Consider the following 144,179-nt stretch of genomic DNA (forward strand, 5'->3'; position numbering starts at 1 on the left):
AGTCACATTGTTATACAGTTGCCAATGCATTGTACACACTCTAGTCACGCTATAACAGGAAAAAAAGGAAAAGAAGTCACTCTGCCCATCATCTCGCGTGCGCAATCAGCCAGATCTTTTTTTTGGCTCATCTCGTGCTAATTACAATCATACAAAATAAGACAATCATTATAAAAAACAAGAAAATTATTTGTAACGTACGTGCAAAAGCTGCGTATAAAGTGAGGGCTGATTTGCTGTAAAGTGATCAGTCCTCGTGTTAATAAACGTGGGGTGCAACTTCCAATCCGGAACTAAATAAAATTGACTTCATTTCGTGAACTCATTATAATACAATAGCATTTTACACTTTTTTGGGAAATTTTCTTAGTTTGACTAGAAGATAAAGAAGATTATTAACAAATATGAATATCTTTGAATATCTTGTTTCCGGTAGAAATTGCGACCTGCATCCTGCCCGCCGTCCGACGAATGCACATGAGAGATGCATAGAGCAATTGCTTCCCAAAGGCAGGATATCAAAGATTTCGTGTCCAAAAAATGTTCGGATGATGTTTATAGTTAACCCTAGGAATTTCGTTTTAATAAATTATTTATTTACCTCCCGAAAAAACCAATTTTTTAAGCCTCTAAAGCAGGCTCCCCTCTTAAGTTTTTTCTGTGTGTAATGTGTATAGTTCTTTTTGAAAAGAATTCAATAATTCGCTTAAATTACTTATATGAGCCATTCCATCAATTAGCGACATGGTTTTGTACCCGTATTCCGATCAAACAGAAATTTGACTATTTTATTTTTTAACGAATGAAAATTGAATGCAAAAAATTTTCAAGTTATACAATTTTATGTAAAAAACTCTCAGCTTTCTGATGAAAATATTTTCAAAATCAAAAAAAAAATTCAAAATCCAAAACAAATTTTTTTTCCCACAAAAAACAGTTTTTTGTGCTTTTCCACCAACTTTTTTCGAAATTGACTTTTCCATTCGATTCCTCGTTCAATTTTACATAAGATTCAATGTTCAAAAATATGGGAAACGGACAGGTCAAACGCATCCTTCTTCTTCTTTATTGGCGTTGACACCGCTTACGCGATTATAGCCGAGTTAACAAGCGCCAGTCGTTTCTTCTTTTCGCTATGTGGCGCCAATTGGATATTCCAAGCGTATCCACGTCCTTCTCCACTTGGTCCTTCCAACGGAGTGGAGGTCTTCCTCTTCCTCTGCTTCCCCCGGCGAGTACAGCGTCGAATACTTTACTTTATCTCTGATACTCTGTCCCACAAAAATCATGTTTCTATTCTTTCTTTAGATTTCCTAAAAGCATTTGACAGGATTGGGATTCATGTAGTGTTAAGACAGCTTAGTAGGTGGAGAGTGGGTTCTCGTATTTTTAACTTTGTCAAATCTTTCCTATCCAACCGTAAATTAAGTGTTATCATATCCAATGTTTCATCCTCTGTTCTACCATTAGATAATGGTACCCCACAAGGGTCACCGCTCTCGGTGATCCTATTTACTATTGCATTTGATGAAATCAGTACCATTCTATCAGATTTTGTTACTATCCGGCATCAGATTTATGCTGATGATTTAATTTTATTCTCAAAAACTTCAAATTTGACTTCAGTAACAATTACTTTCTCTGAAATTTTATTGCGTCTTTCTCGTTGGTCCTCTACTTCAGGCACATCAATATCTTTTCCTAAATCGAAACTTTTTCATATTTGTAAAAACATCAATGTACTATCCCAACGCTCACATTTGATAATACAAACATTTTGTGTACAGATAGTATTAAGTTCCTTGGTATTGTATTAGACTCTAAGTATACATTTAAGAAACATTGTCAGTATATAAGAAAAAGACTTTTTGTTAATTTAAATATTATTAAATACCTCTCATGTAAGCGCTCACTCATCGGCTCGGCTTTACTGGTCAACGTCACTAAAGCCCTCATCTCATCTGTAATTAATTATGGCTTGGAAATTTATGGACATCATTCTAAGAATCATCTAAAGATGCTTGCTGCGCCCTATCATTCTTCAGTTCGTTGTTCTCTTCGAGTGTTTCCAACATCGCCAATTAAAAACATACTGACGGAAGCTGGCCTACCTTCTCTAAAAGATGCAGTGGAAGATAGCTTAAATAAGCTTTATTCAAAACTCATACTCAGCACGAACTTTACTATAAAAAGGACTTTCAATCATCACTTTGCAGAAAGAGGTCTCCTAAAATACCGTCTTCTATTTTTAAAAGTGCTTTGTTTGCTAAAACCAATGAGTTGCCGCTTAAAATATTGCTGCCTTGCAGTAAATATATTCCACCGTGGAAAGTAAATGAATCTTCTTTCATTAGTGATCTTACTTTTCTTCGCAAATCCATCACTCCAAGCACTGTGTATAAATCTCGATTTTTGGAATTATCTGCGCACTTCAAATCTTTTGGTTGGCAGTTTATATATACTGATGGCTCCAAATCGTCGCATACATCTTTTGCTGTAGTTGATGATAACCAACAAAGAATATCGTATGGTTTATTATTTCCATTTTGTTCAATTTTTACCGCTGAAGCTACGGGTATTCTCAAAGCTGTCCAGTATGCCCAACAAAACCTTGGTAAATTCATCATCTGTACAGATAGTCTAACGTGTTTTCAAGCTTTAAAAAACCGCAGTAACTACAATGACGTCATTATTGGCATTAGATCGCTGTTGTTTTCGTTAGCACATAGACTAAAAATAATGTGGATACCCGGTCACTCTGGAATCATTGGAAATACTTTTGCGGACTCGGTGGCTAAGGAGGTGTGCATCACTCCAACAACTACATCTGCCTTGTTTGTTAAGAGTGATATAAAACGGCTTATTATTCAACAAAGATCCACTAAATTGGCGCTTGATTGGATGAATTACAGACACCACTACTCTAGAATAAATTCAAATCGTATCAAACCATCCTTTTCGTCATCGCTTTCATCTAATTATATCATTCCATATATCAGACTTCGCATTGGCCACTCCATTATCACACACGCTCACATACTAAATGGCACTCAGATCAACCAATGCCCATTTTGTGATTCAGATTTAAATCTATTGCATCTTCTGCAACATTGTCCAGCACTTCAAACTCATAGACTGTCAAACTTCAATAATACTGATCCAATAATTTTATTGATGGATCCCTCAAGCAACAACATTTCGAAAATCTACAACTTTTTGAAAGACAGCGACCTTCTTCGACGCATATAACATAACCAGTCGGCCGATAGCCCATGATGCTAGTGCTGCGTATTTTCTTAAGTTTGTATAATAATTGTATTATTATGTAAGCTTTTATAAAATAAAAAATAAAAAAATAAAAAAAAAATCCTCGAGTTAAACATAACTATTTAATGAACTATACGTACATATTTTAAAATCAAGATCGTAGCATTATTTGAACACATAAAGGAAAACTTTATTAACAAAACAAGTTAAAGCAATATTATGCAATTTTTTTAAGAATTCAATTTTTTAAAATTGATTGATTATACATAAATACACCCATATTTTGTATGATGAGGAACATTAGGATGAAAGATACCAATACTTAAATCCATACATACATATTTTATTTTAGACAATGAAGAAATCTGTGATCTTCTTTTGATGGTGGGTTTGAAAGTTACATTTAAAGAGTTTTTCTTCAAGCGATTCAATTTATTTATTATTTATTTATTTAATTGTACCAACTCCAATCGGCAATATACATTTGAATAATTAATATTTAATATAAAGGAAAATACAACAAGACAAGGGTAATAATATTAGTTATAAAATTCAAAATTTTAAGCATACGTTTGTTAACGTGTTAAATTTACAGGTGCAAATTCGAAACTACTGTTGATCTCAGGTGCATCTATGAGTCCGTTCATCACTTTAGAGAAAAAGGCCAGATCAGCAATTTGACGGCGTGACCTAAGACTATTAATTTTGTACTGACAGCAGATTTCCTCCATAGAGATGTTCCGCGTTGGCTGGGCACGATGATAAATTAATGTCTTACACATTTTTCTCTGGACTTTCTCACCTCTACTGATCAGAATATCTGTATATGGAGACCAAACAACTGAGCCGTATTCCAGGATTGGTTGGACTAGTGAGTAGTATAAATTGAGAAGTGATCGAGTATCCGCAAAATCTCTGCAAGTTCTGGTAATGAAGCCCAACATCTTGTGTGCTTGTAAAGTAATTTTACTGATGTGCTTCGTAAATGTCAGCTTGCTGTCTATAATGATGCCCAGGTCCTTTATGTCCTCTACTTCAGAGATTACTTTGTTGTTCAGCATGTAATTGGTGGGGTGCGTGGTATGTGAACGCGAGAAAGAGATCACTGCACATTTCTTTATGTTTAGATATAATTTATTGTTGAGACACCATGCAGAGAGCTGATCTATATCATGCTGAAGTGCCTGGATATCTGAGTCGTTTACTATTGCTCTGAATATTTTCAAATCGTCGGCGTAAAGAAGGTACTCCGAGCTGAAGTTCGTACCAATATCATTGATAAATATGTTAAACAGGACAGGTCCAAGATGTGATCCTTCCTTGTGGTACTCCTGTTTTTACATCATAACTAGCAGACAGGTGACCGTCTACTCTGACTTGGAGCTGCCTATCTGTTAGGTAGGAGCTGAGCCATTTCAGGGCATTACCTTGTACGCCGAGCGAATTTAGTTTATTCAGCAAAATCCTGTGATTAACTCTGTCAAAGTGTAACAGCATGTACTCTGTGCCCATTGTTCATTTCATTAAGTACATAGTTGACATATGTAAATAGATTTGATGATGTCGACCTCCCGCCAGTAAATCCATGTTGTCTATTGGTAATAATGTCTGTAAAGAATAAACTCAGCTGAGGTAAGACTAGTTTTTCAAATAACTTTGCTAGCGCAGACTGAATACATATTGGTCTATAGTTTGAGACTTCTGATTTGAGTCCATCTTTGTGTATCGGGCTAACATATGAAAGTTTCCATATTGTAGGGAAGGCACCCTGTTCTAGTGAGACGCTGAAGATGTGTGTTAGTGGTTCACAAAGTCCTGCTGCACAGTTTTGAGAAAAATATTGGGGATCCCATCAGGTCCCGCACCTTTTTTAGGATTTAATGCTGAAATTGCTCTAAAGACATTGTCAGTGGTTACTTCTAAGTTGTCTAAAGTCGCGTGTAGGCGATCATGATGAATGTCCTGGACAAATCCTGGCTGCTGTACCTCTGTCTGATATACACTTTTAAAGAAAGCAGCGAATAAGTTGCTGACTTCCTCACCATTGTTAGTTGATTGATTATTCCACGATAGGGTGAAGGGAATTTCGCAGCCATTTCTTCTTTTATTCCTGACGAATTTCCAAAATTCATTTGGGTCTGACTTGACCAATTGTTCAACTTTATTTACATAGTTTTTGTAACATGAGGCACTGAGTTCTTTGCAATCGCGTCTGAGTTGGCAAAATTTTTTATAGTTCTGACTGGATTTTTTGTTTTTATATATTGAATGAGCTGCCTTTTTTAGCCTGACTTTGCGAATTAATTCAGTTGAGAACCAACATGGATAATTACTTAGATTATTTATATAGACTGGTACGTGGAGCGAGATACCATATTTGATTATCTTGTACAAATAATTGACTTTATCATCTAGAGATTCATGACTGTATAACTGTGACCAATCGATCGTTAAGAAAAATGTGTTTAGACTTGCGTAGTCCGCTTTTATAAACGATAACGATGGTATATTAGCTGGTTTTAGTTGAGGTAATATGTCTATTGTGACTTCTAGAGCTGGGTGATATTTGTCTAAAGACGTGATGGACTGGGTATTTGTAATGCTGACATCAAGATTGGAGAAACAGATGTCCAGCAATCCTTGATGTTTATTTAGAATGTCGTTGAGTTGTGTGCATCCCAGCGATGCATAGACCTCATAAAGTAAGTTTTCACAGTCAAGGCGGGGAGAACTGCTTGGTAAGTTGTAATCACCAATGATAACGAGCTTGGCATTTCTAAATTTATCTCTTAGGTAAGATATTTGGTGAAGATGAGTGTTATAAACTTCATGTGATGATTGTGGTGGCAGATAAACACATCCGATTATTATGTCTAAAGTATTGCAATTAACCTTAATAAATACTTGCTCCAAATTATCGTCAGGAGTTGTGACGAGCTCAGATTGAAAAGAGCGTTTTATTGCTATAAATACTCCTCCGCCACGTATACAGCCACTGGTTGAAGGGTTTCTATCTTTCCTGTAAATTGAATAAGTGTTATCTATAATTTCACCATCCAGTATAGCTGGATGGAGCCAAGACTCGGTGATTCAAAATGCATCAGTGTTATTGGCTGACGACGATGTTAGGAACCTGTTTAGTTTTGTTCTCAGTCCCCTCACGTTCTGATAATTTATTAACGCGCTGTTGGATGGATTCTTCTTGGTGAGCGGGCGAAAATTCTTAGTAACGATCTTAGGAATGCCATTGATATATTTATTATGGCGTCAAGTTCAGCTCTTAGGTTTTTAAGATGATGCTGTTGCGCTTGTGTTAAGTCAGACTTGAAGGTAATCTGAGGTCCTTTTGCTTCAGCTGTTGTTTTCCATTTGAGAATAGTTAACGCTTCATCTGTTGACGGTGTTTCACTGAGTAACGGCCGTGTACGGCCAGCTAACGGATGACCAAGTCGCCGTAATCTAAAATTCATTGTGTTGCTAGCGAGACTGGGTGGTAGTGCTGCGAGGACTTTTGTTCTATCTTCCTCCAAACGATCTTGGCAATCGACTTTTGTTAATTCAGCCACATTCATTGCTTTACATTTGACTGGCGTTTTTTCCGTTCAGCCAGTTCAACAATAATGTCCTCAGTGGATACAGACAAATCTGGATGAGACTTGAGTTTCTCCTCCACTGATGCAATCCTGTTATTAAGACGAGTACACTTGTCAGTTAGTGTGTTATTTTGCTTAGCAATTTTACCCACTTCGTCTCTGATGCTAGCCACATTACCTTCTATAGATGTCTTGAAACGATCAAATTTGGCTGCAAAGCTGTCTGCAAGAGACTCTGCCAGGGATTGAAGTTTCTTTTCAAACAAGTCATTAATTTTATTCATTGTTACCGTTTCATCGTCCGAGTTATCAACTGCATCCTCAGGAATAATTATGCTAACCTCACTTTTGCAGGAATCACATTTCCAAGTGGGACCATTCTTTTTAGTGATGCGAGCGATCTCGTTGAATTCTTTTGTTGATAAGCTGGCACATTTAAGATGTACCCATGCACGACAGGATGCACACATAAGACTTGTTTGATTTTCCTTAATAATTTGAGAGCAGGTGCTGCACGTGTGTATAGTCACGTTTTGTTTTTTAGGAGGCATATTTATTAGTTAATAGTACTACGATTTAATAATTTGATTGAATTACTGGCGGCTTGTAAGGTAATTTAACACTTAGCGCACTAGAAATTAACAATGTTAAATTAATTAAACAATACTATTATTTGTATTTTGACGAGCGATAAAAATAAACACGTCAGCTGTCTAGCCCTCTATTTATATTCATCAAGATAAAGATTTTTACTTTCCATAAAATGTTTAACTGTTGAAAGCGCACCTATAGTTGCTACTAAGGTGGGTGGAGCATCATGACATTCACGTTCCGAATTTTCTTCAGAAGATGCTTCGCTGGAATTTTCGTCTAAGATGGATGAAACAATTTCATCTTCCGTCAATGTTCCAAAACATTCAAGCTCTTTATCGCAGTTAACATATTCCTTAAACTCTGTAGGATCTATTGTAACATCTATTACTTCTTCAACGACGTCAGAGGAATTATTTTCAATAAAAAATCCACCCCGTAATTTGAAACAAATAAATAAAAAATTAGAAATGCTAAGAAATTTTCAACAGGGGTTATAAAACCCTACCTTACGGAAACAGTTTTCTATAGTTTCCTTCTTAACAAGCCACCATGCCCGCTTTGCAAAAGTTAGAGCAACAAAATCTCTGTTTGATAAGCCCTTTTCGATTGCAAGTAACTGTTTTCTTACAAGAATTTGTCTGAAATAAACTTTGAAGGCATGTATTATTCCTTGATCGAGTGGCTGTAATATCGATGTGATATTAGCAGGAAGAAATTCAATTTTGACATTTTCCAGAACTAAGTCGGTCACCTTATGGCAAGGAGCATTATCAATAAATAGCACAAGTTTTCTATTTTGCTTTATCATATCGCGATCAAACTCTTTTAAAATATTTGTCCAAAGCGAACTAACCATCCAAGCTTTACCCTGAAAATAATATGGAAAGGGTATGATTTTCCCTTTAAAGCAGCGAGGATTTTTTGATTTTCCAATGGAATATATTTTTTTTCACTTCCGTCTGCATTGCAACAAAACAACAGGGTTAGACGCATTTTTTGACTTTTTCGTCCAGTCACAGTAGTTCCCTTTCTAGCCAAAGTCCCATTCGGAAGTTCTTTATAAAGTAATCCGCTCTCGTCCGCATTAAAAACATTGCAGGGTTCATAGTTTTTTAATAAATTCTGCAATATGTGACGTCTATATGAATCCGCCCCCGCAGTGTCAGCATCAGCCGCTTCTCCAGTTGTTTTTGCAAATTTAATGCCCTCTCGCCGTTTCCAGCGCCACAGCCAGCCATTCGTGGGAGAAAAATCAAAATGCATTTTATTAGCAAATTCTCTAGCTTTTTTGAGGAGTTGAGCATCTGTCAACACTACATTTGCAGCCCTTATTTGGTCAAACCATTTGGCAAGAGCCTTTTCAATTTCTTTATTACAGCTTCCACGCAAACGCTTGCGTTTCATGCAGGTGGCGTTTGCAGCTTCCTCCACTTGTTTGCGATTCCTCAAAATCGTTTTTATGGTTGAAATATCACACTTAAAATGTTGTGCAATGTCTTTTTTCCGTTTTTCATTACGCTCAACTAAATGAAGAATCTGGATTTTTTGTTTAATTGATAAACTTGTGATTTCTCGCCCTTTGCCAGGCATTTCGGAAGTTTTTAGATTGAATTCGTTTTAACAACTAGCGATGCTCGATAAACTATGAAACTGATGAAAATACATGTCTTGTTTTCCTGCCAAAAATATGAAAAAGAAAGACTAGAAATAGAGAATGTGATAAACGATCGCGTAACGCCGGAGAATATAGTGTCTTACATGATCAAATCGAAGGCGGTTAACGATGTTATGCCTGACGGCAGGTCCGTGGGCCAAATACAAGCAATGACGACGGAGTTAAGGGTTTAGTACGTAGGCGTATTGTGTCGCAAGTCGTGCTTGGGCGGGTCGTGCGGCCAATACGAATCGAATCGTGAATATCGTCCGGAAATATGACGATATCTTTGAAGATTCCCCCTCCGAAAACAAAAACAAAAAGATATGTTTGTGTTTTTTGTGACACTCGCTTTTTTATAATTGGTCACCACACGTTGTTTTGTATATATATTTCCTTCCCAATAATAACTTTCTGTGCGACTCGAAGAACTATGTTTATACAAGATAACTCGCCCTATTTAAGAATAAAATAAAGATCCCGTTGTCTCGTTGTATAAATAATTTTGCTTTATTCCGTCATAAAATAAATAATGTAATTAATAAATGTCGATGAGGGGAGCGAAGTGGATAGAATTGAAATAGCTCGCAGGATCGCTGAGTATCGACTTTTTGATCTCTGTATCAGTTGTCCAATTGTATAAGCCAAATCTTGTGAAACAATTTTGTAAAGTCAAAAAGACTTGTACAAACTGCTTGAATGAATGAACCCTTCGTACTTTTAATAAGAGAACCGATTAAAGAAGTAAGTTTACAGTTAAGTGGGGATTTGAATCATAAAAATAAATGTTCAACTTATATCCGTTTTTATTATAAAAAATATATACTTAAAATTGATTCAAAATATCGGTTTATCCATAATTTTAAAATTATGGTACAATTGTATATTACTTTTTACCTTATGTGTTGTTAGCAGTTTGTAAATTTTATTTTCATTTTGGAAGACTAAGAATATATGTTTTTGTACAATTCATCATCTTTATTTGTAGTAGTGTATGTATTGATTTTCATAAAAATTCTTAGAGTGTGTTGGAGTTTCTATTGCCGTGAATTGTTGAAGATGTTGCATCGGGATGATGAAATTTTACAAATAAAGTCCCAGAGTTACCTATCGGTTATAGAGAATTGGTCTATTGGTTATTTTTGGTTAGCTACTAGTTACAGAAACTTGGGAGGGATCGATTACCTCTTATCATGCTATTGGTTAATGGTAGGCACCTTGTCGCGGTGCAGGGGCTTAAACTGCAACACAGTACGGCATCATGGGTGATGCTGCAGAGCATCTTTCCTTGCGGTTGGCAGAAGCTGCATGTGTGCGGCGACTAAGAGCTATCACCTCATAATCCAGGATGTTATGCGACTCCCGTGCCCATTGGACGATTTGCAGCCAGGAGGTAAATTTGGCTGTATTCGAACGGAGCCTTCCCAACACCGGGCCGCCATGGGAAGTAACGGTGGCCTTACCGCGTCAAAGGGGCTCTGGCGCGGCGGACCTTTGAGATTCCCCTTCTAAATAATAGACCGGTAGGCCCACAATGTGGACTGAACGGTCGTAAGAAACAGGTGAGCAACAACAAACAACAACGACAACCAAAGCATCAACAAAAACAGCGAAAAGCTGCAGCGGCACAAGTACCGCAAGCAAGACCGGCCCAGGGGATGAACGAAAGTTCAGCTTCCTGGGCGCTTTGTCGCCGGAAGAACGTGCGCTCTTTGAGGAGCACGCACGCGAATACTCGGAGGCCGTGAGAAGCATCCGGATGGCGGTGGTGTCTCGCAACTACCCGGCGGAGGCCCTGGGGTCTGAAGAACAGACGGCTCTGCAAGACGGCCTGGTAAATGCCCTATTCATGGGCGATGGATACTCCGGCTCCTTTAGTGGTATCTACTTTAAGGGAGGTATGCTGCTGGTCGACTGTCAGGATGAGGAGTCGCCACCAGGTTAACGGAAGTCAAGCCAAGGCTAGAGGGCTGGAAGGGTCCGCTCCTGTGAGTAAAGAGAGGCAAAGAAATACCATAAGTGTACCACATGACGGTATTCTTTCCCCGAAGTGCGGACAAGACCTACGACTTCGCGCTGGGTTTGGTAAAGAATAGGGTGGGTCGATTGCGGACTTTTTTCGATTCGGGATTTCTAATAGTGTGTGATGCCCTGTACGCTATATTTGTTTTCTCACGGTGCACCCTAATGATCACATTTACCATTTCGGTAGCAAATGACGTGAAAAATAACTTTTGTTTTATACATTTTGCCATGAGATGCGTATTTCAGGCGCTAGGTAGACAATTTCATGATTTCACGAAAAACTACCAATTGTCTGTCTCGAAAGAAGTAAAATTAAAATAGCCGACAAATTAAAACACGTGCGTACTATTTCACGGTTCAACTCAAAGAGAGTTCTTTATTCCGTTTTATGGAATCGCTTAGCCTATATCTTAAACTAACGGCTTAATCTAGTGATAATGAAAGTATGTGTTACAAAATGTGTAAGTAATTATCTTCCGTTAAATATTGTACTAGCTTATGTTAATATATGTAAGTATTAAGGTACGTATTAGATTAGTATTATGAATGCATTATTAAGGTAAGTATTTTATATAGTTGTTTTAGGTATAAATATGTCACTTGACGCAACAGCTCTGAGAAGGCCTATTGCGCAACAATTTACGATACGTTGTATGATTACAAAACATCCTTACATTTTTTGGTAGCAAAAGCCAAAGTTGCACCCTTGAAGACGCTAAGCCTACCACGGTTCGAACAGAATAGTGCCCTTCTGTTAGAAAAATTAGTTTCAAAATTCCTCTCTAATTAACCATTTACAAAATATATCTTTGGTCGGATTCAGAAATAGTTATATGGTTATGGTTATAAAAACCAACCTATACCTAGAAGACTTATGTATCTAACCGCATATTTCAAATCTTAGAATAGTTGGTAACATGTTATATGTGCCAATAACCCAACGGATCTAGGGACAAGGGGCTACAAACCACTTTACCTCACTAGCAGTAAACTCTGGTGAAACAGTTCTATGTGGCTGACAGAATCACAAGAATTCTGACCAAAGTCTCCCGCTCGCATTATCTTAGCTCCTGAAAGTCAGAAAATTAAGAATTTTCATATCACTTCAGATGAGTATGATATTCTACATATACCCAAACTCCTTATTTCGGTCGAGAGAAATCAAACTTGCTCTAAAGACGATCTCGAAAGGGGAAGCTCTCTTCCCGTCTAAACCCCATTCTTGAACGCCAAGGGATTAATATGGGCAAATGGTAGACTAGCGAGCTCCAGCCTTAGTTACAATGAACGACATCCCATCATTATTCCTGAGAAATCCCGTTTCACTTCTTTATTTCTAGTATATCTCCATCAGCTTACACTGCATGGTGAGCATCGCTTGATGCAATAAATGGTCCGACAAGAATTTTACATACCGCGACTAAAGAAACAAATCAAATAGGCGATTTTTATGTGTAAACAATGCACTATGTACAAACACAAAATGCATGCACAGATCATGCCAGCTTTACCACCTGAATGCTAAAATTATAATCTACCCTTTACCATTACTAGTGTTGATTTTGCTGGACCTTTCCATATAAAGACCTCGGTGTTAAGGTCTTCCTCATTTAGAAAAGGGTATGTGGCTGTCTTTGTACGACAAAGGCAATACACATCGAGCTTTGTTCAGATCTGACAACTGCGGCTTTTCTCGCAGCATTTGCACGCTTTGTCAGACGACGCGGATTTCCTTTATCGGAGCTCAAAGAGTCACAGAGAATAAGTTTATAAACTTCATGAAATAAGTCTCCCCAGAATTTGTTAAAAAGTATTCACCTCAAGGGATCGATTGGCAATTTATACCTCCATGTTCTCTACACATGGTCGGACTTTGGCAATCAGCAGTAAAAAGCTTTAAGTCCCATTTAAAGAAAACGGCAGGTAATTCATTTATGAGGAGTTTACTACACTACTCGTATCGAAGCCAAACTAAAATCACGACCCATCTCGCCATTCAGGCAAGATTCCTCCGAGTTAACAGCTTTTACAACTGGTCATTTCTTAGAGGAGCTCCACTTCCCGCTATCCCCGAAGAGACAGAAGGATACTCACTCACTGTAATAAACCGATGGGAAAGAATCAAAATTCTCTATCATGAATTCAACCATAGATGGAAGTAAGACTACCTCAAAGATCTCCATAAGAGACATCGGTAGAAAACGATCCAGAATGAACCAAGCATAGATGAATGCGTTATCATACAGGAGAGGCATTCCTCCAACCGAATGGCGTTTAGGCCGTATTGAAAAGGTCCAACGGGGCGATGGTCACATTAGACTAGTAGATGTCCGAACACAAACTGGCATACTAACTCGACCATTGGTAAAATTGTGTTTCCTTCCAAACACTGAAGAACCGATAGCACAAACGCCACGAAATTAGACGCACAAATATAATCAAAACCGGGATTGCTGCGCCTAGAGCATCACCTTCACCCATCGCCAACTAAGGACATGAAGAGTCTTGAGTCCGCCAAGCTAAGCATCTGCTGCAGCACATAAGGATGCAAATGAGGATAAATTTGAAGAGAATTTGCTTCCACGATGCAGCTTATGCCATCGACCACGCTTTCTGAAGAGGTGCACCATCTTTAAAAGTATGAAGCACGCTCAACACCAACAAATCGCCAGAGCACACGACCATTGCATGAATTGCTTGGCAGACACCCACACCACATTCGAATGCCTTACGGGTCATGCCCAACGCCCTCATCATATCCTGTTTCACCGATTCCCAAGCCGAGTCAAAAAAAGTAGCAAGCACAGACAACACGGAGATCCCATCCAGCGCTGGAGAATTCACCATTTCAGGCGCAGCAGAGGAGCGCAGTCGCGGCCAAACTTCTCGGCGATTAATCTGCCTAGGGTGGCCGGGATGTTCATGCGATATTTGATCTTGCGATATTTTGATACATACAACATCACACGACCCAATGCAACACAACATATGATCCACACAACCACACATCATACCAATAACCAACCACATTATACACCAATAATTCGTTCCCCCACCACCCACAACCAATAGAAAAGGATTAGGCAGATCAGAATGGGTCTATTTTTTCAATATATCCGTGACCTCAAAGGTTTTCGCCGTTGGTACGTGCGTTAAAGTAACGTTGCTAAATAAGGTTCCTTTTATCCACTAAATATTAATGATACGAACATTTTGTACAACTATAAAAATAATAGAAAAGCATTTAAAAATATAATTATTCATTATTGAAAGTGTAACATAGTCATTTCTTTATTTTCGGAAATTTTGCATGTTGTGTTTATATTCAACATTGCAAGGTGAGTATATTACTGATATCGGGGCGAACCAACTAAATCTAATTTATGTGTAAGTAAGTATGATGTAAAAAGTAAGTATAATAACGTTATAAGTTACGAAAGTCAAGTCATACACTAACGTGGGAACTTGTTAGGATTCATTTACTTGATAAAACTGAAAACTTATTTGAATAACTTATATTAAAGGTGTTCTATTTCTCTGTCCATGACTGTATATGTTCTATCGCTCGTTTTACTCATTGATGCGAAAGAAACGTTTAATTCCATTAAATGTAAAATTATGAAGATAGCTTCTCCTTCTTCTTCTTTACCGCCGTAGACACCGCTTACGCGGTTATCGACGAGTTAACAACAGCGCGTCAGTTCTTTCTTCTTTACGTAATTTGGCGCCAATGAGGCCCCAAGCGAAACCAGGTCCTTCTCCACCAGATCTTTCTTTTTCTTTCCTTCCCAGGCGGGTACTGCGTCGAATACTTTCAGAGCTAGAGTGTTTTCGTCCATTCGGACGACATGACCTAGTCAGCGCTGTCTTTTAATACGCTGAACTATATCAATGTCATCGTATATAGCATATAGCTCATTGTTCCATCGAATGCGATATTCGCCGTGGCTAATGCGCAAAGAACCATAAGTCTTTCGCAGAACCTTTCTCTTGAAAACTCCGACTCATCAGATGTTGTCATCGTCCATGCCTCGGCACCATATAGCAGGACGAGAATAATGAGTGACTTATAGAGTTTGGTCGAGAGAGGATTTTAATTCTCAACTGCCTACTCAATCCGAAGTAGCACCTGCTGGTAAAAGTTATTCTGTGTTGGATATCGAGGCTGGCATTGTTGTAGCTGTTAATACTGGTTGGAAAAGATACGAGATTATCTACGACTTCGAAGTTATGACTGTCATCAGTGATGTGGATGCCTAGTCGCGATTGCGACGACTGTTTCTTTGATGACAGGAGATTTTTCGTCTTGCCCTCGTCCACTACCATTTGCTTCGCTTCCTTATCCATTTTGGAGGAAGCAGAATTAACGGCGCTGTTGGATGTTAATGCTAATGATATCAATATCATCGGCGTACGTCAGCAGCGGTACGCTCTTATAGAACATGATGCCTTCTCTTTTTATTTCTGCAGCTCGAATTATTTTCTCCAGAAGTAAGTTGAAGAAGTCACATGAAAGGGAGTCGCTTGTCTGAAACCTCCTTTGGTATGGAAAGGCCCGAAAAGGTCCTTCCCGGTCACGACGAAGCTTTTGGTATTGCACAACGTTAGTTTACCAAATTTAGACATAGCGGCATAAAAGCAAATCCTTTTCGTGCTGTCGAAAGCAGCTTTGAAATCAACGAAGAGGTGGTGTGTGTCGATTCTCCTTTCACGGGGCTTTTCCAAGATTTGGCGCATGGTGGATATCTGGTCAGTTGCTGATTTGCCAGGTCTAAAGCCACACTGAAAAGGTCAAATCAGATTGTTGACGGTGGGCTCTAATCTTTCACACAATACGCTCAAAAAAACTTTATACGCTATGTTAAGGAGCCTTACCATGGGATAGATGATAGATTGGCGCAGATTATGGGGTCTCCCTTATTGTGAATTGGACAGAGCACACCTAAATTCCAATCTTTGTGCATGCTTTCGTCCGACCATATTTTACAAAAAAGCTGATGCATGTTCCTTATCAGTTCTTCGCGGAAGTGTTTGAATAGCCGGCAATCCATCGGTCACCGCTGCTTTGATGTTCTTGAGACGGGTAAATGCTATCCGAACTTCTTCATGGTCGGGCAATGGAATGTCTGATCCATCGTCATCGATTGGGAATAGGGTTCGCCTTCTCCTGGCGTTGTACTTTCCCTGCCATTCAGGCTGGAGAGGTGTTCCTTCCAAAACTTTAGTATGCTCTGGGTATCGGTCACTAGATCACTTTTAGGGGCTCTACAAGAGTATGCTCCGGTCGTGAAACCTTCAGTTAGCCGCCGCATCTTTTCGTAGAATTTTCGAGCATTACCTCTGTCGGCCAGCTTATCAAGCTCTTCGTACTCACGCATTTCGGCCTCTTTATTTTTCTGTCTGCAAATGCGTCTCGCTTCCCTCCTCAACTCTAGATACCGAGAGCACGTGTTGTGGTCGATCGTAACGTTGCGAGGTAGGCAGTCTGTTTTCTCTCCGCTGCAACACGCCACTACTCGTCGTACCAGCTGTTCTTTTGCATTTTCCGAAAACCAATCTTTTCGGTTGCAGCTGTACGTAAGGAGTTTGAAATGCTGTTCCACAGTTCCCTTTCACCGCGTTGATGACGAGTGCTCTCAGAGACCAGGAGTGCAAGTCGAGTAGAAAATCGTTCAGCGGTCTGTTGTGATTGCAGCTTCTCGACGTCCAATCTTGCTTGTGTTTGTTGACGTGCGTTTTTTGCTGCAAAAAGGCGAGTGCGAATCTTGGCTGCATCAATATAGTGGTCCAAGTCGATGTTAGGACCTCGGAGCGTACGCACGTCTAGAACACTGGAGAAGTGTCTTCCGTCTATCACAACATGATCGATCTGTTTGATGGTTTTTCGATCCGTAGACAGCCAGGAGTCTTGATGAATTTTCTTATGCTGAAATCTAGTGCTACAGATGACCATATTTCGGGCCGCAGCGAAGTCGATCAGCCTCAACCCATATGGGGATGTTTCATTGTGGAGGCTGACTTTAAACGGTCTAAGAGCGGCTATATGCATTCCTGTTGACGTTATCAAGATTTATCGAAACTAAAGTCGTATTCTCTATTTTGATACGACTATGGTAACGACATGGTAAAAATCGTTTCTGGAATAAACAGCCCAACTTATTCCAGTGTGATAGCGTCTCAAAATTTGTGTTTTTATAACATTTTCTATTATAGCCAGATTGGAAAAGTACTAATTTTTGGACATTTAAATTAAATCACCGTACACACATATTACGACTGAAAGTTACTTGTGACCGTTTAATGTATGAATAAACCATTTAAATAATTTTATAATATTAACTTAAAGTACTTAATAGGGGCATTTTTTAATGTTGTTTTCAATAATTTTCATTGAAAATTAGTAGTATGATACATCACATTACAAAATGTTTCAACAAATTTACGACAGCCTTCCACTTTTTCGTAGGATTTCGTTTCCAATAGCCAAACATCAGAACCTCCTGAATTTAACAGTTGCCTGAGTTCAGGACTGGATAAGAGTTCAGCTGCATTTTGGTTGAAGCTTTAAATTTCGGTATTATAGTTTTCAATTCAATCAGTCAAAAAAATTCCAGTTGAAGTGCTGTAAAACTTCAACTTTTTATACTCTTGCAACCAGTTGCTACAGAGTGTTGTAGTGTTGTTCACCTAATGGTGGTACGAAGCACCTAAAACTAACCGAGATAGATGTAGGGATATGTGGCAACACCATAAATAATAATGCATTTTTAGTTCTCAGTGCAACCATGCGTTTTGACATTTTGTTTATCCATTATTATATTCCATTGTACATAGTTTTGATATGTCAATAAATCTTCCCTTTTCTCTATCAACTGCCAAGCAAGTAGCACGTGCACGAAGGCCTAGCGATTTGTACAACGAAATGCGACGAACAGCAGGTACCACGCTCAGCGAGAGCATAGTACATGATCTCTGGGTCAGCCGCTTGACACCGTACGCACAAGCAGCTGTCATCGCCACTAGCGTTCCCATTAGCGACAAAATTAAAATCGCTGATTTTATCACAGAATCCTTATCACTGAAGGACGGCGGACAAATTTTTGAGGTTAGATCCGAATCGCAATCGCTCTTTCGAAAACCGTAGGACAGTTGATGCGGAACGTTAAATACACCGGACGGCAGCGCAGTAGATCTACGTCACGTGGAAGACATACAAACAATTTTTGTTGGTATAATGCAAAATTTGGTGCAAATGCCACTAAATGTCACCTACCGTGCTCATTCATCCTGTCCAAGTCAACACTCTGATAATCCAACAGGTCGTCGGCTTTGCATTTACGACACTTCAGCGAAAATTAGTTTTTTAATAAATTCAGGAGAGGACATATCCGTCATACCGAGGTCGACGAAATTAGCTAGAACACGTCCATTATCTTTGTCATTGTTTGCCGCAAATGGCTCTCCCGTACAAACATACGGTGAAGTCCTACTTAAGCTAAATTTAAACCTTTTTAGAGTTACAAGGCCCTATATTCGCCATGATTCCAGGAAATAAGAAAAACGACAGCACCATCTTGAATTGGAAGGAAGATACTAAACGCCATTTTGAGGCTGCGAAAGCCCAACTAAACAACTGTGTTATGTTGGCTCATCCACTGCCTGATGTAGAACTTTCGTTGTGGGTAGATGCATCCTATTTTTCAGCTAGAGCAGTTTTATATAAAATAGTAGATGACAAACTTCAGCCATTAGGTTTTTTCTCAAGAAAGTTTTCATCAGCCGAAATGCGATACAGTACGTATGACTGTGAGTTGACCGCGCTATACAGCGCCGTTCGTCATTTTCGTTACATGTTATAAGGTCGTAACTGCCACATTTACACCGACCATAAGCCCCTCATATTCGCATTCCGACAACAACTGCATAAGGCTTCAGATCGTCAAGTTAGGCAATTGGATTTCATATCGCAAATCACTACTGACATCCGACATGTTCAAGGTAAAAGAAATGTAACCGCTGATCTATTATCTGAATTCAATCACTTACGGCCGCCATTATTAACTACGACGCCGTCGCCGTAGACCAAGAGAACGACGAAGAGATACTAGCACACCTAAATGGCAGCATTCGACACTCACTAAAATTAAAATCTTTTATATTACCTCCAAGTACTAAAAAGGTTTTTTGTGATATATCCACAGGACGAATTCGTCCCTTTGTAACATCAAGATCTCGACAAACTTTTCTTCGGGTTACACACAATCTGTCGCACCTTGGCGCGCGCGCTACTATCAAGATGATGGTCGACAGATTCGTTTGGCCAGGCATTGCGAAAGATAGTAGATCCTTTGCTAGATGTTGCATACAGTGCCAACGGTCTGAAGTCATTCGACACAACAAAAGCTTATTCTAACGCAGAATATATCCCAGTAGCCCATTCGGACATTTGTATTTGTATATTTGTATTGACATTGTCGGTCCGTTTCCAATATCGGATGGCAACCGATATTGCTTACCCATAATCGATCGATTTAAGCGATGGCCAGATGCCATTCCGATTCCCAATTTGACTGATCCAGTGGTAGCAAAGGCTTTGCTAACCGGCTGGATTTCCCGTTTTGAGTACCCTTCGATATAACGTCGGATCTCGGTCATCAATTCGAAAGCGCCATATTTAAACAACAGATAAACTTTTTGGGAGTGACCCATTTAAAAATAACGCCGTATCATCCACAATGTAATGGACTAATAGAACTGGCATCGCACATTAAAATCTGCCATTTTATGTCATAAAGTGGATCAGTGGACGACCTATTTACCTCTTATACTACTTGGACTGCGTTCAACATATAAAGATGACATCGGGTCCACTCCTTCTGAATTGGTATATGGAACATCATTACGATGGCCTTCAGAGCTTTTCATCGAACAACCCAGCAACCAGAGCCAAACAGAAATCTTAGTGGAGCTTCGTCGTATCATGTGAGACCTGCGTTCTGTTAGTACTGCTTGGCACACTAACCAAAAAGTTCTTGATCATGTCTTCATCCGCGATAATTCAGTCAGACTGTCATTATCAACACCTTATATGCGACCATACAAAGTTTTAAGCCGCTCACCTAAGTATTTCGAAGTGGAAATAGAGGAGAATAAAGTTAAAGTTTCCATCGATCGTCTAAAGCCAGTTTTCATCACAACACCTACGACTCTCTAGGAGGAGGGTACCGTAGTTATGCGATTGTAGGCACGTGCTACTTGCTTGGCAGTTGATGTAGAAGAACGTTAAACGTTTCTTGGCAATGCTCAACTTTTATCGGAGATTTCTTGCAAACGCCTTAGAGTTACAAGGCCCTCTATTCGCCATGATTCCTCGAAATAAGAAAGACGACAGCACCATCTTGAATTGGAATGAAGATACTAAATTATTATATATATAAATGAACCGGATGACGAAAAAAGGTGAAATTGGGTTGCTTGTCTGCGTCAGTTGACACCACGAACCACGAACCACAAAAAACATATAGACATGATGCCGCTTGCGACTATCGAATGCCCCATAGGTTCGATATCTCTGCGGGCATATACACTAGTCAGAAAAAGTTTGCATACACAGTCAGCTATGACTTTGTAATGCCCATTTTTTCTATTAAAATTAGTATTATTATATTTCTTTATTTAGAATCTTAAACGTAATATTCAAGAGCTTAACTCACTCCTTTTTTGTTTAAAAATCATGTTCCAACATCGATGTTATCGATTAATTTTTCAAAATAGAGCCTTCTCTGGTGCAGAAAAAGATTGCGTACACATTTTTAAAAGGGAATTCCCACATTACAAATTCAAACGAAACGGTAAAAAAAGTATTTATTTCAGCGTAATTAATGTTTTTACGATAATTTTGATAAAAACTCGACACATTGAATAAATGGATGGTAAGAGGAAAACAACTAGTTCTGTAGTAGGTTCGAACCCGGCCGAATATTTTTTTTCTACAAAATGTGAATAAAAATCGGGAACATTTCCCAACAGAGCCGGGAAAATTTCCGTGCCTGATTTCCAAACGTTTCCGGACCAGCTGTTATCGTCGGGTATCGCCGGGTTCCGAGGACGAGGGTGGTGTTCCGTAACAAAGTTCAGGAATCTTTATATAGAATGAGAATTTTGAAAAAAAAGTCGAATAAATTGCAAAATTACAGAAAACCTTTTTTTTCGAATGCTGTGCAGTTTTTCTGAGTAGCTTCACTTTAAAAAAATATAAATGTCATTTCATATTAAATTTGCTACCAAGGATTTGAATATTTGGAAAATATGATTACTGAAAGTTTTTTCTGGCATTTTTGTGGGCATGAAAAGCGACAAGTATATTATTATTTTCAGTACGTTACAATATTGGTATTTTTCTTCTTTATTCAATTGGTAACTTGATTTTATATTCATAATTCCTATCTTGCAGTGTATTTTGCACCTGCGTAAAAAAGAAAAATAGATGAAGATTTTGCGACAGTACATCGAGAAGAAAACGAGGTTCCTCGTGCAGTGACGTACAGTCCACCTAAACATGATGAAGGCATTGACAATTCGGGCAGCGAAACACCGTCTTCGTCTAAAAACTCCGACATTGCACAAGTTTCTACCATTGCTGTAAACATTTCGAATGATGTTGGTAATTTCGTGGTCAAAAAATTGACGATCACGTGAAACAAATTTTGCTTCAAAATCCTTGGATTCCTCCAAAAAATTATACTTTCCCATTTTCGTCGAGAGTTGTTTCTGGCAAAGAAATAAAACACTACTTCTCTTCCAAACATTTGGATTCTCATGCAGAGTGGCTCGTACTATCTGACGTGGGGAAAGGGCTATTCTGCAAATATTGTCCATGGTTTACGCCTCGAAATCAAGGAGGTTATCAGGGAAATACTCCGCTTGGGGTACTTGTCAAGCAGCCGTTGTAGGGATGTCGGAAATGGAATAAAGTATCGATATATATTGTATCGGTCATTTTTGAATATATCAATATCGACATTGATATTTTTATTTAAAAATATCGATATATCGGTATGATATGAAAAAAAAAATATTTGGCCTAATCTAGACATAATTTTTAATAAATCAAGAACAACAATTAAAACAATTATTATTTATTAATCAAACCAACATTTATCTGATACAGACATAAGAAAAACTCTTTGATTTATGTGCTCGGCTGTAAGCCGACTTCTGTTATTGCGTACTGCGAGATTCACATCAGATGCCACTCTCTCCGAGGAAACCGAGGACGCAGGCGATATCAAATACTTTAGAGCTATGTCGGAAAGGACTGGGGTAAAATGACGACAATCAAACCAGAAATTTGTTGGATTCTCTTTTCTGAGTATTATAGGCTGATCTAGATATTGCTTTAGTTCGCTAGGCATGCCATCACTGGTTGAAGTTGAAAGTAAAGAGTTTGCTGAAGCTGCAGCAATATCTATTATAATTTTTTCATGTCCGGACCACAACGACGGCGAAGAATTTTTGGAATTTGGAATTATGGTAGTGCGAGTGGGTCTGAGTTCAGGCGAAATTACTTTTATTAAAGCCAATTTAATTGTATTAATGTGTAAATATGTATATGTAATGTTAGATTAGTTAACTCAAGTGTTATTACCTACAGTAAATTATAATTCCTTTATCCTGTGTTGTTGTTATTGATCGAAATGTGTGTTCACTTGTTGAATGTCTCACTGTATTAAACAGTTAGTATAAAAAAGGATTTAGAATTTTTTGATCTTAAAAATATCGTTTTTATACCTTTGCAATACTTATACTATTATATCGATACCTCGATATATCGAAACAATAAATATCTCTCAAAAATATTCTTAAATTGAAAAAATTATATCGATATATCGATGTATCGATATTTTTTCGACAACCCTAAGCCGTTGACTGATTTCAAAAATTTGGATGGGATCAAGAGTGTGTTAGAAATTCATTCTCAAAATATGTACCATAAGAATGCAATGGCAACGGGGAAGGACTTCGTGAGAGACTATCACAATCTACAACGAAGCGTCCGTAATAATCTCGACGAAAAACATCTTTCGCAAACGCAAGAGAACAGAAAACGACTCATCCCCATTGTGAAAACGGTAATTTTTTTGCGGAAAGCAGAAAATCCCACTTCGTGGACATAGAGATGACATAGATATTCGAAAAAATAAAACGCCCGTGCAAAACGAAGGGAATTTCAGGGCTTTGCTGAGATTCAGAATCGATTCAGGTGACACAACTCTGGAGCATCACCTTGGGAGCACATCTTCAAGAGCGACCTATACCAGTAAAACGATTCAGAACCAACTAATTGAATGCTGCAGGGCAGAGATACTGGACAAAATTTTGCAACGAGTGGCTCGTGCTGAGTTTTAGACGATTGTTTTCGATGAATCTCCAGATCTATCGGGAAAAGCTGAGGTAATACTTTCATCTTGCCAATTATTACGTAGAAGTAGAATTTCCGTAAAAATAAATTAATTGATGCCTATTGTCTGAACTATCGGATAGTGGTTGTTCCCAAGAAAATAAACAGAAATTTACAGGAGAATAATGTTTCTCGTTACAGATTAGCGTTGTACTCAGATACGTCGATTTTTCTTCAGGCGAAGCATGTATACGAGAAGACTTTTGTATCTTTTTTGGACGCATTCGGTCAACTTTCGAAGAATACTCTCGCGGAGTGCACAGAATCAGAAGAAAGCGAGGATGAAGATGGATTAATAGCTTTCGGGACTGCTGGAAAAAATGACCGAACTGATGAAGAATTGTCTCTAAGTGGATCTGCCATCGGGGGCATTGTCCTTGGAGACATGAAGAAAATGAATCTCCGAATGGAGAAATGCGCTTCGATAGGAACTGATGGATGTGCGGTCATGCTGTCAGATATCGGAGCAGTCAACGAAATTCGGAAAGAAGCAAAAAATGCTGTCATGACTCCGTGTTTCTCGCACAAACTCAACAACATTATTTCAAAGTCAGTGAAAGTACGATTAATCGAAAACTTTGCCAGTGCCATACGAGAAGTCGACAAATTCTTCAAGAACTCATTTCCAAAACGTGCATTAGCAAAGATACTTGGTGAAAAAATTGTCCAGTTGTGTGAAACAAGATGGGTAGAGAGGCACGATGCTGTCCTTCAATTTATTGCGAAGTTCCCGTTGATCATCGAAGCAATTCTCATATTGGCTTTGTGCAAGTTCGAATTTATCGTCGGGCTCTTCTGTCTCAGCGACATTCTATCGCTCACCCATTCGCTCAGCGTAGTTCTTCAAAAGGAAGCAATTGATTTGGCGAAGGCATCAAAAATGATTGGGACGTTGCTTGCCACGTTGGAAAAAAAGAGGGAAAAAGTTGATGAAATATTCCGATTGATTTATTCAGAAGCCAAGAAAATGGCGGAAAAACTCGATGTTGACGAAGCGAAACCGAGAACATGTGGTCGACAAACGAAACGAGAAAATTACGATGTGAAAACTTGCGAAGATTACTACAGCGTCTCTGTCTACATACCTCTGCTGGATACCATCAAAGAAGATTTGGAAGCTCGTTTTTCACAAGAAGTTTTGGATGGTTACCAATTGTGTGTGTGGCTCCCAGAAAAAGCAAGTCTTTTAAAAGAAAACGAAATCGATTATCTAATCGGATGCTTGATAGAAAGATTCGGGAATCTTCTGGATGATGAAAAAAGCGTACAAAAATTGAAATTCAAAGGTGAATTAAGCTATGTCACTGGCAGCAGCAACAAAAAATTGAAGGCAGGGAAATTCCAACTTCTGCACTGGAAACATTAAGAAAATGTGATGTCGACATATTCCCAACAATCCACACCTATCTCCGAGTATTTTGCACACTTCCCGTAACAAACGCGAGCTCTGAACGTTCTCGAAGGATTCGCAAAACTTGCCAGTCATCGTTTTGCGTTAAGAAACACTCAATGTAAAAGGATTTTTCTGTTTGAATTTTTAATAAAATGAGCCACTATGTAATGCATGCATATGGTTGACTTTTCGATTATAATGACTTTGTTTGCCTAAAAATTGGAATTGATTATTTTTGTTTCATAATTTGTACTGTATTTCTCTCGCAATAATGAGTTTGAAGCCCAAATCGAAAGATAAATTCAATTTCCCCCCCAAGAATCGTCTCTGGATCCTCCACTGCATCGGGATGACTAGAGTATCAAAAATTTGAAACCGCCAACAAGCAGTTGTAGTTAAACTTTAATGAATGATTAATTACATTAACCCCTATTACGGTTTTCAGATCCACTAGATTGAATTCAAGTCATTGCAATTCATCTTCAAATCAAATTTTCTTGGTATTACGATTTTCTACTATTATCATTAGCTTGGTGGGTGTTGTCAACCTTAAAAATTACGATTTGAGAGATTAATGAAATGAAATGAAAAATCCAATCAATTTAATTTACATAGATATTGCTCACCTTTAGTTTTGATTTCAGTTTCATTGATAATAAAAATGCTTTTAAACAATGTTTATTGCAGATTCATAAGTTATGAGGTATAATTCTTTTTATATGAGCTGAAAAAACTTTACCACAAACTCTGCATTTTTTTGCAGCCTGTAGTTATCAAGAATGCTTTTTAAAAGAGTTTAACTTTGGACTGAAGCAATCTACGTGTTGTTACAACACCTGCTTTTAAATATTATAAACACCATAATTGTGAACTGTGGATGAAACATCAAGGATTGATAAGGAGGAAAACGCTTCAAAAATTTAATTTTACTCAAGAAGTATATTCCTAGAAGTAGTAGATTGTATCGATTCTTTATGCTGGAAGCAATTCCCACGATCCCTTAATTATATTTTAATGTCTAATTGTAGCTTGCCTCATCCAGTTAATAAATTTTACTCCACGAGTTCAACAAATTTTTAATTTTTCTTAGTTTGAAATTATAAAGAAAATAATGTTTCCTAAATAAATTCCCGTTGTCGTTTTAATTGTCTACAAAAACACTATAGCCGTCGTTTCGTTCCTAAAATCGTATTCTTCAAGTATATCGAAAAGTCAAAGAAAAGTTACCGATATTTTAATCAGAAATTAAAAAAGTGCGATAACGCCCAATAATGTTATTGTATTAAGTTGTTATTGGTTGTTTTCCAGAAAATAATCGATTAATTCTGTGAATTTAAGTATTATACGACAATTACAATAATAATAGGCAATTAGGGTAATGCAAACTGCGCAGTTTGATTGATGGTTAATTTTATAGGATAGGAAAGAAAGAGATTCTGTCAAATTTTGGAATAATCTGTTTGACTTTATTGCTTTTCGCAATAAATAATTTTATTTTTGTACACGACTCATTCTCTTCTTGTACTTGTCTAAGAGAAATGAACTGGTCTGTGAAAGTATTAATAGGAAAAGTTTATATTTCGCATAATTTTATATTTGAAAATTAAATATTCTCTGCATTTTTGAAAAAGTCCAACAACTCTTCCTTCGGTTGCTATAGCTTCGGATTTGTTGATAACCATTTTTGTACATATTTTGAATTTAAAGTCTTTCCGTGGATTAAATATAAATGTTAAGCACCTTCATAGATATCAAAATGCTATTTTGCAAATTTTATTTACTTTATAACAACCGTATTCGTCACGACATGAATATCCCTTCAAAAAATATCGAAATTCAGTGGTTTTATTCCCTTTATTAAACCTTCGGATGCGCAGAATAAAGTTTCCAACTGCTTCATGTAAGAAATTTTCATATTCATTTCAAATCACGTTCGTTTTTATCTCGCTCTCAATTAATACAACGACAAGAATCAACTTTGTCATTACTACATTCGTTTCAAAATGGGAAATACGAATTTATTTTCGATAAAAGTCGATTACACCAACAAGAATACCAAATAGCCATTCTTATTTCGTTTTAAAACGACAACCGGAATAAGGCGACTTGCCTTTAACTGAAAATAACGGTAATAGGAACATTGATTGACTAAAAAAAATAAGCAAGAGTTGATTTTATGAAACATAAAAACGACATGGTAAAAGTCGTTTCTAGGATAAACCAACTTATTCCAGTGTAATAGCGTCTCAAAATTTGTGTTTTTATAGCATTTTCTTTTAAAGCCAGATCGGATAAAGTACCAATTTTTGGACATTTAAATTAAATCACCGTACAGATATTACGATTGAAAATTACTATATAGTGATCCTTTAATGTATGAATAAACCATTTAAATCACTTTATGATATTTTAAAAACAACTGACTTTTGAACTTTCAATGCTTAATAAAGGCATTTCTTAGTGTTGTTTTCAATAATTTTCATTAAAAATTAGTAGTATGATACATTGTTATACAGAATACTATTTTCAAAGAATACGAATATTTATTAATTGACTTTTCCAAAGAATTGTTTGTCCAAGTGCATTTTCGCTAACGAAAATGCAACAGTTAATAAAATGTACCACTAATTCCACTAACGAAAATGCAACAGTCAACAAATCCGAAGAATTTTAATAATTTGTATTTATTGTTCATTCAAGTGCATTTCCGCTAACGAAAATGCAACAGTTAACAAAATGTATAATCACTTTATTAACTGTATTACTTTGCAAAATCACAAGACACATTTCCTAAGAATTTTTACGCAAGCATTTATTTTTAAGTTATTGCAAGAAAGCAAAATATTAGTATTTAAGAAAGCACAAAATAAAACGGAAGGCTGATTATCGATTAAACCTTCAACTCAGTTGTTTAATTCGTCGTTGTTCATCACTTCGGTGAAAAAAGTGGCGCAGTCGGTAGGATTACCCGTGTATCCTTGTGTGTAAAAATTTAAAATCAAGTTACATAAGAAAGGATATTGAATATTTCTATATTCGTAACGGGTAGAAAAAAAAATAAGAACAACGAATCCTTTAAAACATACAAAATATTTTTGCGAAAACGTTTAGTGAAAGTGACATTTGAACTTCATAAGATTGAAGAACGAATCCTTTAAAACATACAAGATATTTCTGCGAAAACGTTTAGTGAAAGTGACATTTGAACTTCATAAGATTGAAGAACGAATCTTCTAAGCATACAATATAATTTTTGCGAAAAGTTTAGTGAGAGTGACATTTGAACTTCATAAGATTGAAGAACGAATCCTTTAAAACATACAAATTTTTCGAAAATGATACAGGAAGGGGGTAAAGAAAAGGGTAAAAAAGATTTACTCTTATCGATGATAATTTCAGACAACAACCGAAATATAAAGATATACCCATATTAACAACTCATCAGAAACCAACTGCACATCCTAATCAACTTTAAACTCAACATAGTGACAATATTTTTTCCATCCTTGGAAACACATCCAGATCAACTTCAAACCCAACACAGAGCCAGACAGACAGCAATATAATATTCAACAACAACACCAGAAATCAACTGCACATCCTAATCAACTTTAAACTCAACATAGTGACAATATTTTTTCCATCCTTGGAAACACATCCAGATCAACTTCAAACCCAACACAGAGCCAGGCAGACAGCAATATAATATTCAACAACAACATCAGAAAGTGAGAATCCGATTAACTATATTATATATTATTATTATTATTATTAACTGTATGTAACTGACAAAATTAGCATAGAGTAAGAAATTGAAAGAAAATTAAAATATACGTCTGGAAAACAAGAAATCAAAAAGTTGCAAGAGTTCCTACATAAAGTAACCTTGATAAAAACAAAAGCAAAGAAACATTATTTAAAACATATTATTAGAGAGAATTTCTTTTTTCTTCCTCCCGAACCTATAAAAAAAAGGGAAATAAAATGGCAGTACCAGCTCAAAACATTCTTACTATAAACCCTTTAAAATATCTTAATAACTTACCTGAATTCTGTGGCGACTCAAGAGACCTGCAGACATTCACCACACTTATTAACCGAATACACCCACACCTACAAACATATGACGAAAGCTAAAAGGAAGAGCAAGACAGGCAATAGAAATAAACTGCCACGCGACCTCATGGACAGAGATTAAAAACATACTACAGAATAATTTCGGGGATAGACGTTCTTGCGAAGAACTCTTTGACGAATTACGAAGCGTGACCTTTAGAACAAACACTTTAGATTTTTACAACGACATGAAAACCAGGTCACACAGGTTAAATAACAAATTAGTAACCATTTTAGGAGAAACCGAAGCAACTAGAGAGAGTGCGATGAACAACAAGCGCACTGCCCTCAATATCTTTAAAAACAAACTTCCTGAACCAATGAAATCAATCCTTTTCTGTAGGAACCCAGAAGACTTGGAACATGCTATGGACATACTGTTCCAAGCCGGGTACGCACATACAGGGAACAATAACGTGAACAACAGCACAGAATTTAAAACTCATTCAAGTAATAGGAATACTGACTATAGAAACAATACACAATACAATAAAAAATACAGTAGGAATAGAACACAATACGGGAATTCCCAACAACTATTCAACAGAAAGAATTTCCAACCAATGCCCCAAAATAACGGAAGAAATTACAAACAATCCTAGCCATACCAACAAGCAAACCCACAAAACCCTAGTCCTCAAAACCCATCCTTCCAGAGACCAAATTTCAGAAACCAACCGGAACCTATGGACATAGGAAAAATAGAAGTGGCTGAAAACTTTCAGGAATCAGCCTCAAGAATAAATTACCATTTATAATAATAAAAACAAAGATAGGTTTTATAAGACTTATAATAGACACAGGCGCAACAAACTCCATTTTAAATCCGGGTATCTGCGACCCCAAAAGAATTCATCCAACTAGCCCACTTTTAATTAAAACTCTCCAACATCGAATTTACGTTGACAAAAAGGCAATAGTACCCATGTTCGAAGAATTTAGCGACATTGGAACTAATAAACCAATAGAGTTTTATATAATAAAATTTCATAACTTTTTTGACGGTTTAATAGGTAACGATATATTGAGACCACTAAATGTCTGTATCGATTATAAAAAGAACGAAATAAAGATCGGTAACAAGACACTCCCTATGCACTTCGAAAACGAAAACTTAAATGAATGAAAGATAGCAGTACCAGATGACTCTGACCTAGTATATTATAAGGAAGAAAACAGCGGAAATATTGTAAGAGAGGGAATTTTAAATGTAAGAAATCAAGAAGCAAAGATAAACTTACTATCTGAAACCAATCGGGTGACTACGCAAAAAGTAGATCACGAAAATTTTAACATAATCGAAAATAAAGAATCTAAACCATTGGCTGACCAAATTAGAATAGGGCACTTGAACCTCGAGGAAAGGTCACAACTATTGCAAATAATAAAAGAATATCGTAATATTTTTTACCAGGAAAATGAAGGACTTTCATTTACTTCAGCAATAAAACAAAGAATTAGAACTACAAACAACATACCTATATTTTCTAAGTCATATAGGTACCCATACGTACATAAGGAAGAAGTCACAGATCAAATCCAAGAAATGTTAAAACACGGGATAATTAGGAATAGCAATTCTCCCTACTCAGCCCCAATTTGGATCGTGCCAAAGAAGGCCGATGCCAGCGGGAAACCAAAGTGGAGACTTGTAATCGACTATCGTAAACTGAACGAAGTAACGATCGATGACAAGTTTCCCATCCCGAACATAGACGAGATTCTTGAAAAACTGGGAAGAAGCCAGTACTTCACTACACTCGATCTGGCGAAGTGTTTCCACCAAATCGAGATAGAGGAAGAAGACATCCACAAAACTGCATTTAGTGTCGAAGGAAGGCACTATGAATTTCTGCGAATGCCTTTCGGACTAAAAACAGCCCCTGCATCGTTCCAGAGATTGATGAATAATCTACTCCAAGATTATATCAACAAAATCTGCCTAGTATACCTGGACGATATAATCATATTTTCAACGTCCTTACAGGAACATATGAACTCACTTAGACTTATATTCGCAAGATTACAGGAGGCAAATTTAAAAGTCCAGCTAGATAAATCAGAATTTCTAAAAAAAGAAACAGAGTTCCTTGTGCACATAATTACAACGGAAGGAGTCAAGCCCAATCCTAAAAAGATAGAATGCGTTGTTAACTTCCCAATACCCAAAACAGCAAAACAGATCAAGCAATTCTTAGGGCTCACAGGCTACTACAGGAAGTTCTTAAAGGACTACTCGGCTATAGCTAAACCAATGACTAGGTGCTTAAAGAAAGATTCACAGATAAATATAAATGACTCGGACTACGAAAAAAGTTTTAACACCCTCAAGACCCTACTAACACATGATCCAATATTAACATACCAAGACTTTTCTAAAACATTTACATTGACAACGGACGCGAGTAATTACGCTTTGGGAGCGGTACTTTCGCAAGATAATCATCCAATATGCTACGCCAGTCGCACCCTTAATACGCATGAAAGAAATTATAGCACAATAGAGAAGGAATTATTGGCAATCGTATGGGCTACAAAATATTTTAGGCCATACCTTTTTGGTCGTAAGTTTATAATAGAGACAGATCACAAGCCACTGACATGGCTCTTTTCTATAAAGGAACCAAATTCAAAACTTGTTAGGTGGAGATTAAGATTATCTGAATACGATTATGATATTAGGTACAAGAAAGGAATAAAGAATAATAATGCCGACGATATGTCAAGGATTGAAATTGAACCCAGCATTAATACACTAGAGTGCGACAGGGGAACGATAAAAAGTACTACTTCACCAATTAATATGTTTAAAAATCAAGTAGTTATAATGAAAACTACCTCTGGATCATTAAGAATAAAAAATAAATCTGTTTTTAAAAATAAAAGAAGAATAATTTCTATGAAGGAAATGGACAGGGAAACAGCAATTACAATACTAAAAAATCATTTTAATCCAACACAACTGAATGCTATTTTTATCGAAGACGAATTTTATAATATGTTTAAAACTGTTTACGAAGAACTATTTTCAAATAACCCATATTTTAAAGTACTTAGATCTACACTCATGACGGAAGACATAGAAGACGAAAATCGATTAACTGAAATTATTAAAAACGAATATCTTGACAAAAACCATAGAGGAATTCAGGCAGTATATAAAGTATTAATTACGCGAATTTACAATCCTAAATTAAAACAAAGGATAACTCAGTTCATAAATAACTGTGAAATTTGTAACTTAGAAAAATACGATAGGAAACCCCGAAGATCCCTTACAAAATTACAGAAACTCCATCCAAACCTCTGGAAACATTACATATAGACGTATTTTATACTTTAGGTAAGAAACTTTTATGACAGCAATTGATAAATTTTCGAAGTTCGCGTTAGCATTTCAAATAAACGGTAGGAGTTGGACAGAATTTAAAACAAAACTTTTGCTGATAATCAATACTTATGGGAAAATAAATAAAATTGTTGTGGAGAATGAACTAAGCTTTAAAGCTATACCGATGCAAGAATTTTTGAAAAAGGAGAACATAGATATTCACAATACTTCCAATAGTAACCATACGTCTAACGCCGACATTGAGAGACTACACAACACAATCAATGAGCACATACGCTTGTTAAGGCACGATAAAGAAAACAAAGACGAAAGTATAGAAGATAAAATGATAAGAATAATAGGTTTTTATAATAGCACGACCGGTATCAAACCGATTGATTTTGTAAATGGCAAAGTACATGAAGATAGATACAAAGAAATTCATGATCTTATAAATTCAAAGAAAGAAAAGTACATTCAGAAGTTAAATGAAAACCGGAACGATATAGAATTAGAAGGCGGACCAAATTACATTAGAGAGATAAGAGGGGGTAAAAATCACAGAAAATACAGGAAAATTAATGCTGAAAAAATAGATGATGACCACTTACAGATAACAGAAACTGGACATAAATATTACAAAGCTCACGTTAGACCTAAGGAGAAATACCAAGACAAGAGTAACCCCAAAATCAAAGCTACAATTAAATAAATGTAATTTTTTTTAGATGATTAAATGGATCATAATGATGGCAACACTTACCCCAACATTCAAGACTGAAACCATCGACCTACAGGACGTATCGAACAATAATGGATACATACCGATAAAAACAGGAGAGACTAAAACTGTAGAACACTTCATAAAAGTGCTACACATAATAAACACCACAGAATACGAACGAACTATGGAAATAATCAAAACCAACATTGACATCCTAAAGATATCCAGCAGCGAATCAAAAAAATTAATAAATACAATAAATAAGAACTTTATGCTATTAAGAGCAAAAACAGAAAACCTTAACCCACATTTCCGAAGGAAACGGGCTCTTCTTAAACATTATAGGAAAAGGTCTAAAAATTATTGCAGGTACAATGGACAGTGACGATGAAGAACAAATAACTAAAACTCTTAAATTACTACATACGAACGATGAAAACTTAACTAACGAAATGAACAAACTAACCTATATAAACAATGTCATGAACTCCCAAATCCAGAATATAACTAACCACATAAACTATCAGCAAAACATTATCGGGGACTACTTAAACAAAGTCAAGAATATTATAGGGAATAAAATTTCAACCATAGAGGACGAGATAACATTTATAGAGCACATATACCAGATTAACAACGACATCTCACTCCTACGGCACCACGTAGACGACATAGGACAGATTATTTTCTCCGGGAAACTGGGAATCATCCCCACAGATATTCTCAGCCAAACCGAACTCGAATTAATCACAGACTTCGACAGTTATACTAATATTAAAGTAGCCATAGCACTTCACGAAGGTAATATCTATTATAATAATTCTCTCTATACCACAATATTCGCAAGATTCACTATCCATGGTGACATTCGTACCCATTCCTGACAAAAATAATAAATCCATAAAGGTTAGCCACTCTGATGTTCTCATAGATTCAGAAAGCAATATTTATAGCACATATATTTAAGATAATCTAAAAAGAAATCTTATAAAAATTAACGATGATTGTTTAAACAAAATACTAAACTTTGAAGAAGTTAATTGCAAAATGCAAACATTAAATACACAAGAGATAAGCGAAATAATTCCTGGAGTACTAATACTTAAACATTTTAACAGCACAATATCCCATAACTGCAACAAAGCTAAATTAAACATTTCAGGAAATTACTTAATCAAATTCGAAAATTGTGAAATAAACGCGTTAAACAAGACTTTTACAAATGTCAAAATAAAAATACAAGACAAGTTTATTCTACCTAATATCATTACAAAAATTAAAGACAATAGTAATACAACACTAGCAGACATAAAAATTGAATCTTTATATCTGAAGCAAATAGGATACGAAGAAACACTGAAAAATATACTATATACAGATAAGAACTCAAAAATACTTAGTTTTGGTATAGATATCTCAATTATTATATCAATATGTATCTTAATTATTTTTATATACCTCTTTAAGAATACAAAACATATATTCCAAATGTACAATTAAAAAATGAAACTACTATAAACAATCCGGCAAAGATAATATAATTTCGTTGGAGCCTCAAACTAACGGTGGGGGTGTTATACAGAATACTATTTTCAAAGAATACGAATATTTATTAATTGAGTTTTCCAAAGAATTGTTTGTCCAAGTGCATTTTCGCTAACGAAAATGCAACAGTTAATAAAATGTACCACTAATTCCACTAACGAAAATTCAACAGTCAACAACTCCGAAGAATTTTAATAATTTGTATTTATTGTTCATTCAAGTGCATTTCCGCTAACGAAAATGCAACAGTTAACAAAATGTATAATAACTTTATTAACTGTATTACTTTGCAAAATGCACAAGATACATTTCCTAAGAGTTTTTACGCAAGCATTTATTTTTAAGTTATTGCAAGAAAGCAAAATATTAGTATTTAAGAAAGCACAAAATAAAACGGAAGGCTGATTATCGATTAAACCTTCAACTCATTTGTTTAATTTGTCGTTGTTCGTCACTTCGGTGAAAAAAGTATACATCACATTACAAAATGTTTCATCAAATTTACTCGCTTCATTCATAAAAACGAACGCCATTACATCTCCCCAGTTAGCTTTTTTGAAGTTATCTATTTTTTTTCAAACCCAACCGTTTGTTTGGCAATAAAAACTATTGCTATGTATTCCCCGAATTTCTATGTAAACAATTATTGTCGGTGTGACGAGGTATATATGTATATTGTTTGTCATGGGCGTTTGAAGTTATGAGTTGTTTATAGTTAGTGTATTAAAAAATGTTAACAAAGCAGAAAAATCATTGCAAATCAGATTAATAGCGGGATTCTGTAACCAGTCTCTAGTCTCTATTTGAGACATTTTGAGGCAAAGTCTCAATTTGAGACTAGTTACTATTCACTAAACAGTCTCTAGCGTTAGTCTCAAAATATTGAGACCTGGTAGTTGGCAGGTCACAAAACTAAAAAGAACTCTTGTCTGCCATTTTGAATATACTGAATAGAGATCATCATAGATATTAATCGATTGTCGTTTCTTCATATTTTGTAAGCAACTCAAACATGAAAAGGTTAAAAATAAATCAATTTTACATAAATTTCGTAAATATTATGAAACAAAGTCAACATATATTTTTATTTTTATTGATAATTATGTTTTTTGACTATCTTATAGAAAATTTAATATTTGTTATCGACATATTTATTTTCATTCAAGTGTAAAAACATCTCTGAATAATGAAATGTAATAGATTTTGTGACTGTCACTTACAGAATAGCAATATCATCTCAAGTCTCAAAAATTGTCTCTAACTTAAAATCTCAAATTTAGAGACTTGAGACTGTCTCAAGTTACAGAATCGCACGGTAAATATAAAATAGCTAAGGATAGAATCGAATTTATGTTGTGTGCGAGCGTAGATGGTTCCCATAAGTTGAAATCATTGATAATTGGTAAATCCGCAAAAGGTTGCTTCAAAGGGTTTGAAACCCCATTGCAACATGCTAAATCGCAAAAGTTTTGGATGAATTCAGACGACTTCGGGAGGTACAATCGTTATCAGTGAAGTCATCGAAAATTGGAACGACGATGAGAATACGAAAGATGACGCAGATTTCTAAGTGTCTGATAGTGAAGTTGAAGAACCAGTTATCAAGGAGAATATGCAACAACAGAAAGGGAGTTTTTCGGAAGCAGTTGAATACATCAATACCTTATAAAGTGGTATGAAAACAATAATGATGCAAATCAGATATCACATCCTATTAATATGCTCACGAAAATTGTCAGGAGCTATTACACAAAAGAAAAGAAACAAACAAGTCTCCACCCCTTCTTTAAACCAACCCTTACAAATTAATATGTACATACATGTGTATGTATGTATAATGTGAAAAAGTACAAACTAAATCTTACCGTGCGATTCTGTAACTTGAGACAGTCTCAAGTCTCTAAATTTGAGATTTTAAGTTAGAGACAATTTTTGAGACTTGAGATGATATTGCTATTCTGTAAGTGACAGTCACAAAATCTATTACATTTCATTATTCAGAGATGTTTTTACACTTGAATGAAAATAAATATGTCGATAACAAATATTAAATTTTCTATAAGATAGTCAAAAACATAATTATCAATAAAAATAAAAATATATGTTGACTTTGTTTCATAATATTTACGAAATTTATGTAAAATTGATTTATTTTTAACCTTTTCATGTTTGAGTTGCTTACAAAATATAAAGAAACGACAATCGATTAATATCTATGATGATCTCTATTCAGTATATTCAAAATGGCAGACAAGAGTTCTTTTTAGTTTTGTGACCTGCCAACTACCAGGTCTCAATATTTTGAGACTAACGCTAGAGACTGTTTAGTGAATAGTAACTAGTCTCAAATTGAGACTTTGCCTCAAAATGTCTCAAATAGAGACTAGAGACTGGTTACAGAATCCCGCTATTAGTTTCTGTTTTGTTACGAGTAAAAGTGAGTCCTGGAAATAAATTGAACGTATTATATCACCAAAATTATGTTTATTTCTTAGTTTCTTTTCAAATTCGAAAACCCTTTGGAAAACTTAATATTTCGGAATAGTAAAAACACTCTTGGAACATTTTGGTTAACTTTTTCGCGACTGTACATATAAGTGATCAGGATGACGAAAATGTTGAGATATCTCGATGAAACTTGGTATGTGGGTTCCTTAGTGCAAAAAAAATTGACTTTTTAGATGGGCGTAATCGAACCACTGCCATGCCCATTAACCGAAAAAATATAAAGTGCCATAACTAACCACTAAATTAAGATAAGATGTATAAAGCTGGTACAGAGGATTACCAAGAGGCAAGTGTGGAAAATTTATTTTGGAAAAGTGTGCGTTGCCCCGCCCTCTAACAAGTTTAATGTACATATCTCTTAAACCACTTAAGCTAGAACAACCACATGCTGGATACAAATATTATAAGAACTTCTACTGCCACTGTGAAAATGGATAAATTCCGAGGATAAACCCGCTCACTCCCCATATAACGATACTGTTAAGAACTACTATTCGTTCAGATTCCAGTACACAAATCAAGAAACAATTAATACATTATAACGGAATAAAACTTTGTAAGGATAATGCCTTTAGCGTGTGCCACCTTATGATCAAACATTGTTTAAATGTGTAATATATATAACTGAAATTAAGGGATAATACTTCTCTTATAATGGTATGTCTGTGTGTCAAAAATTAGTTGACTCGGAGCAATACTACCCTTAGCCTCCATATACTTAATATAAAGATATTAAAGATTTTAGAACTTCCGGGTGACGTTGTACCGCATATAACGGTCAATATGTGAGTTATACCAATGAAAATAAGACAGCGTGTGTTATTCATAACAATGTATCTTTGTGCCCAAAATAGATAACTTTGAGCGAAAACCTAACCCCTATATAACTAACATTAGGATTTTCGAACATCCGTGTGACTTTATTCTTCATGGTTGGTTTTACACCTTAAAGTATTTCACTGACTTTGATTCTTGCAAGTTGCGAGAGTATGAAATGCTCGGCTGCAGCCCTTCCTTACTTGTGTTTATATTATCCTTTGTGTGTGGGAATGACTAGAGTAAAATACCGCTATTTCGGTTTTCAGATCCACTAGATGAAATCAAGTCATTGCAATTCAACTTCAGATTAATCCACCTTTTTTTTGGTATTACGATTTTCTACTATTATCATTAACTTGATTAGTGTTGTTGCTTGATGTTGTCAACTTTAAAAATTACGATGTGATAAATTAATAAACAAACGAAAAATTTTAAAAGAAAAATCAAATCAATTTAATTTAATAATCAATTTCCCAAAGAAAGAAAATTATTAAATTGACTTTAGTTTTGATTTCAGTTTCATTGCCAATAAAAAGGCTCTTAAACAATAGGGGTATTCTCTTGCTCTTGCAAAACCCTTGCACGGTGCAAGAATTGCATATATTTCCTCTTGGTGCACCGGCACAACAACAAATACACGCAGAAAATTATTTGCAATGGCTGTAAAATAGGTCAGATCAAAACCTATGTATATTTGCATCCAATGTCACGTAAAAATATAATTGCAACCCTGTTTTAGCTGTCATTTTACATAAAGACATATTACGTCGTTAAATTGTAGAGGAAGGTAAGTTTTAAATAGATTTTAAAATTTCTATTAAATTCTACAGAATTTTTACAGTTTTATACAAACATGAATACCGAAGTTGCGCCCCCAGCGAAGAGGAAAAGGCAGCAGCCAAACAAGAAGTGGAAGGAGAGTGAGGTGCACTCTATAATAGTTTTTAATGGAAGAGGCGGAATTTGAGGTAAGTTTATACGTCTTTTTTTTAATGTTTTATTTAATTCGGGTTTCTATTATTTCAGGCTCCAACTGCGCAGTTGTTTTATAAACGATTTTTACATAAATCGCAGTTGGATGTTTCATGGGATCTGGTGCGGTGGAAGGTCCGACATTTGAAGGCGCAGTACCGTAAAGCCAATGACTGACTCGCGTCAACGGGTGCAGGACTACAAAATGAAGCTTACGGCAGAACCATCGAAGGTTAGTATTATACAGATATTTTAAATTTATTGTAAATAAAATATTTTTTTACCAATTTCAGCAAAAATTGCTAAAATGTGTCCATTCTACGACCAGCTGAGGGAAATATTTGGAAAGCGGTTGCCGGCCATGCAAACGTGACTGGTTGAAAGCAACCTTCCTTCGCCTCAGGTATGTCCAGTTAGTCCTGCACCAGAATTCGAAATAGAATTCTTATCAACAACATGGTATCAACATACCAACAGTCAATTCGGCCTCCGAAATCATCTGTTGGACAATTGGCGGCTATCTAAGCAGAAAAAATTGCTATGGAAGCGAAAAAACTGGAGTTTGATAAATATAAATTCGGGGAGGAAAAGAAAATTCAAGAAAGAAAGTTGGATATTGAGTCAAAAAATTAGAAATAGAGTTGAAAAAAATAGAAACTGAGGAAAAATGCAAGATGTTAGAATTACAAATGAAAAAAAGAGTGGCTATGTACGAAATTGAAAAACAAAATGAAAATAAAAACAGTTAAATATACTAATTAACATTTGTATTTATTTATGATTATTCATGGCAGTTAGATTATTTCTTTAGGTTTCGTAAGTATGAACTTATATGAATAGTTATATCAAAAATAGAGTTGGTATGCCTAATACCAGTATGTATAACATACATATATTACTAATTAACGTTTTACTGATCACCAAACATTATTGTGTACAAAGATATGCGCTTGGCTTCTGCCTCAGTTATTCGCAGGCCATTTTCATGTGAAGGAAATTCATCTGATTCTTCGTCGTTATCGACAACTATATTGTCTACGTATTCAATATCATTAGAAGTAGCTCGGAAAATGTTATGCAATATACAGCAAACAATAATCCAGTTGGAACATAGAATATGACTTTGTTCGTCCTGAATACGTATTCTTAATTCTTTGAGGCTGCCAAAGCGTTCTTTTAGAATCCCAAAGCAATGTTCAATCCTCACGCGATATCTGCTTTGACGCAAGTTGAATGCTTTACGCTTTGAATAGTCCATTTGTTGTGAATTTGTTCGAAATGGCGTGATAAGAGTGGTCAGCAATGGATAAGCAGAATCTCCTGCTAACCATTGAGAAGAAGAGAAAAGTGAGCCTTCCTGAGTGGAGAGAGTACTAGTACGAAACATGCGAGCATCGTGTACACTACCAAAGTGTCCCGCTACTACATGCCGAATCCTTAACTGGTAATCGCATACAACTTGTGCCTTTATGGAATAGATTTGAAAAATAAGCCAAATGATTAACAACTGGTGCTTCTGCAAGTTTCAATTCTGTACCATCAATATACCCTATACAATGCGGTAGCTCATTGTACGTTGTTTTAACGATATCTTGTCTTTCATTGGTATCAGGCCAAGTGATATATCTAGATTTTAACTCCAAATTTGACGAAAATACTCTTTTTTTAATCTTGTAAAGCGTTTCACCATCTCCTACACCAAACATTGTAGCTACTTTCCGAATCGCCGCACTTTCACCCGATGAACCCAAACGATATAAGGTTATAGCTAACTGTAGTTCTCCTGAAAATTGCCTAATGGATTGAGCATTGTTAAACTGTGCACTATCTTTGATCAAGGACAATAGCGACGCAAATTGATCTCTAAAGACTCGGAGCATTTGTTGGTAACGTCCTTCGTCTAAATAGTCAAAAACATTAGTCCTCCATTCCAAACACTTAGGCACATTTTGATAATTTCCGCGATGGTTCGATAAGATAATTGTAAGACTTTCATTCAATTCATCCATAGTTTTCCAATAGCTATTGTCGTCTAAAAAGTTCAAATTTTTGTTTTTTTAAAGCTTTAAAAAGTGAAATAAACAATTACCATCCAGATGTAGTAATATATTAGAAGCAGCTTCTTCAATGAACAAGTTTATGTTTCTCAGAAGTTTGTGGCATTTTTAAAAAATAGATTCGTTAATCTTTCGCAATTTGTTTTGTTTTGTTATTTTTTACACAATATTCGTTAAACGAGTCATGCACAATAGAGATTCACAAAAGTTTTGCATAATAGTCATTCACAATAAATTGACCGAATCAGCCGTTCATATATCACTAGATTCGGCAATGGGTGCTTAGTGCTCTTGTATATTTCGGTATAGTATTTTTGCAATCTGCAATCTTGCAAGAGCAAGAGAATACCCCTAATGTTTATTGCAGATTGATAAGTTATGAGGTATAATTTTTTTTTATATGAGCTGAAAAAACTTTACCACAAACTCTGCATTTTTTTGTTTAGTTGTTATCAATAATGCTTTTTGAAAGAGTTTAACTATGGACTGAAGCAACCTACGTGTTGTTACAACACCTGCTTTTAAATATTATAAACACCATAATTGTGAACTGTGGATGAAACATAAAGGATTGATAAGGAGGAAAACGCTTCAAAAATTTAATTTTACTGAATAAGTATATTCCTAGGAGTAATAGATTGTATCGATTCTTTATGCTGGAAGCAATTCCCACGAACCTTTAATTATATTTTAATGTCTAATTGTAGCTTGTCTCATCCAATTAATAAATTTTACTCCACGAGTTCAACAAATTTTTAATTTTTCTTAGTTTGAAAATATAAAGAAAATAATCTATAATAAATAAATAATAATAATGTGTAAAATGTAATGTAATAAATTCATTCGGGCCTATTACGGTTGTCGTTTTAATTGTCTACAAAAACACTATAAACCGTCGTTCCGTTCCTAAATTCGTATTCTTCAAGTATATCGTAAAGTCAAAGAAAAGTTACCGATATTTTAAGCAGAAATTAAAAAAGTGCGATAACGCCCAATATCGTTATTGTATTAAGTTGTTATTGGTTGTTTTCCAGAAAATAATTGATTAATTCTGTGAATTTAAGTATAATACTACAATTACGCAGTTTAATTGATGGAACCAGCAAACATATGCTAATGTAATTATATTAATCCGCGGGTGCTCTTTGAGAAAATCCTTTAGCTATGTTTGGGTGCAACTTCATAATATCCACCAGTACTTCAAATTGAGTTTTGTTGGTATGTTTTTGTTTCTTCTCTCTAAATTACACATTTAAAACATAATTTAATGCGTTAGTTAGCGACGCTGAAGATAGCCTAAGTAAATTTCACACTTAACTTAAACAAACAATCAAATTCCCGCATTATAAACACAACAGACAGAATTCCATAACGAAAAACTGATAAGCATAACAAAACTACCTTTGTTCTAGCAAGATAACAGGGCCCGAATCGCGGCATTCGAGATCAAGAGAGCTATTGTATCGAAACAAATTTCGTGACGTTTCGAGTAGCCGGATCGCCGCACTCGATACGAAGCGAATCTAAATTAGCTCACTGTAACAGACCTGGCCTCTCTACAAAAAGCATTTACGAAGTGTCAAATTGTGAAATCAAAACAAAAGAAATCAAAACAAAGAAAGTTGTTGAAGCCGTGCTATATTTTTTTATAAAGGTGAAATACTATTGTTAGGCTATGTTCGTAAATGCATCATGACGCGCATCATGACGATTGCATAACAAACAGAACGTTCAGAAATGCAATATTGCAACACTGCAATAATCAAGCGTTCAAAAAAGCAACACTTCTATCAACTGTCATACATAATTTCTATCAAAAAATTGTTTACTGCATTTAACTACGATGTCTGACGAAAAGTAAGTGCAAAACTGTTTTATTTTAATTTTTGTATTGAAATTTAGTTAAATTATGTTAATAATAATTGTATAAATTATTATTTTTAAATTTTTAGTGAAAATCTCAGTAATGCGGAGACGTAGTTATTGCTGAGAGTACGGTTAAATATGGAGGACGAATTCAAATCCGGTAGAAAGAAGAAAAATGTATTGTTTTGAGCGAAATTAAAAATGTAAATCCACATATAAGACTGGACAGCACCACAGCGCAAGGAAAATTCTTAAATCTCTTGGTAACGTACAAGCGCATTAAGAAAAGAAATAATTCTTCCGGTAGAGAAGCTACATCCTGGAGGTATTTTGAGGACTTCGACGAAGTTTATGGTACAAGGCACTCAATTACTCCTCCAATAGCAAATTTGCAAGCCTCTTTGGATTTGGTACCTTCAACGTCGCCCACATCTTCAAGTGAAGTAAATGAGTCGCCAGATTCTCCACCGACTAGCAGTCAGAGAGCCACTCGTCCTCGAGCGACGTCTAAGAAAGACATTTTAAAGTTTTTCGAAGCAGAGGCGGTTAAAGAAGAAGCTCGACATAACGAGGTCATGGCTATGGAGAGGGAAAAGCTGTCTCTAGAAAAAGAAAGAATAAATGCTCTACTAGACATGAAATCGGTGCTGGCAGATTATTTAAAAAAATAGTGTTAATATGAATAGATAAGTATTTGGCCTGTGGTAGAGAACTGAAATGTACCTTTTTATTTTTTATATCTGTAAGAAGTTCAACTTATTTTTTTATTGCAACTAGGTTTAGTTAAATAAATGTTTTTTCTTCTAGAAAATGTCCTCGGGAAACGACTTTATTGTTTTAATAAATGATTTGTTTTTAGGTATTTTTCTTTTTAAAGACAAACATTTGTACCTACAAATTTTTCTTTTTGACTTCAATAGCCTTCTTTTTCTTAAATTTAAAGAAAATCTATCATATCTTTGCTCACAAATTTCGTCTAGTATTAGATTCAGCAAAATTTCCATTTTAGTATTATACGCGTTCAAAAATGCAAACAAATGTATCTGCAAATTGTCAAAAATTGTATAAGAAGTATCAAACGTCAAACTTGCAGTGTTGCAACTGTTGCTTATGCTGCAAGTCATGATGCATTTACGAACATAGCCTTTTTCTCAAAAGTGATGCATCCAATAATTTTTTTATATTCGTCTTCGGAATCTGAGGAAGAAAACGTGCAGCAAGTCATAAGGAACCGAATGCGAGACAAAAGCAATCCCTTGGCATTGCCGGCGGCAGCGTAAGGAATAAGAATTGTGTACAAATTAATTTCAATTGCCTACATGTTTATATTTACAGCTTCAGGAAACGGTTCAGACTCTCTAAAAGTGCATTTAACTACGTATTGGCTGAACTCAAATTTGAAAGGCATTTGTCAACCGCAGTGGCACCAATGATTCAACTGGGAGCGACTTTGTCCCTTTTGGCCAGTGGTGGCTACTAGCACTTGGTGGGAAATGAATTTTTGATAGGAATATGTCAAAGCACTATTTGCAAAATAATAAAAAATGTAATCAGCGAAATGGAAACAAAGTTGCGCCCCCAATTTATTAAATTCGTGCCCGACAATCTTTCGGAATGCACGAAATCGTTTGTTGAAAAATACAAAATTCCTGGAGGTAAGATTAGCGCTTTTATTTTGGGTAAAATGAAGCGCTTTTAAAGCTGAAGCATACTTAACATATTTAAAATTATGTTTATGCATGCAGTTATTGGAGTATTGATGGCACGCACTGTGGGCTGCAAAAACCAACAGTAAATGAGCACATGTTCTTCAACAGGAAAGGATACCATAGCCTCAACTCAATGACAGTAGGTTGCATATAAAATGTATGCACATACACATACGTATACTTATAAACTTTAATTTAATTACAGATATGTGACCATGAATACCGCATTTTGGCCATTGACTCAAAGTATGGTCTAGCCGCACACGATTCCTTTGTGTGGAAGCATTCGGCACAACGAAAGTTTTTGGAGGAGCAATTTAACCAAAATAACTTCAAAAATGTTTGGCTTTTAGGTAATATAACTTTTTATTGTACTGTTATGCATATATGTACCTAAATTTAAAATACATTTTTTGTAAATCAATAGGAGATTCGGGTTATCCCTTGGAGCCGTGGTGTTTAACACCATTCAGGAACCATGAAGAAGGGTCTACTCAAGCTCGGTTTAATGAGGCTCATTCTAAAGCTGTGTGGTTGAAAGAACCATTGGTATCCTAAAGGGCCGTTGGAAAATTCTCAGCAATGACAAGAGAAGCCGTTACCAACCTGAAAAAATGGCACAATTCGGGAATGTATGTGCAGCGTTGCATAAAATATGCATACATTTCAAAGATGCGTCGTATTGCAGAGATTATGCACGTGAAGCTATTAACACAGAAGTGGATATGGGAAACGAAACTCATTTAACCAAAATTGGACACAAAATTCGAAACCATATAATATTGGCGCTAGAAAATACAATTTGAATAAAACAAGTGTATGTATGTTTATTATTATTTGTATGTATATTTATTTATTTTCTTTTAAGGCTTCTAATTGTATTCGGCTAATTTGCAGCTCTATTGCTTTGACTTCCATATAAGCTTTGTGAGCTTCCTCTTTCATTTCCATCGACCTCTCCTTCAAAGCTACATATAAGCTTGTCTAGTTTTGCGCCTATACTCTGCTGGTAGCTTTCAAACGCGATCATGTTTTCTTTAATGAGGGCCAGCTTTTCATCGGCAGCATCCTGTTTGCTCCTCTTCGTAGCGCTGCGACTAGTAGAGGGTTTCGGTGGAACGTCGTCTTCGTCACTGTATAAAAGCTCTGCCATAAGCTTTTCGACAGGCTCTTTTTCAGGGGTGGAGTTGCCAAAAGTAAGTTCTTACTTCTCTCAGGCCTTCTACCGCAACGTCCATGCCGGTAGCCTGAAGCAGTTGCTCCTCTGCTGTTGTTAGGTACTTTTCTTCGTAAGGACCACCACCAGTTCGCTGCTTCGACGCTTTGTTGAAAGACAACTTCTTTTTGACCTTGTGCTTTTGATCAGCAAATACCTAAGTGTATATGTATATAGAAAATATATTTGTCAAGACACTTATCAAAAGAGGAAATGCATGGAGATCTACGTACTTTCCGCCAAGACTTAGCATCCTTCATTGGTGGACCGGCCGCATTAAGCAGGACCGCCAAGGAGTCCCACAATTTATTGGCAGCAGCTTTGCCCTGACCACAATTCGGCAATATATTTTTGGCCAAATCTTGATGCCGAAGCATGTATTCGGCCATTAAATTCTTTTGTCTCATGTTGATTTCATTAACATTTGTCCTAAAAAAAATGATTCTATTTATAAAATAGTCAATAACATAAACGTTAACTTACATTTTATTTGACTTTTCCTGAGTAGACTCACGACGTTTGAAAACTTTTGAATTAACGATTGCAAATTATCAATCGAATGACATTTCGTTAGGTTCGTTTGAATTACAACTCGTTATCGAATGACAAAATGTCAAATTTCGAACGAGTTTACTCGATAACTAGTGCCGCAATCCGAAAACTGGAAATTTCGAACAATTTCACTCGTTCACGAATGACGCGATTCGGGCCCAGATATCGAATTACAACAAAGAAGTTGCAAGCAGATAACAGCAGCCGCATTTCATAAGTATAAATAGCACTAAGATTATAAAATGCAGTCAGTAAGAAATTATGAATAAAAAAGGCAACACGAAAATAAGTGTACTGCCCAAATAAATATAATTTCTTTTACTCGCGACAAACAACAGTTTGTTAACTCGTTCTCAAGTATTTTTTTACATAAATATTTATAAATGCTCCATTTTTGCCAATTTACGCAGTTTACTGATCAACGGATAGATTTCGACAAATATTTTCGATTTTGCGGTTTCAATGATTTCGAAATTAGCGCCATCTATTAGCCACGAAATGTGTTTTATCGAGGCGGCAAGTAAGTTCAACTGCATCGAAAACTTAATTTTCGGTACGGTTTCAATGATTTCAATGTAATAATTTTCGATCGAATTGCCAAGTTTTTCGATCGAAACGGATTCAATAATTAGACCCATTCACTGCATTTCCGAAAAAGTCCGGAGAAACACGCATTTAATATGTGTTTATTTTTTTGCTCCGGAGGACCCCCTCTATCCGTACATACCCATTTTAACCCCGAAATCGGGGGATGTTATTCTAAATCGGAGCCAGAAAAAGCCGGAATAGGGAATATAGTTATATATTCATTTGTCGCAACGAAATCTGTTGCCAAAAAGTAACTAAAATTTGTAAAATTTCATTTTTATATCTATGTATGAAGTTTTTTTAATATATATTTACAATTCAAAATAAATTAAAAAAATGGTGATCAACAAAAGCTAGAGCAAGAGGGGTTATTATTATCATTGTCTTTTTAATATATATTTAAATTCTGATAATGGTTCAAATATTTTTTGCAAAACAAAAAATAACAACTGCAGATACAATTGTGCTGTTGGATGTTATCATATACTATGTTTATACGTACAAATTAGTCGCATTAATTAAAAGCGCTTTCACTCCATACACATTTCCCCTACAGCCCTGACAGACGAGCAAAATTAATACGCATTAAGCTAATGTGCATTGTAATTTTATGGTGACAGACGGCAGACTTGTGCATTTAGACAGCTAATTGTGAAATTTGTTTATTTATTAAAACAAAAAAGTGAAGTAAAAATTAATAAGAGAAATTATTAATAGAAATTTTAGTATTTTTGGAAAATCAAAGTGTGCGAAAAAGTTAAGAATATTGGAAAAATGGATAGCAAACTGTGTGTTGTTTATTTTCTGCCATCTAAAACTATTAATATTCCTTTGCATTACAAGTTAGCATTAACATGGGTCAAATGCGCAAGTAACTGTAAATTAAGCCCGCTAATGCAAATTAGCGCTTTCGTCTCTCAGGGCTATTAGGTATTTACACTGATGGTTTTACGAGTATATTGGTATGAAATCAACCGTATTCAAAAACAAATCAGCTGTTTTCATAACATTTTAAAAGATGGCTACAATTCTCCAATTTTGAGTGAGACATGTTCATTGTATCGGGTGATTTTTTTGAGGTTAGGATTTTCATGCATTAGTATTTGACAGATCACGTGGGATTTCAGACATGGTGTCAAAGAGAAAGATGCTCAGTATGCTTTGACATTTCATCATGAATAGACTTAGCCTTAGCCACAACGTCGAATTTTCAGTGAATGGGCCCTAGAAAAGTTGGCAGAAAATCCGCTTTTTTATCGACAAATTTTGTTCAGCGATGAGGCTCATTTCTGGTTGAATGGCTACGTAAATAAGCAAAATTGCCGCATTTGGGGTGAAGAGCAACCAGAAGCCGTTCAAGAACTGCCCATGCATCCCGAAAAATGCACTGTTTGGTGTGGTTTGTACGCTGGTGGAATCATTGGACCGTATTTTTTCAAAGATGCTGTTGGACGCAACGTTACAGAAATAAGCCAGCAACTATTCCAGCTTTGGAAGACAACATTTCCGAAGAAATTCGGGCTATTCCGGCCGAAATGCTCGAAAAAGTTGCCCAAAATTGGACTTTCCGAATGGACCACCTAAGACGCAGCCGCGGTCAACATTTAAATGAAATTATCTTCAAAAAGTAAATGTCATGAACCAATCTAACGTTTCAAATAAAGAACCGATGAGATTTTGCAAATTTTATGCGTTTTTTTTTTAAAAAAAGTTATCAAGCTCTTAAAAAATCACCCGATAGAATCACACAAGTAACAAAAGAATCATATGGTCGTCAACAGCTGAGATCAACTGATCGAAATATGTAGTTGATTTTTCGGCACAGAGATTTAAATAAAAGGACTTAAAAATGGTAAAGAGGTTGCATTATAGACGCGTTATCGATATATTTTGGGTGTTTGGTTCTCCAGGATGCCTATTTTCACCCATATAATATCTAGTATACCAAACAAAACTACTTGTAATAATAAAAAAAATTTATATATATTCTTCAAATATATTTAATAAAATAGGAAAGATTTACCAATATTTTGATACAATAAATAAAATTTTAATCAAAACTAGGTAAATTTAGTCTTTATGAATTTTAATAATCGAAATACATTTGAAACTTTAACAAAAACGTACTTAAAGCAATAAATTGTATAGCATAACACGGCAACACAGGCTATGTTCGTAAATGCATCATGACGCGCATCATGACGATTGCATAACAAACAGAACGTTCAAAGTGTAAACACAATGGCTACGACAGACTGCAAGCTACATCTGTCAAATATTAAAATACACACGTTCTTATGGGCAGTGTTATTTCGACAGCTGCACGACTACACGACTGCAGGCCGACAGTTGTCGTTCTCGCTAACTTCAAATTGCTCCTATTTTTGCCAACGACAATACGACGACAGTAGAATGGAAGATAGAAAGAGGAGGTAGAGTGGTGATGCCACTAATATGTAAAATGTAAAATTATTCACAGCTCTAACAAACTTGATGTTATTTTACAAATAAAAGCATATAAAATAGCTATATTATAGCTCTATTATAACATTTGTAATAACAATTGATAATTTAAAGCAAAAATATTGACCTATTTACTTATTTTTTGCATAAAAAATTTCACTTTGAACAAATTATTAAAATTTCATTGAAGTGAAAGGTATTAGTATGGCTACAACGAAATTGTGTACATACAAAATGGACAACTGCGTTGTTTTGTGCACATGCCGGCCATTGTGTTGTTGTTGCTTCTCAAAATGTACATGTAGTAAGATGAACAACGACGTTCTCAGTTCACTGTCGTGCCGCTGCAGTCTGTCGTAGCCATTGTGTTTACACTTTCAGAAATGCCAATATTGCAGCACTGCAATAATCAAGCGTTCAAAAAGACAACACTTCTATCAGCTGTCACTCATAATTTCTATCAAAAAATTGTTTACTACATTTAACTACGTTGTCTGACGAAAAGTAAGTGCAAAACTATTTTAATTTTTGTATTGAAATTTAGTTAAATTATGTTAATAATAATTGTATAAATTATTACTTTTAAATTTTTAGTGAAAATCTCAGTAATGCGGAGACACAGTTATTGCTGAGAGTACGGTTGAATATGAAGGACGAGTTTAAATCGGGTAGAAGGAAAAAAAATGTATTGTGGAAGAAAGTTGTGACCGAAGTTAAAAATGTAAATGAAAACAATAAAAATTTAAATGAAGTTCATCAGAAAACGTAATAAAAAAAATTATTCAAATAAAGGAAGGTGAGGTAAAGTAAATTTTTTTGATGAAAACAGAGTGGTAAAATAGTTTCTTCTATCGATTCCATTGATATCATCTGAATCAACACGGCGAATGGGGGCATCTTGAATTCCTTCGATTTCATTGTTGGTTTCCATATAGGCATGTGTTATTGTATTGTTAATATGTTCAGAATAACCTCCCTTATTTATGATAAAATTGTGTAAGATCGCGCTAGCGAGTATTACATTAGATGTGGCTTTAATGCTCGAAGCTTCAATATAATTTAAAATTTTAAACTGTTTCTTAAAAATCCCGAAAGTTTGTTCTATAAAAGTCTTTTAAAAGACAAACATTTGTACCTACAAATTTTTTTTTTTTACTTCAACACCCTTCTTTTTCTTAAATTTAAAGAAAATCTATCATTTCTTTGCTCACAAATTTCGTCTAGTGTTAGATTCAGCAAAATTTCCATTTTAGTATTATACGCGTTCAAAAATGCAAACAAATGTATCTGCAAATTGTCAAAAATTGTATAAGAAGTATCAAACGTCAAACTTGCAGTGTTGCTACTGTTGCTTATGCTGCAAGTCATGATGCATTTACGAACATAGCCTATACCTGAACTAGTCATTCAGTATTTAAGATATCGATCTGAAATTTTGGGCATGTTCTATTCTTTGTCTGAACTCCCAATATGCAGGGTGTGTTCCAAAGTAAACAGGACTTTAAAAAAAAAAACAGAACAAAAGATTTTTTCGGCAAAATAAATTTATTTTATTCAAAATAGTCTCCTTCCGCTTCAATGCAGCTTTTTACACGGTCCACAAACATGTCGAACGATTGTATTAGCTCGTTGACCGGTATAGCCGTCAGTATAAGCTGGTGCAAGCCTTTTGAATGACCTCTACGTCTGCATAACGCTTTCTTTTCATAGGCAAATGCATTTTTCCGAATAGGAAGAAGTCGCATGGTGCCATATCAGGTGAATATGGGAAGTGGCAAAAGGTTAAAATGTGATTTTTTGTCAAATAATCGGTCCTTCGAATGTTGGATTCTGAGCAATTTTTGCGGAACAAACCGTGCACACACCTTTCGTAAGCCCAAATGTTCGGGGTAGGAGATGTTCAATTCTATTTCCATGAATTTCAATGATGATTTTGGCTGATTTTTAATGAATTCACGCACAGTTTCGATGGAATTTCCAGTGATCACGGATTTGGATTGGCCCATATGTACATGGACATCGTCATTTATGTCCTCACGACCACTTTGCAAACATTGAAACCACTCTGCTACTCCTCGGTAAAGGTTTTACCAATTTTAAATCAAAATTTAATGTTGGCTATTTGTTTGAAGCTCATTTTCGCACCGATACCACAAACATACTGACACTTAAAACGCAATCAGGGGTGTAGGGAATCTGAGAGTTGTCGGAATCAGAATCGAAACCGATCAAAAAAAGTAGGTGTCACGAACTCAGATATTGTTGGTTTGATATTCGAAACAGAATTTGTATCGGTTTTGGGTGTCACGGAAACCAATTTTATCAGTTTTGCTATCAGAAACAAAGCAAGAAAATAGTCGCTCACAGATTTGAAATGTAAGTTAAGAAATCAAGTTACTTTATTATTTCGAATTAATTTATCTTTATTTCAATAATGGAAAACATAAATAATTTATAATAATTTCATTTAAATGTTGACCGCGGCTGCGTCTTAGGTGGTCCATTCGGAAAGTCCAATTTTGGGCAACTTTTTCGAGCATTTCGGCCGGAATAGCCCGAATTTCTTCGGAAATGTTGTCTTCCAAAGCTGGAATAGTTGCTCGCTTATTTCTGTAGACTTTAGACTTGACGTAGCCCCACAAAAAATAGTCTAAAGGCGTTAAATCGCATGATCTTGGTGGCCAACTTACGGGTCCATTTCTTGAGATGAATTGTTCTCCGAAGTTTTCCCTCAAAATGGCCATAGAATCGCGAGCTGTGTGGCATGTAAGCGCCATCTTGTTGAAACCACATGAGTCAACATTTAAATGAAATTATCTTCAAAAAGTAAATGTCATGAACCAATCTAACGTTTCAAATAAAGAACCGATGAGATTTTGCAAATTTTATGCGTTTTTTTTTTAAAAAAAAGTTATCAAGCTCTTAAAAAATCACCCGATATAATATACGAAATGTCGTAATTATTGAGTTTTTGGAAAAAAAATCTGGATATTTAAAGATATTAGATTTACATAATTACGTTTTGTAAATCTAATATCTTTAAATATCCGCAATTTAACACAAAATGCGTCTTTATTCCTTAGATAAAGGTTATGGGGATGTTCGAGCAAGCAAATAACTGCGGCAATATTTCCACCCTGATGTTTTTTGCAGATACTCAGCTGATACTTAAACAAATATTTTGCGCGGCGTGCAGGTACATTGAAGAAGTGAAGTTTAAGAAGTCTTAAAAATGAATTTTTAATCAATTTAACAGTGGATAACTTGGTGGATAGTGAGTGTAGTTTGCTTCTTAAATACAAAAAAGCAAGGAAACAAAGTTTTTTCCGTAAAAAAGTGGCTAAGAAGAGGGCAATAGTAGAATCGCAAAACTTTTTTATAACAATTCGATGTTATCCTCCAGATACGTATATATTTATCACATTTTCGGATGTCTCGTGAAACACAATTAATGATAATAATTAGTTATAAACAAAAATAAAGAGCGATTTCGCTTGCCTCTTTTTTCTATCATAAATTTTGTTGATGCCGATTTTGTCACTTTGGCACGCAAGAAATGTCAAAATTTGAGTTGCTCGAACGTTTGACATTTGCAAAACTTGCTAAATTTTTGCGTTGAATATGAACATCCCCTATCTCTTAAAATCTTCCTTTAATTTGGAACTTATTAAAAACTTTAATATGATTGCTTCCAAATGTATTCATATGCAAGTTTTGTCACATTAGTAAAAAACTGGTTCGAATATTGGTTTTGCGTATGTTCGAAAACACGAAAATCCAATCAAGGGTCGAATCGTTACATCCGTCACGTAAATCGCCTGTCGCCTGTATTTCGTATTATGACATCCGCGATCGTAACGCTTCTATCGTAATCTGGCATGATGACATATGTACGTGAAGGAGTATATAAACGTCGTCGTCGTCGTTCGAACGCGAACTACCAATCGTAATAGACAAATTTATGGAAATGTGAGCAAAATTTTTTAAATTTTAAGTGTTTTATAATTTTTAGTAATAAAGAACATAAACAAGAAACCATGAATGGAATATCTCATTAAAAATTAAAAAAAAAATTATTTATATGAACAAAATTTTTGTATTTTAGTTGGCAATAAAAATAAAATTATTTACAAGGTTAAGGACATATACATTTCTGAATTAAATTTATTAAAGACTACTTTATTTGATCTCTTATCGTTTGGTCGATTGAGGTGAAGCGGTTCACTACCCCGGTGTCCATTTCTTGTGTGTGATAGGAATCGCAATAACTTCCTCTCTTGCCATATCCTAAAATTCTCCACCGTCTTCAACGACAGAAAATGACAGTTGAACGTGATGCTATTGCAAGGGTTGCCAGACATTTTCGCAGAATGATATTTTGTCTCATGTCCAACACTGATGTTGTAATTGAAATCTTATATGCACACATATGTAGCTAGTTGGATGCTAAATGATTTTATAAAATGAAGACTCAAACGAATTTATAACGAAATTATTTGGATTCTACGCATTTTTGTACATATCATTAATTTTTTTGATTATGAAAATGCACACAATGATATAAAATAAAAAAACAAATGGAAAAATTGGCAAATATCTATATTACTGTATCAGAAATTATATTATTAAACAAACATATGATTTCGTCAATAAAGATTTTACACTTTCTAGTACCATTACTCACTTTCACCGATAGATCTTAGAAATTAATGGTATTGACATATTTATATAAATTATTACAATTATTACGATTGCTGCAAGAAAAATGTATACTTATGTGAATTTATTGTATAATTCAAATAAACAATCTAAACATGCCTACAGCTTTTTTTCTATGCTATTCTAAGCTTCCTTATGCAGGGAAGCAAGATACTTTTTAGGCTTATCTAATAAAATATTTTTAATACGAGAGTCTGTAGTCAAAAGTAAAGAATGTTATAATTACACTGAATACGTTTGTTATTGAAAATAGACCGAATTTTTGGAGATCTTACGCGTGTAATAGTGGCAACATTTGCAGCTTTAACGATACTATTTGACAGTGAAGTTTTTTTTAAATGTAAATTAAATCTTAATTAAAACTTATATTAAAGTATTATCTTCGATTTTTGTACAGGAGGTACTTCTTCATGGATAAAGGAAGTTGTAATTCTTGAATACGCTCCTCTAAATGTGAGCGCCCAACTTTTTGGCGGATAGTCCTTCTACATAGATCCATTAGCGGCAAGGGTTCAGCTAAAAAATTAAAGCAAATGGACATATATATGATTACTTAAAACAGTTGGTTAAATCAATTACTTACGATCTAATCCACCAATGTATATCATTGTAATTTCACAGTGGCCCCAGACAGCAGAAACGACAGGATACAGTTTTTTCCCTTTGAGCCCCTTAAATGCAATCCCGAGGTATTGTTGATCAACAATAAAGCTTAACGTACCTTCGTCCATATCCAAAGCAACAAGAAATTTATCCGGGACTAAAAAGGCTTCGTCATTTTTAAGTATGGCTGGATAAGTGATTCCAGCACAGTTTTTAGAATCATGATATAGTTTATTTCTACCTAAATCCCAACCCCAACTTTGATCTGACAAGCCCACTAAGCTTTGGTAGCCGACTGAATGCAAAGGTGCTTCAGCTGTGGCTACTCCTACCACTGCATGTGTACCTCTTTGCCTTGTAGGCCAATATATTTCCCATATGTGTAATCCTTTTGTAAGACCAACTTTCCCACGAATACAATCTGTGCTCTGAGCTACAGGATGTCTATGAAAAGTCAATTTATCATCTTCTTTTACAAATATATTTAGTGATCGGTCGTCTGAGTTCCACGAATGTTTCAACTGGACTTCTTTACTTGCTGGTGGCATATCCAATAGGATATCTAAACGAGTGGGTTTAATAAAATCAGCTGCAAGTTCACGTGGTATTATTGGCTTAAAGTTCGCCTGTGAATCATTTCGACTAACTGATTTTGAACCTCCACTTATTTTTTGGCCCATGTTCATACCACGGCAGCTTCTGGTTTTTCTTTGGTCAATAAGAGCTACTTTATATGATAGCTTGAGCCGTTCAAATTCTCTTGGTTCCAACCGGGACAATACAACGCGTGGCGCTAAAGATGAAGTTGAAGAAATATTTTGCGGTCGACGTCTATCTGTGTTTCTTACGCCAGGCATCCGACCACCTTTATATCTAAAATATAAAAGAACATTTATTTACATATATTTTTTCATTTATATATAACTACATACATATGTATCAAATTCATGCATTATTAGGATGAAATTAAAAAATAATAGGAATAAAAAATAAATGAATTGTAAAGTGAAAACTGAAACGGTGGGTAAATTTTAATATTTAAAATTAAGAACCATAAAATAATAGCAAGCAGCTTAAGGGGTTTTATATTCTAGAAATAAAAAAAATAGTTTTTTTATATTTTCAAAGTTTAAGTATTCAAGAGCATGCCTACAAGAGGATTTTTCAAAACTCAATTTATTTTCCGAGAAATAGGTATTTTACTGACCAGGCATTCAAAATGGTACAGCCGGAACTGAAATTTTTTTTTCTCGAAACAGTATTTCTTAAACCGATACTCACGATCGAATGATTTTTGTGAATTTTTTAGAAAGTCTTCTTTATAGACTTGCCTATGTATGTCTGGAAGTAGCATATTCCCAAGTTTACTATTTTTAAAAAACTCGAAACAATAAAAAAGTGGTAATTCTTTTATGCAGTCGCCTTTTGTGAGCAATTCCAGACATTATCGCAATATTCTAAATTAATATATCGTCAAGTGATAATTTTTTGAGACCCCCACTTTATTACGATAATTTTTGACCTTTTTTCCTGTATTCTTGTAACGTTATTAAATAACTAACAGAAAAATGGATAATAAAAATATTAATTGCCTTTTCTTCACGACAGTTCAAAAATTATCTGAAATACATGCCTCTAGAGTAGTGAGAAGTACTAAAACTTGAACCAACACTATAACTTCAATTTATTTAAAGTAAATCGGATTAAAGCTATATATAAAAGGTATATAGCATGGATAGTCCTGAAGAGAATTCAAGTCAACCCAGATCTGTGTTTCCGAATTAAATAGGACTGAATCTCGGTGATTTATTCTGAGATCTGAACAGAAGAAGATATCGGTGGTTCACGTTTACATAGATTCTTTTTACATATTTAGAGTGGCAGCAATCTCGATTAACCTCCTTTTAGAGTCATTTTGATTTGATGCTTTGTCATTTGCCAATCAACATTTTTTCAGCACAACAATTTTTCCTCAATAACAAACGAAATCATTTTTATGCAAGTTTGTTAATATCAGCTTAATTGAAAATGGTACACTTCACGTACCAAATCTCCTACAGCTGTACTATATATATGAAAATATTTTCCTGCTTTAGCCACCAGTACATATATTAGGTAGGGTTATGAAGGAAACCATGTTGCCCTATGGTATGGCATGGTTTTTCGATAGATACGCTTTCCAAATTATACAATTTCTTTTGTTCCAAAAATTATGTCAAAAATATGATTTTAATTATTTTACATTTTTATCATTTAAATACTTCTGAAAATATGTTTTTGAATAATATATATAGACATCAATAACGTCTTGCGACATTGTCATTTTGCATCTTTGTCCTAACTTTACATTTTAAAAATAGTTTCGAAAATGGTTGAAGTCAGGAAGGAAGTTGACGTTCACGCCTTAAAGTTGACACCGGGTGCCAAGAATTTTATAATTATTTTCCATCGATTGACCAGAGAATTTTTCAATTTATTTATATTTATTATTTTTTTTGGAACGGATAACTACCAGTCTGCTCGCTCCTGACCCTCCCTTTTTAATAAACCAACAAATCTGTAAACATACAGTGGACCAATAAAGTTTACATACACCTAAATCCATTAAATTCCGACACGTTTATTTGTTTCAAAATTAATAAATTTTGTGGTTTTTTTCTATCCATTTCATGATATGTATATTTAGCATTAAATTTAGCATATCAAAAATATTTTTTTTTTTTACACAAATAAAAAAATTTAAGTTAATATACACAAATAAAAAATTTAAGTTTATTTTATTCATAAATAAAAAAAAAATGATCATAATTTATATCAAAAAAGTTTACGTACACTTATGATTGTTTATATAAATCAAAAGTAATTACAATACTTTTAACGGGTTTTGGCCTACATTTTGTTGCTATTAGTGTCCCTAGATATTGTTGTATGCTCCCCACTCAATTTCTAGTATTATTTCCGGATATTTTGACCCATTAAGTCCATGATCCAGCTTTTTGGCCTTATTTTGATGAAATTCGATGTTTTCGAATACGGTTTTCCAAAAAGTTCCAGATATTTTGAATAGGATTAATGTCTAGTGATTGCGGGACCTATGGAGTTATTTTTATTTCCATAACAACCATTCATGTACAAGATAAGACATGTATTTTGGGTCGGTATCCTGTTGGAAATTGGTTTTGCTGCTATGAACAGCCGATTTAAGCACACTTAAAATTTAAATCTTTTTCTTAAAATGCTCAGATACATATGCTTATACATTTTTGAAATGTACACAAAAAAATAAATCCCCAAACAGTAAGGAATTTGTTGAAGAGTGCTGGTTATCATAGACGAGTCGCGCGTCGTAAGCCATACATATATAAGGTTAATAAAAAGAAAATGTCGGCGTTTGCTAAACAATATTTAAACAAACCGTATTGGTTTTGGGAAAACATTGTGTTCACCGACGATTCAAAATTTAATAAATTTGGTTCGAATAGATCACGAAAAGTGTGGAGAAAGATCAATGAAGAGTCGCAAGGACAAAATGTATTGCCAATGGTAGAGCACTGTGGGGGTAATGTTATGGTTTGCGGGTGTATGGTTGCATCTAGAGTTGGACATTTGGACTTTATTAGTGAAAACATGGATAAGCATATGTATCTGAACATTTTAGGACAAAAATTTAAATTTTAAGTGTGCTTAAATCGGCTGTTCATAGCAGCAAAACCAATTTCCAACAGGATACCGACACAAAATACATGTCTTATCTTGTACATGAATGGTTGTTATGGAAATAAAAATAACTCCATAAGTCCCGCAATCACTAGACATTAATCCTATTCAAAATATCTGGAACTTTTTGGAAAACCGTATTCGAAAACATCGAATTTCATCAAAATAAGGCCAAAAAGCTGGATCGTGGACTTAATGGGTCAAAATATCCGGAAATAATACTAGAAATTGAGTGGGGAGCATACAACGATGTCTAGGGACACTAATAGCAACAAAATGTAGGCCAAAACCCGTTAAAAGTATTGTAATTACTTTTGATTTATATAAACAATCATAAGTGTACGTAAACTTTTTTGATATAAATTATGATCATTTTAAGCTTTAACTTAAATTTTTTTTATTTGTGTAAAAAAAAAATATTTTGATATGCTATATTTAATGCTAAATATACATATCATGAAATGGATAGAAAAAAACCACAAAATTTATCCATTTTGAAACAAATAAACGTGTCGAAATTTACTAGAACTAGGTGTATGTAAACTTTTTTGGTCCACTGTAGATTTATCTTCATTTCAGTGGAAAAAATTACTGCATTGTCTTGATTGTATTTTTGCCAAAAGATCATCACCCTTAAACTTTTGATATTTGCATATAAGTAGAGATCTATTACTGAAATATTTCGCAATAATTTTATGTTGAGATAAATGACTTTTACATTCACTTACTATTGTTATTATTACTTATTAATCGTTATTCTTAATATACTGATACTACTTCTTATATTAAAGTTTTTTAAAACCTCGTTCAGATGCGTTCGAGAGAGTTTCCATTAAGTGTCCTAATGTAATTGCAAATATTTATACCCCAATTGTTTAAGGGTCGCTCCTGGATTATAGCAAAATTTTAAAACAAACAATACATAATGTTTAATAAACAACAATTTTTTTTTGAACTTAATTTTGGCAAATAATCCACTTAATATAGAAAATAATTAGTGTTGTCATAAATTCCGTTATCAACTTTTCAATGCATACAGCGAGGATAAATTCACAGAAAACAAGGACCGTTTATATATTAATACTAGATTGCTGCACAAGTCACTCGCAGCAAAGAGCGACCTATTGCATTAACTGCGTTTGATATCATTTACGGAAATGATAGCAGTGAACTTTAATAGCAGCGAAGGCAAATGACACAAACAAACAGTAACAAAGGGTACGTTTGGGCTAAACATTTTTAAAAAAGGGACGCGGCCTCGCCTTCTAAAATATCTCTTAAACCACTTAAACTATAAAAACCGAATTCGCTCGAGGCAAATACCTTTAACACCTCTACCGACACTGTAAAAACTGTAACACCATCGGCCCCCATATAACGGTACTGCTAAAAATCTACTTAAAAGCTAAATACGACAGAGGCATACATTTTACACTCCAAAAAGTCTGAGAAGGGTCTGGGGTAAAAACTGAACGATGGGTGTGACATCACCTACTTTATAGTGAAATCACAATCAGGACCCGGCCGACCGATTTCAGTTAAATTTCATTTCCCCTCTTCTTATGTAACAGTGCGAAAATGGGCGAATTCTGACCGCAACCACATCCACCTACCATACAACAGAATTTTAAATATCATATGATTCTTCCTTTCCAGTGTACAAATCAACTGAATTAAACTTTGGACCAATAATGCCTTTAGAGTATGCCACCTTATGTCCAAAAATTTCCAAATCAACAAAAACTCTTCAAGCCCCGAGGTACCGAATGTTTGGGCCTCAGTACCCATAGTTGATTTTTTACCGCAAATATCGGGCAATGTATAAAATATATAAATCCAACATTTGCAACGATTCCGCACACGAAATTTGGTTAGAAATATGGTTTCGGCAACTCCAAACGCAAGATTTCTAATTTTTCGTCCGCGATGAAATATAAGTCTACTATGTCTATTGACAATCACACAATTTCTAATATGTTTGCTGAATTCTTTAGGTCCAAAAAAAATTTTCCGCATCAGCAAAAGTTATGTCCGATTTCTGTAATTAATGCACCCACCATTTCCGAAGCAGACGTCTTATATCAGTTACACATGTTAGAACTATCATTAATTTACGGCCAATTATGATTCCCTCATGCTTTCTTAAAAAATGTGAGAATTATATATACCGACCTTTAACAAAACAATTTAATGCATCTCTTAAGCAAGGCATATTTCCATCTACATATATGGAAAATATCATTTATAATTCCTTTGCATAAGAGTGGATTTAGGGCGTCCATTGAAAAAGTTGTCAGCAATACCTAAATTTTTGAAGAAATTATAACAGACGAAATAAGTTTCTGGATTTCTCCACTAATTTTTTGTCCTTAGCACGGTTTTCGTAGAGAAATTTACAATAACTAATTTGCTAGAATTTGTATCATATGTATCAACGGGCTTTAGGGAGAATAAGCATATAACTATAAACCCTTCAAATCGCTTTAATCAATTTTTTTTCCTTAGCAAGAAGCAATCCTCAAAAAAATCGATTTTTTGAAGCCTCCCTTTAGCAGAATGCATTGCCTACAAATGGAAGATTCTTTAAAATATCAGTTCTTATAGCACAGTTGAATGATGTTTGGACGAAAGCGGTTAGATTTCTACAAAGCAAGCTGTTATTTTTGGAAATCCAAGGAGAAAGGCTCAGACAGAGGAGCAGCTTTTACCTCTCAAGCATTTAAAGACTATTGTAGTCAGCAGGAAATACAGCATTTCTCATAGCGACGGGATTGCCGAGGGGAAACGGACAGGTAGAGCGCATCCTTCTTCTTCTTCTTTATTGGCGTTGACACCGCTTACGCGATTATAGCCGAGTTAACAACAGCGCGCCAGTCGTTTCTTCTTTTCGCTACGTGGCGCCAATTGGATATTCCAAGCGAAGCCAGGTCCTTCTCCACTTGGTCCTTCCAACGGAGTGGAGGTCTTCCTCTTCCTCTGCTTCCCCCGGGCGGGTACTGCGTCGAATACTTTCAGAGGTGGAGTGTTTTCGTTCATTCGGACAACATGACCTAGCCAGCGTAGCCGCTGTCCTTTAATTCGCTGAACTATGTCAATGTCGTCATATATCTCATACAGCTCATCGTTCCATCGAATGCGATATTCATAATGGCCAACGCGGACCATAAATCTTTCGCAGAACTTTTCTCTCGAAAATTCGCAACGTCGACTCATCAGTTGTTGTCATCGTCCAAGCCTCTGCACTACATAGCAGGACGGGAATTATGAGTCACTTATAGAGTTTGGTTTTTGTTCGTCGAGAGAGGACTTTACTTCTCAATTGAGTTGTCTTGCGTTGGATTTCCAGGCTGACATTGTTGGTGGTGTTTACGCTGGTTCCAAGATAGACCAAATTATCTACGACTTCAAAGTTATGACTGTCAACAGTGACGTGAGAGTGCGACTGTTTGTTTGATGACAGGAGATATTTCGTCTTGTCCTCGTTCACTACCAGACCCATTAGCTTTGCTTCCTTGTCCAGTCTGGAGAAAGCAGAACTAACGGCGCGGGTGTTGAGGCCGATGATATCAATATCAGCTGTACACTCCTATAAAAGATTGTATATCTGCTCTAGCAGCAGGTTGAAGAAGTCGCACGATAGGGAGTCGCCTTGTCTGAAACCTCGTTTGGTATCGAACGACTCGGAGAGGTCCTTCCCGATCCTGACGGAGCATTTTGTGTTGCTCAACGTCAGTTTGCACAGCCGTATTATTAGTGCGAGGATACAAAATTCAGACATCGCGGCATAAAGGCAGCTCCTTTTCGTGCTGACGAAAGCAGCTTTGAAATCGACGAAGAGGTGGTGTGTGTCGATTTACCTTTCACGGGTCTTTTCCAAAATTTGGCGTATGGTGAATATCTAGTCGGTTGTTGATTTGTCAAAGCTAAAGCCACACTGGTAAGGTCCAATCAGTTTGTTGATGGTGGGCTTTAATCTTTCACACAATACGCTCGATAAAACCTTATATGCGATGTTGAGGGGGCTTATCCCACGGTAGTTAGCTCAGATTGTGGGGTCTCCATTTTATGGATTGGGCATAGCACACTATTTGCACACTATTGCTATTCGAACATCTTCATGGTCGGTTACTAAGTCCACTCGGGGGGTTCTACAAGAGCATGCTCCGGTCTTAAAACCTTCTGTTAGTCGCCGCATATTTTCGTAGAATTTTCGAGCATTACCACTTTCGGTCAGGTTGTCAAACTCTTCATTCTCACGCATTTCGGCCTCTTTATTTTTGTGTCTGCAAATGCGTCTCGCTTCCCTCTTCAACTCTCGGTATCTATTCTATCCCGCACGTGTTCTGGTCGATCGTAACGTTGCGAGGTAAGCAGTCTGTTTTCTCTCCGCTACGACACGGCACTCCTCGTCGTACTAGCTGTTCTTTCGCATTTTCCGAAAACCAATGGTTTTGGTTGCAGCTGTACGTAAGGAGTTTGAAATGCCGTCCCAAAGTTCCCTTATACCGAGTTGTTGACGAGTGCTCTCCGAGAGCAGGAGTGCAAGTCGAGTAGAAAATCGTTCGGCTATCTGTTGTGATTGCAGCTTCTCGGCGTCGAACTTTCCTTGTGTTTGTTGACTTGCGTTTTTTGCTGCACAGAGGCGGATGCGAATCTTGGCTGCAACAAGATGGCGGTCCGAGCCGATGTTAGGACCTCGGAGCGTACGCACGTCTAGAACACTGGAGACGTATCTTCCGTCTATCACAACATGATCGATGTGGTTGGTGGCTTTTCGATCCGGAGACAGCCAGGTAACTTGATGTATCTTCTTATGCTGGAACCTGGTACTACAGATAACTATATTTCGGGCCCCGGCGAAGTCGATCAGCCTCAACCTATTTGGGGATGTTTCGTCGTGGAGGCTGAATTTACCGACCGTAGTGCCAAAGATACCTTCTTTGCCCACCCTGGCATTAAAGTCGCCAAGCACGATTTTGACATCGTGGCGGGGGCAGCTTTCATAAGTGCGCTCCAAGTGCTCATAGAAGACATCTTGGGTCACATCGTCCTTCTCTTCCGTCGGGGCGTGGGCGGAAATCAGCGATATGTTGAAGAACCTCGCTTTGATGCGGATTGTGGCTGGACGTTCATTCACCGGATAATAGTACTCGGCGACGGAGTCTCTCTCTCACCACGAATCCCACACTAAACTTGCGCTCCTTTATATGGCCACTGTAGTAAATGTCCTTGTCCCGTCCATCGCATTTCTTGGACGGCGGTGAAGTCAGCCTTCACTCTAACGAGGACATCAACCAGCTGGGCAGCGGCACCTTTCCAATTAAGGGACCGCTTTCGTTTGCCATGGTCGTCATCAAAAGGGGGGTCTCTCATCCGAAGCTGATTGTTAATTTTCATTGGTATAATTTTTTTTCGTGGCAGGTCCCAAACCCAGCGTACAACCCTGCGGAGGGGATGTTTCGCCTTCTCACTTTAGCTCGCCTTCAAACGGATGTTCTTAGGCTGCCCAGAGGATACTTGGTCAAAGACCGGAAGTCGTGAGCTGCTTGAGTCATATGTATAAGAATTGTTTCTGGCCACTCCCAAGTGAATAGTGATCAGAGAGCTTTCCTCACTTGCGTGAACTTCTACACATGACTCCATCCTCCCATCCACCGAACAGTAATTCTTACAATAGGACTTAACATGCGTGTAGAAAATCAGGTAGACTTGGGTGAGTACATTGGAAACGAAGTAACCAAAGAGTTGGAAACAGAACGTGAGCAGTTTAGAGAGATGGCTAGGAAAAATATTAAAGTAATACAAGAAGAAAATCGAAAAAATTTTAATACAACAAGAAAAGCCAAACAAACGTATGAAGAAAATACGTTAGTAGCTATAAAGCATACACAATATGGCCCCGCATTAAAAATGAAAAAAAAGTTCTTAGGACCGTACAAAATTATTAGGAGGTTGAATCATGGCAGGTATGATGTCGAGAAAGTAGGTGAACATGAAGGACCGTTTCAGAGAGCTGCAACGAGTATGATAAAATCAAAACAAACACTCGTGCCAAAAACACAATCAAATCAATTCAGTTCAGCATAGACAACATTGTGTTTCAATTCGAGTACCAGCCCGCGTCAACTGATCTGATGCAACACGAACAATCTGTTCTTCGGCAATCACGATCGAGTAAACGGTATGGCTGGCTTCGGTTAGAATCGTATCATGTCAGTTCATAGCGTTGCGACGATTGTTTGAATCGATGTGAAACTTCGGGTAAACTATAAGTAAATCTACGAGTAAATCGATCTTATCTCTGCGAATGGTAGGCACCTTGCCGTGGTGCAGGAGCTTAGGCGCAAGGCATACTCGGTATCCCCCAGCCGGTGTGGGTGGTGCTGAAGGGCACTGCTCACTCTACTTTACGGTGGAAGCAGCATGTAGACCTGACTATGGTCAAAGCAACAAAGGCATTAATGGTGTGCAATCGGCTGGCGGGTAAGTCCTGGGGCTGTAAGCCAAGGATTGTTAGGTGGTTGTACACCATGATTGTGCGACCGATAATCACGTACGGGGCGGTGGCCTGGGCCTCAATAGCGTCGCAGACTTCGGTAGGAATTAAATTATCGAAGCTGCAGCGGCTAGCCTGCGTCTGCATGACGGGCGCAATGCGCACCTGCCCGACGGCAGATATGGAGGCCCTGCTTGAACTCACACCACTTCACTTGGTTATCGGCCCTGTAGCCAAGAGCACGCTTCTGCAAATAACGGCAGAGGGGTTTGGCAAAGGAAAGGTAATCTCGTCCCAGAGGATGGAAAAGATAAGTGGCAATATACCAATCGCCCTCCTCCCGAAGGACAGCACTAGCAAAACGATTAACTTCACCAAGAAGTTTAAGGTCAGCCTCGGAAGCAAGGATGAGTGGAACGACTCCACTCTTGAACTGCTGCTGAGGAACAGCACGTTGATGTGGTACACCGACGGCTCAAAAATGTCGGAGGGAATTGGTGCAGGGATCGCGGGTTCACTCACCAAGCTCTCCATACCTATGGGGGAGTTTCCGAGCATTTTCCAGGCGGGAGTCTTTGCCATAAGTCGGTGCATAGAGATAAACCTCCATCGCAACTATCGCAGTGAGCGGATAGCCATACTTAGCGATAGTCAAGCAGCACTAAAAGCGATCTCCTCCTACAAGATCAGGTCGCTGCTAGTGCAGGAGTGCAGAGAAAGGCTGAACAACCTTGCGGAAAGAAACCAGGTGCACCTAATTTGGGTGCCAGGTCACAAAGGAATAGCCGGTAACGAACTGGCAGACGAGCTCGCTCGCTCCGCAGCCTCCACCAAAATGGTAGGTCCTGAACCCTTTACAGGGGTGGGTCCGCATACCATAAAGGAGCTACTTCGCAAAGAGGGAGTGGGCAGAAAGGAGTATTGGCAACGAACTCACGGCATGCGGCATGTCAGGTTGCTAATGGGAGGGTACAACATGAGCAGGTTCAAAGTTGTAATCAACCTCCCCAGGAATAAACTTAGGCTATTGGTCGCATTTTATACTGGCCACCTCAAGTTAAATAGGCATTTATATAACATGGACCTATCTTCTTGCACTAACTGCCGGTTCTGCGACATGGAGCCTGAAACACCGGAACACCTGCTGATCGACTGCACAGCAGTCTGCAGGGACAGGGAATGCATCGACTCATTAGCACCCGGTAGAATATTGGAATTCATCGATGTGCTGGGGCTAAGTGAGTCCATGTGATTTAGGAGAGGGCACAATAGACCAAAGGTCGCGGTGCATTCTTCATAAAAAAATCTAATCTAATCTAAATCGATTAGTACAGCAAACAACAACAATTTTCTGCTGGACTGATTTGAATCATGTATGGCAAAAAATGTATCAGCTTTGAAAATGGGCGCATATTACAAATTTTCGATGGGTAAACAATGGAAATTACATCGAGTACGTACATACATATATACAAACAATTGTTGTATGTATGTACTCGATGGAATTTCCATTATACATATAACATATGTTTATACAGACATACATGTATATACAAACATATGTATTTGAAATAGAACAGAAGTGCACGAGAAAATGATATACAACCTGAAAGCTGTCGATCATTTCAATCACTGAAGCATGATTTTGCATTACTTCGGGTATTTTCTGCTGATGCGAACGTTCATAAACCAATTAGGTATAAGCTGTATAATAATTCAACGTTGTTTTCTATCGCTGATTCGAAGACAAACGGTTCGCTTCGTGTACATGAACCGATCTGACAGAATCGGACAGAGTAACGGACCAGTACTTAATTATAAACAAAAATTTATTACTCGTTGCAGTTCTCTGGACCGTATCGAACGACAACAGCTGCCGAGATCATGATAAAATGATGCACGTCGTTCGAGGACTAACAAATGTCAGGACAGCCGAATGTGGGAACTAAGAAAGGTCGTGTAGCGAAGACTTAAAAAAAAACGACACAATCAGTCGATACGCGAACGAACACTGATCAGGTTGAAACAAACTTGTAAACCTAAAATAAACTTTTTGTCAAATAAACATACAATTTAATAAACATGAACCCATTCACATTTATCACATATGTATAACTTAATTTTACATGGAAATTAAGTGGAGCAATAAAATAGTAGTGCATACAAAAAATTAACCTATACCCCAGACAGAAATGTAGTAACAATTCTATATATGGTACAAATACCATATGTTTGTCACCAAATACTAGCAAAGTACCATATGAGCAATGTAGTATTTTGCTGGTAACAATACTATGATGTTTCATTGTGGTACTATGATGTTGCATTGTGGACATGTAGTAACAATACCATAGTAAAGTAAAGGTATCATGGTAATCTGTTTACTAAGTTGGTGACACACATGGCAATGTAGTAAACTCAAATACTAGCTTTGTTTCATAGGCATTAAATATTTTAAAAAATTGTAAACAATAAATATGTTATTGTGTGTTATGGAGAAAATAAGTTTAATTATTTAAAATACTCTAAAGTTAATCTATTTTCATTGCAAAAAAAGCGATTTGGTTAAAGTTTCTCTAAAATCCTCACATAAAATGAGGCGTTTCCTGCTTTTCCGGAATAAAAATTGTGAAAAATGTTTTCTTTTCCATTTCATTAATTAATTTTTTAAGTCATTTGGACAGAATATTTCGAAGAGCTTTTGTGTAAAAGCTTTTATCAAAGTTTGTTACCTGTTTTTTTTAGCTGTGTCTATACAAATACCACAATGAAACATCATAGTATTGTTACCAGCAAAATACTACATTGCTCGTATGGTATTTTGTTAGTAATTAGTGACACACATACGGTATTTGTACCAGACATGTCTGACATGTTGTAACAATAGCATAGTAAAGTTAGCATGGTATTCTGTTTACTACGTTGATGACACACATAGCAATATAGTAAACTCAAATACTAGCTTTGTTTAAATATTTAAAAGAAATTTAGCAATAAATATGTAGTTGTGTGTTTTGGAGAAAATAAGTACAATTATTAAAAATACTTTAAAGTTAATGTATTTTCATCACAAAAAAACGATTTGGTTAAAGACTCCCTAAAAACATGTCACAAAATAATAAGGCATTTCTTGCTTTTCCGGAAAAAATTGTGAAAATGTTTTGTTTTTCATTTCATATTTATTAATTTTTTAAGTAGTTTTGACGGAATATTTTGAACAGCTTTTGTGTAAAAGCTTTTAGCAAAGTTTGTTACCTGTTTTTTAACTGTTTTTATACAAATGCCTCAATGAAACATCATAGTATTTTTACCAGCAAAATATTGCATTGCTCATAAGGTATTTTGCTAGTATTTGGTGACAAATGGTATTTGTACCATATATGGTATTGTTACTACATGTCTGTCACGGGTATAATACTATGTACAAATAATGTAGGAATAATTTTTGTAAACAAGAATTGCAAGATAATTGTGCCAATGCTTTACTAAATAAGGAAAAAGCATATTGTAATATTGTTCAAGAATATAATCAGCCATTATTATTAGATCATTGCACTATTCTAATTGACGGAAACCATATATGGAACGGCCAAAATGTTGCAGGGCCAAAATTAATTCAGTTGAATATTAGCAGATAAATAATAAGACATATTTTAATCATGACCAATAAATAAAAAATGTGATAGATAGTCACCGGGATGAACTAATTGCAATTATGAAAATATTAGAATCCAAATCCAATTATAAATTTTCTAATATACAAGAAATGTATAAATACCTAATTTCTATTGAGGAACAGTCTATAGAATTTTTAAGCTTTGCTATTATTTTAGTGATAACATTAGTATTACTCATCAGTAAAGGCATGTGAATTTTACCACATTAAACAAGAAACAAAAAAACGAGATTTCAAGGAAGTATATGAAATGGAAGTACAGCGGCTGCAAGCAGAGCGCATTTAAAATGGGGAAATTTCATTTTAACAGATAGGAGATTTAAGGAACACAGCATACATTATCATACTCACGCACCCAAATCAATCACATCCAGCTGTAGAAATAATAGGCATCGAGACATACCTCTGCAGTTAATGAAAACGCATCGTAAACATATTTATGGACAGAAGATATAAACACAACAGAAGAACGTCCATGTTCTGCGAACATTATAATACATGTAAGAAAAGCAATTGCACATTATACTCAAATAAATAAATTAAATAATAAAAAATATTTATTATTTAACTCTCACCTAGCTAAACTGATGATCGTATGATTCAATTGTACCTCAACAAAGAAAAACAATAATTACATCCCAAGTCCATAACAGTAACTGACTGCAACATGCCAATTGAAGGTAAGAGAGTTCCAGAAGCTAAACTTCCTGGACGATCTTTCGCCGGATGAAAGCGCACTCTTTAAAGAGCATGCGCGTGATGACGACGAAGTGCCCTCCTGTAGTGGCACTCAAAAGAAGGTGTCTACTGCGGCGGTTGCAGGTGTCGCCATCCTCACAACCACAATCCCTTTTAGCAAGATCAACTGCGCGGAGGCGTGACTCCACAAAAGAAGGGATCGAGAGTGAGCGGAAGAGAGTTGGGGAAAAAGTCCTACACCAGAAACTAGATGTCCCGGTGGCCCTGACGATCCTCACAGGGCCAAACTCGGCGTCCGATGTTAGACGTGGGAATCGGGGGCACAGATACACTGTTTCAGTCCAGGGTGTATATTTCAGGTCAAGTCTACTCCTAGTTGACTGCAAGGATGAGAAGATGGGATCCTGGCTAGAGGAGATAGCTCCGAAGCTGAAAGGTTGGAAAGGCCCAGTCTTTTGCGCGATGAGGAGGGAAGGCATACCGCTCATGCATTGCATGACAATACTCCTTCCCAGGAGCGCAGGTAAATCCTACGAGTTCGCACTTCGGCTCATCAGAAACCAAAACAAGGGCATCACTACCTCGGGGAACAGCATTAAGGACGCTGATTGCAGACTTAACATCACCATCGACGATGAGTCTTACAAATTTATCTGGGAGCAGGGGTTTCAGATGTACTATCGATTCAACGCCTTATTAAGGGGGAGCCTTCTTTAGAGGCTTCAAAAAATGGATTTTTTTGGGAGTGAAAGAAACAATTGATTAAAGCGAAATTTCTACGGTTTATAGTTATATATTTAAACATCATTCACAAGCTTTTTGGATACGAAATCTTTGATATTCTGCCTTTGGGAAGGAATTGCCCGATGCATCTCGTATGTGTATTTATCGGACGGCGGGCAGGATGCAGGTCGCAATTTCTATCGGAAACAAAACATTTAAAGAGATTCATATTTTTTAATAATTTATCTTCTAGTTAAACTCAGAAAATTTTAAAAAAAGAGTAAAATTTTACAAATTTTTTACAAATTGAAAAAAGTGGTTTTTGAACAAAAATATGTTCAAACTTGACTTTTCTTATTTTTTTTTTAGTTTAAATAGAAGATAATGTAATGCCAAAGATAATAAACTTTGCCCCAATTTCATACGACGTTTAGTTTTTTTCTATCCTGCTCGCCAATTAAGAAAAATCGTAAAAATGAAAAACCGAGAAATTACGCGTCAAACTTTTAACTTTCTGCCCAAGCGCTAATATATCTGCCAGACTCGAGGTCACTATTTCCCTTCTAGCTTCGGAAATATTTCGAATTCCCATCTATAACTTTGGGAACATACTCTTAGATAATTTTGAAGTAAAAAAATTGATTTCTTGAAGCTTCTAAAGCAGGCTCTCCCCTGAATTGAGCTCTTAGAAGCTTAAAGCGTCGACGGAGAATTATAGCCAGGAAGAACGGATGCTGGTGGATTAGAAACGATATCGATTTCTTTTGCATTTCAGAGTTTCTAACACAGGATCTAGTAGCAGTGTAGATGGAGGAAGATTGGACTTTGTCCTTGCATCGGCCTACCTTCCAAGAAATGCAGGGGATACTACGTAACCAGTACCCGTAGGGAGGTCCTCGACATAACCTTGTGCAATGAACACATGACCGGTCTGATCTCGCAGTATGGAAAGATCACAGGATTATACGCTTTGCACTGAAGGTTACGGAAGTCCGCCGATTCCTATCCCTAGAAATAAGATGTCTTTAGGAAAACTTTAGGGCTTAGCATAAGTAGAGTGAGGCTGATAGGTAGCGATGCAGCTAAACTGAAGAGCAGGCTGACTGCGACAAACCAGGTTATAATGGACGCATATCATTGCGCCTGTCCTCTAAAGGTGACCATCACAAAACAAACAAGTTCAATTCACAGGCTTTTCAACAGAGCCAAACGCATGGGCAATTGGGAGAGGAATACAATAAGCACCTAACTACCTAACAGCACGAGTACAGAGAATGAAGGTCCACTAACACTGCTCTATACAAACATACGGCTAAACTCCAGAATTCACACCGAAGGTGCTTTTGAAAGTGCCTCCCACGCAAGTGTCATCAGGGCACAGAAGAAAAGAAACATGGTGGCTGCAGTATTCAGATAGATAGAGGCTGTACTGCGTACTAGGATTACTGAAACGACTGTGGGGGAGAAAAAGATTCGTCTTGGTAGTACGCGAGTCTCAACCTTTCTGTAGAATAGGCATGTGGAATTAACACTATCCAAAGTCACCAAAGCACTCGTAATATGCAGACGCCTAGCCAGTAGATCTTGGATATGCAAGCCAAGTATCATGAGGTGGGTGTATACCCTAATCGTAAGGCATATTCTTACTTTTGAAGAGGTTGCTTGGGCATCGAAGGCAACGTCAACTATCGAAGCTGCAAAGACGAGCTTGCGTGCCGCAGCACTTGAACACACCGCTCCATCTAGAGTACAAATAGGCAGCGAAGCATACGATGCTGCTCATGGCAGCAAAGGGATATGGTAAAGGAAGGATAATTTCGTTTCAAAAAATGAAGGCCTTGGGGGATGGCACACCACTTTTCACCCTTTTCCAAAAAATGGCGTTACGAAGAGGGTAAAAGTTTAAAGTTACTCTCGGCAGTAAGGCGGAGTGGTGTGATTCCACACTCGTCCTACTATTGAGAGGCAGCACCATCCAGTGGTATACTGATAGCTTGAAAACACCAAAACACATCGGAGCAGGCATTGAGGTACCGCATACCAAGCTGTCTATACCAATGGGATGTTTCTCGAGCATCTTTCACGTAGAAGACTATGAAATTATAACTATAAGTCGGTGTGCAGAAATTAATCTCCAACGAGACTATCGTAGCCAGCTTATCGCTATACTCAGCGACCTCAGATATTAGTGGAGGAGTATATAGGAAGCCTGAATGGCCTATCAGTTTACAACCGTGTACACCTGATTTGGGTGCCGGGGCATAAAGGGGTAGCCGGCAACGAGATGGCCGACGAACTCACCCGCTCTGCGGCCGCTTCTAGGCCGATGGGGCCAGACCCGTGCATTGCGGTGGGGTTCCACACCATAAAGGAGAGAAGTAGAGAAAGGCAGCAAGCAACAGGAATGCGACAGGCCAAGCTGATATTGGGAGGTTACTACTTAACAAGGTTCAAAAATACAATCAACCTCCCCGAGATAAATTCTGTCTCCTCGTCGTGATCTATGGGACTGGAGGCTCAAGAAACACCTGTCCAACAAGGGCATGTCCTCCTGTGCAAACTGCCGGTTTTGCGACATGGAATCGAAAACTACAAAGCATCTGATTCTAGATTGCTCAGCAATTTGTAAGAGCAGGCTTAAGTCCCTTGGATCCATCTACGTGGTAGGGATCAGGGATAACATCACCTCCATTGCGCCCAGAAGTACCTAGAATTTATCAGTGTGCTGGGCCTCTGGGACCATATGTGATAGAGGAGAGTGCACAAAAGACTATAGGTAGCGCTGCAAAACCTCAATTTTTATTTCGATGCAAGGCATCAGCTGGCCTAAAATCAGCAGTGCAAACTTCACAGTGTTACCACTACTTACATGCAGTAAGTATCATTACAATATTACAAAAAAGTATAATTCTAGATTACTATGGTTTGTAATGCATATACGATTTTTAATCTAACTTTAATATTTAAATAAACATAAATAAATAATACTTATATACATACATATCGTCACCAAAAATGGAAAAGAACGTATGGTCAAAAATTCGAAATTGAATATTTTATTGATTACTTCAAATTTTATAAACAACATGTGTCCAAAATTTTCAGGTTCTGCTATCAGATATAAGTGATATTATATATTGTTCTCTTCTTGTTACCGTACGATTTCCCCCTTTGTAATGCAATTAAGAAATAAAAATGTGCAGCTACCTTAAAATGGCGTAAAAAATATCCAAGAGCAAAATGGCAAATCTGAAAGCATACAAGCAAACAAAACATTTAACTTTCAGCTACCTATTATTTTTGTTCCTTATGTGAGTGAGTATTTAAAATCCCGTTTTAGACCACTACAGATTTAGCTCAAAATATTCAAATTTTTAAACCAATAGGCCGACATATTAACACTACTGACACTTAAGACAAATATAAAGTAATTTATAAACTCACTTTTTAGTTCTGTTTAAACTTTTTTGAATACTCCTTAATAGTCCAAATTTAATTTTTTATAATAATCTAAAGTACATTTATATTTAGCCAAAAGATATATCCTAGGTAAAGAAATATAAAATAATTAGAACCTGCAATGTCACGCTTGTATTCAAAAGTAATATTAAACTGCACTTAATCCTGTTTTACATTGTATATTTTAAATTTGTCCACGACTTTATTCCATTTAGCACGATTTGAAAATTTTTGGGTTTAAATTCTATTTAATTTTTGCGAAATATGTTTATATTACAAATTTAGAGGAATTCCCTATTTGTAGCTACAAGTAAGTTTACTGATCAGAGCAATTGGAAATACCACAAATTAAGGGAAATTCCCTTTTTGAGCATAGAAGAGCAAGTAAAAAATGTGTTAAGATTTTGTAACTGTCAATGCAATCAGAAAAGCTTGGTAAGGGCATAAATTATAAGCAAATTTGCTTAGAGTGACTTAATAAAATAAATATTAACACTTATCGGAAGATGGAGTCATGTGTAGTTCACGAAATTGAGGAAAGTTCTCTGGTCGCCATTCTCTGGGGAGTGGCCAGATTACGACTCTTTTACACAAGCAGCACACGACTTCCGCTCTTTGACCAAGTATCCTCTGGGTAGCCTAAAAACATCCGTTTGAAGGCGAGCTAAAGTGACGCCAGAGACCCCCCTTTTGATGACGACCATGGCAAACGAATTAAGGACTACGTTTGAGGGCATGCACCTGGAATGTCCGGTCCTTTAATTGGAAAGGTGCCGCTGCCCAGCTGGTTGATGTCCGCGTGAAAATAAAGGCTGACATCACCGCCGTCTAAGAAATGCGATGGACGGGACAAGGACTGAGACGAGTAGGTCTTTGTGGCATTTACTACAGTAGCCCTATAAAGGAGCGCAAATTTGGTGTGGGATTGGCGGTGAGAGAGAGACTCCGTCGCCGAGTACTGTCATTCACCCCGGTGGATGAACGTCTATCCACAATCCGCATCAAAGCGAAGTTCTTCAACACATCGCTGATCTGCGAACACACCCCGACGGAAGAGAAGAACGATGTGACCAAAAATGTCTTCTATAAGCGCTTGGAGCGCACCTATGAGAGCTGCCCCCGCCACGATATCAAAATCGCGTTTGGCGATTTTAACGCTAGGGTGGACAAAGAAGGTATCTTTGACACTACGGTCGGTAAATTCAGCCTCCACGACGAAACATCCCCAAATGGGTTGAGGCTGATCGACTTCGCCGGGGCCCGAAATATGGTTATCTGTAGTACTAGATTCCATCATAAGAAAATACATCAAATCTCCGGATCGAAAAGCCACCAAACAGATCGATCATGTTGTGATAGACGGAAGATAATTCTCCAGTGTTCTAGACGTGCGTACGCTCCGAGGTCCTAACATCGACTCGGACCACCATCTTGTTGCAGCTAAGATTCGCACCCGCCTCTGTGCAGCAAAAAAGGCACGTCAACAAACACAAGGAAGGTTCGACGTCGAGAAGCTGCAATCATAACAGACAGCCGAACGATTTAATACTCGGCTTGCACTCCTGCTCTCTGAGAGCATTCGTTAACTCGGTATAACGGAACTGAGGAACGGCATTTCTAACTCCTTACGTACAGCTGCAACCGAAACCATTGATTTTCGGAAAATGCAAAAGAATAGCTGGTACAACGAAGAGTGCCGTGTCGTAGCGGAGAGAAAACAGACTGCTTACTTCGCAACCTTACGATTGACCACAACACGTGCGGGATGGGATAGATACCGAGAGTTGAAGAGGGAAGCAAGACGCATTTGCAGACACAAAAATAAAGAGGCCGATGAGAATGGAGAGTTTGACAACCTGGCCGAAACTGTGGCAAAATTCTACGAAAAAATGCGGCGACTAACAGAAGGTTTTAAGACCGGAGCATGCTCTTGCAGAACCCCCCCGAGTGGATTTAGTAACCGACCATGAAAAAGTTCGAATAGCAATTACCCGTCTGAAGAACAACAAAGCAGCGGGGGCCGATGGATTGCCTGCCGAGCTATTCAAACACGGCGGCGAAGAACTGATAAGGAGCATGTTTCAGCGTTTTTGTAAAATATGGTCGGACGAAAGCATGCCAAACGATTGGAATTTATGTATGTGTGCTTTGCCCAATCCACAAAAAGGGAGACCCCACAATCTGCGCCAACTACCGTGGGATAAGGCTCCTCAACATCGCTTATAAGGTTATATCGAGCGAGTTAAGGAATGTATTCCTTATAGTAGTAACAAACATCAAAACAACCTTTTGTTTCAGAAAACAGAATGCAGAAACAACCTTGAGGTGGAACAATTAAAATGCACTATCACTACAACAAACAATCCTAAACAAACAAGTATCAAAACAACATTGAGTTTGAATACTTAAGAGTATAAATAAAGAGTACACATTTCGGTGCTGCTCAAAATATATTCTTTTGACTCATTTTTACTTAATGTAAAAATTAACTGGGGGCTCAACCGGGATGACAAATTTATTTGTTATCCAAAAAGCCAGCTTTTATTCCGAAAGGAATAAATCAAAAAAATCCACAGGAAGTAGGACTTCCAGCACTAAATGCCTGAAAAAAGAGCAGAAACAAATGGCAATGGATATAAGTATAAGTCCTGTAACAGCGGACAATACTTCCAGAATGAATCAAAAGCAGATCCCGAAAAAACGGACAGCGGCGAATTCAGCAAGATTCACAACAGACCCTGGAAGAGCGGACAGCGACAATTCCTGAAAAAGTGGAACAAGGTAAAAAAGTGTAGGTCCTGAAATAATGGATAATACTTTCACCAAGATTCGCAATAGACTCTGAAAAAGCGGACAACGTTGAATTCTGAAAAATTGGACAGTTAATTATCATTTGGGAAGAAGCAAAGATGGCCCAACTCCAAGCACAAATAACTGCATAAACAATGTGAAACAAATGTGAAAATTTCAACAAGCAACACCAATTACCCAAAAAAAGGCACCGAAAACAAGGCAACCCAAAAAGGAAAATGGTTGTTGAATTTTAGAAAATTGACGCTAATTAAAAACTAAACTATAAGAGAAAAGAAAGCATCATAAGAAACATGCAAAAATAATTATTTACTATACAATAAAAAAAGGTATAAATTATAAACACAAAAAATTATTGTCTGGGGGGTGAGAAATTCCAAGTCAGGGTGATGGTACTAGGTCAGTAAAGTAAAACCCTCAAAGGGTTTGGCGATCGTATGTGTCAGTTTTTTTTTATGACGTTTTAAATTTTTTCCTTATCTTGATGTTTTCTTCGCTTAGTTGTAACATTTTGGCAAAACCGTAGTTTTTTTTATTTTTGTTTCGCCACAATGTTACAACTAAGCGAAAAAACATCAAAAGGAAAAAATTTAAAAGGTCATAAAAAAAACTGACACATACGAACGCCAAATCCTTTGAGGGTTTTACTATACTGACCTAGTACCATCACCCTGACTTGGAATTTCTCACCCCCCAGATTAGCTGTTGTACTGTGTACTGTATTATAAGCCGACTTCAAGCCTAGATGTTTTGAAATGAGGACATTTCATTTTAACAGAGGGAAGAGTTAAGGAATGTATTCCTTATAGCAGTAACAAACATCAAAACAACCTTTTGTTTCAGTAAACAGAATGCAGAAACAACCTTGAGGTGGAACAATTGAAATGTACTATCACTACAACAAACAATCCTAAACAAACAAGTATCAAAACAACATTGAGTTTGAATACCACAACAACCTTATCTTAAAACAAAGCAAATGTATCTAAGCAAACAATATACTTACATATGTGTAAACAAACCTAAACAAATAATAAAATCTGTATCTTAACCAACTATCAACTAGTAATAAGTAAATATACATACTAGTTAGTATAAATAGAAGTAAGAAACATGTAATAAGTTAGTCTTAAAAATATAAGTAAAGAGTATACATTTCGGTGCAGCTCAAAATATATTCTTTTGACTCATTTTTATTTAATGTAAAAATTAACTAGCGCATTGTGTGAAAGATTAAAGCCCACCGTCAACAAACTGATTGGACCTTTTAAGTGTGGCTTTAGACTTGGCAAATAAACAACCTACCAGATATTCACCATACGCCAAATTTTAGAAAAGACCCCTGAAAGGAGAATCGACACACACTACCTCTTCATCGATTTCAAAGCTGCTTTCGACAGCACGAAAAGGAGCTGCCTTTATGCCGCGATGTCTGAATTTGGTATCCCCGCTACACTAATACGGCTGTGTAAACTGACTTTGAGCAAAACCAAAAGCTTCGTCAGGATCGGGAAGGACCTCCGAGCCGTTCGATACCAAACGAGGTTTCAGACAGACAGACACCTATCGTGCGACTTCTTTAATCTGCTGCTAGAGAAAATTATTCGAGCTGCAGAACTTAATCGAGAAGGTACAATCTTTTATAAGAGTGTACAGCTGCTGGCGTATGCCGATGATATTGATATCATTGGCCTTAACAACCGCGCCGTTAGTTCTGCTTTCTCCAAACTGGACAAGGAAGCAAAGCAAATGGGTCTGGCAGTGAACGAGGGCAAGACGAAATATCTCCTGTCATCAAACAAACAGCCGTCGCACTCGCGACTTAGCTCTCACGTCACTGTTGACAGTCATAACTTTGAAGTCGTAGATAATTTCGTCTATCTTGGAACCAGTATATGTACCACTAACAATGTCAGCCTGGAAATCCAACGCAAGACAACTTAATTGAGAAGTAAAGTCCTCTCTCGACGAACAAAAACCAAACTCTATAAGTGACTCATAATTCCCGTCCTGCTATGTGGTGCAGAGGCTTGGACGATGACAACAACTGATGAGTCGACGTTGCGAGTTTTCAAAAGAAAGGTTCTGCGAAAGATTTATGGTCCTTTGCGCGTTGGGCACGAAAACACTCTAGCTCTGAAAGTGTTCGACGCAGTACCCGCCGGGGGAAGCAGAGGAAGAGGAAGACCTCCACTCCGTTGGAAGGACCAAGTGGAGAAGGACCTGGCTTCGCTTGGAATATAAAATTGGCGCCACGTAGCGAAAAGAATAAACGACTGGCGCGTTGTTGTTATGTCACATCAAAATAATCATTTGTGTTTTGTATATACATACCTAATTGTTTATTTTGTATTTTGTAATATATGCTTGTCGTCCTGAGGTAAAATTATTCAACATAGAAGTTCGTGATAATTGTTTGTCGCAAGTGTTTTTGATTGATACATATTATTTAAAGAGGGTTGAGAATGACTTGGCGATGAACCACGTCCAGAACGGCCAATAAAATAATAGGATTGGTGCTTGAGAATCGACGATTACCAGTCAAAGATCTTACTGGCTTACTTACTTTATTTTCCGCCAAGGGTTTTGGGGTCATTGCACTTATACCCTTTTTTTCAGTTCCTTTTCCTCTTATGTACGTCCAGAGCTGTCCTTGTTGATATGCTGTATTTCTCTCGTTGTTTGTTGGTGTAGTCTCCCGTGACTATGTGTAGTAGTTGTGTTTTGTGTATATGTTATTACTGTTTGTATGTTTCTTAAACTTTGTACATAATTATACCGCGCCCGTATTTGATTTTAATAGGTTTTGTTTTTGTTGCTTTGGTTTTTAGTTTATTTCGCGCCCGGTTTTGATTTTTGTAGTTGTTTTTTTTTTTTTTGTTCTTTCACTGTTTCTTATTTCAATGTTGTTTATTTCAATTTCTTTTATGTATCTTTTCACGCCACTTTCTATTTTCCGTGCGATTCTGTGGTTTGTTTCATTTTTCACTGTAACTTTGTTCTTTAATTTGTTCGCTTTAATTTTTTTTTTCTTAGGTGCCTTTCGGAAAGGCTCGAAGGACCATTTGTTAACGTTTGCCACTAGTATATTTACTTGTTATATTGTAGTATACCTATGTGATGGAAAATAACGCCCTGGTTTTCACACTCGTTATAAAATATTTATTTTCTTTATTTGATGTTGTATTATTATATCGTAATATTATATTATTGCATATGTATATAACAGCGTTTGAAAAACTACGCTACTCTCGTAGCATTTCATTTTACTCTTGCTACCGCTCTCACTTTGTCGGGAGCCGCAGCATAGCCGTAGCATAACAATGTAAAGTGTAGAGCACATACTCTGCTCCGAGTTTTGTTAGGTAAAAAACTATAGCTGGAGCGGGAGCAAAAAATTAAATTCTGCGCTATGCTCTGGCGTAGCGGTAGCAAAAAATTGGGAGCGGTAGCACAGCGGAGCAAATGAAAATTTTCATGTGCTACAGCTCCCGAATGTGTTTGTTTTTTTTTCTTTTTTGCTATTATATGGTACAAGTTGATATATGTATAAAAGAAAGTCGTTTATAAATCAAGAACGTGAGAAGCAGGGTAAGGACATAGGATACATTTTATCTCTTTATGCTAAAATTCAATACAGCTCATAAATACAAAAATTATATTTCAAATCATAAGCATTTGTTCAAAATTTATGTAATAATCATTTGAAAATTTTAGTTATTCAAAAATAGAAAGAAATAAGTAAAAATTTTCATTTCCAAACATGCTTAGTATATGGGTTATACTGATTTTGCTTCTTAACCAGGTAGTTTTTAGAGACGAGCCCGTCCGATATATTTAATATCACAACAAAAAATGGCATTGGAATTTTCATCGTCAAGGCACTGCGGATACTTTGCTAGATTATTGGTCAAGGACGCAAATGCATTCATAACAAACCAAACGCGATATCTAACGTAAAGATAAAGCGGAATAATTGGAGTGTTGATAAAAAGGTTTATTATAATTTTAGATATACAGAAATCTTTTCGATTCTTTGCAATATACATTGAAGTATGTATATGCGAACAATTTCAAACTGATTCTTCCTAAAAAATTATAAAATTACTAAATATTGGGAATGGTAGAATAGAACTGCAAATACACAGTGCAATGGATTAACACATTCGCGTAAATTGCGGGAATTCCAGTCATTTATGTTTCCTTCATTAAAACAATTGCGGGAATTCCCGCGCTATATTCCCGCAATTTCTTCCGCACATATAAAAATGCCATAAAATACCTCTGATCTGTAGGAATTTAAAGATAAAAATCAGGATTGTAGTGTATTTTCTATGGAAAATTTTTACATGCCTCGGTCCAGTTCTTAATGTTAATATTTAGGGCTAAAATTTTCAGAGAATTTTTTTTTGGGGTATTTCCAAGGAATTTTTGTGACGGGACTGAAAAAAATTAATAGTTCAAAAAAAAAACACCCTAATGTATATAAAAAGGGGAAAAGTATATATAGTTAAAATTAATTTCGAAAATTCATAGTAATTGAGTATTGTAATACATTTGGAATAGATGATGTTTTTGGTAATATAAAATTGGTAAATATTTTACATAATAAAAAAAAATTTATAATTTATTCAATTATTATCTAATTCACTTTATTAATATATTTCTTAAAATATTTGATTTTAGATTTATAAAGGCACTTGACGCAACAAGTGCCAAAATGATTTGCATAACATTGTTTTGTTTGAATTATTCAATTAATTCAAATATTATGCCAGAAAATAGCAAAAAGGAAAAAAAAACAACAAACACATTCGGGGAGCTGTAGCACATGAAAATTTTCATTTGCTCCGCTGTGCTACCGCTCCCAATTTTTTGCTACCGCTACGCCAGAGCATAGCGCAGAATTTAATTTTTTGCTCCCGCTCCAGCTATAGTTTTTTACCTAACAAAACTCGGAGCAGAGTATGTGCTCTACACTTTACATTGTTATGCTACGGCTATGCTGCGGCTCCCGACAAAGTGAGAGCGGTAGCGATAGCATAGCAATAATTTTAGAAATTTTGCTGCTACGGAGTAGTAAATGAGAACCCTGGTATATAACACCGTGTCTGACCACTGTTGGGCACTGTTAGCAAACTCGGCGCTCCACGTCACTTGTCGGTGTTTGAGCAAAAAGTGGACATAGCAATAATAAGCGAGCAGTACAAAAATCTGGGTACTGAAAACTGGAGCTCTGATCAAACAAAAAAAGCTGCTGTATGGGCCTGCGGGAACAAGCCATTCCAAAGCAAGCCATTATCAGGACAAGCCTACTATACACGTGCAAAAATTTGTGGCATAAACTTTTACAGCTGCTACATCCCACCGAGCGTTCAACAAGTCGAATACGAAAGAGTTCTAGATAATCTGGTACGAGACATTGCCAATACAACAATGAACATTGTAGCAGGAGACTTCAATGCGTGGGCAATAGAATGGGGCAGCACCCACACAAATAGGAGAGGGGACGCGCTCCTAAAGGCGTTCTCAACGCTTGACATTGTGCTGTTAAATACTGGTAACAAGAACACCTTCGAAAAGAACGGACGCGGTTCCGTAATTGACATAACTTTTGCCAGTAGCTCCCTGGTGCGGAAGATTACCTGGCAGGTAAAGCGACCTATACACGCACAGTGACCACCTTGCCCTCTTGATAGAAATAGACAACCCACGCCGTTACAAGGATACTGTCCATCAAGAAAAGCCCAAACCAGAGGCTGGAAAGTCGACACCCTTGATGAAGAGGTATTCAAGTTGATATTGGATAGCTACCCGAACAACGCTGCTGCAGAAACGGAACAACAGGCGGAACACTTAATACGACACATCAGCAAGGCATGTGACGCCGCTATGTGCAGAAAAAGGCAAGGCACGCACAGGAAACCTGCATACTGGTGGAATGACGAAATTGAAGTCCTACGAAGCGAATGTCACAAAGCAAGGCGCCTGTGCCAAAGAGGGCGACAATCGACGAATTACGCAGTGCTACAGGAATGTTTTAAGAGGAAGCGAAACGACCTCAAAAAACTATTAAAAGGAGAAAGGCCTGCTGCTTCAAAGAGCTGTGCAATAAACTCGACGAAAATCCATGGGGTGATGCCTACAGGATAGTGATGACAAAAAGTTCGAGGACACAAAGGCCAAGCCCCAACCTGTTCCAAACTACTAAAGACTGTAGTAGAAACCCTCTTTCCCGCGCAACCGTCAGAAGAATATCGATCAGAAGAAACCGGAACAATACCTACACCAGTCACTAACAAAGAGGTTGTAGAGGCAGCAGAAAGGTTCGCCAATAACAAGGCATCAGGGCTGGACGGCATACCCAACAGGGCCCTAAAGATAGCCATCAAACACAACACTGACCCGTTCACAAGACTGTTCGAAAAGTGCCTACGAGAGGGCTTATTCCCAAAAATTTGAAAATGCAAACGTCTGGTTCTAATTCCAAAACCAAACAAACCGCCTGGAGAACCAAACTCGTACCGACCACTGTGCATGTTGGACACGGTGGGGAAAATACTAGAACGAATAATAAGCGTACGCCTGGAGCAACATCTCGAAAAAGAGCAACCCGGACTGGCCGATAACCAATATGGATTTGGACACAGGTCAGCAATGAGACGCAATCAAAAGCTTACTGACGTCGCAAGTAAAGCTATAGAAGGAACTCGATGGATGTATGGCTCCAAAAGAGTACTGCGCGGTAGTCACTTTCGATGTTAAGAATGCCTTTAATTCAGCTCTACTACGCATATAATAAGAGCTCTCCAATTGAAGAAAACACCACCCTATTTGCTGAATATCGTCTCCAACACCTGTCGGACAGGGTCCTGCTATACGAGACAGACGAAGGACCACAACGCTATATGGTGACGGGCGGAGTTCCACAAGGCTCAGTCCTAGGCCCACTCCTGTGGAATATCTTATATGATGGAGTGCTGCGCCTCCCATTACCCAAGCAGGTGCAAATAATTGGATACGCGGATGACATCGCGGTGACTGTGGTAGCAAAAGAAATTCACGAAATAGAGCGTTTGTGCAATCATACAGCGGAAAAAATCAAAGAATGGCTTAGGGTAACAAAGCTCCAACTAGCTGGCCAAAAGACGGAAGCAGTACTAATCACAAGCAGGAAGAAATTAGAGGTCGCTACACTCAATATTGACGGATATACCATTACCACACAGCAATCTCTGAGATATCTAGGAGTGATGATAGACTCGAGGTTAAGTTACAAGACGCATATAGACAAAGCTTGTGAAAAAGCATCTAGGGTGACGGCGGCGCTAACAAGGGCAATGGCCAACATTGGTGGACCTAGTCAGAATAGACGAGCCCTCTTGGCCAAAGTGAGTCAGTCTATACTTATGTATGCTGCACCCATTTGGGGGATAGCGCTGCAGCAGAAAACATACGCAGAAAAGGCGAAATCAATAGTACGACTGAATGCAATCAGAGTTGCATGTGCCTTCCGCACTGTATCACATCAGGCGGCTGGAGTTATATCAGGCCTCATGCCACCAGACATAATGGCCATGGAAATGAAGCGAGTATTCGACAAAACGAAAAGCAAAGGCGCTCGCTTAACAAATGAAGAGAGGAAGCAGGAAAGACAACGGAGCCTAACTGAATGGCAGAAACGATGGGACGAAGCAACTACGGGGAGATGGACGCACAGGCTTATTAGAAGCATACAACCATGGATAGAACGGAAACACGGGGAAACTGATTTTTACCTTACGCAGTTTTTAACAGGTCATGGATGCTATAGAGAATATCTATACAAATACGGACATGACGACGGAACAAACTGCTCCTACTGCAGCAACAGCAATGAAAAATGCATTACATATCTTCTTTTCCTGCCCAAAATATGAAAAGAAAGACTAGAAATAGAGAATTTGATAAACGATCGCGTGACTCCGGAGAACATAGTGTGCCTTACATGATCGAATCGAAGGTGGTCTGGGACAGAATGAGAGCGTGGGCAGCTATTGCTATGCAAGAGTTAAGAAAGAAAGAGTGGCAACGCAGCGAAAACAGAAGGATAAATCGGAATCAGACCGAAATTGTGTGAATGAAGAGCCGAATGGCTAAGCTTGGTCCCACGATGTAATGCCTAACGGCGGTCCCGTGGGCCAAATACAAGCAAAGACGACGGAGTTTAGGGTTTAGTACGTAGGCGTACTGCGTCGCAAGTCCAGCTTGGGCGTGCGGCCAATACGAATCGTGCATATCGTCCGGAAAAATGACGATATCTTTGAAGATTCCCCCTCCGAAACAAAAAAAAAAAAAAAAAAAAAAAAAACGTCACTTGTCACTTGTCGGTTATAAAAAAAGAAATTGCGTTGATTGCGTTTTTGTAAAAAAATTTATAGTTGCGGATCGACCGTCTTACTTTGCGGATGAAACGAAAAAGGGAGCAATTTTGAGTGGTGAATAGATGCTGATTACGAGTCGTCTCGTTGATAATCGTGTGGTTGTTGTGTTGTAGTTATGATCGGTGTTAAGTACTGTGTTTGATGCGTGTGTGTGTGTATTGGTGTATGCTGTGAAATGTTGTGTGATGAGGTGTTGTGACGTCACGTGATGTGTGGTGATGTGATGTTGCAGAATGCTCATAGCTCATGTGAACAGTTGGAGTATCAAGAGCATCATTGAAAACCATTTTGAAAGTAACATGTCAACTGGCAACCGGAGGAATGAAGAAATATTTTGTGGATAGACGAATGTAAGATAGTTTTATTTGGTGGCATAGGGTCTAGGCAGTCGTCCACCAAATACGGAATACAATCCGCAATACACTCTTAAGACCGTCAAACATGGTGGTGCAAAACTGCTGGTTTGGGGAAGCTTCTCGTACAACGGCGTGAGACCAATCCATCTGATAAAAGAAACCATGGATCAGTACGTGTATGTGGATAAATTGAAAGTTATGCTGCTATACGCGGAATGGAATATGCCGTTAAAGTGGTTGTGTCAGCAAGATTACGGCCCGAAACATACAAGTAAATCTGCAAAGGTATGGTTTTGGGTCAATAAAGTTGAGGTTATGTCGTGGCCTGCTGAGGCGCCTGACCTTAATCCCATAGAAAATGTATGGGCAGATATTAAAAAATGTTTGCTGACCGTAGACCATTAAATACGAGGTAATTATGGATCACGGTCTACGAAGCATGGCAGCAAATCCCGCTGAAAAGGTATCGTGCATCTGATCGACTCTATGCCCCGCAGATGTGCTGGAGTAATAAAAAGCGGCGGTTACTCGACTAAATATTAAGCAAACTAACTACTATACTAGTCAGAATTTACAATTTTTTAAATTTATTGTTAGTTTTATTGAATTTTGTGATGCACTCCTATTATTTTGAACACTCAATTATTGAGGTTTTTATTTAAATAAGTTATTTTTTTTCGTTTACTGAGTATTACTAGAAATTTAAAAGTGCATAAAAGGACTGCATACGAGTAAAATGAACAATTCGTGGATAAAAAACAAATGAATAAAATTCTTGTTTTTGTTAAAAAACATAGCTTTATTGGGATGCACTCCTATTATTTTGAACACCTGTATATTTGAAAATTATCACCGAAAATTTGAAGTTTTTTCAGAAAACAGTTTAAGATATGTATGTATATATATGAGAGTAATGGTTAAAAAATTTTAACTTAGTGTAATCGGCTCCCAAAAACTTTAAGCGTGATTTTCTCGGAGGATTGTTTTCAGAGTCGGTGAAGAAAAGTTCTTTAGATCGGCTTGATATATGTACTTGTGAGATTTCCACCGTCGCAGTTCGGTTAAAGGATCTATGCACATATGTGGGAGTAGCAGAAACGTGTTTAAAATGTATTCTTAAGATCAGAAGATGCACCTCAGAACTATATTTCTGCTGAAATAAAAAATGCGAGGCAATGTCAGGCAGCGCAAATCAATTTGTTTTCTATGATCCTTTTGCGTATTGTTCCCAAAAAACTGTCTCAAAACACCACAAATGAGAAAGAATTTAAAAAAGAGTGAACTCTAAATTGTTCACAATTTTCTTTACACATATTTTTTGACATTTTTTCCATTATCAGAGATAATTTGAACGAAATATTATCAAAATTGTGTCCGTGTTTTGTATGAAGAAAGTAATGAAAACACTGTGTTCATGAAAGTTGTTCAGTTATGGTATCTATTTGATTATGAGGACTATTCTTATTGGCTAATTTCTCTGTATTTAATGGTGTTTGTAAATATTTTTTTAAAGTTATTTTTTAAATTTAAACATAGAACTTAAAAAAAGAACCGATTTAAAAAAATAATTAAAACTTTTTCTAAATATGTGCTTACTTCTTTATGTTCCGAATACCATAAATACTGACATAAATGTTTTTACGCATCAAAGCTTTCGAACATGCGCTCATACCCAAAGGTCATTCATTTTTACTCGAGTATACCTCTCATGACTTGAATCAATCCTATATTACTCGAGTAAATTTGGCTGACCTCTTCTTTCCGGCAAGCATACATTGGTTCGATTCAAGCAATCGTGGCAACACAATGTTCTAATATGATGTTATCTGAATCGAAATCGCCCATACCTTGTACTTGATGGTGATTACTGAGGAATAGATTGTTCATATTAGATGTCTTCGCTCGCCATTTCTATGTTCGCTTCAGCAATCTTGCCAACAAAAATTACATGTAAAAAAAGTTATCGAGTTGAACTCGTACCAGTGATCTGCAGTGAATGAGTTAAACACAACTTTGAGCTACTTGCGAAAAATTAAGTATGAAGCAAGCAAATTATTCACGAAATGAGTACAAGTGTCATTACTGCTCACTTACAATTATGAGAGAGAGTATTGGCTTCTGAGCTACTTAGCTTCTATTAAGGAAATATTCACAAGTGTTTGGATATAAGTTCACAATACTTACGAATCTTTGCTTAGGTTTCTGTGACAATTTTGAATCCGAAACACTTGTGAGTAGACGAAGAAGCTCAATTGAACGCAAGCCACTTAAACCATATGAGCCCCGAAAGTTACTATTATAAAAACGTCTGGTTACCAGCCTTTCTATCCAGTTAATAGAGTTGTCCGCTTAATAGAGAGTCCATTTAATAGAGCTTTCACTGTATTTTTTTTTTATTTATGAATTGTTTTTACTATTTTTTCTTCTAAGTTGGTTCGAACTGGACACAGTGTGCTAAATTTTACTAAAATCGGTTCAATAGTTTAGGAGTCCATCGCGGACAAACAACGATACACGTACTTTTTATATATGTATCGGGTGATTTTTTAAGAGCTTGATAACTTTTTTTTAAAAAAAAACGCATAAAATTTGCAAAATCTCATCGGTTCTTTATTTGAAACGTTAGATTGGTTCATGACATTTACTTTTTTGAAGATAATTTCATTTAAATGTTGACCGCGGCTGCGTCTTAGGTGGTCCATTCGGAAAGTCCAATTTTGGGCAACTTTTTTCGAGCATTTCGGCCGGAATAGCCCGAATTTCTTCGGAAATGTTGTCTTCCAAAGCTGGAATAGTTGCTGGCTTATTTCTGTAGACTTTAGACTTGACGTAGCCCCACAAAAAATAGTCTAAAGGCGTTAAATCGCATGATCTTGGTGGCCAACTTACGGGTCCATTTCTTGAGATGAATTGTTCTCCGAAGTTTTCCCTCAAAATGGCCATAGAATCGCGAGCTGTGTGGCATGTAGCGCCATCTTGTTGAAACCATGTCAACCAAGTTCAGTTCTTCCATTTTGGCAACAAAAAGTTTGTTAGCATCGAACGATAGCGATCGCCATTCACCGTAACGTTGCGTCCAACAGCATCTTTGAAAAAATACGGTCCAATGATTCCACCAGCGTACAAACCACACCAAACAGTGCATTTTTCGGGATGCATGGGCAGTTCTTGAACGGCTTCTGGTTGCTCTTCACCCCAAATGCGGCAATTTTGCTTATTTACGTAGCCTTTCAACCAGAAATGAGCCTCATCGCTGAACAAAATTTGTCGATAAAATATTCCGGCCGAAATGCTCGAAAAAGTTGCCCAAAATTGGACTTTCCGAATGGACCACCTAAGACGCAGCCGCGGTCAACATTTAAATGAAATTATCTTCAAAAAGTAAATGTCATGAACCAATCTAACGTTTCAAATAAAGAACCGATGAGATTTTGCAAATTTTATGCGTTTTTTTTTAAAAAAAAGTTATCAAGCTCTTAAAAAATCACCCGATATAAAGATATGTAGCTCCTATAGATCCTTAGATTCAAGTATATCATTATCAATGTACTAAAAATAAGAAGTACATATGTAAGCGCGAAATTTTTGTATGTTTTCACGAATAAACTATACTCAGTTGAGTACTGATCTAATGGTATGCAACGAATTGCTCAAACAATTGTATAGAGAGAAGCAAGTAAACCAAGAGAAAGCAATAAGTGATTGTGAGATATACATATGTATTTACACTCATTGTTACACAAGCAAGCCATGCGATTGTGAGAAGATAATATTTTTAGTGAAAACAAGTTTGAGTGAACAATGGGGGTGATTCATGAATTTAAATCTATCATCGTAATATATAGAAAAAATGGAAAAAATAAAAAATTATGTATTCTAACGCGAAAAAAATAATTTCTTCACTCAGAGAGAATCGTAACACTATTGCACATGCATCAGAACACATGTTAGCTCAGAGTTACAACAAAATTGATGTTCGTGTGTTTGAGCATTTAGAACAATTTGTTCCATTCACTGGAAAGTAACGTTTATGTCAAATCAGTTGACGCTGGTCGGTACTTGAATCGATCAACAATATGTTCAGCCGAATTGATTTAATATTGTTTTCAGCACAAGTATTTGATCTGACTTAATCATACTCTTTGCACCTGTCTGGGCTAAACCTTGGCGTAAACCGAATGTCTTTAATATAACTTCCGATCGTCTGGTTGATTTTTTCGTCGTATGTTAAATTTAACCATTTGGTTGAGTTTACATAATACACATTGATTTTGCAATAAATATTTCTAACACGAAGCAAAATGTAGTCACAAAACTAAGAAAGTCTCTGATTTATAATGTACATATGTATATAAGTTTATAAGATACCAAACTTGATTGTAATCAATTCGGAATTAATGAATGTTGAATTCTTAAACAACATTGCGGTTATAAAATTTTGCCGTCTGAAAGTAAATAGCGAGAGTTCGAGAGAGTTGGAGAAGGTCTTCAGATTAATAATATATAGTTTTGCTTCCGCAAACTTATAACTTTTATACAAAAAAATATATATTTATTTCAAAATCTTATCTATTGGGTAGTCGAAAAAAATCTTTTCGTATTTTGCCAGTAGATGTTGCAGTCGTATATCTCCAGTGCTACTAATTACATTGTGTCATACCATATAGTGTTGGAAAGGTGAGATTTCAGGCTTAACTTATCAAAAAAAAAATAAATTCGGGGAAGTTGAAAAAAATTTACAGCTGTTTATGAGTGAAAATAATGAAGAAATATATTTTAAATTTTTGAAGTTATACTTCTTATACGAGTTCGGAAAAGGTTGAGATAGATTCAGGTTGAGCAACCTTGCTCAATATGAATCTACGCAACCTTGTCTGCGAAGATGTTCGAGCAGCAAGCGAAGCGGTGACAATCGGCGATCGTTTGTTCGTTTCTTTCGGCACAGCTCGGCTTTTCTACCAACAACACAATGTTGCCATGCTTATGCTGTTGTTGTTTTTGTAAAACAATGTTTCAATTTTTGGTTGGTGACATATTCAATTAAAAAATCAATTCCGTTGGGATTCGAACCTACGTACCTCCTACGTGCTCATCGTAATTTTGAAACGCTTACCACCTAGACCACCATTGACACTTGAATTGCATTGTCCTAATTATGGTTTGGTTATGCATGAAAGAAATATACAATGGATCGCCGATTGTTGGTGACATCTTCATATACATATCTACGCATATGTATGTTTGTATGCTTGTGCATTATTTGTTTGGCAATGTATGCAAATATATGTACATATAAGTATATATGAATGTATGAACATGCAAGTCAATGCCCGCACATGTAATAAGTATCAGAGAACTGCAAAACTCACTTTTTCCTCGAATCAGCTCATACGCAAAAGTTTCTATTCAAGTCCAATCACTGAGCGAAACACAGCGTTGAGTAAAAATCAGCTCATGTTGCCGAATCGCTCATTCGCGTACAATGTGAGCCTTCGGTCCGAAATGCTTTGCTCACGTTTGCTCACTTCACGAAGTATTTAGCTCATGCTCGCTCACTTTACGAAATGTTTAGCTCACTTTCGCTCAGTGATTGGAATTGAATAGAAACTTTTGCGTATGAGCTGATTTAAGGAAAAAGTGAGTTTTGCAGTTCTCTGGTATGTATATAGTTTTTGTATGCTTCGTTCGCGATCAGCTTATGTGTCACATGCATTGCACTAAGAATTTGGTACACAACTTATATTTTAGTATGTATTTGTCATCCCGTCGATATGGACCAAGAAGATATTTTAGAAAAAATACGTACAAACGCCTACACATTGTCAGCCCGACATAAGGGAAGGAGCCATGTTTGGAATATATTATCTGAAATTATTAAAGAGGATGGCACTATTTGGAATGGATTTACATATATACTGCCAATCCTGTAACAATATTTTAAAATATTTGCCAAAAAATTCTTCAAATTTAAACAGACATATGTATGTATGTATGTAAGTGCTGCAAATCGCTTAAGGAGACGGCGCTTTTATTCAAGCACAGTGAGTTTATTCATATGCGTTGAGTTGGCTCATACCCATTGAGTTTGCTCATAGGTGTTGAGTTTGCTCTTTTGTGTTTTTGTTTTCATTCAACACGATCATTGTTGAGCCGAATGAGCGAACGCTTGAGTAGAGCTGCTTCAACACGAGCGTGAATAAACTCAGCAAGCAAACGAATTTACCGCAATTGAGCTGAATTTAGCTCAGTAGCGAAAACATTCACGAATGCCATTTTGAGCGCTTGAGCCGAATGTGCTGATAGTTCGGGTATTGATCGTGCATGAATATTTTTGCGCTCAACGGAAGCCATTCTCTGATAAGTATATTGATAAGTGATGAAAATATGATGTAGATACACAAGATAGGATAGAAGATGTGTGCCTTTTAATATTATGTATATTGCTGTGATAAATTTAATTTCTATTAGTAAGAAAAATATTTATTTGTATAGTATACGATGTTAAAAGCCAAAAATTAAAAATTTATTCTGTCGAGATTCGAACCTGAGACCTGTGGTCCAAGCGCTTACCACCAACACCACCATTGACACTTAGGTTGCGCTGACTTAAGTATGGTTTGGTTATGCATGTACATAAGAAACATACGACTAATAATTTTGTTTAAGTATAGAAATATGCTTTTGTAGAACATTTGCTTTCGCAAATATACAGACAAATGTGCAAACGACATAATAGATATATGTACATATGTATGTATGATTATTTCGCATTTTGCTTCTACGCCGGTTAAATTTCTATACAAAAATCGGCTGAAATGTGTGAGAAAATAAAAAAATGGACAACTAGGGCAAATAATTTTTAAAAAATTTATTGACAATTAAATATAAATGAAAATACATGTAAATTTACTTAAATTTATTTAAATTTATTGAAATTTCGTTTCGAATTTTTAGGCACTTTCAAATTAATTAATATAAGTAAAATTCACGACTTAACCCGCACACGTCTTATTCGCGCAAAATTTCCAACTTTATGAAAATTGGCGCAATTATTGACACTTCAATTTTATGTAAAGTTTAAAACATGTTTACATATGAATATATAATATATTTGATTTTGGCGCAATTATTGCCACTTGTCTTAATATACAAAATTGGGCCAAAACGAAACAATGAAATACATACATAATTACTTTTGCATGTCAATATGGAAATGCCGACGGCAAAACGCAAAGGCATATATTGCACATATGTACATACATACATACAAGCGATTTCTTGGTTGAAAGCAAAAATTGAAGCATGAGAAATTGAAATACCGACGGCAAAACGAAATTGCTTACATTCGTACATTGCGTATGAATCATGAAAATATCATCATAATGTTTAGGTAAATCGTTTATATATTTAAAATGAGTTATTATAAAATAAGATCACATATTCAATTAAAAATAAATTCTGTTGGGATTCGAATCTACGCACCTCCTACGTGCTCGTCGTAACTTTTGAAGCGCTTACCACCTAGACCACCATTGACACTTGAATTGCGTTGTCCTAATTATGGTTTGGTTATGCATGAAAGAAATATACAATGGATCGCCGATTGTTACCTCTTTCCTTGCTGCTGCTGCGCATATGTATGTTTGTGTGCTTGTTCATTATTGAAGTTATACTGCTTTTTCTTTCCTTTGTCTTTCATTGCGAATTCTCAACTATTTTATGTACCTTTTGTTGAAATACCCTGCGTTGGCCGTTGAAAAATTAAGGCTATACTTTACAGAATTATTTCTGTAGTTAGTCTTCATTTACATTTTTTGGAAATCGACCCGCGATGACGAGGTATATCGTTTTATCTGACAGCGTGAGGTTTAAGAAGTTCATTTCTAATTGTGTCTTGTGGCATATTAGAAATGATGTTTCTTCGAAAATCGTCCGCTTACAACGGATAAAACGACTTCTGAGTGGTGATTTTAATGAATAAATTCCTTTTGGTTGAAATGCTCTGCATTGGCTGTTGAAAAGTTAAGACTATACTTCTCAGGATCATTCATTCCTTTCATTTCTTAAAAGAAATGGCCGCCGATTGTCACCCCTTGCCGCTGTAGCAGCTTCGCCTACAAACATGTGTAAATATGTATGTATGTATACGTATGATCGTGAATACATATCGACGCAGATTTTTGCGAGAAGCACCAGAAAGTTGTGCAATTTATGATTTTTAGCTTTTGCCATCGTTGCGAAAAGACGACTTGTTGGCAAAGGCATGCCCGGGGAGATAATAAATTATAATAAATTTATAAAATGTGAATTTAAGTTTTCTAGTTTTCTTTCACACAAAATGATATGCATTTCTTGGAATATCACTAAGAAGTATAATTTCATCCGCGCGTAGGGACTCCACGCACCTTTTTTTTTATAAAAAAAGGAAGAATGCCACGCAAGTGAAGTTTAATAATATTTATAGCGGAAAAATGGCAAAAAGGTACATAATTGTGTATTTATTTATTAATATAAATATAAAAAAAATAAGTTGAAGTTTGATTAGAAATACGAAAAGACTTTTCGACTACCCAATAAATATAGTTAAAAAAAACTAAAAAACACGCTTTTAAAACATATCAAACTAAAAAGTGAAAAATAATTCCTGCATTATTGTGAGAAAAGCGTGGAATGCTCGATATATGACCAAGCACCCCACGCTTTTCTTACAATAATGCAGGAATTATTTTTCACTTTTTAGTTTGATATGTTTTAAAAGCGTGTTTTTTAGTTTTTTTAAACTATATTTATTTTTAATTTTTTAGTTTGATGTGAGAAACTGCAAATTTATTAAAATATGAACTATGGCATGTAGTATGGGTTAAGTAAATCGATAATTAGGCAGCATTTAATATCTACTCGTAACCTTTCATTGACTTATTGTTATATTATTTGCGACCAAGTTCTATTCACGACTTTACGAATTATTACTTCTTAATCGAATCATTTCTTCTAAAGCTTCAATGTTACATGGGGTTTTACCTGTCAACTTTGAACAGTCTAGTTCTTCAATTCGCGCACCGTCCAAAGATCTACAACGACTAAGTGCTACATAAGCTTGTCCAGCAGCAAACAGTCGAGAGCCCAGATAAATTACTGCATGATCTACTGTACAACCAGAGAACGTATATTTATAACATATATATCGTATATTTATAAATATACGTTCTCTACAAAACTAGTTTTATATAGATGTTGCATACTTTTAAGCGCATCTTTTTGGTGAGGTGCTTAAACTTATTATCGCCTTCCTACAGTGTCGCTCAAATATTCTAGGTTTCAGCACCACTTAAAAAAGTTACAAACATACATACATACATACAAGTGAAGCTAATAAAAGCGTATTAAAAATAAGTTGGGTTTTTGTCTCTTCGCTATAGCTGACTAAGCCGTTGTAGGAAATTAAAAATTTTCTAAACCTATGAGAATTTGCAAAAAAAAAAAAAAATCAGGAAAAGTTCAATTTTAACCGAGTGTAAATTCAAAAACAAAATTCATTACTCACTTATAACAGAAAATGTTAAATTTAGACAGAGAATGTTATTTAAAATTTAGCTAAGCTGCAACATACTGATTAGGGCAAGTAAATTCTGAAAGGTTCGAGCAAAATGCACAATACCAAGTTAAACGTCGAAAATCACTTCATTGTTTTTCACAATATTCTCCATTAAGATTGTAACGTGGCTTTTACCACCTTACAATAATTTACTCCAACACTGTACATCATTTATCCTTACCATACCTCAACATAGTGCTTTCCACCTTACTAGAAATATCCTACACTTACTAAACTTCACCTCACTGCATTGACCAAAGCTACGCACACAATTTACCTCACTACGCTGACCAAAGCTGCGCTATGCAATAGGCAGTGGTAAGTGATGTAGTTAGTTTTTGTAGACGTTGCGTTGAAAAGGTATTACACCAAATCGGTGTAATACCAGTGCTCGCAATGACTCTGCCTTATAACTTAATCGATGTGTTAGTTTCCGCAGGCGTTGCGTCGAAACGATATCACACCAACTCGGTGTGATATCAGTGCGCGCAATGGCTCGACCGTAGTCTCAGTTGCGTTGCGATACAGCGATATCACAGCTGCGCTGCCTCGAGCAGCGTCACTACCGTAGCCTACACACCAGTGCACCGTTAACATATCAGTCACAGCTGCGCTGCCTCGAACAGCGTCACTACCGCCGCCTGCACACTAGTGCACCGTTAATATCGGGTGATTTTTTAAGAGCTTGATAACTTTTTTTTAAAAAAAAACGCATAAAATTTGCAAAATCTCATCGGTTCTTTATTTGAAACGTTAGATTGGTTCATGACATTTACTTTTGAAGATAATTTCATTTAAATGTTGACCGCGGCTGCGTCTTAGGTGGTCCATTCGGAAAGTCAATTTTGGGCAACTTTTTCGAGCATTTCGGCCGGAATAGCCGAATTTCTTCGGAAATGTTGTCTTCAAAGCTGGAATAGTTGCTGGCTTATTTCTGTAGACTTTAGACTTGACGTAGCCCCACAAAAAATAGTCTAAAGGCGTTAAATCATGATCTTGGTGGCCAACTTACGGGTCCATTTCTTGAGATGAATTGTTCTCCGAAGTTTTCCCTCAAAATGGCCATAGAATCGCGAGCTGTGTGGCATGTAGCGCCATCTTGTTGAAACCACATGAGTCAACATTTAAATGAAATTATCTTCAAAAAGTAAATGTCATGAACCAATATAACGTTTCAAATAAAGAACCGATGAGATTTTGCAAATTTTATGCGTTTTTTTTAAAAAAAAAGTTATCAAGCTCTTAAAAAATCACCCGATATATCAGTCACAGCTGCGCTGCCTCGAACAGCGTCAGTACCACTGCTTGCACACCATAGTGCACTGTTACCAAACTAACTCGATTAACATGGACTCGCATGGGATCCATAGAATACTGCATTGTACCGTACAGTCAACACCGTGTCTGGGAGTGACTACTCCTCACCAGAATATAGAAGGACCACCACCTTACTGTAATTACCGTGCCGATTTCGACAAGAACCAACGCCTGGCACACCAAATCCAATCGATTCCACCTGACTCGCCATATAAATATAAGCTGGTCTGGCTGTCCACATAAGGGGTGTGGATACATCTATTACAAAAAGTAAATATTGTTTGCTAAGAGTTCGTGGGTCCCAGTCGATGTGTGAGAGTTTGCATTGTCATGGTGAGGAGTGATCAGACTTCGACGGTTGGGTCTTATGATTTCTTGATAAAACAACTGGCAAACATAACGTTGGGTATCATTCAGAATTTTACGTTATGCGTTGTTCTATTGGATTACATATAAAATTATGGAACTTTAAATACAAATATATCGAAAACTATAAGTCTGGGGATTAAGGGGTAGGGATAGTCAGAATTTTCAAAAAATTTAGTTTTTTTTTAATTTTCGTTATCGTCGTCGTCGTCGTCGTTATCTTAAAAATATTCTCTGAAAATTTCACGTTGATCCGATAATTAGTTTTTGAGTTATTCGACAAGTAACAAAGAGAGCTCGGGCACTTCAAAACGCTAGTGTGAAACTTTAAACGCGTTTTTCTCAAAACTATGTTATATGAACTGGTGACAACTGTAACTCAAAAACCGCTTAGAAGATTTTAATGATATTTATACAGCTTTTAGAATACATAATAAACTCGGGCCTGATCGAAACATTTTTTTTTTTTTTCAAAAATTTCGATTTTTTAGACCAATTAACTGTTGATTTTTTCCCAAAAACTTAGACAAACATTTCCTAAGGCCGCCATTTTGTTAATTTTTGAAAAACAAAAAAAATCTTCGATCAGGCCCGAGTTTATCTATTTATAAAACTATTTTTTTTGTCCGATTGATTTTAGATGAATCTCCAAGGACTTATGGTTGTCACCGCAAGTTTCTTTTTTTGGAACTGGGTCAACACAAACAACTATAACTTTGGAAATTAAATTTTTTTTTGAAATTTTCGTGACTTCAAGTCAACACATTCTATAATATAAATAACACGATTTAATAGCAAAAAAAATACTGAAAATTCTCATTTTTTGATGCCTCTGACTACCCCTAACCCCTTAAGTTCATCGATGCACAGTTGCTGAATTATAGCTCAGAAACGTTCACAGTTTACCGAGATTAATTTTTCAAGTTACTGTAAGCAACACAAATAGCTGTCATATGTCAAAACATTTTGAGTATGTATACATATTATCAAATATGTCAAAATTCACGATAAAGTTGAATTGCCAGATTGCAACACTATGGTTGCCAAATCTCGATATATAAAAGACAACCTACGTATTGATAGCTGAATATACAGTGTGCGGCAAAACTAGAGCGCGGAATACGTTGACGGTATTTAAATGAATAAAATCATAAAATGAGAATTAAATGATTTATTTTTAATAGTATGACTTTAATTGCTTTTAATAAATTAATGTGATAAATATGTTCTGTGTTTCTAACTGTACACATTATTTTATTGGGTATGTGTAGTTATAATTAATTTTTAGAAAAAAATTAGATCATATTCAGTTGCAGTTCGTTATTAAATGAGGTTGTTGCATATTATAGTGAAAAGTATGTCAATGGGTCGTAATAAGTATTCTGCTCATTTTAGAGAACATTTTTTTAATGATGATAAGAACTAAGCATTGGTAATAACTACTGGAAAAACAATTGAGTTCATACTATTTTTTCAAATAGCAATTACCCGTCTGAAGAACAACAAAGCAGCCAGGGCCGGTGGATTGCCTGCCGAGCTATTCAAACACGGCAGCGAAGAACTGATAAGAAGCATACATCAACTTCTTTGTAAAATATGGTTGGACGAAAGCATGCCTAACGATTGGAATTTATGATTCATTCTCATAAATGATCCGCCCCAATTTCCCAGCCGAAGCAGCCGTTTTAGCTAATAAGTGCGACACCTTACGCCATGCCGATCCCGGGGATCCCCGAATAAGGGATCTCAATGTGGAGATTCGGCGTATGGTAAACCAATATAAGCGGACGAAATGGATAGAGCACCTGAAGTCCTGTAACCTCTCCACCGGTGTGAGTAAGCTTTGGGCTACTGTTAAAGCTTTGTCAAACCCGAAGAGACATGACGACCGAGTTGAAGTTCAATTCAATGGTCATGCCTCTTCGGACCCGAAGAAGTGCGCGAGCTATTTTAGCCGGCAGTTCACATTGCACCCTTCGGTAGACAAAGCTAAACGATGTGTTAACCGACGGCTGCGCAAAATGCCAAACGATGGCGCGCCACTTACTTTCACCGATGAAGAGGTTCAGGGTGTCATCAAAAAGGCAAAATCTTCCAAATCCATTGGTCCTGATGGAATCAACATGCTAATGCTAAAGCATCTAGGCTCGACGGGAGTAGGATATCTCACCAAGGTCCTCAATCTGCCGCTGACCACTCTTCAAATACCCGATGTGTGGAAAGTCGGAAGAGTGGTCCCACTACTGAAACCTGGGAAACCCGCCAACAAAGGGGAACTTATCGACCGATAACTCTCCTCTCCCCAGTAGTGAAGACACTTGAGGCCTTGCTACTCCCGAAAAAAGTGCATAGCACCACCACAGCACTTAGCGTCATAAACGCTCAGATAGTTCGCGGCCTCAGCCTGCGAAAGAACGATCCTCGTAGCGTCGGACCTGTCAAAAGCTTTTGACACAGTCAATCACACAACACTACTGCAGGACATTGAAACAACTACGCTTCCTCCAGGGCTAAAGAGGTGGACCATGAACTATTGGAGCGGTCGCCAGTCATCCGTACTATTTCGAGGTGAAACACCTAAACTGAGAAGAATTAAACAAAGGGTTCCGCAGGGTGATGTCCTCTCCCCGCTACTATTTAATTTCTATATCTCGAAACTCACACAACCACTAGAGGGAGTTTCCATAACCTCGTACGCTGATGACTGCACGATATTGGCGTCGGACAATGGAATCGATGGCATGTGTTCGAAGGTAAACAGCTACCTCTCCGACCTTTCTCGTTTCCTCACTGCACGAAATCTCACACTTTCCCCCACCAAATCCACAGCGACCATATTCACAAACTGGACGAAGGAGTATAGACTTGGGCTTAATATTGCAGTCGACGGCGTCAAAATCCCGACTGTCAATAATCCTAAGATTTTAGGTGTAACATTCGATAGTCTATGCTCCTTCTTTCCTCATACGACCGCGATTATCGAAAAGGTACAGAGCCGCAACAAAATCCTCAAGTCGCTAGCCGGCAGCACATGGGGAAAAGACAAAGAAACGTTTTTGGCAACATACAAGGCAATCGACCGGCCGGTCCACAATTACGCAGCACCCATATGGTCGCCTGGATGCAGTGGCACGCAGACGAGGAAACTTCAGACCTGTCAAAACACTGCACTCCGGACCACTACGGGATGTCTTTTGATGTCTCCCGTTAAACACCTCCACAGTGAGACGCGTATGCTCCCAGTTAAGGAGCATAATGAACTCCTCTCCAGGCAGTTCCTGCTGGGATGCTTTCGCAGAAATCACCCCCTGCAGCCATCTGCTTGGAGCGGAACCGCCTCCTAGGAGCATCAAAAGGTCATTCCTGGACTACGTCGACGACGTCGTACAGTACGCCGCCCGGACTTCGGACGCAACTAACTTTCGGCAGGTACTGACCGCTATCACAGCGGAGCCATCAACACCTTCACCGACTCCCTTCCCGTGAATGGCGTTCTTGGAGTCAAACCACCACCCATAGCAGACGAAGAGCTCCAGCTGTCGCGAGAAACGCGTGTGACCCTTGCGCAACTTCGTTCTGGATACTGTAGCAGGTTAAACTCCTACTTATCCAGAATAGACCCTGACATACCGAATGTATGTCCTGCATGCAACGAGTCTCCACATGACACTGACTACCTCTTTGCATGCCCTACGAACCCTACTCATCTAACATCCTCCTCCCTTTGGTCCGACCCCGTTGAAACAGCACGTTTCCTGGGCCTACCGTTGGATGACATCGACGACAACACAAATGACATTTACCATCCCAACGGGGATTGAATTTCTGTTAAAACAACAACATTGGAATTTATGTGTGCTTTGCCCAATCCACAAAAAGGGAGGCTCTCTGCGCCAACTTCCGTGGGATAAGGCTCCTCAACATCGCGTATAAGGTTATATCGAGCATATTGTGTGAAAGATTAAAGCCCACCGTCAACAAACTGATTGGACCTTTTAAGTGTGGCTTTAGACCTGGCAAATAAACAACCGACCAGATATTCACCATGCGCCAAATTTTGGAAAAGACCCGTGAAAAGAGAATCGACACACACTACCTCTTCGTCGATTTCAAAGCTGCTTTCGACAGCACGAAAAGGAGCTGCCTTTATGCCGCGATGTCTGAATTTGGTATCCCCGCTAAACTAATACGGCTGTGTAAACTGACTTTGAGCGAAGCCAAAAGTTCCGTCAGGATCGGGAAGGACCTCCGAGCCGTTCGATACCAAACGAGGTTTCAGTCAGACAGACATCTATCGTGCGACTTCTTTAATCTGCTGCTAGAAAAAATTATTCGAGCTGCAGAACTTAATCGAGCAGGTACAATTTTTTATAATAGTGTACAGCTGCTGGCGTATGCCGATGATATTGATATCATTGGCCTTAACAACCGCGCCGTTAGTTCTGCTTTCTCCAAACTTGACAAGGAAGCAAAGCAAATGGCTCTGGCAGTGAACGAGGGCAAGACGAAATATGTATCTCCTGACTTAGCTCTCACGTCACTGTTGACAGTCATAACTTTGAAGTCGTAGATAATTTCGTCTATCTTGGAACTAGTATACGTAACACCAACAATGTCAACCTAGAAATCCAACGCAAGACAACTTAATTGAGAAGTAAAGTCCTCTCTCGACGAACAAAAACAAAACTCTATAAGTCACTCATAATTCCTGTGCTGCTATGTGGTGCAGAGACTTGGACGATGACAACAACTGATGAGTCGGCGTTACGAGTTTTCGAGAGAAAAGTTCTGCGAAAGATTTATGGTCCTTTGCGCATTGGCCACGGTGAATAGTTCAGCGAATTAAGACAGGGCCTACGCTGGCTAGGTCATGTTGTCCGAATAGACGAAAACACTCCAGCTCTGAAAGTATTCGACGCAGTACCCGCCAGGGAAGGAGATGAAGAGGAAGACCTCCACTCCATTGGAAGAACCAGGTGGAGAAGGGCTTGGTTTCGCTTGGAATATGCAATTGGCGCCACGTAGCGAAAAGAAGAAACGACTGGCACGCTGTTATTAACTCGGCAATAATCGCGTAAGCGGAAAGATTGTTTCCCGATAATAAACGATTTCGCACATCAGGCTTTAGTTACAGTGCATAGAAGTAGAAGGCCTCGGAAAACCATACTGCCGAACGAAAGTATAAGACAGTCATCCGAGCAATAAAAATTAACATCAACATACAATAACTATTTCAGAAGAATTACGATTGAAAAGTAAGGAATACGCAACGTAAAAGTTTGTCAATCATAAAACCAATTTGTACTTAGTGCAAGAGAAACCCTGTTAAATAGAATTATTAATTAATAAAAGTAAATGAAGTTTTTAAGCGAAAAACAAGTAAGGAAGTGCTAAGTTCGGGTGCAACCGAACATTTTGTACTCTTGCAACTTGCACGAATCAAAGCCAGTCATATAAAGTCAGCCGGATGTTCGAAAATCCTAATACTAGTTATATAGAGGCTAGGCCAAGTTTTCGCTCAAATTGATCTATTTTAGGCACAAAGATACACTGTTATGATATGTTTCTCTTATTTTCATCGGGATATTTCACATATTGGCGGATATATGGGGAAGAAAGTCACCCGGAAGTTCGAAAATCTTTATATTAGGGAGATTCTCTTGCTCTTGCAAAAATCCTATACTGAAATATGCAAGGCCAAGAGAGCACCCATTGCAGACTCTAGTGATATATGAACGGCTGTTTTGGTCAATTTATTAAGAATGACTATTGTGCATGACTATTGTGAATTGGTGCACATTCTGTATTCATTCTTAACAAAAACAAATCTTTATAATTTAAATAGAAATTATAAAATCTATTTAAAACTTACTTTCAACAATTTAACGGTGTATTATGTCTTTATGTAAAATGACAGCTAAAACAGAGTTGCAATTATATTTTTACGAAATTTTTAGGGACCGGGGCTAAATATTCGGTACCTACAGCCTTGAATTAAAAAAATTTTTGGTCAAAAGGTGGCACACACCAGAGATATTATTCGTGAAAAGTTTTATCCCGTTATATCAATTTTATATTGATTTGTGTACTGTAAACTGAACGAATCAAGTGGAATTTAAAATTTTCAAATGAAATTTTTCGATTTAATCCATTTTCTTAGTGTGACATAAGAATATGAAAATAACGTTACGTACTAAATTTGTCAAAATCGGTTGGTCGTGTCCCGGGATATATGATTTCACCAAAAAGAGGGCGGTCCCACGCCCATCGCCATCACTTTCACACTGGTTCACATTAACCTCTTTAATGCCATCTCGGAGGAAATAATGTCTCTGATATATTGAGTTATTGATTTATTGCGCTTTTATTAGTTTTTAACAATACCGTTATATGGGGAGTGAACGGGGTTATCTCCGATTTCATCCATTTTCACACTATAGGTAGTTCTTTTTGATTTGCGCTTAGCAAATTTGGTTGTTGGTGCTTTAGTAGTTTAGGAGATGTGTAGAGGGCGTGGCCACGCCCCCTCTTTAAAATTTTTTTTACCCACAAGTGCCCCTTACTACTGCGATCCCCAGTACTGTATTACAGCTTTATATATTAATTTAGTGCTTAGATTTGTGGGCGTAGCATTGGCCGAATATACCAAGTTTTATCAAGATATCTCAATTTTTCCTCAAGTTACAGCTTGCACGGATGGACGGAAAGACAGTACAACCGTTAGGTGTGCAATAATATATACTCTGTAGCAACTGGTTGCAAGCGTAAATATAAAACTATTAAATTCAGTTAGGGGTTACAAAAGGGTGGATAAATATTAAAACAAGCATAAGTTTTGACTAATACTAAAATTACGAAAAAGTTGATACCAAAGCTGATGTTTTGTGCATATTGAAACAACTTTGTGATCACTCAAATTGAAATTTCTTAATACCAATAAATCAAATTTTTTGAGAATATACTACTTATAAATAATGTTATTTTTTTTAAATAAGGAAGAATGTAGTATATAGTAACTTATTGTACAATATGTTTGTGTGTGTTTTAAAGAGATAAGGCAAGAATAATACTTTGTTTTAATATCAATCAATTAAAACCTCGTTTTTCCTTTTATTGAATAGATATGGGAAGGGGTAAGCACTTCGATTTGAACACTTGAGAACTTATTAAATATTTAGTGAAACAGTGAAAAAATATAGTTATGAGTTAAGAAAATCCATTTATTTCGCCGAAATAAATAAAATGTGATTTGAATATTGATATTGGCCCATAATATATCCGCCAAGTACTTATAAAGGAAAAAGTGCTTATGTTGTCAAAAAGAACATACAACAAAGGCTTACGGGCTTACACTTTCAAAAAAAAAAATTTTTTTATGTGCTTTTTCGATAGTTTACATTTCCATAAATACCCTGTGAAATCGGGAATGTCGCACCTTGAATAGTTTTTGAATGGCAGCGTTCTAAAGAGCTACCGCTCGGAGGTGCAAACATATATAAGTGAAACTTAAAACGCGTTTTTCTCGAAACAATTTTTCAAAATTGCTGGCGTCATAACTCAACGAGAAATTAACCGGTCGACTTAAAATTAAAACTGAGTATTTTTTAATACATTTACTATACAATGACCTACGATCTTTTTGAACGACCATTTCTTCCCTAAAAAAAAAAACGAATTTTTCAAAATTACGCCATTATCTTAATTTTTGATATTTTTCAAAGATCATAGGTCATTGTATAGGAAATATCTTTAAGTTTAATAAACTTTTTGAGTTTTTTGGTTTCAGCTACTTAATCGGCCGGAATCATGTCAGCAGTTGGGGCTCTTTTTTTGCACCTCCGAAGACTACACATAGCTCCGTTATTTCAATATTTTTGTAAAAAAAAAAAAACTTAAAATATAGCTAAAAATATATTTTATTACGTTCAAAGAAGTTCGAAATATTCAATCGCATACTTTCTCTTAAAAAAATTCACGAAAATCGCCTAATTTTTCATACGTCACACTGGTATAGCCCTTAAGGAATCGTTTCAGTTTCAGTGTGACCCCAGATTGTGTGATCACAGATTTTCGCTTTTTTTTAATGTTGGATTCAACTAATCAGTCCGATTTTTTTATAAGTAAATACATTCATAACGAATACAACTTAATTTTTTTTGTTTATTTATAGAGTGTATAATAGTTCAATAAATTGTTGAAATGACACGTAAAAAAAAGGTCCTTTATGATGTCCACGATTGCGGACGGTAATTTTGGTCTAAAACAAAAATTTCAAAAAGATTATTAATCTGTAGGAAAGTCGCTATCGCGCTATGGATTTTTTTGGCAAAATGACGGAAGTTTGAACAAAAAGGATTGAATTTTGCCGCTTTTTCGACAGTTTTTTGTAGAAAAAACTAGGAAGATTTTAAACAAAAAATAAAAGCTTCCATAGCGCGATAGCGATTGACATTAAAAATATTCTATCCAAATTGGAACTAGATATATATCTTCAAAAGTCTTCCTTTGAAAGTGGAAACCGTTTCGAAAAACTCCATTCTGAGAAAAACGCGTTTAAAATTGGTGTTGCATGCTCTCCTCTGTTCCTTTTCTACAAGAAACGATGTAGCGACTGTAATAATATGAACTTCGATTTCAAAATTTGAGGGAATGTTTATTGTAGTTGTATCCGATAATACAACAAAAATTTCTCGGAAATTTCACACTGAGACGATCCCTTAACATGAACATAAAGAAAATCTTCTTTGGCCTAAAGAGCAATAGCGTAACATTATCTAGTCTGACGAAACCAAAGTCAACTTATTAAATCTGATAGAGTTATACATTGTGTAAGAAGAATGCATGACCCTAAGTATACGATAAAGACCGTTAAACATATGGTTGTAGGAACGTTTTCATAGTGGGCACCGCAGTCCACGGATCTAAACCCCATTGGAAATTAGTGAAAAACAGTGAAAGCGTCGGTACAGGGGTCAGTATGGTAATATTTTCTCAAAATTTTTTTTTGCATTTTCTGTTTCCTTATACCCTTGGAATTAATGTAGAAACCCACTTTACCATTGGAAGGTTTTGAAAAAGGCCCAAAAAACAGGCCAGATGACCCTCCTGAACCCTTAGGAGGGAAGTGCTCAAGTAATAATGAAGAGTTTTTTTTTCTGCCGAAATCTTATGGATTCTTTGACGAAGTCGTGTCGATCTGTTTTAAACAACACTGGATTTTCAACAAAATATTTAATTATGGCACGATTACGATTCTTTTGGCGCCGCGATCTGAGGGTATGGGCGGATAGAGGAGGTCCTCAGGATTATATATATAAAATTTTTGATTAGTTTTCTAAATACAAATAATATATTAGTTTTTCGCATAGAATTCTCTTCTACATGGTACATTTCGGCGCATTTCAAAAAATAACCTTGGTCGGTAGGGGTGCTTCAGTGCTTTCGCATAGATTTGATTTCAACAAAATTAATTCTACAAATATGTAGAACAGAACTAGTGAAGTGGTAGTCGATATCAAAGTTAAAAATATATGTGTAAAATTCATTATAAATAAAAGGAATTTTGGGCTGCGATTTAGAATAGCATCCCCGGATTTCGGGAATAAAATGGGTATCACTGGAAAGGTGACGTTCTCCAGATCACGAAAATGTATAATATAGTTGCCGCTGACTTATAGTTTTAAAGAAATTGCATGTAAAGTTGAAAAATTGACAACTTTTACATTGATAATTTGTGTATTGTGAGTAACTTTTTCACTTATATTGTGCACTTTTCACTTACTAACACTTCACTATAACGTTTCGGTATATTCATTTTTTTAATATTTGTTGTAAATAAAGCTTTATTTTAATTATTTTATTTTAGTTACAATTCTCTGCATTTGCACAATAAGAAAAGGGTTGCCATGGTTATTTTTTTTGAAGCACGGCGCGGAAGAAAAACTAACCAGTCGAGAAATTGCAAAATTAAATTTGCAAAATTTTCAATTTTAAATGCAAATATCTCGAAAACTATAAGTTGGCGGCGGCAATAATTATATATATTCTTAATCTGGAGCATCAGCACTATCTAACCATACCACTTTTAACACTGAAATAGTGGGATGGTATACTAAAGTTTACCCAAAATAATTTACGTCTTAGAATCGCTGATATAAAAATTCCGTTCATAATGAAAGTGAACGTCAAAGTAAAACTTAAGGGTTATTATTTTATAACGGGGTTTTGCGGAATAGAAATCAGGTTAATAACTTTACTTTTGTAACGTTTCCTAATGCCACATAAATTTCGTACATAATTGAACAAACATATCTGAATTTGTTTTCAATACAGTTCTCCATGACTAATCAAATACTTTTTATAGAATAAAACACGTCCTTAACAGATAAGCGTATTTACTCACAAAATCCCATCTTCAAAAATATTATATATCTTTACTTATATATGTATGTATATACATTCCAAATATATATTCATATCTACTCATCTGCTTACATTTGTCGTTTCATTATATTAATAAATAATTATTTTGTGTTACCTTTTCTTTCCGAGTTCCATCTATTGTTTTCCAACCTTTAATATATAAATCCCTTCTAATCCTTAGCACTTCAGCATAAACAGTCCGAAACATTCAGTTTCGTTGACTATAAAAATGCGCGTTGCACAAAGCACATATATGTTCAACCAAACGACCATAATAGCCAAAATAGCATTAGACTAAAAAATAATAAATAAACATTATTCTTTATTTTCTAGATATTTTAACTCCACACTGGCTTATTATTAACTAAAAATTTTAAAAGAATACGACTCAAATAAATTTCCAAACAATTAAAATCTCTGAAGAACCCTGCTCAGAAGCAATCCCGAATTCAGCTACACATTCCACTTTTCCTAAATATTCTCACCGAAGTTTAAGTCCACATTGTATTTACAGCGCATTTGGACAGGCAATAAAACGAACATAAACAGATGCCAACTGTACCGTCATTGGAAATGACAGAGTAGTTCATCAACCCGATTTTTACTGGATAGGGTAGCGTTTGTCGTTTCGCAATTGGTATTACTTGCACGGCCAATTGAAATTCTACCAAATATATGTGGGAACGAATAAAAACTTAAAAACAATTGAAAGTAAAGAAAATTCGGAATTTTAATATATATAATGAAACGTATTGTAATGCTATATAAAGTAGTATTAATCTAAATAAAAATTATTAAAAACATATATTAATTGAGAGCTAACAGGACTCCCTGCAAGACGTGTATTTGTTAACAAATGTGCAAGCGACTTGTTATTGTTCACTTTTGCATACGTTAAAATACTCGTTACTTTTGTTCAGATTCATTTGATGTTCAATGATTTTCTCGCTCTAATCAATGGCAAATATGGCACGCTGTCTTGTTCTAAGTTACCTTAAATGTGTACCGTGTTTGTATTGTTTTGGTTAACTGAATGACATTTATTGATTATCATATCTCTTTACCGTCTGATCATAGTAGCAAATACTTTAGTTAGCGAATAGGTTACCAAATTGCTACCTTTAGCATGTACACATGTTAGCGTTTTTGCTACCTATTTGTTAGCAGTGACAAGCATATCTGTTGCTTTAATTTCCGCGATCTGTTATTTTATTTGTTACCCATTTGTTCTTATTCTGCTTTACTTGCGTAGAAACTGCTAACTCGTTATTACCGTGTCAACAACAGGGCGCCAGTCGTTTCCTCTTTTTGTAATATAACGGCAAGTTGTGATTCCGACTTTTCAACGGAGTTGAGGTCATCTTCTGCTTCTCCCGGCGGGACTGCTTCGAAAACTTCAGAGTTGAGTGTTTTCACATAGCCTTTTAATTCGCTAAATTACTTCAATGTCATCGAATATCTCATACAGCTTATCGTTCCACTATAAATCTTCCGCAAAATCCTTAACTCGAAAACTCGTAACGTGGACTTATCAGATGGTGTCATCCACCATGCCTCTGCACCATAACGCAGGACGGGGATGATGAGTGACTTATAGAGTTTGGTTTTGGAAATGTCCTACGTTAGCTGTCGAGGCTGACGTTGTTTTTGGCGTTAACGCTCGTTCCTAAATAGACGAAATTATATACAACATCAAAGTTATGTCTGTTGAGAGCCGTGACGTGAGAGCTAAGTCGCGAGTGCGAAGACTGTTTGTTTGATGACAGGAAATATTTCGTCTTGCCCTCGTTCACTGCCAGACCCATTTGCTTTTCTTCTTTGAGAATCATAAATATCATCGATATGCGCCAGCAGCTATACACTCTTATAAAAGATTGTACCTGCTCGATTAAGTTCTGCAGTTCGATTGAAGAAGTCGCACGATAGGGAGTCGCCTTGTCTGAAACCTCGTTTGGTATCGAACGGCTCGGAGAGGTCTTTCCCGATCCTGACGGAGCTTTTGGTTTTGCTCCAGGTCAGTTTACACAGCCGTATTAGTTTAGCGGGGATACCAAATTCAGCCATCGCGGCATAAAGGCAGCTCCTATTCGTGCTGTCGAAAGCAGCTTTGAAATCGACGAAGAGGTAAGGTGTGTCGATTTTCCTTTCACAGGTCCTTTCCAAAATTTGGCACATGGTGAATATCTGGTCGGTTGTTGATTTTCCTGGTCTAACGCCACGCTGATAAAGTCCAACCAGTTTGTTGACGGTGGGCTTTAATCTTTCACACAATACGCTCTATAGAACCTTATATGCGATGTTGAGGAGGCTAATCCCACGGTAGTTGGCGCAGATTGTGGGATCTCCTTTTTTATGGATTGGGCATAGCACACTTAAATTCCAATCATTGGGAATGCTTTCGTCCGACCATATTTTACAAAGAGGCTGATGCATGCTCCTTATCAGTTCTTCGCCGCCGTGTTTGAATAGCTCGGCCGCCAATCCTTCGGCCCCCGCCGCTTTGTCGTTCTTCAGATGGATTATTGCTATTCGGACTTCTTCATGGTCAGGCAATGGAAGTTCTGCTTAACATACATCAAATGGGAAATCGGGTTCGCCAACTCCTCATGTTATGCCTTCACTGCTGTTCAGCAGGCTGGAGAAATGTTCCCTACATGATTTTAGTATGCTCTTGGCATTGGTTGCTAGACCACCTTTGGGAGTTCTACAAGAGTTTGCTCCGGTCTTGAAACCTTCTTCGCTTCCGGTATCTATCTCATACCTCACGTGTTGTGGTCGATGGTAGCTTTGCGAGGTAGGCATCTTTTGCATTTGCCGAAAACCAATAGTTTCGTTTTCAGCTGTATGTAAGGATCTTGAAATGTCGTCCCACAGTTTTTTTATACCGAGTTACTGAGTAGTACTCTCAGGGAGCAGTTATGGATTTCGAGTAGAAACCCCTTCGGCTGGTTGTTGTAATTGCAGCTTCTCGACGTCGAACCTTCCTTGTCTTTGTTGACGCGCGTATTTTGCTGCTCAGAGGCGTAACTTGGCAACAAGATATTGGTCCGAGTCAATGTTGGGACCTACGAGGAGCGTACGCACGTCTAGATCACTGGAGACGTGTGTTCTGTTTATCACAACATGATCCATCTGGTTGGTGGCTTCTCGACGCGGGGACAGCCAGGTAGCTTGATGAATTTTTCTATGCTGGAATCTAGTACTCCAGATAACTATATTTCGGGCCTCGGCGAAGTCAATTAGCCGCAACCCATTTGGGGATGTTTCATCATGATAGCTGCAAATCAGCAATATATTGAAGAACTTCGGTTTGGTGCGGATTGTGGCTGGACGTTCATCCACCGCAGTGAATATCAGTACTCGGCGACGGAGTCTCTCCCCCACCACGAATCCCACACCGAAATTACTCTCCTTTATATGGCCACTGTAATAAATGCCAAAAGACCTCAATACTTTTCCCGTCCATCGCATTTCTTGAACGACGGTGATATCAGCATTCACTCTAACGAGGACATCAATCAGCTTGGCCGCAGCACCTTTCCAATTAAGGGGCCGGACATTCCAGGTGCATGCCCATAAATCGTTATCTCTAGTGTGTTTGCATTGGTCGTCATCAAAACGGAAGTCTCTCCTCCGAGGCTGTTTGCAGTTTTTCATTGGGGGTGTATTTTACGTGGTGGGTGTGATACGCAGCGCACAACCCTGTAGAGGGAATGTTTCGCCTTCTCACTTTAGCTCGCCTTCAAACGGATGTTTTTAGGCTACCCAGAGGATACATGGTCAAAGAGCGGAAGGTGTGAGCTGCTTTGGTCATAAGGAAAAGAATCGTTTCTGGCTCTATCAAATGAATGGCAATCGAAAAACTTTCTTCAATTGCATGAACTTCTACACATGACCCCATCCTCCTCTATATTAACAACCACTATTTATAAAATTGATTATTCCTCACACGCTATGTACACATACATATATGGTATAAATTGATTTTAACAATTAGTTCAAATAAATATATTTTTGCAATTAAATAAAGCAAAATAATATTAAATATACTAAATTTTATTTACAAGAATTGAATTTGGTTATGGTGTGAAAACGGTTTCCAATACGATAACCTATGACCCTAAGTTACAAATGGGTAACAATTAACAGATAGGCTTGTTACGGCTAACAAATAAGTAACAAGCTGGGATGTCTATATGTTAAAGGTAACAAGCTGCTAGCCAAAACCCTGCAAGACGGAGGTAACAGATTGCACAAACACATTGAAACATTTTCAGCTGTTCACTAACACTGTTACATATTCTGGAATTTTCAATAGAATGGGAGATTACGTAAGTAAGATAGAGAAAAACTATCGACATTCTAAACATATAGTAATGTCAATTAGCTAGAATAGGATAGACGAATACCCAAGAATGATAGAATACAAGATTACGACACTAGTTTACAGTTAGTTTTTTTCGGTTTAGCTCTTGACAATTCTTACAAAAACAAATACATTGTGCAACAATTTCGTGACGTCACACTTATGCGTTGAGACGAACAAGCATAGAAATGCATACAAATTGTAAACAGAAAAGTAAACACTTTTTGAAATTCACAAAATAATATTAATTCATTCGTATTTGCAGGAAAAATTTCAGTGGAGTGTTTAGAATATTGTTGCGAGAAAATATGTATATAATTAGTTTTAGGCACATCCACAATAAATAGAGTAGCATGTGTGGAAATTGTTCAAATGAAGAAAACCAGTGTAAGTGTACTGTTGTATTTATTTAAATTTCTAAGCATAAATATATTAATTTTTTAAAATGAAATGTGCAGTGGCTTGTTGTAATAATTATTATGCAATTAAAAGATCGAAAACGAGTTTTTTCAGTTTTCCGGCTGATTTAAAAGTTGCCAAAAAATTGGTGTTATTTTGCAAAAGAAATGATATATTTAATACTAAATTAATAATTTCACAATTCTTTTATCATAATTTCATACATCTGAACTTATAATATATGTATATATTTATATACAACACAAGAAACGTCTTCTCCATTTGAATCACAACTTAATAGACAATTTTATTATCAATAGGCCGATATATTTATTTAGAAATGATTCAAATCTTTTCACTCAACAATATTCAATCGCTTCACTAAAACTTTTTATTAAAATCGAAAGAATTAATAATATTTTGCGAATTTACAAAAGTGTTTACTTTTCTGTTTTTTTTTTTTCATGGAATGAATTTCGATGACCTCGTGGAAGAGAAGGATTCCGAAGTTGAATGCTCACAACCGTTGAGCCCCCATAGAGGTGGTATTGAACATAAATATTTTTCATTTTTTAATAATATTTTTTTACAGATAAAGTGTTTAAAAAAATATCTTACAACCTCCTTTGCGCTCCTCGAGTAGAACCATCACAAATTGTGGTACCGTCATCATCTTCTGGCGGCCATGCAGGTATAATGTATTATTATATAAATGTATGTATTAGTATTTGCTTTATAAAAATACATTTATGTTTTTCAGATATAATCCAGAAGCTGGATGCCATTGAAACCCGACTCACTGCCATTAAAAAGTCCCTAACAGACAAAGTAAGTAACGCATTTTTGGTTCTGCCACTAATCGCGTAAAAATGATTAGTTTTCTAATATTCAGCCCTATTCTGCATTTCGATTACGTTCCCACTCTACGCTCCGTCTGAGTCGAAAATAGGTATTCTGAGTTACGATTGGATTGAAAGAAGAAGAGGAAGAGCTGTAGCTCTTTCGAAGTCAGCTGTTTGCCTTGAAACGTGTAAAAATGAAACACAACAAAGCAAAAATACACAAATTATTGTTGGTTTATTAAAATAAAGAAATTATATCGCGTTTTTTTTAAACACTAACATGGAATTAGTAGCGGCAGCGATATTACTTGAGGAGGAGAGCAATGCATTATTCAAAATATGCCCTACATTACTCTATTAAATAAAAACAATTGCATTCAGTGCATTTTACAGCTCCTATATTAAAAAAGTAAATGCTTTTATTTCATTTCACAGCTCGTTATATAAATGAATAATAGTAAAATAAATAAAAGGCTAACAATTAAAAAATGACTACTTTGAATCCGGCTTATAATTTGGACCTAATCTTAGCATTTGCATTTTTATTTCTACTTTTTCCTTCACCAGCTCTTCCTTAATTCTATTGTGTCGCTTCTGTTCTTCAGGTTGCTTCACTGCAGTCTCCGCCAAAGTTTCTAGAGAACGATTCATGTGTCGTAAATATGAAGTAACTTCTTCCATTTTACCAAAGGCAGCTTCATTGAATTTTTTCGTCTCTGCATAAAATTCTTTTTGATTTGTATCTGTTGCTTAAGTAATGAAGAAGTGCTCTGCTTGTCTGCCCTCGCCTCTCTATTTTGGCTGCTAGCTCTACTGGTTGAAGGGATATCATCCGTTTCCAAACCCGTCAAAGCTATCACCTTTTCATCAAAAAAAGTTAAATTTAACTTAATTTTTTAAAATTAATTGTAGGTAATACCTTACCTTTCTCCATGTATTGGAATCTTTTGTTGGTGAGCCAAGTGCATTTAAATTCCTTGCAACCTCCTATTAAAACTCCTGTACTTCTTCCTTCGGTCGCTTTTGGAAGCCGTGCGCAATATCTCTTTTCGTGGCCATCATATCACACAATTTTTCGTATTGCTCTGCCGTTGTTACTTTTGACCTGCAAACATATCAAAATATATCATTTAAGCACAAACAACCAAGGACACCATCATTATGTCTTTTACAACTATAATCTTAAAGTTTTACTTACATATTTGAGGAAATTATTTTATCCAAATGCACGAAAATGAATATATAACGGCTTTCCGCCAACAAAACTTCAACGTACAAAAACGTAATTACGATCGCAATGCAGAATACATAGAATTGGAATTTTCGAAGTTGAATCGAAACGCAGAATACCAAAGTTGCCAATCGGAGAAAATTTCGATTCGAGTAGAAATGCAGAATAGGGCTGATTAACTGACGAATTGGTTCCGAATATAAAAAATATCGCGTATAACAAATTATACGCGCAAAAAAAAAATTTCAAAAACAATACAATAAGGTTCAAATTTCAGACTTATGATTTATTCATTCAACAAAATAAAAAATACAAAACAAAAACCATATATAAAAGAGAAGAAAATAGAAAATAGGTAGATTTATTGAAAAAACCGTTGAATGCTGGTTAATCACTGTCATTATCCGTAGTGGAAATTATTCTTAGTCGCTTTTTTTGATGGCCGGCACTGATATCACTAGAATTTGTATCAGAATCAATAGTAAGAACTATGGATTGATGTTCTAATTGACTTAGCATCTCCGACTGAGTTTGCACCATAAATTCAGTTAATTTTGTTTGAATGCTTCTTTTTGGACCCAATAAATTCCGTTGTAGTTCTTTATATCTTAACATGCAGAGACGTAATTCTTTTTGAAAAATTCGTGCACGTTCGGCATCAGTATCATTTGCTACAAAATAATTTTCCAATTGTGCTGCAAGTTTAAGACCAAGCAAAAAACGAAAAAAAACAATCGCGTTAAAGTGAGAAATTCGCGTAAAAAAAGGAATTTGCGCTGCAAAAATAACCGCGTTAAAGTGAAATAGCGTAAAAAGAGATCGCGTAAAAAAAGGACTGAGTGTAATTGAATTTGCTAGAAGTAACAAATGGGTAACAGATAATCTTGTTACTGCTTGTTCTTGCTAAAATGCTTATATGTTATAGGTAACAAACTGATAACGAAAATAATAACACTAACAGATATTCGGGTAACAAATATTCAAAAAGCTATTGTTATTGTTCACTTTTGCATTCGTTAAAATATTTGTTACTTTTGTTCAGAGAGTGGGAAAAAAATAACACATAGCTATTTGATGTTCAATGGTTATCTCGCTCTAACCAATGGCAAATATCGCATGCTGCCTTGTTCTAACAGAATACATGCATTTGTTAGCAAATCTCTTCACAGTATGTTACGGGTAATAAATTCTTTTGTTAGCGCACAGCTTACCTGTGTGTTATGGATAACAAAAAGTATTTGTTACCCGAATATCTGTCAGTGTTATTATTTTCGTTATCAGTTTGTTACATATAACATATATGCATGTTAGCAAGAACAAGCAGTAACAAGATTATCTGTTACCCATTTGTTACTTCTAGCAAATTCAATTATTTTAAATAAAATTCAGTTTTTTTTATTATTTTGCTTTATTTAATAATAAAATCAAAATCAGATATTTAGTTAAATTAATAATATGCCTATTATTATTGCATAAAATTAGAAACTTCAACTGAGAACTAATATATACAACTTCAAACTAATATAAGCAACTTAAAACTAATTTATATGTTTAACTTAAAACTAATATTTACAACATAAAACTAATATGTACAACTTATAACTAATTTATACAACTTAAAACTAATATTTACAACGTAAAGCTAATATGTACAACTGAGAACTAATATTTACAACTTAAAACTAATACGTACAACTTAAAACTAATACGTGCTCTTCCGATGACATAGGCAGTTTCGAAGCGAGCTCCACGTAGTGTTCGTCCTCCAAGTCACGGGTGATGCGGATAATCGAACGATGCATCTTTGTCGCTATGACGCGGCATTCGCGCAATAATTTGCTTTGTGCCTGCACCTCGGCCTTTTCTGGCATCTCGAAAATTAAATTATAAAAGTTAGCTTCTGTTTTAATTTGGTAATGTAATACTGCGTTACTTACTTTGTCTGTTAGGGACTTTTTAATGGCAGTGAGTCGGGTCTCAATGGCATCCAGCTTCTGTATTATATCTGAAAAACATAAATGTATTTTTATAAAGCAAATACTAATACATACATTTATATAATAATACATTATACCTGCATGACCGCCAGAAGATGGTGACGGTACCACAATTTGTGATGGTTCTACTCGAGGAGCGCAAACGAGATTGTAAGATATTTTTTTAAACACTTTATCTGTAAAAAAATATTATTAAAAAATGAAAAATATTTATGTTTAATACAACCTCTATGGGGGCTCAACGGTTGTGAGCATTCAACTTCGGAATCCTTTTCTTCCACGAGGTCATCGAAATTCATTCCATGAAAAATCATAAAAAAAGGTGATGACTAATGATATTTTAATTTTAATTTAATTTTTAAAATCATGCTTCGGAGCAGAAATGCGTATATGCATATTCGAACTATGTTCACTTTTATTCATTATGAAACACTAATGTTGTTTTTATTTTAAACAAATTTAGATATTCTGCATACGAACAGATATCTTAAACGAACAAGTGAACATTTTTAGTTACAGAGGATGTTCTTCAGTTCAAGAGTATATATACTTATACTCGCGGGAATATTCGAGATATTTGCGTTTAAAGCTGAAAATTACCACTATTCGAAGAACGTATTTTTCGATTTAAAATTAATTTTACACTTATATTTCGCATTTTTTTATCCACTAACACTTCACTAATTCGTGTGGATTTTTTTTAATATTAACTTATTGTTCAATTATATTTATTTAACATCAATTAAAGGATTACACTATTGATCTGCAGAACCTCCTCTATCCGACCATAGCTATTTTATTCCCGAAATCCTGGGTATTCTAAATTCTACACAATTATAATTGTAACCGGACAATTCGTTTCAATTTAGATTTTAAATTTTTTACATTTACATACATACATATATGTAGATATAACGCACAAATTACATATTTCACAAAAATTCACTATCTATAAAAACTATTTGAATTAAATATGCACTATTTAACTTTAATAATTTAAAACTTACTCTCTTATTTGCTTGTTATACGTAATAGATTTGAGTTTTTCTAAGTTCTGATTTCTGTAATATTAAAATTTTTAATTATACACACAACACAATATATTCACAATGCTTACCTTTTTCTCCTTCTTAATCTTTTTCCTTTTCTCTATAATATATAAAAGAAATTAATAATATACATATAAGAAATTAATTATAAAATATCAAATTATCAAATAACAAACTTACCTCTTTAAAATCCAAAATAAACTGCGCTTTTCGTTTTCTTCTTCTTGAAAAATTGGGAATTCGTCTATCCTATTCTAGCAAATTAACATTACAATATGTTTAGAATGTCGATAGTTTTTCTCTATCTTACTTACGTAATCTCCCATTCTATTGAAAATTCCAGAATATGTAACAGTGTTAGTGAACAGCTGAAAATGTTTCAATGTGTTTGTGCAATCTGCCCTGCGAACCACGGCTACCCGCTTGAGACAAATATTCCAATACAACTACACATTTTTTCTCTATACACTAACACCAACGCACATTTTCGGGTTATTTTTTGTTTACCTAAATGCGATGAAAAAAGTTTCTTTCATCTCTTGATTTATTTGAATGAGTGCGAAGGAGAAAACATAATTGTCAATAGTGACAAAAGAAAATCCCAAAACGGGTAATAAAAAAACGATTGAAAGACGCATGTCATTCGTGATCGTACTATCGTAAAGGAGGCTCATACAACAAGAAGGTAAGTGAATGATTTTTTTAAAATAATTTGCAAATAATTACTTCATTTGTTTTTATAGCATTGGAATTAGCAGCTGCAGCAATATCACCAGAAGCAGCAAATTTAAATTGTTAAGTAAGTATGTGAGAAAAAGTGTGTGTTGTTTGAAATTGGATTGCGCAGTTCAACATAATATGCAAAAATAATTACATACATATGTACATAAGTATGTATTTTATGCGTTTAAGGCGGCCTGCACAATCCAATATAATATGTGAAAACAAATGTTTGCCTTATATTTTAAATAATCAGATAATATTATTCTTTTATTTCAGATATTATTATGCTTTTTTTTTAATTATTCTTTCTTTTCAGACTTTATCTCTATTTTTATTTAATTAATATTGGCTTTCAGAGTAAATTCTATTTGTATTTAATATATTTTATTCTTTCAGATAATATTAATCTTTTTTCTCAGATATTATTATCATTTTATACAATTAATCTTTCTTCAATGTAATTATTATTTATTTTCAGGTATTAATAATCTTTATTTTATTTTCAGGTATTTGTGTTTTATAATATTTTTCCACTCTTTTATTTTCAGGTTTTAAAAATTCTTTTCTTTATTTAATCTGTTTTCAGATATTAAATATTTTTTAAATTAAATATATTTTTATTTATATAAATTGTAATAAATTTTTTGTAAACATATAAAAAATAAAATAAAATATAAATTTTGAAAAATTAAAAAGTTTAGTTTGAAATTTTAAAAGTAGGAATCAAAAAATGCAACCCTGCATCAGCCGTCGATTGGGGATATTAGAGCAGGACAGATATACTTTTTTATATGACACTGCTGAATGAGCGCAACAAAGATGTCTGATCACATGTATACGTACGTGAGTAGGTAAAATATCTGCCAGGCTTAAGAAACATTCTATATGTTTACCACCACGTTTACCACCATGTTACCCGCTAATTATCTGGTGTTTTACCCGCTCATGGTTGGCAGGGTGTTACCTAAGTCTTGCAGGGTAACTCTAACAGAAATTTGGGTAACAAATACTTTTGTTATGTATCTCTTACATATTTACACATGTTTTAATTATTATTCAAATATTTTAAGCGCGTAAAAAATCAATCAGCTGTGTCTTTTATTTGTTTTATATTACAAGCTCTTCACACAAGAGCTTTTCTGTAAAAAAACAAAAGGAGACAAACTGATTTCGAACTGGTCACCGTTTATGGTAAACGATGGATGTAAAAGTATACAACATGATAGCATGAATGTTTATATTTGTTTATTCCTTGCGAAATGTCGAATCCAAAGATAAAAATAAAGTATGCGTTTTCAAACCTTTTGAATTAATTAAATTTTATTATAAATTTTAACCACACAATAATTGTAAAAGTGATTCCCTCTGCGAATGGTAGGCACCTTGCCGTGGTGCAGGGGCTTAGGCGCAAGGTATACTCGGTATCCCCCAGCCGGTGTGGGTGGTGCTGAAAGGCACTGCCCAGGCAGGATGTCGGGTACCGCATGCGTGCGTCAACCAAGAGCTACCACCTCCTAATACAGGGTGTTATGCAACTCCCGTGCCCATTGGATGATTTGCAGCCAGGAGGTAAATTCGGCTGTATTCGAACGGAGCCTCCCCAACACCAGGCCGAATTGGGGAGTAACTGTAGCCTTACCGCGTCAAGGGGCTATGGAGTGGCGGACCCCCTTGTTCTCCATAACAATTGTGGACCCGACAGCTCACCTCGCTGAGCCAAGGGTCGTAAGAACAAGATGAGCAAACAAAACATAACCACAACAAACAACCCAACTATAAGGCAACGACCCAGGACAACGACCACGGACAATGAAAAAGCGGAAGTTTAGCTTCATTAGCGCTCTCTCGCCAGAGGAGCGGGCGCTGTTTGAGGAGCATGCTAGGGAGGACGATGACGACATGCCCTCAAGCAGCGGCGCTCGCCTGGCGAAAGTGCCTGCTGCCGCCGCAGCAGCTACGAGCGTCGCCAAGACCCCCTTAAGTAAGCCTAACGGTTCAGACTCGGGGAAGTCGCATCGGGCAGGGACCGATGGTGCTCGTAGCAGGAGGAGGAGGCGCAGAAGAGGTGGGCAACGCCCTCTCCCAGCAGCTGGAAAACCCGGCGGGTGTGACGACTCGCACAGGAAGGGTATGAGTGGAGCCAGCATGAAGTGGTACCTGCGTTACCTCCGGGATGGGAAGACTCCCGAGGCGGAAGAAGCTATGGTCAGAGGAAGGGAGCAATGTATCCCCAGCATAAGACAGCAACAGGGCCGTGTCAGCTTGCACGCAACGCAGCGGTACTAGTAACCAAGGCCCGGTCAGCACAACACTGACCGCAAGGCGTGGCGACTGAAGGGCAGCGCCCGCGGACACTTACGTCCAAACAGCGAAGCGGAAGAGCGGCCAGCTCACGCCGCAGGAGCCCCCCAGCTCCAAAAGGATGAAGGGCGGCAGCACGAGGAAAGCCGGAAGCCAACCATCCGTACCAGCACCCCACCGGGAGGAGGAGGGGCGGCGTAGATATGCGGATACCGTTAAAGTCATCCGCATGGCTGTATCGGAGGAGCTTACCGTGCTCCAGGAGCTCATAATGGATGAGGTATTCAGAGGAGACGATTACGCGGCGTCCTTCCTTGGGCTGGACTTCAAGGGAGGTATGCTACAGCTAAACTCCAAGGACGAGAGGTCCGCCAACTGGCTGCGGGTGTTCGTCGCAAAGCTGGACGGGTGAAAGGGTCCCGTCCTTTGCGCGAAAAAGGCGGAGGACGTGTCAATCATGCACAGCATGACAATGCTCCTCACCCGGTGCGGTGACGAGCCATACGAGTTCGCCCTAGGGTTGGTGAAGAACCAAAACCTGGGCCTCAGTATCGCAGCCTAGCGTTTCGTCAGCAGCGAGCTAGAGAAACTAGGTGATATTAACGGTTGGAGATTGTACTTGTACATAGACGATGAGTCGTACAAGTACGTCCGAGCAGCTGGCTTCCGCCTGTATTACAGGTACAGCACGGTAGTAATGCGGCCCCACAAGCCGGCAGCCACCGGGAGCAAGGGAGCTGACAAGGCTGCGGTTCAGGGAAGCGGGGGTATCGCAAAGCAGGCAGCGACTGTAGCGGCCCCGGAGGCGGAAAGCAAGCAGGTAGACGAGGTTGCGAGTAAGCCCAGCGAGAGCAGAGATGGGCAGGCTATGCCTGCGGCAACCCCAGAAAACCCGGATGTCAGTTCCTGCGGCCAGGGAGCAGAGCTACCTTCCACGCAGGAGCTCCTTGAGGGGCTAGGAGACCCACTAGACGGCAATGCGGTTGACGGCGGAGACGAGGATCTGATCCTCCTCGAACCACTACTGTAGTGACCGTCAATACGGAAATCGCCCAGGTGAACCTGCATCACGCGGCGGCAGCGTCAGCTGTCATAGCGAGCAGGTTCACAGCGGATAAACTGGGTATCCTGCTGATCCAAGAGCCTTGGGTTCATAGAGGAGAGGTTAAAGACCTCAAGACGGAGTGCAGTAAGGTAATCTGGGATCTCTCTAGAAAAGCATTGAGTTCTTCTGTATTTCAGAGTTCCTGACGCAGGATCTGGTGGCGGTGCAAGCCAGGGACTTCGAAGGCAAGGACTTTGTACTGGCTTTAGCCTATTTTCCAGGGGAGGAACCCATGGCACTCCCGGAGGTGGTGGAAAAGCTGGTGGAGCACTGTCGAAGACACAAGCTTCCCCTCATCATTGGCTGTGATGCGAACGCCCACCACTTGGAATGGGGCAGTACAAATTGCAACACAAAAGGTGAGTCCATTTTAGAGTACATATTAGGCAATAGCTTAGCGATAGAGAATGTAGGGTGTGAGCCCACATTCATAACTATAAGCAGGAGGGAGGTGTTAGACATCACCTTGAGCAATGAGCACGCAGACGGATTGGTCTCACAAGGGAGAGTCTCAACGGAGCCCTCGTTGTCAGACCACAGGATTATAAGGTTCAAGCTAAAGGTAGAGGTCAGACAACTCCTCCCCAGACGCAACCCTCGGAAGGTGAACTGGGATACCTTCCGAGAGATACTATGCGAGGAATTGAGCAAGAGGGGCCAGACTGATAGGAGCGTTTCAGGCCCAGGAATTGAGAGTAGGCTATCGGAGCTGAATGGGGCTGTTATCAATGCCTATCATGGCAGCTGCCCTCTAAGAGTGCCCACAGACAGTCGAAACTGTCCCTGGTGGTCAAGGAAACTGGCAGACCTCCGGAAAAAAGTACGGAGATTATTTAACAAAGCGAAACGTACGGGGGTCTGGGAAGAATATAGGAGCTACCTCACCTTATATAATAAGGAGATTAGGTCTGCAAAGCAGGCAAGCTTCAGGAGATTTTGGGAAAATGTCACCTCCACACCAGAAGCGGCTCGGCTGCATAAAGCTCTGGCTAGAGGTACGACTGACGTAGTAAAAAGAGGTGACGGGACTTTTACGACCAGCGCAGAAGCCAGAGCTAGGGAGCTTCTGCGGACGCACTTCCCGAAGACTATTCGGGAAGACCAATGTCTACCCGTGATCAAGCACAGGCTATCCCGCGAGGATTGGAGAGTAGCCAAGCAGCTGTATACGGCGGACTCGATCAGGTGGGCAATGGCCTCGTTTAAGAGATACAAGTCTCCGGGACTGGATAGCATCTTTCCAGCGCTCTTACAGCAGGGGGAGCAGTTTTTACTGCCATACCTGGTTCGGCTGCTGCGGGAGAGCCTCGCAATGGCGTATATCCCTGAAGTATGGAGGACAGCGAAGGTGATCTTCATACTCAAAGTAGGAAGAAAAGATTACTCATTGGCCAAATCCTTCAGGCCAATCAGTCTGACTTCTTTCCTGCTAAAAACCATGGAGAAAATCGTGGACCATGAAATAAGGTCGAAAGCGCTGAAGAGGGCACCCCTGGATGCGGCTCAGCATGCGTACAGAGCGGGCAGATCTACCAATACTGCTCTGTACCAGCTAACCTCTGAGATAGAGAGTTCACTCGAGAACGGGGAGGTGATGCTTTGCGCTTTCTTTGACATCGAAGGTGCCTTTGAAAACTCGTCTCATAGGAGTGTAGCCAGAGCACTGGAGAAAAGAAATGTGGCAGCACCGGTGCGTAGATGGATAGAAGCCGTACTGCGCATCGTAAATGCTGAGACCACAGTTGGATATAAAAGTATTCGACTCGGCACAACAAGAGGCTGCCCACAGGGGGGTGTGCTATCACCTCTGCTGTGGAGTCTTGTCGTAGACGACCTGTTAGCAATGCTAACGGACAATGGGATCTGCTGCCAAGGGTATGCGGACGATATTGTAATTATAGCCAAAGGCAAATATGAGGACACTCTCTGCGACCTGATACAAAGAGGTCTAAACCTGTCAAAGGGGTGGTGCAGGGGGGTTGAATTGAACATCAACCCCTCCAAGACGACCATTGTCCCGTTTACGAGACGCAGGTCCCTACCCGGTATCAGGAATCTCACACTAGGGGGCAGAGTGATAGAGATGACCAATAAGGTCAAATACCTCGGTCTCACGCTAGACTCTACTTTGCGGTGGAAGCAGCATGTAGACCTCACTATGGTCAAAGCAACAAAGGCATTAATGGTGTGCAATCGGCTGGCGGGTAAGTCCTGGGGCTGTAAGCCAAGGATTGTTAGGTGGTTGTACACCATGATAGTGCAACCGATAATCACGTACGGGGCGGTGGCCTGGGCCTCAATAGCGTCGCAGACTTCGGTAGGAATTAAATTATCGAAGCTGCAGCGGCTAGCCTGTGTCTGCATGATGGGCGCAATGCGCACCTGCCCAACGGCAGCTCTGGAGGCGCTGCTTGAACTCACACCGCTTCACTTGGTTATCGGTCAAGTAGTCAATAGCACGCTTCTGCAAATAACGGCAGAAGGGTTTGGCAAAGGAAAGGTAATCTCGTCCCAGAGGATGGAAAAGATAAGTGGCAATATACCAATCGCCCTCCTCCCGAAGGACAGCACTACCAAAACAGTTAACTTCAGTAAGAAGTTTAAGGTCACCCTCGGAAGCAAGGTTGAGTGAAACGACTCCACCCTTGAGCTGCTGCTGAGGAACAGTACGTTGAGGTGGTACACCGACGGCTCAAAAATGTCGGAGGGAATTGTTGCAGGGATCGCGGGTCCACGCACCAAGCTCTCCATACCTATGGGGGAGTTTCCGAGCATTTTCCAGGAGGAAGTCTTTGCCATAAGTCGGTGCATAGAGATAAACCTCCATCGCAACTATCGCAATGAGCGGATAGCCATACTCAGCGATAGTCAAGCAGCACTAAAAGCGATCTCCTCCTAGGAGATCAGATCGCTGCTAGTGCAGGAGTGCAGAGAACGGCTGAACGGCCTTGCAGAAAGAAACCAGGTGCACCTAATTTGGGTGCCAGGTCACAAAGGAATAGCCGGTAACGAACTGGCAGATGAGCTCACCCGCTCCACAGCCTCCACCAAAATGGTAGGTCCTGAACCCTTTACAGGTGTGGGTCCCCATACCATAAAGGAGCTACTCCGCAAAGAAGAGGGAGTGGGCAGAAAAGAGCATAGGCAACTAACTCACGGCATGCGACATGCCTAGTTGCTAATGGGAGGGTACAACATGAGCAGGTTCAAAGTTGTAATCAACCTCCCCAGGAATAAACAGAGGCCACTGGTCGCATTTTATATTGGCCACTGCAAGCTAAATAGGCATTTGTATAACATGGGCCTATCTTCTTGCACTAACTGCCGATTCTGCGACATGGAGCCTGAAACACCGGAACACCTGCTGATCGACTGCACAGCAGTTTGTAGACGCCCTCGGATCCATGTTTCCGAACAGGGATTGCATCGATTCGCTAGCTCCTTGTAGAATATTGGACTTCATCAATGTGCTGGGGCTAAGTGAGTCAATGTGATTTAGGAGAGGGCAGAATAGACCTAAGGTCGCGGTGCATTCCTCATCAATTAATCTAATCTAATCTTGTAAAAGTGATATATTCATAATATAATAATAAGGTGAGTGAACAAAATAAATTTTAATATGAAAAACATACATTTAGTGCTTATATGAGCCTAGCAAAAGAGGCGTTTACAGCGGGATTCTGTAACCAGTCTCTAGTCTCTATTTGAGACATTTTGAGGTAAAGTCTTAATTTGTGACTAGTTACTGTTCACTAAACAGTCTCTAGCGTTAGTCTCAAAATATTGCCTCAAATTTGAGACCTGATAGTTAGCAGGGCATAAAACTAAAAAACTTTTGTCTGCCATTTTGAATATACTGAATAGAGATCACCATAGATATTAATCGATTGTCGTTTTTTATATTCTGTAAGCAACTCAAACACGAAAGGGTTAAAAATAAATCAATTTTACATAAATTTCATAAATATTATGAGACAAAGTCAACAAATATTTTTATTGATAATTATGGTTTTTGACTAATTTGTAGAAAATTTAATATTTGTTTACTTACTGAATAGCAAAATCGTCCCAAGTCTCAAAAATTGTCTCTAACTTAAAATCTCAAATTTAGAGACTTGAGACTGTTTCACAGTACAGAAAAAGCAACATTTAATTGCTTCTACTGTTGTACACTTTCAATCAGAGATAAAGAGATGTTTAACTCCTCTCTCACTGGAAGTGAGAGAGCAATTGCTAAACGTCAAAACCACCTAAACTTTGACAGTTGATCGAGTTCAGGAGGTTTTGACGTTTAGCAATTGGAAAGGAGCGATGGCCAGATTGAAATCTTACCAAAAAAATATGTAAACAGAGGCATTTGTTGCATCGTTCAAGACTACTTGTAAAAAATGTAAAACAATGAAAATTAAATAAATTTGTGAAATTTAAAGGTATTTGATGAAAAGTTTTGTAATTTGAAGCATCATGGTAATATTTTCAATGGAAAATCATTAAAAACATTTAATGATTGAGAGCTAACAAGCTTAAATCCCATTATTGGGCATTGAAAGGACAAAAGTCTGTTGTTATAATATTCTTTAAAAAGATTTAAATAGTTTCTCCATATAATAAATAACCACTATATAGTAATTTTTATTCATACTAAATGTTGGGTGTTTTAATTTAAATGCCCAAAAATTGTAATTTTGTTCAATCTGGCCATAATGGAAAATGTTATAAAAAACGCTAATTTTGAGGCGCTCTCACACTGGAATAAGTTTAACAACCCTTTATTCCTGCTTTCAATATCGTGATCAATAGTAGTATCATCGTTTGCTAATATACATACATATATATGTATATAATGTACATAAATTTCTGTGCTCTGTAATCTTAAGAAACCTTCGAAAACGTCCTTTTAGTGCTCCAAATGCATTCTTCGCTACAATTCTTGAAGAAGAATATGTCTTGTTGAAATTTATTTGATTATACGTTAGCAAACCATAATCTTTGAAAACCGGTATAATGTAATTTTTCCAGGGTTACGTCGAGTCATCGATAATGAAGCAAGAATTTGGAAATAAATTGTCAATATTGTTTTCCGCTTTTCCAAGAAGTCGTGATCTTTTAAGAACTCTACAATCATAATAAAACCCGGGTTCGCTGCAATAATGCTCGGTTTCCATACTTAAGCTGTGCTTAAGATAAAACAGGAAAATGGTGTTTTACAGTTCATACTTAAGTTATGCTTATGTACTGAAAATTGAAGACTTAATTAGGTTTTTGTTTTGACTTGGTTTGAATTTTCAGTTTTTGTGAAAAGAAGATTAATATGAAATTATTTTTTGTGAAAAAAGTGTAGAATCGGATTGGCAATGCGATTGGGACAGTGACCCAGAATACGATGACCTGTGGAATATTATAATAATATATAGCAGGGTTCTCATTTACTACTCCGTAGCAGCAAAATTTCTAGAATTATTGCTATGCTATCGCTACCGCTCTCACTTTGGCGGGAGCCACAGCATAGTCTTAGCATAATAATGTAAAAGTATGTGCTCTACTCTGCTCCGAGTTTTGTTAGGTAAAAAACTATAGCTGTTGCGATAGCAAAAAATTAAATGCTGCGCTATGCTTAGGCGTAGCGGTAGCAAAAAATTGGGAGCGGCAGCAGAGCGGAGCTAATGAAAATTTTCATGTGCTACAGCTCCCGCATGTGTTTGTTGTTTTTTTCTTTTTTGCTGTTTTTTGTCATAATATTTGAATTAATTGAATAATTCAAACAAAAAAATGTTATGCAAATCACTTTGGCACTTGTTGCATCAAGTGACTTTATAAATCTAAAATCAAATATATTAAGAAATGTTTTAATAAAGTGAATTAGACAATAATTGAATAAATTATAAAAAAAAGGGAATTCTATACTCAATATTATATCTAAAGTTGAAGTTCACGAGATATTTTATGTTTAATGGTTTCACGAATATTTAATAGGTAAATTAAAGAAAATGCAATACATGTTATATCAATCAGTTTAACATATTTGTACAACATAAATAAATACAAACTTCACAATTTTTCGAATAACTTATATACATTAACATAAACATTTATTTATATACATACATATGTAGACCAATCTTTAGTGATGTAAATAAACAAAAAAGCAATAAATTCAAAACATTTACATAAATAAACCATATATGGAAATTCTAATTACATAATGAAATACAGTGTGCTATCGATTTTAAATAAATAAGTTTATCTAAATCTAAACGACGTTTAAAAACTTTTTTAATTTTCTTTACACGCTCGACATTCTTTTTTTTTTCGCACACCGATCCCTGAGTGTATTTTTTCTATGGTTGATTTAACTTCAATCATTTCTTTTTTTAAATGTTTTATGATTTCATATACACCACATTTTTTCTCCCTACAATTACTTTAAGCCTACGGTGCCAAGCCTCGATTGAATTTTGAGTGCGTGGAAAATTATCCTTAAAAGAATCCGAAACTCACCAAAAATTTGATCCGCCTTCTTATTTTCACTAATGTACTGGTTTTTAAACCAAGCACACAATTTTTTAAAATCTCTGTCTGTCGAGCTACTCTTCAGTTCACTGAAATAATCTGACACACATTCTGGGGGAACAAATGATAAACTTTTCAGCATACGAACAGCTATGCTGCAACTTTCATCATTGCCATATTTTTGAGAAAGCCTTTCTTTCTGAACTCGTCTCCAAATGATCTGGCCAAAGTGAAATAGACACCCTTAATATCGGGCATCAGGAAAATACTCTTTTGCCGCAGACGAGACGGTTCGCTCAAAATCAGTAATAATTCTTTGCAGATTAAGATTAATATTCTGTGCTAAAGCCAAATTAAATAGTTGATGAAAAAATTCAGTGTACGCCTGCTTGGATTTTTTGCTCATCAGGCAAAAAACTAGAGGCACAAATTGACCATCAATTAGCCCTTGTATGGTGAATCGTTGGCGAAAAACTTTCGGTACAACAAAAAACGTCCCATCCATCACCCAGCAGTGTGACCTCTCCAATTCCTTTAGGGAACTCGTTGTGCCCATAAAAATGTTCTTTTCACCATCGAAATCCCAATCACTCAACACAAATAATTCTCCCTCCAGGTATTTCAAATGGTCCGGTATATTAATTTCCTGTACATTTCCTGGTTCGTTGGTATATGTACCCTTTCGAAGTCGGCTTATTTTAATTTTTTTGGGTCGTTTCGATGGTAAGTACACCCGGCGGTCTGGTCGGCAATCTACAACGGCTTCCCTAATAATTTGGGAAGGCGCCAGTGAAGATGATGTACTCAAATCCTTTACTTTGTTGTTCGCCTGTGCCATAGATACTTGATGGGCCTTTGGATCATGATTATGGGCAGTAGGAGCGCGTAGAATTAAATGATCGCCACTATTTTCTTTTGTCACAACAACACTTTTACACTTTAGGGATTTTCTTTGCGCATACGACCAGCGGAACTCTTTCTTCTTTTCATTTTTGGAATGAATGGTAATCAAAACCATCCAAAAATATTTTATTACTTGCTTTGTTTGACACAGTAACGATGACTTCCATTTTCTTTAAATTTAAATATTATTTAACACGATATTTAATCAAAAATATAACTATACAATTTTAATCACAATTAATTACACGTAATGTGATAAATAATATGAAAAAATGCATATGGTAAAATAATTGTAGAAAAGGTAACGGTACTATTTGTATTTTAAGTCATATGTGTGTACATATATTGGTTAATGTATGACAATGTTTTATTATGTTCTGATTTTCTATATTCTTTTGTTTTCTACTCGATAACAATGCTGCTGAAAACCAAAGTTTTCTTGTCCCTTGCATATATTGCTAATTTTGCCAACCTTTGTTACATTCAGCAATAGCTCAGTGGTTAGAGTCTGCAGCTGTCATGCAAGGGTTTTGGGTTCAAATCTGGGTCTGAGCCGCTTTTTTAAATACTATTTTTTTTAGCTTTTTAGTCGCTAAATTGATGAAATAATTATTTTTTTCCTCAAATCCGTCATGCGTTCTTGTCTATATCTATATATTGTCATATATGGGTACATATATGATATCCGTATTTATGAAGTAAATAAATTACACTGGGAAAAATGCTCAGATCTCAAATTAGCAGATCCCAATTGTCATACCCCATCACAAATCGACATATTATTAGGCAGTGACTTAATACCTCAAATAATTCTTGAAGGTATAGGAAAATCTCCAATAAATTTTCAGCCCAAAATACAATCTTTGGGTGGATTAGATTTGGATTGGAAGTCCCTGAAAAAATCAATTCTTTCACCACACAAGTGGAAAATATCTCAAACGAGTTCTTAAATAATCAACTTAAAAATTCTGGCAAATAGAAGAATTACCCCAAGTCACCCAACTTTCAGAAGAAGACTAGGCATGCGAAGCCAATCACAATTCCACAACAGCAAGAAACGAACATGGTCGTTATGTTGTGTGATTGCCATTCAAACCAACTTTTCCTGAAACCATAGCTCTAGGCCACTCTAGAATATCAGCAGTCCACCAATTTCTAAGCCTAGAAAAAGGCCTGATAAAGAAAAGTGAGCTTAAAACGGCATACGATAATGTGATGGATGAAAATCTTGACCTCAATCCTATGGAAGAAGCTGTATCATATGAAAAGGTATCTAAAGGTAGATATTTATCTTTTTATCTGCCACATCATGAGGTAATAAGACCTGACAAAATTGCAACAATGCCTCAAAGACTACGAGCTCAGGCAAATCATTTAATTATGTACTATACACAGGGCCAACGTTACAACCTGATCGCATGTTGCTAATTCTAAATTGCAGCATGTTTAAATACGTTTTCAATGGGGATGTAGAATAAAATGTACAGACAAATTGTAGTACATGATTTCCAGCGTTTAGTCTTCCGCAAATCAAGTAATAGTCCAATTAGCGACTACAAACTTAAAACCGTCACCTTTGGCATTAATTGTGCACCCTATTTGGCCATTAGAACATTACATGAAGTGGCAAAAAAATGCAACAAATTTGCCTTTAGCATCTTCTGTGTTGCAAACACAAAACTTACGTGGACGGCATACTATCAGGTAGCCACAGTATCGCATTAGCATGCGAATCACTATCGCAAGTGATCAAAGCATTAAATTCAGCAGGTTTCCCCTTAAAGAAGATTACATCAAATCACCCTGAAATAATAAAACACATTAAAAAGGAAGACTTATTAGATACAAATTTCCTTAAATTTGAAACGGCCAGTACAACAAAAACCCTAGAGATTCAATGGAATGCGATAACAGATTCAATTCTCATATACAATTGAGTCAATATCTGCAATGTCCGCCATTACAAAACGCCAAATACTTTCCTCGGTGGCAAAACTTTTAATTATAATGATTCAAGCTAAAATCCTCATTCCAGAATTGTGGCAAGATGGCACTGAATGGGATGAACAGGTAAAACATTTACGTTTAGTGAAATGGGTTCAATTTGCTAACAACTTACATACTATATCTGAAATTCGAATCCCTCGATGGGTAAATTTCACCCCTAACATTAACGCAGAATTACACGGTTTCTGTGATGCCTCTGAAAAGGCTTATTGCGCAACAGTTTACGTACGCATTCAGTACGATAACAAAATATCTTCACACCTCTTAGTAACAAAAGCAAAAGTTGCACCTTTGAAGACACTCAGTCTGCCACGGCTTGAACTGAATGGTCTTCTGTTAGCAAAATTAATTTCAACAGTCCAAACCCATCTCAAATTAAACGATCATAAAATGTATCTTTGGTCAAGCTCAGAGATAGTTTTAGCATGGTTAGAAAAACCACCCTATACCTGGAAGACCTATGTATGTATCTAACCGAATATCTTAAATCTTAGACTTATTAGTTGGCTCAGCAAAATGGCAACATGTTGCAATTGCAGATAACCCAGCGGATCTTGGGAAAAGACGTTGCAAGCCACAGCACCTCACCAGCACTACACTCTGGTGGAACGGTCCCACATGGCTAACAGAATCACCAGAATTCTGGCCAAAGTCTCCTGCTCGGAATATCATACCTCCGGAAAGTCGGAAAATAGAAAGTTTTCATATCACTCCAGAAGAGAATGATATTCTCTACAGATTTTCATCATTTATTAGAGCACTAAGGGTAGTCGCTTATATGAACCAATTCATTCAAAGACTTAAACAAAAAATGAAAGGAGTACTAAATGATCCTTGCGTACAACTAACGCATTCCGACTTGCAACATGCCAAGGTCAGTCTAATATTATATACACAAACTCGCTATTTCAGCAAAGAGAAATCAAAGTTGCTCGAAAAGCGACCTCTCGAAAAGGGAAGCTCACTTCTCGTCTTAAATTCATTCTTGAACTCTAAGGGGCTAATACGGGCAAATGGAAGACTAGCCAACTCCAGCATAAGTTACAACGAACGACATCCCATCATTATTCCAGAGAAATCCCGTTTTACTTACCTATTTCTAACATATCTGCACCAGCTTACACTGCATGGTGAGCATCGCTTAATGCAACAAATGGTCCGTCAAGAATTTTTTATACCGCGACTAAAGCCACAAATCAAAAGGACGATTTTCATGCGTAAACCATGTACCATGTACAAACACAAAATGGGTACGCAAATCATGGCAGCTTTACCACCTCAACGCTGCAACTATGCTCTACCCTTTACCATCACTGGGGTTGATTTTGCTGGACCTTTCCAGATAAAGGCCTCCATGTTAAGGTCTTCTTCATTTAGAAAAGGGTATGTGGCTGTCTTTGTCTTTAAGTCCCATTTAAAGAAAACGGCTGGTAGTCATAAATTCAATTATGAGGAGTTTACTACACTGCTCACTCGTATCGAAGCCGTGTTAAATTTAAGACCCATATCACCCCTCTCGCAAGATCCCTCCGAATTCACAGCTCATACAACTGGTCATTTCCTCAGAGGAGCTCCTCTTCTCGCCATACCTGAGACAAAAGGAGACTCACTCAATTTAGTAAATCGATGGGAAATAATTAAGATTCTCCATCACGAATTCAGCCACAGATGGATGGAAGACTATCTCAAATGGAGGTCCCATAAGAGATATCGATGGAAAACGGCCCAGAAGGAAGCCAATGCAGGAGAATGCGTCATCATACAGAACGAATGCCTTCCTCCAACAGAATGGCGACTAGGCCGCATTGAAAAGGTTCATCGAGGATCAGATGATCACATAAGAGTAGTCGATGTTCGAACACCAACCGGCATATTAACTCGACCAGTCGCCAAAATGTGTTTTCTTCCAAACAGCGTACAACAACTTCAACCAAAAACCGCAAAATAACTCGCAAAATTAATCGAAAAATAATAAATCAATTCCGGTAATTCGAAATTAACGCGCTTTATAATCCGTACATAAAAATAAACTCAAACAAGCGCGTTGAAGAACAAGCAATTATACATATACATATGTATAGATATGTAGCTACAACAACTAAATTATAACATTATAAATAAAATCAATTTCATGCAATCTTATATTCCCATAGAAATGGACGTAGAGGAGACCCAAACCACCTCCAACACCGTAAGGTCCGAAATGGCTACACCCAAAGCGTCGGAAACACCTGTAGCCGCTCCAAGGACCCGGGTTATGCGACCACCCCCATCCACCGCAGCAGTCAGGAAGATACGAGTAGAGCAGCTGTTGGAGCCACAGAGGCCTCCATGTTGCAGCCTCTGCCATCGCCCATACGCCCTGAAAAGATGTACCATTTTTAAGAGCATGAAGCCCGCTCAACGACAGCAGGTTTCAAGAGCCCACGGGCATTGCATATCCTGCCTGGCAAATGACCACGCCACCATAGAGTGCTGGGCCGACGGCGCCTGTCAATATTGCCAGAGGCCACATCACACTCTATTTCATCGATTTACCCGCTGAGCCAATACTTCGGAAAATCGCTCCAACACCCGTACCAGACCACGCAGCGATCCTACTCGGCGACGACGAAGCAGCCAACCAACCACCATACGTTCACGGCCATCTCCGCCACGCCACACTCATCGCCAGCAACAACGACGCTCAACAGGGTTGACCTCTGTACTGAGTACACTGCAACAGCTGCAGAGGCTCCTAGCCGATTAATTCGCTTAGGGGGGCCGGGATGTTCACATGAGTTATGAGCGTTCTGCAACATCCCACATCACATCACATCACGTCACAACAGTTCACAGCACACACCACTACACACACACATATCAAGCACAGTACCTAACACCGCTCATTATTACAACACAACAACCACACGATCATCAACGAGACGACTCGGAATAATCTAATATTCACCACCCAAACTATCAAGAGGGATAGATCCGAACGGGATCCGTCTCTTATCGTTTCGTCCGTGAAGCAAGAAGTTCGACCGTATTTATTAATTTTTTCACTTGTTCTACAGCAACAACCACCGCACTTTCCTTTTTCATAAACCACCAAGTGACGGAGTGACGTGATCATCGAGTTCGCCAACAGTGTCCAGCAGTGGATTTTCTTCAAATACATCGTGTTTTACATACGATAAATAAATATTATATCGTGAAAAGAAAAGTTCTTTGCGTTGTGTTTTCCTTTATTAAGATCAGTGCCTTCCCATTCCAGGATTGTGTAAATAGTAAGCTTGGGTAAGTTCGAAAAGTAATAGAAAAAAACAAAAAAACAAAAAAAAATAACTTATGCAGACACTTATATTCATATTTTATACAATCGACCTTAAGTAACAACCAAAGTTGGAAAGTAAAATACACAAATATGTATATAAATAATAACGATCAAATTCCACAAATTTACACAAATTTCCATGTGTACTTAAAGTGCATACTTGTACCTCACCAATTTTCTTTTCCCGCTTTATTCGTACTGTAAAGTAATAGACATACATACGGCATACAATTTGCCTATGCCGGTATATACTACCTTTAAATTAAAACTTTTTAAACTTTCGGGAATTAATTAAAAATTTAGAAAAACTAATCGGAGCATTAATTAGGAATTAGGAAAATTGAATTTATTAAAAATTAAGTAATCAAAAAAAGACTATAAGGTCAAAACCAAAAAAAAAAAATACAATTTGCAAAAAAAGCCCATACTTGTACATAGGTATTGGCATTCTAATTTTTCACACATACATACATATTCGTACATACTTTCAAAGAATAATTCGGCACCTTTCCAGCAATACCCCTGGTTCTTGTTAAAACACAAGTCCTCTTGGTCTTGTTAAAGCACAAGCAAGCAGGATTGCAAACAAAAAAATTTAAGCATATTATGCAGACTCATATACAAAGGTTATTAACCTTTTTTTCTCTTTTCACTATCGCTCGTATACACAAGAATACTTGTATAAAGAAAACAAGAACAAAGTTAAAAGCACAACTAAATAAGAACTGGGAATAAGGAAAACGAAATATGCGTTTTCTCTTATTTTCACCTCTTATAGTAACTAAATGAACGGAGATTCTAAGGAATCTAAATCAACAAAATATCTAAAAGTGGAAAAAATGATTTCTGAAGAAAAGAGCCCATGTACACCTGCAGAAGCTACACCCTCAAAACAAGGTCCTACAAAGCAAAACAATCTGAAAACTATTTCATATACTAAATTTTAAAGCAAATGCTTTACAAAATGCTACAAAAAGTTGTTCAAAGACTTCAGATTGAAGTGACTGGTTTTGTTATTCTGAGGTACAAGCTCACTTATACGAGTATACAGACAGACAGAAATTTGACCTGGACTGGTCCATTTAAATTACGCGAGTTATAGATTAAAAACGTTGTTTACTGTTCGGTAGTGAGCATCAGTCTGACTCTGCCATCAGATCAGCAACTCGAGTCTGCCCGAATGTGTGGGTGTACCGCACATTCCAACAGACTCAAAATATGCTGAGTCTGCTGTTTTGGTCACGTACTGGCTGATCATGCGATGTGGTGCACAACTGCATGACGTCAGACGTAACCTGAGATGTAACTCCCCCAGAGCCACTCTGAGAAGTCTCCTGACTTCTTTTATTTATGATTTTCAAACTTATCTTTTCATTTTTTCTTTTACATAAGTGAATAGTAACAATAATTATACTTATTAATATTGTTATAATTAGTGAGGCACTTATGCCATAGGATACGTTTTTATGATATTTTAGTTCCTCTATTTCTTTAATGTTCTTGAAATGATTTGGTACAATATCTTCAAATTTTATTTTTGACTCATAGCTTTGGTTTAAAATTTTTATAGGATGTATCAGTCTATCAACAAATTTAGTCTTGTTGTAACTAAATTTTTCGTCATTAATTTTAATTTCACATTTCTCAAAATTTAATATATAGTTATTTTGCAGTACAAAATCTCTGTCATCACAATTTTGTATAAGTTTCAATTTTTTTGCATTCTTGATGATTAAAGTATCATCGCTTATTTCTTGTATTATTGTAGTATTGTTATATTTAAATTCACAAGCGTTAAAAAAATACAATTCCTACTTAATTTTAGTTTTCTTAATAACGTATTATCTTCATATTTATAATGTTTTTTATTTATTGTTAAAATTTTTTCATCCTCATGAACTATTTGCAATTTTCGTTTGTTTGGAAGAGGCATAATTAATTTTACATATACTATAAAAAAACTCTTTGGTATTTGAATGGCGAACACAAGTGCTTCATTTTTGAAAGCTTCTACTCCTACCTTGGCCAGTTTCAGTTTATAAAAATCTATGTCAAAGTTATCTATTTCTTCTTTAGTTAACATCCCCGGATGTATTAAATTGTTTTTAGCGGCGGCTATATTATTTTGAACTTCATGTTTATGACGGTTTTTTTTTTTTATTTGTTATAATCCCCATTAAATGCCCTTAAGCTAAATGTATCTTCATCCCTCTCGTTTGGGTTTTCAATATTTGCCAATTTCATTGGACTTTTTATATTAGTAGGATGAACGTTCTGTAGTGGATTAATTCGGTAATACGGTTGATCTTTATGCCGTACTCTTTTGTAATTTTTTATCGGTCCGGTCGATCTCAGTTTTATATAGTCTTCTCTGTACTTATTTCTATTGTGTATGGTGAGTTATTTCTTCTGGTCTATTGTATTTTTTAAAATAGTTGGATCAATACTATTTCTTGCGTTATTGGGTGTACATTTTATGGTTGAGTGATAGCGATCATTATAGTTACCTATAACGATCTGTATCCTCATTTCTGTTGAGAGACTTGGATCCTCAATTTCTGTTAGTTTTTCTAACAAGGTTGAGTGTAGCCTCCCAATGTCTGCATTTCCTGTATGGCTATTTGGTTTTGTATGATGGACTTCTACATTTTCGGCATTTAAATATTTTATTAATTGTTCTGCTCTATCATTCAAAAATCTCTGAAAAGTAGCTGGGGCATTTTTCAACCCGAAAGGCATTCGGACGTATTCATATAGTCCTGCTGGAGTGACAAAAGCTGTTTTCTGGATGTCCCTTTCTGCCATTAAAATCTGATGGTAACCTTTTGCTAGATCTATGGTGCTAAAGTACTGTGCTTTGCCCAATTCATCTAAGATTCATTCGATATTCGGTAGAGGATACTTATCGTCTACAGTCAATTGGTTTAACCTCCTATAATCAACCACTAGCCTGAATTTTTGAATTCCCGAATTATCTATCTTTTTCGGTATTATTAGAATAGGTGAGCTATATCTACTGTGACTTTTTCTAATTAGATAAGTTTATTGAAATGCTTTAATAATTTTTTCGATTCCTTTTTCTCATTTGTTTTTAAATGATCAAGGTTGATGTTTTTTACTTCACTTATATCTAATGAATAAACTTGCTCTTGCATAGTTTTCATATAGAATGGAAGATTCACACCATTTTTTTAAATTTTTGTCATTTTTTCGAAATCAATGGTTTTAACGTTTTTTAAAAAGGAAATCATTTCCTATTAACAAATCATATAACTAGATTTTTTCATTATACTTATGGTTGAACCAGAGTCGACCAAAGCATAAAATTTTTTCTCAAAAAATGTTAATATTATTACAATTCCTTCAAAGGGAGATACATATCTTAAGTTTCTTTCGACTCTTTGCCTAATTGTAAGTTGATTTATTGCTGCATTTTGTGCAGCTATCTGTGTTAACGATGCCAAGCATTGAGTTGGCATTTCTATTTGCTCTGCCATATTTTTTTATTTTTATTATTATTATTTTTATTTTATTTTTTTTTTGCAACAAAAATTATAAAACAATTGCAACTCTGTTGGCTTGTTTCTTTTCTCGTTTGTTCGTTTCTTTTTCTAACGGTATTGGTTTTGAATTGATTGAAACATTTAGTGAGTATAATTTCTGCGTTGACTTTTTGTTTTATTTACAAAGAAAGTAATGGCTTCAAATAAAACTACTACTTAAATTTTTAAATTATTAGTTGAATATTATTTTACCTTGCTGTTGGTGCTGCTGTTGTTGTTGTTTTGTTGTTGCTGTTGTTACTGTTACTGGTGTCGTTGTTGTTGTTAATGTTGCTCTGTTTTTTTGCTGCTGTTGTTACTGTTATTGTTGCTGTTGCTTTTGTTAATGTTGTTGTTGTTGCTTTTGTTAATGTTATTGTCGTTGGAAACTTCTCTTCTCCCTGTTGATCATAAATATTTCACTTTCCCTTTGCCGCTGTCAATAGCTTGAATTTCGTTCACCGTCCTTCTCGTGGTTTTCGTCGCCGTCTTCGTTTCCGGTCAGCTCCACCACTTGTCTGGAGACGTTGTGCTGACTTGACATATTCTTTATCTGTTGTAGCATATTTAATACTTTTCTGCACTATAGCTGCTCCTGCTGTCTCCGCTGTTGCTGCAGTTGTTTTTGTATTAAAGGTAATCCAAATGCAGTAATCCAATGGAATATTTTAGAGCTCACTTTTAGGGTTTCCAACAGTTTTCTTTATTTTTTCTCAAAATAATTTTTGTTTTGCACTTTTCACAAATTCTTTCACTTTTTGAATTTTGTTTTTGCTTTTGCTATAATTTTCCAACTCAAATGTATTATTTTGTTCTGCTTTGGGATTTATATGATTAGCTGTATCTTTGCCACTTTTCTTTTAATAACAGTACTTTTGTTTCATAATAATTTATTTAGCCTTTATTTAGCTTTTCTTTACTAGCTGAGCGGAGCTGAGAGAGAATATGGAATCGTTCCGTTCGACTGCGCCAGTTATAGATTAAAAACGTTGTTTACTGTTCGGTAGTGAGCATCAGTCTGACTCTGCCATCAGATCAGCAACTCGAGTCTGCCCGAATGTGTGGGTGTACCGCACATTCCAAAAGACTCAAAATATGCTGAGTCTGCTGTTTTGGTCACGTACTGGCTGATCATGCGATGTGGTGCACAACTGCATGACGTCAGACGTAACCTGAGATGTAACTCGCGCGAGTTAATAAGTTAAACTTTTTTATACTAGAAATAAAATATATAAATAGTCACGTGCACTTTTTTATTCTTTCTATTTCAAAATTTGAATGCTAATTTATTTGAATAACTTATGACTATTTATATTAAAGTGTACATTTATGAGTTTTTGGATGGTTTAAGTTTCTTCTTCTTCTTTACTGGTATAGACACCGCTTATGCGATTATAGCAGAGTTAACAACAGCGCGCCAGTCGTTTCTTCTTCTCGCAAGGTGGCGCCAATTGGAGACTCCAAGCGAAGCCAGATCTTCTCCACCTGGTTCTTCCAACGGAATGGAGGTCTTCCTCTACTGTCCTCGGTTGGTACTACGTCGAATACTATAGAGCTGGAGTGTTTTCGTCCATGTGCACGACATAACCTCGATAGTGCAGCCGCTGTCTTTTAATTGGCTGAACTACAGGGTTTGGCTGGAAAGTAATAGGACTGATTTTCTTCCGACGCGACTATAGTTCGGAGCGTGCGCGCACCGACTGGATTGGGTAGAGGGCGTTCCTAACTAACGAACCAGCGGCTGGTCAGTTGTCTCCGAGATCCTGGAGAGTCTAGGCAAACATTTTCGCACGACGTGTTCCTGTGAGGGGTGCAAGCCGAAAATGCCTCGTTCGTTAGAGTAGATGTACGCGAAGGGTCAATCGGGTCCGACAAGACATCGCAGCCGATTGGAAGTTGCACCACAACAACGCCCCTTCTCACACCACCTTTCTTGTGAACAGCTACCTGTCCAAGGCCAGCATCCCAACGCTTCTGTAGCCGCCCTACAGCCAAGACTATAAATCTATTGCAGAACCATTCTGTCGAAAACTCGTAACGTCGACTCATCAGATGTTGTCATCGTCCATGTCTCTGCACCACATAGCAGGACGGGAGTAATGAGTGACTTATAGAGTTTGTTTTTTGTTCGTCGAGAGAGGACTTTACTTTTCAATTGCCTACTTAGTCCGAAGTATCACCTGTTGGCAAGAGTTATCCTGCGTTGGATTTCCAGGCTGACATTGTTGTTGCTTTAATACTGGTTAGAAGATATTTGAAAATACCTACGACTTCGAAGTCATGACTGTCAACAGAGGCGTGAGAGCCAAGTCGCGAGTACGACGACTGTTTGCTTATCATTACCAGACCCATTTGCTTAGCATTTTTATTTAGTTCAGAGAAAGCAGAACTTACGGCGGTTGGTGTGGCCAATGATATTAATATCATCGGCGTACGCCAGCACCTGTACACTCTTACAGAAGATAGTACATTTTAATTATTTTTTCCAAGAGTAGATTGAAGAAGTCACACGAAAAGTATTCGCCTTGTCTGAAACCTCGTTGGCTATCGAACGGTCCTTCCCGATCCTGACGGATCTTTTGGTACGAATTAGTTCAAAAAGCATATAAATCAAAATTTCAAACATTTTACAACATTTATAAAAATCCAACAAACTCCCATATGAACTTTTAAGAAATTTTCGAGTAAGTTACAAATCCGTCAGCAAAAAATGATCTAAAATCAACAGAAATTTTAAGGCACTTGAAACTTGGCATAATAATCTAAAATAAAATTTGTCTGATTTAGTGAAATTAATCATTTATTTTTTGTAACATTTGAAAACATAGCGTCATACCGAATTCTGTACAGGAATGGAGCTTTGTAGATACTTGTATATATTTAAATGATTGTGACAGCCAGGATATCACTGATAGCGATAGTGACAATGCGAAAATTTTAGTAGAAATACATAGAAAAAACGTTGGGCTTTACGGAATAGAGTGTCCCACAGTCCCCACATACAGTAACTGATTTGCTTCAAACCTTGCGAAAAATAAGTTTAGCGGATTTGCCTTTAACAGCCAAAAATTTTTTTGGGTACAAGTAGAAAAAAGGTTAATATTTAAACTATTCCAAGTGGCACGTTTCTATGTAGAGGAAAACTATTTTGAGAAAAGTTAATTTCCTAACCTTGAAATGAAAGATAACATTGTATTTGATATAGGAATAGATGGCCTTATTCGAACAAGGTATTATGGCCAATTTTAGCGTCCATCGTTGATTTTCCAAAGCAATCGCCATTTACAGTATCATGTTTTTCTGGAACAGAAAAGCTCTGTTTCAGCGAAAAGAGTTTTGTGAAGAAGTAGCTTATTTAAAAGGTCTTCGGGTAGATTCTTATCCCAATAAGAAGAAATTTAACATTCGTTTATTTTGCTGAGATTTTTTCGCTTGAGCTTTCGTCACAGGTGTGCAATCGTACACTGGAAAAAGTAGCTATTCGAAATACGATCAAATCGGAGATTTTAGAGAGAGAGGAGTTTGTTTTTTAAAACAAGTTAATCACTTAAGAACCGGATTTTCTTTTAAAAATAGAATTGACAGATCACACAGATCACTTTTATAATTAGGTAATTTCAAAACGGTGGCTAAATTTTCAATGCATCTTGTAGATCTTGATGTATGTACAAAGCTAGTTCAGTAGCTAATTAAAAAAGAGAGATGCCTAGGCATCTTTGTCCTAAAAGATTGTATTAGTAGTGATCTTTACTACCATTTTTTGTTATTGCACGCAGGAACCCTGCCAGCCAAAAGTAGTGAAAAAACTAGTGAAACACTAGGTTTGCAAACACTCAGAAGTGGTGAAAAGAGCCTGCCACAGGCACTGTGCAGATTCTGTGATCATACATCTCTGTTGCTCTCATTTAGTAGTGTCATATAAAAAACTATACTATTTTAAACAAACATTTTAAATTAAAATTTTTTTATTTCTTCTTTATTAATACACAATTCTCACAGAATTAATTCTAATTGTATAGTTACTAATAATTATTATTAACAAAACTATAGTTTACTTAAATATTTAATTTATGATATATATACAAATATATTTAATAAAAAAATTATTAACTTTTTGTTGTATGAGCGCGAATGACATGCGTCTTTCTGTCGTTTTTTTATTACACTTTTTGGGATTTTCTTATGGCACTATTGACAATTCGCACAAAACGAATGAGGAAACCTAATGAAATGAGATAACTTTTGTTCATCGCATCTACTTTAAAATAAAAAATAACCTCAACAAGTGCGTTGGTGTTAGCAGTGGCGTAGCTAGTGGCGGGGGCGAAGGGGGCCATCGCCATCAGTTTTAGTGAAAAATTAGGCCCCATAAACATAAAAGGAATGGCAAAAGAAAAATTTTTAGATGTTGAAAACTACATTGAAGAATGTTTAGGATTCTAATCTGGTTAAGGTAGTTTGGTGGCGAAGTCATTAGATAAAAAAATCTTTAAATAAAAAAAACGACATTGTTTACAAATATTTCTCCATTTCACATGAGGACAAATTTGTATTTTTTAAAGTATCTATGTATGTATATTTTTCTCGAAGTTTATTATATTTTGTTAAATATTTTAAAAAGAACTTTGATACCGCCAATTTTAATTTCTCAATTTCATGGAAAATACATTTGACGACATTGACTGGAGGGCTGTCCAACAACGTCTTCAACTTCCGCAAAAGATATGTAGATGATTTTAAACTTACATTATTTCGTTTTTAATTTAGTGTTACGTATTTGTTATTGTAGAGCAATTTCCTTTTAAGGGAAAAAAGTCAAACACTTCTGTTTGCTTTAACGCACTGGCCAGCTTTTCAAAACAATCTGTGAATGGCAACAGTTATCTAACACTCATATATATATTTTTTTTAACTTGTTTATTTTATTCCCTTTTTCCAGACAAATTCAAACCACTACAATTTCAAAACAACTTGAAGTTTTGACGACAAGGGTAGGCAATTTGGAAACTTCAAATTTCGATAGTCATTTGAAATAAAATGTAAGTCTTCATACATTTGTTCCTTTTTCAGATTATATAAAAGTGAAGAAAAACGCAACAAAAATGGTCCGGGAATGCAAGATCCCTATCCGCAAAATTCATCATTCGAAATGCCCAATGGCTGGTGAAGAAGTCGACAGCTTTGGACGAAAGATTGAAATGTAACGAATTTGCGTCTTCAACGGTTAGTAATACATAGTATAAAACATTTTTTCAATAAACAATCTTTATATTTTTACATACTATTTTTTATTTACAGAAACAATTCGTTTCGAGGCTAAAAGATAGTTCAGATAGTGTACAGGATGTTTTGGAAAGTATGTACGCTTGACAAACTTACATACATACATATATGTATATTTATGTAACGGTAGGAGTGGGAAGCTACTTTTCCCCGAATTCCTGCTGGTTTCTATCATTTTATATGGTAAATTTTGTTTTTCAATTTTATTTAAAAGGGTTTGTTTTAATTTGTTTTCATTATGATACTTTATAGATCTTAGATGTTATATTATGTAACGTATGGCTTGGCAACTTATGAAAAACATGTTCGGAAAGCCATCGAAATGTCCCACCATAGGCACAAGCAAAAATAGTATAGAAAGAGAACAATTAATTTGAATTCAAAATATCGAATTAATAATGAAATTTAAACAATGGGATTTTTGTTAAAAATAATTACCCAAGAAATGATTAATTAAAAAAATTAAAAAAAAAAGTAATTTCTTTAATTCTGAGATTCAAGTGAATGAATTAATAATGAAATTTAAACAATGGGATTTTTGTTAAAAATAATTACAGAAAAATTTATAATTAAAAAAATTTAAAAAAATATAAATTCTTTAATTTTGAGATTTGAACTCGAGCCTCACAGAATACCAGGCCGTGTGTTTAACCAGGCTAATATGGGACATTTGCTTTCAATTTAACCAAAGTGTGAAAAGGAAGTATGTATATAGTTTTATTGTAGCAGAAAATGTGTGCTCAAGAATGTGGTAAAAAATCACATATATTCAAAAGTTTGGGAAACTTTTTGATTCGCCCTTAAGAACGTGATAGGAAAGAGTGACAATTAAACCGGCGCGCGTTACCGGCATGTCATAACAAATGTATATGCTATGCGTAACACATATGTAACTTATTCGCTAACGAAAGTATGTATTACCCTTAACAGACTGTTAAAAGATTTGATAACGAACATATGTCATTCTGTTAACCAAAACATAACAAACAAGGAAGGCATATAAAGGTAACATATAAAAAACAGCATGCCATATTTGCAATTGGTAAGAACGAGAAAACCATTGAACATCAAATGAATCGGAACGAAAGTAACAAATAAGGAGTATTCTCTTGCTATTGCAAAACCCTTGCACGGTACACGAATTGCAGAATTTTCCACTTGGTGCAACGGCACAACAACACACTCACGCAGAAAATTATTTGCAATGGCTGTAAATATGTCAGACCAAAAGCCATAGAGGTATTCTCTTGCTCTTGCAAAACCCGGTGCACGGTGCAAGAATTGCAGATTTACAACGGCACAACAACAAACACACGCAGAAAAATATTTGCAAGGGCTGTAAAATATGTCAGACCAAAACCTATGTCTATTTGCGTGCAATGTCACGCAAAAATATAATTGCAACCCTGTTGTAGTTGCCATTTTACATAAAGACATATTACGTCGATAAATTGTTGAGGAAGATAAGTTTTAAACGGATTTTATTATTTCTATTTAAATTTTAAAGATTTGTTACAGTTTTTTTTCTTAAAAATGTATGCAGAAGGTGCGCCAATTCACAATAGCCATGCTTAATAGTCATTCACAACAAATTGACCGAATTAGCCATTCATGAATCACTAGATTCTGCAATGGGTGCTCTCGTGCTCTTGTATATTTCGGTATAGTATTTTTGCAATCTGCAATCTTGCAAGAGCAAGAGGGGTATTCTCATGTTTATTTTCGTGCAATTTAAGACAGGTAAAAATATAGTTGTAACCCTGTTTTA

General features: G+C 36.8%; 4 protein-coding genes, 2 long non-coding RNA genes and 1 pseudogene across 8 annotated transcripts; 3 read left to right on the forward strand and 4 right to left on the reverse strand.

Annotated features, from left to right (window-relative positions):
- Positions 1-44,057: 44,057 nt before the first annotated feature.
- LOC120781644 (putative nuclease HARBI1) lies at positions 44,058-45,774 on the forward strand. Of its 2 annotated transcripts, XM_040113874.1 has the most exons (5): positions 44,058-44,200; positions 44,260-44,579; positions 44,670-44,772; positions 44,839-44,986; positions 45,061-45,469. In XM_040113874.1, exons 3-5 carry the CDS (start codon positions 44,728-44,730, stop codon positions 45,189-45,191), a joined length of 324 nt encoding a protein of 107 aa, XP_039969808.1. In that variant the 5' UTR covers positions 44,058-44,200; positions 44,260-44,579; positions 44,670-44,727; the 3' UTR covers positions 45,192-45,469. The 2 variants fall into 2 exon arrangements, 1 of the variants encoding a protein (XP_039969808.1); XR_005706114.1 differs by lacking the exons at positions 44,058-44,200; positions 44,260-44,579 and adding an exon at positions 45,502-45,774 and having other exon boundaries at positions 44,596-44,772; positions 45,061-45,450.
- Position 45,775: 1 nt separating this feature from the next.
- LOC120781643 lies at positions 45,776-46,266 on the reverse strand. The gene is made up of 2 exons (XM_040113873.1): positions 46,083-46,266; positions 45,776-46,006 (listed from the first exon to the last, which is right to left on the reverse strand). The coding sequence occupies exons 1-2, from the start codon at positions 46,254-46,256 to the stop codon at positions 45,809-45,811; spliced, it is 372 nt and encodes a 123-aa protein (XP_039969807.1). The 5' UTR covers positions 46,257-46,266; the 3' UTR covers positions 45,776-45,808.
- A 7,766-nt stretch (positions 46,267-54,032) lies between these two features.
- Positions 54,033-107,281, reverse strand: LOC120781460 (protein gustavus). Of its 2 annotated transcripts, XM_040113677.1 has the most exons (4): positions 106,950-107,281; positions 73,293-73,334; positions 54,755-55,647; positions 54,033-54,687 (listed from the first exon to the last, which is right to left on the reverse strand). In XM_040113677.1, the coding sequence occupies exons 1-4, from the start codon at positions 106,967-106,969 to the stop codon at positions 54,548-54,550; spliced, it is 1,095 nt and encodes a 364-aa protein (XP_039969611.1). In that variant the 5' UTR covers positions 106,970-107,281; the 3' UTR covers positions 54,033-54,547. The 2 variants fall into 2 exon arrangements, with proteins under 2 accessions (XP_039969611.1, XP_039969612.1); XM_040113678.1 differs by lacking the exon at positions 73,293-73,334.
- LOC120781869 lies at positions 92,898-93,100 on the forward strand (annotated as a pseudogene).
- Positions 107,282-112,219: 4,938 nt separating the features above from the next.
- On the forward strand, positions 112,220-112,832 carry LOC120781618. The gene is made up of 3 exons (XR_005706106.1): positions 112,220-112,290; positions 112,360-112,427; positions 112,492-112,832. It is a non-coding gene; the product is annotated as an uncharacterized LOC120781618 (long non-coding RNA).
- A 32-nt stretch (positions 112,833-112,864) lies between these two features.
- LOC120781619 lies at positions 112,865-113,839 on the reverse strand. The gene is made up of 3 exons (XR_005706107.1): positions 113,640-113,839; positions 113,366-113,546; positions 112,865-113,301 (listed from the first exon to the last, which is right to left on the reverse strand). It is a non-coding gene; the product is annotated as an uncharacterized LOC120781619 (long non-coding RNA).
- Positions 113,840-115,176: 1,337 nt separating this feature from the next.
- On the reverse strand, positions 115,177-116,505 carry LOC120781612. Its single transcript, XM_040113849.1, has 4 exons — positions 115,896-116,505; positions 115,747-115,845; positions 115,610-115,677; positions 115,177-115,543 (listed from the first exon to the last, which is right to left on the reverse strand). Exons 1-4 carry the CDS (start codon positions 115,981-115,983, stop codon positions 115,355-115,357), a joined length of 444 nt encoding a protein of 147 aa, XP_039969783.1. The 5' UTR covers positions 115,984-116,505; the 3' UTR covers positions 115,177-115,354.
- Positions 116,506-144,179: the final 27,674 nt, after the last annotated feature.

The sequence above is a fragment of the Bactrocera tryoni genome, unplaced genomic scaffold, assembly GCF_016617805.1.
Source record: "Bactrocera tryoni isolate S06 unplaced genomic scaffold, CSIRO_BtryS06_freeze2 scaffold_7, whole genome shotgun sequence".
NCBI lineage: Eukaryota > Metazoa > Arthropoda > Insecta > Diptera > Tephritidae > Bactrocera > Bactrocera tryoni.

Coding starts and splice junctions, on each gene's coding strand:
- LOC120781612 (XM_040113849.1), bottom strand. CDS start 115,983: ATGATTTTTCATGGAATGAATTTCGATGACCTCGTGGAAGAAAAGGAT. Junction 115,846..115,895: donor ACCGTTGAGCCCCCATAGAG/GTTGTATTAAAC, acceptor ATTTTTTTACAG/ATAAAGTGTTTAAAAAAATA. Junction 115,678..115,746: donor ATCTTCTGGCGGTCATGCAG/GTATAATGTATT, acceptor TATGTTTTTCAG/ATATAATACAGAAGCTGGAT.
- LOC120781643 (XM_040113873.1), bottom strand. CDS start 46,256: ATGAGACAAAAGAATTTAATGGCCGAATACATGCTTCGGCATCAAGAT. Junction 46,007..46,082: donor ATGCTAAGTCTTGGCGGAAA/GTACGTAGATCT, acceptor ATATACACTTAG/GTATTTGCTGATCAAAAGCA.
- LOC120781644 (XM_040113874.1), top strand. CDS start 44,728: ATGTTCTTCAACAGGAAAGGATACCATAGCCTCAACTCAATGACA. Junction 44,773..44,838: donor ATAGCCTCAACTCAATGACA/GTAGGTTGCATA, acceptor ATTTAATTACAG/ATATGTGACCATGAATACCG. Junction 44,987..45,060: donor CAAAAATGTTTGGCTTTTAG/GTAATATAACTT, acceptor GTAAATCAATAG/GAGATTCGGGTTATCCCTTG.
- LOC120781460 (XM_040113677.1), bottom strand. CDS start 106,969: ATGGAACTCGGAAAGAAAAG. Junction 55,648..73,292: donor ATTTTTTACGCCATTTTAAG/GTAGCTGCACAT, acceptor TTTATATTTTAG/ATATAAAGGTGGTCGGATGC. Junction 54,688..54,754: donor ATACATTGGTGGATTAGATC/GTAAGTAATTGA, acceptor TTAATTTTTTAG/CTGAACCCTTGCCGCTAATG.